The following is a 135896-nucleotide window of genomic DNA, read 5'->3' on the forward strand; positions in this document are numbered from 1 at the left end:
TAAGCCTGGGGTGGGTACAGCAAATTGACAGCCCTGTCCTGTTGCGTGGGGCTCCCTTTCTCTGCGCTCATTCATCCAATCGATTTATTGAGCGCTCACCGTGTGCTCGGTCTCCTCCTCTGTCAAATGGGGGAGGGATTCCATCCTGTCCTCCTCTCTTGACTGGAAGCCCGTGCGGGACCTGATTAGCTTGTAGCTCTCGGCGCTTAGTATAAGCGCTCGGCCCGTAGTAAGCGCCGACAAACACCGCAGTCACTCCACCGGCCGTCGGCCTTGACGGCCGGAGATCGGGTCCGCTAAATCTACGCTCGGTCCAGCGTCCGCCCGAGGTGGGAGCTCAGTAAATACCACCGACAGATCGTCGGCGCCTGAAGGGCGGGGATGGTGTCCGGTAACTGTATCGGACTCTCCCCGGGGGTTCAGCCACGCTCTGCACGCAGTAGACCGCGTCAGCTCCTTGAGGGCGGGGAAGGTGTCTAGTGACTCTCCTGGACTCCCCGAGTAGAACGGTGCCAGCGCTTAGAGCAGTGCTGGGCACGGAGTAAGCGCTTATAACGGATAGAATCGTTATTATCATCAGTTGCCCGGTCCAGCGCCCTGCCGCAGAGGAGGAGCGCGGTAAGTGGCCGTGATAGACCCTCCTTGAGAACAGGGATCACGCCTACGCTAATTCTGCGTCCTCTCCCAGCGCCTAGCCCAGCGTCGCGCACACAGTAAGCGCTCAGACGGTACCGCGTCGGACTGACAGATGGACTTTCTTCCCTAAAGCATCCGAGGCCCCGTCTGAGCCGAGGGCGAGGTCGCTAGAGCGGGGCGGCTAGCGTGGACCCGGGCGGGAGTCGGAGGAACCCGGTGACCTCGGGCCGTCGCTTCCCTTCTCCGGCCTCGGTCACCTTCCTCTGTCAGATGGGGAGGGGACCGGATCCAACCCAAATAACTCACTCCCGCCCAGCGCTTAGTACAGCGAGCGCCTGGCACGTGGTGAGCGCCGAGGAGAAGCAGCGGGGCCTAGCGGTAGAGCCCGGGCCCGGGAGTGGGAAGGTCGAGGGTTCTCATCCCGGCTCCGCCATCCGCCCGCCGCGTGACTTGGGCCTTCCCGGGCCTCGGTTCCCTTCCTCTGGAAAACGGGGGATGGAGTCCGCCTGGCCCCACGGGGGACGGGACGGGGTCCGCCCCGACTGGCCCGTATCCACCCCGGCGCCCAGCACGGGGCCCGCACGTCGTGAGGGCTCCCCGGATACCACGGCCGGCCGGGTCGCGATCGTCGTGATGATGGTTGTTGTCGTCGTCGTCCTCAGCCATGCCGGGCGGGGGTCCCGGGGAGAGGATGACGTGGCCGGGTCCGGCCCTGCCTCCGGCGGCCCCGCCGCGGTCCCTGGTCCCCTGGCCGGCGGAGGGCCGCCCCGCCCCCCTCACCAGGACCCAGAGTCTTCCTGGCCATGACCGCGCCCCTCGGCGGGCGCCCCCACCACCCTCCTCCTCCTCCTCCGCGCCGCCACCGCCGCCCCTCCCGCAGGTGAGTGCCCACCTGTCACCTTGCCCCACCTGGGGGGTGGGGACGTCCGGGGGTCCCGGGGAGGGGGACGGGCTCTTCCTGGGGGAGTCCACCGGGGGGAGCCCGGCATGGGGGAGCCGTCCTTCGGGGGGGAGCCCCCCCGGGGGATGGGGGGGGGACTAGTAAGGGGGGAGGCCGCCTGGGGGAGTCCACTGGGGGGAGCCCGCGGGGATGGGGGCGGGGGGGGGGAGCCCCATGGGGGGGGACCTTTCTGGGGAGTCCATTCCGGGGGTCGGGGTCACAGCGGCCCCGCCCCCTTCCCAGCCCACCTAGGCCCAAGGTGACCGTGCCCAGGCCCCCGGCCTGTGCCAAGCCCTGTGCTCAACGCTCAGGAGAGAGACAGCGGGAGACACCGGTACCCCCCCCCCCGAGGTGGGGTGGGGTGGGGTGGGGGAGTCCTGTCCTAAGGGGGAGGGAGAAGAGGCGGCAGGCGGGTGTCCCCCCGCGCCTCCCCCGCGCCCCCTGTCCGTCTCCCGCAGGGAGGCCGCCGGGCCCGGGGAGCCCGCGGGACCCCGGCGGGGGAGGGGGCGGCGGCGGAGGCGGCGGGAGCGGCGGGAGCGGGAGCGGGGGAGGCGCCTCCTCCCGCAGTAGCAGCAGCAACTCCGGCTCCGGAAAGGGGGGCGACAGCAGCCCCACCCCCAGGTAACGCGGCGCCCCGAAAACCGCCGCGGGACACGGGGGGGGCGGGCGCCGAGAGGGGGCGGGGGAGGACCGGCAGGGGGCGTGCCCGGAAGGGGCGGCCCGGGCCCGACCGACGGCGGGCGAGGCGGACAGGTGGGGGGAGGGGGAGGGGCCGGCCCGGGCCTGACCGGCAGGGGGCGTGGCCGACGCTGCATGTGACCGGCGGGCGGAGCGGGTCTGACGGACAGGGGCGGGGCCTAGCCACGACGCGCGCGGACCGGCAGGGGGCGTGTCCGGGGCGGAGCTTGCACGGCAAGGGCGTGGCCGGGGGCGGGTCACGCGGGAGAGTGACAGGCGGGCGTGTCCGGGGGCGGGTTGACTGACAGGGCGGGGCCGGGTCCCACTGGCGGGGGCGGGGCCCGTTGGAAGTGGATTGACACGTGACTGACAGGGCGGGTCACGTGGCGGAGCCTGTCGACGGGGGCGTGATGGGCAGGGGGCGGGGCCGGTCAGAAGTGGCGCGTGACGGACAGGGGGCGTGGCCGAGGGCGGAGCCTGGCTCTCAGGGGGCGGGGCGGAGCTAGTCTGGCAGGGGGCGTGACCGACAGGGGGAGTGTCCGGGGACGGAGCCTGACTGACAGGGGGGCGGGGCGGACAGGGGCGGGGCCTGATCTTGTCTGACAAGGGGCGGGGCGTGTCAGGGGGCGGGTCACGTGGGAGCGTGACGGACAGGGGGCGTGACGGACAGGGGGCGGGGCCTGAGCTTGTCTGACAAGGGGCGGGGCGTGTCAGGGTGAGGGTCACGTGGGAGCGTGACGGACAGGGGGCGTGACGGACAGGGGGAGGGGCCTGAGCTTGTCTGACAAGGGGCGGGGCGTGTCAGGGGGCGGGTCACGTGGGAGCGTGACGGACAGGGGCGGGTCTGACGGACAGGGGGCGGGGCCTGTCGAGTGGCGCGTGACGGGACGGGGGCGTCACGTGGGCGGAGCCCGTCCGCCGGGGGGGTGGCCGGGGCGGGTCACGTGGGCGGGTCGTGTCTGGGTGCGGGTCACGTGGGGGGCGTGACGGACAGGGGGCGGGTCACGTGCCGGGGGGGGCGGGTCACGTGGGCGTGGCCCGGCCGCAAGGCCGTCCGGAGCGTGACGCGGGCGCCGTGGGGCGGGGAGCAGGCGGGCGCTGGCTCACACGCTTGTGCAGCGACACCACGGGGTGCGGGCGCCGGCCCCGGAGCAGTACCTGACGCCGCTGCAGCAGAAGGAGGTCAGCATCCGGCACCTGCGCGCCAGGCTCCGGGACGCCCACGACCGCCTGCAGATCCGGTGAGCGGCGCGGCGCGGCGCGGCGCGGCCCGGGGCGGGCGGTGTACTGAGCGCTCGGCACGGCACGGGAAGGGCCCCGCTCCCTGCCCGCGAGGGGCTTCCGCGCCCAGGGGCCTGGGCGACGGCAGGGCATGTACGGGACGCCCCCTGGAGGCGGGGCAGTGTACTGAGCGGACAGAGAAAGGACCTGTTCCCCGCCCGCCAAGGGGCTTCCCCTCTAAAGGCCGGGCGACGGCAGGGCGTGTCCTGGGCGCCCCCCTGGCGGTGTACTGAGCGCTCAGGACCGGACAGAGAAAGGACCTGTCCCCGGCCCGCCAAGGGGCTTCCGCTCCAACGGCGGAGCGGTCGTTGGGGCATCGCCAGAGTGCTCGGGGCCAGCCGGGACCGCTGGTACGGCCGTCGGAAGTTGGGAACAATGCGAACCGCCCTCAAAGGGCTTCCCTTCATTCATTCCATAGAATTTATCGAGCGCTTACTACGTGCGGGGCACTGGACTGAACGCTCGGATTGGACAAATCGGCAACAGAGAGAGACGGGCCCCGCCCTCTGACGGGCTCACGGTCTAATCGGGGGAGACGGAGGGACGAGAACGATGGCAGTAAAGAGAGTCGAGGGGAAGAACATCTCATTAAGACGATAGCAGATGAGAGAATCAGGGTGATGGCCATCTCACTGACAAAATAAATAGGGTGATGGAGAGCCTCGAAGCCTAGAGTGAGAAGTTTTCGTTTTGTGCGGAGGCTGATGGGCAACCGCCGCAGGTCTTCGTTCACGCATTCATTCCTTGAGCGCTTCCTGTGTGCGGAGCGCCGCACAGTGCGCTCGGGAGAGTCCGGTGCGACCATAAACAGAGGCATTCCCTGCCCACAAGCTCCTAGTCTTGGAGGGGGAGAGACGGACCCGGAGGGAGAGAATTCCAGCGGTCAGTACGGTGCCCGGCACGTAGCGAGGGCCCGGCGAACGCCACGGTCGTCGTCAGGCTCCGCGGGGGCGGAAGGTGACGGCCCGTCTCTCCCCCCGACCCCCCCCCCCCCCCACCCGACCCCGTGTGTCTCCGGGCGCAGAGACTCGGAGGTGGACGAGCTGAAGGCTCAGCTGTCGCGCATGCAGGAGGACTGGGTGGAGGAGGAGTGCCAGCGGGTGGAGGCGCAGCTGGCCCTGAAGGAGGCCCGCCGCGAGATCCAGCAGCTGCGGGACGTGGTGGACGCCGTGCGGGCCGGCCTGGCCGCCCCCGACTGGCCCGAACCCGGGCCCGCACAACCGCAAGCTGGACGCGCTGCTGCAGGGCCTGGCCGAGGCCGAGCCGGGCCAGGCCTGGGGGTCCGCCTCCGCCGGGGGGTCCGCCGGGGGCTCCCCCGCCCGCTCCCTCACCCGCAGCTCCACCTACACCAAGCTGAGCGACGCCGGGCGGCGGAGACCCCCGGCCGGGAGAGCCCCGCCCGGCAGCGCCGAGGCCGGCGTGCAGGTCAGCAGCCTGCGGGAGCGGGCCATGCAGACGGACGGGGGGGCCGCGGACCCCCGGGGACCCCGGGGACCCCCCGGGCCGTGACCCGCGGGCCCAGGAGGGCCGGACTCCCGGAGGCGGCCCGGAGGGGGGGAGGAGGGGGGGAGGCCCGGGAGGGGGGCGAGGCCGGGGAGGAGGGGGAGGCCGCGGCCCCCGCCCCCCGGGCGGCTACTGGAGCCGCCACTTTGGTGGTCGACCTGCTGGCCGTGGTGGTCCCGGCCTTGCCCACCGTGGCCTGGCTGTGCCGCGGCCCGCGCCCCCCCGGGCCCAGCCCCTCTATAACGTCCCCTCGCTGCTCCGCGGCTGCTGCACCGTGGCCCTCGGCTCCATCCGCCGGGCCCGCTGCCCCCCCGCCGACCCCGCCCGACCCCAGCTCTGACCCGCCCTGGCCCTCCACGGCGGGGGAAAACTGAGGCACGGGGGACGGGGGGGCCGTCGCCTGTCTGGACCGGTGGGGTGGGAGGAACTGTTCGCCCACCCTCTCCCCTCCTTCCCCCCCCGTGACCTCTGACCTCCCCCCCACCAACTCCGCACTTGAGAGCCGTCTCTCCACCTCCCCCACCCCGACAGCTATCTCTGCACCGCCCCCCTCCCGAAAGTCGTCTCCGAGCCCCCCCGCCGACAGCTGTCTCTGCAACTCCTGAGAGTCGTCTCTGTATCCCCCCCCCCCTCGAGAGCTATCTCTGCGCCCCCCGGAAAGTCGTCTCTGTGCCCCCACCCTCACCCCCCCAAGAGCTATCTCTGTGCCTCCCGAGAGCCGTCTCTGTGTCCCCACCCCCCCGGGAGCTGTGTCTGTAACCACCCCCCCCGCCCCGGGACAGGGGAGGGGGTGTGAGGGAGGGGCGGCCGGACGGATCCATCGGCAGCCCGGTGGGGGGGGGGGGGGGCGGGGTGTCCCCGGGCTGTTCCACCTGCACCCGGGGTGGGGACAAGGGGGACGGTCCCGGACCGCTCCATCGGCAAGAGGAGATGGGGGAGGCCGGACTGGTCCACCTGTAGCCGGGGAGGGGGGGGGTCCCAGGCTGGTCCATCGGCAAGGAAAGATAGGGAAGGCCGGACTGGTCCACCTGTAGGCGGGGGTCCCGGACTGGTCCATCTGTAGCCAGGGGCGGGGGGTGGAGAGGGGGGTCGGACTGATCCACCGGGCGCCGAGGAATGGGGGGCGCTGGAGCCTTCTGCCCCCACCTCCCCCGTGCTTGGCACTACGTTCGCTTTCCGTCGGGGGGGCGCTGTCGGGTGCAGCCCCCCCCCCCCACCACGCGGGAGAAGGGAAATGACCGTCCCAAGGTCTCACAGCAGACAAGGGGCCGAGCCGGGATGAGAACCCAGGTGCTTCTGACTCCCGGGGCGCGGAGACGGAGAGGGCGATGAAGAGATCTCGGTTGGAAGCAATAAACCGGGTCTCCATCCGCGCCGCTGGCCCGATTAGTCTAACGATAAGAGCGGTGGTGTCTGTAAAGCCTTCGCTGTGTGCCAAGCGCTGGGGTTGGACCACGGTCCCCGTCCCCGCGGGAACTGAGGCCCGAGAGGTCACCCAGCAGACGGGTCCTCTCGTTCCCAATAATGATGGCATTTGTTAGGCGCTTACTATGGGCCAGGCACTGTACTAAGCGGCCGCCCTCCTTCTAACCTTCAGCCCGGCTATTTCCCGCCTCCTGCGGCGCCTCCCTCACCTCAGGGTGGACCGACTCTGTGCCAAGCCCTGGAAGGGAAAATAATAATGATATAATGTGATTATTAGAGCAGTCACTCCGCGTCAACGCTGTAGTAAGCGCTGGGGAGGCACAGTCATCCATTCGGTAGTATTTATTGAGGCGCTTACTATGTGCAGAGCACCGTACTGAGCGCTTGGAGTGGACAATTCGGCTACAGATAGAGACCGTCCCTGACCAAGGACGGGCTCTCAGTCTAATCGGCAGCAGGGGGCGGGGCCGGGAGCCGTCAATCACAAGGGGCGGAGCCAGGAGCCACACAGGGGCGGGGACTGGAGCCGTCCATCTCGCAGGGGGGGGCGGGACCAACGGCCACGTGGGGCGGGGGTGAGAAGCCGCCAATCAGGCTGGGGCGGGGCCAGAGGGGCGCCAATCAGCGGGGGGGCGCCCGCCGCAACCCGTCAATCAGCGGGGGGCGGGGCCAGGGGTTGCCAATCAACAGGAGGCGCCAATCATCGTCAAGGGGCGGGGCCAACCGGGGAGGGGGCGGGGTCAGAAGGTGTCAATCGGGGGGGGGCGGGACGGACTGTGCCTTCTCCTCCCTCCTCCTTTTTCTTCTTTTTCTGCTTTTTCTTTTTCTTTTTCTTTCCCGTCCCACCGGCTCAACCTCCCCCCTCTCCCCGAGACCGGGCCCTTCCTTCCCCCCCAAGCCCGCCTCCTCCACGAAGTCTCCCCGGACTAACCCTCTAGGCTGCGAAGCAGCAGCGCGGCCCAGCGGGGAGAGCCCGGGCCTGGGTTCTGATCCCGCCTCCGCCCCTTCCCTTCCCTGCCGGGCGACCTCGGATGAGTCACTTCCCTTCCTCACAGAGAAGCACTGCGGCCTAGCGGGGAGGGCCCGGGGCCTGGCTTCTCATCCCGGCCCCGACACTCGGGATAACGGCGGTGATGGTGGTGGTGTGTGGAAGCAGCGTGGCCCAGTGGAAAGAGCCCGGGCTGGGGAGTCCGAGGTCATGGGTTCGAATCCCGGCCCCGCCACCTGTCAGCTGGGTGACTGTGGGCGAGTCACTTCACCTCTCTGGGCCTCACTGACCTCATCTGTTAAGACTGTGAACCCCACGTGGGACAACTCGATCACCTTGTATCCCCCCCCCCCCCCCAGCGCTTAGAACAGTGCTTCGCACATAGTAAGCGCTTAACGAATGCCATCATCATTATTATTATTGTTATTACTAGGTGGCAGGCCCCGTACTAAGCGCTGGGGATGGAGACAAGCAGATCGGAGCGGATACAGGCCCCGTCCCACGCGGGGCTCACCTGTCTGCCGTGGGACCTGGGGCCGGCCACCTCCCTCCTCTGGGCCTCAGTTTCCTCATCCGGAAAACGGGGTCCGAGACGGGGGACATCACGCGGGACAGGGGCTGGGTCTCCCAAGCGCTGGGCACGGCGCTCTGCACAGTGTAACGGAGGAAGAGACGCGATCGACTGAGCTCTTTCAAGCTCGCCCCCTCCCGCCTCACCTCTAGGCCGAGCGTCTAGTACAGTCCGGCCCGCACACTCGGCTCCCCTAGTGCCGACCCGGTCGGTGTGGCCCGCCTCGTCTCCCTCAGTGCCGACCCCTCGCCCGCGTCCGGCCTCCGGCCCGGAGCTCCCTCCATAGCCGAATCGTACTTTTCCAAGCGCTTCGTCCAGTGCGCTGCACGGAGCGAGCGCTCAGTAAATACGATGGAATGAATCGAACGAACGCCGAACCCCCCGCTCTCCCTTCGAAGCCCTCCTGAAACCTCACCTCCTCCAGGAAGCCTTCCCTGGTTGACCCCCCCACCCCCAGTGTCCCCACTAGGTGCCAAGAGAGGAGGTGGCGGGTACTCCATCCCCGCCACCCCGATGCGCGTACGTTGTACGTTCCTGGGTCCTCGTCCCGGCTGGGTGCCCTTGGGCAACTCACTCGACCGTCTCTGGGCCTCAGTTTCCCTCCTCTGTCGAAAGGGGATGCCACGGTTGGCCTTGTGATTTCCCCAGCGGTCAGCGTGGTGCTCCGCGGACGGTAGGCGCTCAGTCAATATTACCGGTTGCTCGACGCTTCCCCGCAGGAGTTAGTAAAGTTTACTGTTGTATCGTCCTCCTCCAAGCGCTTAGTCCGGTGCTCTGCGCACAGGAAGCGCTCAATAAATACGATTGAACGAACGAATGAATGTTCAGTCCACAAGAGGTGTTCAAGAACTACTCTGGACCGGCTGATACTCTTCCGAGCGCTCAGCACAGCCCTCTGCGCTTTGTGGGTGCTCAAGATGGATGGATACTCTCCCTGGGGCTTAGTAAAGCGCTCCGTTCACCGTAGGTGCTCAGTAAGTACCCCTAGCCTGACTGACACTCTTCCAGGCGCTCAGTACAGCGCTCCGCACTCGGTAGATGTCCAAGAAAGCAGCCTGGCCTAGCGGCGAGAGCACAGGCTGGGGAGTCAGAGGTCGTGGGTTCTAATCCGGCTCCGCCCCTTGTTTGCTGTGTGACCTTGAGCCAGTCACGTCACTTCTCTGGGCCTCAATTACCTCATCTGGAAAATGGGGACGAAGACTGTGAGCCCCACGGGGGACAGGGACCGTGTCCAACCCGATGACCTTGTATCCGCCCCTGTGCTTAGAACAGTGCCTGGCACATAGTAAGTGCCTAATAAACGCCATTATTATTATTATTATCATTACTATCAATAAATAGCATAGGTCGATTGACACTTTGCCAAGGAGTCAGTAATGCGCTCTGCACATAGTAAGTGCTCAATAAATACTCTGGACTGGCTGTGACTCTTTCAAGCGCTCAGTAGATGTTGAATAAATACCCTCGATTGATATTTTGCCAGGGAATCAGTAAAGCGCTCCGGCCCACAGTATTCATACATTCATCCAGTCACATTTATTGAGCGCTTACTGTGTGCAAAGCACTGCGTGCAAAGCGCTTAGGAGAGTCCAATAGAACAAGAATCAGACACATTCCTGCCCACGACAAGCTCACGGCCTACTAGAGGAGGAGGCAGACATCAATAGAAATAACTAATTAGGGAAATAAATAAATTTCGGATCTATACAGACACAGTAGGTGCCCATTAAATACTCAATAAGTGGAAGCGGCGTGGCTCAGCGGCAGGAGCCCGGGCCTGGGAGTCCGAGGTCGTGGGTTCTAATCCCGGCTCCGTCACTTGTCGGCTGTGTGACTTTGGGCAAATCACTTCACTTTTCTGGGCCTCAGTTTCCTCATCTGTAAAATGGGGATGAAGACCGTGAGCTCCACGTGGGACCACCCGATGACCTCGTATCCCCCTCAGCGCTTAGAACAGTGCTCGGCGCTTCACAACCATTATTATTATTATTATTATTATTATTACTCCGGACTGACGAGACTCTTCCAAGCGCTCAGTCCAGCGCTCTGCCCGCAGTAGAAGCTCAAGAAATAGTAGTGTACTAGGACTGTGAACTCTTCGAGGGCAGGGAATGTGTCTGATGTTCTATTGGACTCTTCCAGGCGCTTAGCTCCGCGCACAGTAAGTGCTCAATAAATACGATTATTATTGTTAAAATAATAATAATAATAATAAGGATGGATGGAGCTGCAAGGAAGTCCAGAACCAAGAGTCGTCAGCGCACCCCTGGGCCACTAGGGGGCGCCACGAACCCACGGGAATATACATATTAATGATAATAATTAATAATAATAATAGTAATAATGATAGCATTTGGTAAGCACTTACTGTGTGCCAGGCACTGTACTAAGCGCGCGGGTGCATACAAGCAACTTGGTTTGGACACATTCCCTATGGGTATGTATAGATCTGAAATTTATTTATTTTTATGTATTGATCTATTCATTCATTCAGTCATTCAATCGTATTTATTGAGCGCTCACTGTGTGCGGAGCACTGGACTAAGCCTGTCTGTCTCCCCCTCTGGAGTGTGGGCTCGTTGTGAGCGGGAAAGTGTCTGTTTGTTGTTCTAATGGACGCTCCCAAGCGCCTAGTACAGTGCTCTGCACACAATAAAAGCGATTGAATCAATGATTGGAAATAATAATAATAATAATTATGGTATTTGTTAAGGGCGTTCTATAGGCCAAGCACCGTACTAAGCGCTCGGGTGGGTACAAGCAAATTGGGTTGGGCACTGCCCCTGTGTATAATGTATAGATCTGTTAATGCATTTATTTATGTATTTATCGATTTGTTTTTATTCCCGTCTGTCTCCCCCTCTAGACTGTCGGCTCGTAGTGGGCAGGGACTGTGTCGGTTTGTTGTTCTTTTGGGCGCTCCCAAGCGCTTAGTACAGTGCTCTGCACTCAGTAAAAACTCAATAAATGTGATTGAATGAATGATCGGAAATAATAATAGTATCTGTTGAGCCATCACTTATGTGCCAAGCACTGTTCTAGGCGCCGATACTGGGTGCCTAGGAGTCAAAGGACCTGGGTTCTAATGCGGACTCCGCCACTTAACCCAGCTGTGGTATAATAATAACAGTAATGGTATTTGTTAAGCGCTTCCTATGTGCCAACACTGTTCTAAGCGCTGGCGGAGATACTAGATCATGAGTTTGTCCCACGTGGGCTCAGGGTCTCCATCCCCATTTTACAGAGGCGGGAACTGAGGCCCAGAGAAGTGAAGTGATCGGCCCAAGGCCACGCAGCAGACGAGTGAGAAGCGGCGCGGCTCAGTGGCAAGAGGCCGGGCTGGCGAGTCAGAGGTCGTGGGTTCTAATCCCGACCCCGCCACTTGTCAGCTGGGGGACTTTGGGCAAGTCGCTTCACTTCTCTGGGCCTCAGTGACCTCAGCTGTCAAATGGGGATTAACCGTGAGCCTCACGTGGGCCGACCCGATGACCCTGTATCTTCCCCCGGCGCTTAGAACGGCGCTCTGCCCATAGTAAGCGCTTAACAAATACCGACATTATTATTCTCTGGGCCTCAGTGACCCCATCTGTCAAATGGGAATGGAGACCGTGAGCCCCGTGTGGGACCACCTCATAGCCTTGCATCTCCCCCAGCGCTTAGAACGGTGCTTGTGGCACATGGTAAGCGCTTCGTTCAGTGGAAAGAGCATGGGCTTTGGAGTCCGAGGTCATGAGTTCAAATCCCAGCTCTGCCACTTGTCGGCTGTGTGACTGTGGGCGAGTCACTTCACTTCTCGGTGCCTCAGTTCCCTCATCTGTAAAATGGGGATGAAGACTGGGAGCCCCTCGTGGGACGACCCGATTCCCCTGTGTTTACCCCAGCGCTTAGAACGGTGCTCTGCACATAGTAAGCGCTTAACAAATACCAACATTATTACTAGAACCCAGGACCTCCCGGGCCTCCCCACCGAGCCACGCACGCTGCTTAGGCACTTGCTCGGCGTGGACTCTGGGGGACCTGCTGAGCCTCCATCCCCTCCAGCGCTTAGTACAGTGCTTGGCACCAAGTGAGCGCTGACCCCGCCCGCCCCCCCCCCCCACAGCGCGCGCGCGCCGGGCCCCGCCCCCCTCCTGCAGGCGCGCGCGCCGGGCCCCGCCCCCCTCCCGCAGGCGCGCGCTGGGCCGCCCTTCCCAGAAGCCCCCGCGCGGGGAGGGAGGGCGGTGACGTCAGCGCTGGCGCGCGGCGGCGCGCGGCGGCGGCGGCGGCGGCTCCTTAAAGGGGCAACGCCGGCCCCGCCCCCCGCCACGTGCGCGACGCCCGGGCCCCGCCCGCGAGCGGGCCGGCGCGCGGCCTCTCTTTATTCCCCCCCACCCTAATCATCGTTAGGATGGCATTTCCGGAGCGCGGGGTGGGTGCCAAGCGCTGTTCTAAGCGCTGGGGAAGATGCCAGGTAATCAGATTATCCCCTCGTGGGGCTCCCCAGGCTTCATCCCCATTTTGCAGATGAGGTCCCCGAGGCCCAGAGAGGCGAAGCGACCTGCCCAAAGCCCCCCCAGCTGACAAGCGGCGAGGGCGGGATTAGAACCCACCACCTCCGACTCCCCAGCTCGGCCTCTTGCCACTGGACCGCGCTGCTTCTGCTCTCCCAAGCGCTCACTACAGTGCTCTGCACGCCGTGAGCGCTCCATAAATACCACCGAATGAATGAATGATTGAATGAATGAAGAGGGAGGAGGAGGAGGAGGAGGAGGCAGGTAAGTTCTGGCCTGTGAGCTCCTTGTGGGCGGCGATTAACTCCATTTATTGCTAATTGGCCTCTCCCAAGCGCTTAGTGCAGTGCTCTGCACGCAGTAAGTGCTCAATAAATACCATTCAATGAATGAATGATTGAATGAATGAAGAGGGAGGAGGAGGCAGGTAAGTTCTGGCCTGTGAGCTCCTTGTGGGCGGCGATTAACTCCATTTATTGCTAATTGGCCTCTCCCAAGCGCTTAGTGCAGTGCTCTGCACGCAGTAAGTGCTCAATAAATACCATTCAATGAATGAATGATTGAATGAATGAAGAGGGAGGAGGAGGCAGGTAAGTTCTGGCCTGTGAGCTCCTTGTGGGCAGGGATTACCTCTAGTTATTGCTAATTAGCCTCTCCCAAGCGCTCAGTACAGTGCTCTGCCCACAGTAAGTGCTCAATAAACCGATTTGTCCATTCCAAGCGCTTAGTACAGTGCTCTGCCCACAGTAAGTGCTCAATAAATACTATTGAATGAATGAATAAATACCATTGAATGAATGATTGAATGAATGGAGCAGGAGGCAGGTAAATTCTGGCCTGTGAACTCCTTGTGAGCAGGGATTACCTCTATCGGTTGCTAATTGGCCTCTCCCAAGCGCTTAGTACAGTGCTCTGCACACAGTACGCGCTCAATAAATACCATTGAATGAATGATCGAATGAATGAAAAGGGAGGAGGAGGAAGAGGCAGGTAACCTATTTACCAACTCGGTTACAGTGGACTCCCCCAGGCGCCCAGTCCAATGCTCTGCCCATAGTAAGCGCTCAATCAATATCATTGATGGATTAATTGATAAGGGAAGGAGGATGGTGGAGTGGGTAGAGCCCGGGCCCGGGAATCATTAGGACCTGGGTTCTAGTCCCGGCTCCGCCAGTTGTCTGCTGGGTGACCTTGGGCCGGTCGCTTCCCTTCTCTGGGCCTCAGTTCCCTCCTCTGCTCAATGGGGATGGAGGCGGTCAGCCCCACGGGGGTCGGGGAATGGGTCCGACCCGAGTGGCTGGGATCCACCCCAGCGCTTAGTACAGTGCTTGATAATATGGGGGGGGGGGTGGGGATGAGGAGGAAGGAAGGAGGAGGGAATAGGAAAGGGGGGGGAAGGAGTCCTCTACACTGTCACCTCGTGAACCGGGATCGCGTCTACCAATTCTGCTCCGCTGGACTCTCCCAAACCACACAAGTAAGTGCTCAATAAATAGCATCGACTGACTGACGGAGGGGAGGAAGGATGGCGCAGAGAAGGGGAGGGGGGTGTGGGCAGGGACTGTCACTTGTTTATTGTCATACGGGACTCTCCCAAGCACTCAGTACAGTGCTCTGCACACAGGAAGCGCTCACTAAAAATGAATGAATGAGTGATGAGGAAGGAGAGAAAAAAAAGAAAAGGACGGTGGGGGGGAGGGAGAAGAGGAGAGGGAGGTGGGAAGGGGAGATGGAAGGAGAAGATAATATTAATAATTGTGGTATTCGTTAAGCGCTTACTCTCTACCAGGCACTGTACAAAGCTCTGTCCCTTGTGGGGCTCACAGTCTTCACCCCCATTTTACAGAGGAGGAAACTGAGACCCAGAAAAGGCTCCAGGCTTTCAGCTCCTTGTGAGCAGGGAACGCGTCTACCAACTCTGTTGGATTGGACGCTCCCAAGCGTTTAATAGTAATGTTGGTATCTGCTAAGCGCTTACTATGCGCAGAGCACCGTTCTAAGCGCTGGGGGAGATCCAGGGTCATCAGGTCGTCCCACGTGAGGCTCACGGTTAATCCCCATTTTACAGATGAGGTCACCGAGGCCCAGAGAAGTGAAGTGCCTTGCCCACAGTCCCACAGCTGACAAGGGGCGGAGCCGGAATTCGAACCCATGACCGCTGACTCCCAAGCCCGGGCTCTTTCCACTGAGCCACGCCGCTTCTCTAGTACAGCGCTCTGCGCGCAGGAAGCGCTCGGCAAATACCATCTGTGGATCGATTCGTATTCACGTCTGTCTCCCCGCCCCTCCCAGACTGTCAGGGAGCAGGTCTACCGGGTCGGATTGGATTCTCCCGAGCGCTTAGGCCAATGCTGAGCGCTCGGTAAATACCGTTAATCGACAGTCACGGTGGGATCTGTCAAGGGCTTATTATGTGCCAGGCGCTGTGCTAGGCACCGGGTTAGATGCAAGATCATCAGGTCCCACGTGGGACCCCCCCAGCCTAAGTAACAGTTAACAGAAGAAGAACCGTGGGCTCTGTTAAGCGCTTACCGTGTGGCGAGCGGCGGTCTAAGCGCCGGGGCAGATACGAGTTAATCAGGGTGGACGCGGCCCCCGTCCCACACGGCGGGAGGGATTGGATCCCCATTTGACAGATGAGGAAACTGAGGCCCGGAGGAGCGAAGCGACTCGCCCAAGGGACCGAAAAATAACGATAATAGCCATAATGATGGTATTTGTTAAGCGCTGACTCGGTGACAAGTGATAAGCGCCGGTCGAATCGAATCCCCATCTGACCCTCCCCCCTGCACCAACTCCAAAACAGAAGGTGAGCCCAGCTGAAACCCGGGTGCTTATTTACATATCATTTTGCTTACCGTCTGTTTATTTTTTTTATGCCAGCGGGAGCGTTTGTGTCCCCTAAAGCACTTGGAGACTCACCCCACCCCCACATTCAATCAGTCAATCGTATCTATTGAGCGCTCACTGTGTGCCGAGCACTGTACCAAGCGCCCGGGAGAGTCCAGTACGGCGATAGAACGGACCCATTCCCCGCCCGCAACGGGCTTTGCGGCTGCATCCTTATCCCCCCCCCCCCCCCCCGCCCCTTCCCCCATCCGGATTTATTTTCAGACCGGTCTCCCCCTCCGGACTGTCGGCGGGGATCGGTTCTGGCGGATCGGACTCTCCCAAGCGCTCGGCACGGCGCCCTGCACACAGTAGGCGTTGGGGAAAGGGTACCGACCCATCGCCGGCCACGGCGGCGGGAGAGCTCGGGAGAAGACGGGGGTTCCCGTGAAGCGGCGCGGCCCAAGGGGTAGAGCCCAGGCCTGGGCGTCAGGAGGATCTGGGTTCCGATCCCGCCTCCGTCCCCCGTCTGCGGTGTGACCTCGGGCAAGTGGCTCCTCGGGGCCTCGGCTCCCTCCTCCGTAAAATGGGGATGAAGACCGTGAGCCCCGGGGGGGACGGGGACTGGGTCCGACCCGATTAGCTTGCGCTCGGAACAGCGCCTGACCCAGAGTAAGCGCTCCACAGATAGCACGGTTACCACGATGACGACGGAAGGGGAATAGTGATAATTGCGGTATCTGTTGAGCGCTCACTGCGGGCCGGCCAGACGCTACCTGGGCGAGTACAGCGTACTGGCGCGCGATGAGCGTCGCGGCTTCCGTTTCCCACCCGGTGCGCTCCGCCAGTTTTGAGGAGCGGATGGGCGACCGCTTCTCGAGACCCTCCGGCGGTCGCCCGTCCGCCTCGGCGCCAAACAGAGGCTCGTCCCCTTCGGCTTCGAAGCCGTCCGTCCCCCGTCCCTTCCCGCCGCCCCCGGCCGATCGTCCGGTACGGCCCGGCCCGGCCGCGTTGGGCTCCCCTCACGCCAACGGGCCTGGCTGGGTCCCGTGTGGCCGCCGGGCCCCGACCCCCCTCACGGACCGTCGCCCTCCCCCCGTTTCGAAGCCTTTTTGAAGGCCCGCCTCCTCGTCGATTCAATCGTATTTCTTGAGCGTCTCCCGTGTGCAGAGCGCTATGCTAAGTGCTTGGGAGAGTCCAGTACAGCAATAGAGACAATCCCTGCCCACAAGAAGCTCCCTATCTAGAGGGGGGGGGGGCAGACAGACATCCATACAAGTGAACGGGCATCGACAGAATTAAATATCTGTATGTGAACGGTGTGAGGCGGGGACGGGGGGGAAGAGCAAAGGGAGCCAGTCGGGAAGCCAAGAGCGTCCCGTTTGATACGGAGGTTGGATGGGCGAGCGCCGGAGGTTTTCGAGGAGGGGGGTGACGCGCCCCGAACGTTTCCGTGGAAGAACCACGCGGGCAGCGGGGTGAAGGACGGACCGGAGCGGGGAGAGGTTGGCAGGTGGGCGAGGAGGCCGAGGCGGGCATCCGGGCAGGACGGCACCAGCGACGGTACTGATGCCGTAGCGGTTCGGATGGAGAGGGGAGGGCAGATTTTAATCACGGCGTGAAGGATTTGGCGACGGATTGGATGAGGGGAGCGAAGGATGGCGGCGAGGATCGGGCCCCGTGAGACGGGCGGGACGGCGCCGCCGTCTACGGCGACGGGAGAGTCCGAGGGGGTGGGGTTGGGGGGGGCAAGACGAGGAGCTCCGTTTTGGACGCTTTAAGCCGGAGGTGACCGGAGGACCTCCGAGCAGAGAGGTCCCGGAGGCGGGAGGCGGCGGAGAGGGAGATTTGGGAATAGTCCGCGTGGAGGTGGGGGTGGAAGCGGTGGGAGGGAACGAGGAGTCCTCTCGGGGAGTCGGGGCAGACGGAGAAGGGGACCAGGGACGGAGGGATCTGCGCGGTGCGGGGGCGGGAGGCGGCCGGACGGAAGGGGGGAGAACCGGGAGAGGACGGGGTCGGCGAAGCCGAGGTCGGATGACGTTTCCGGGAGAAGGAGGAGGTCCACGGGGTCAAAGGCGGCTGAGAGGTCGAGGGGGATCGGGATGGAATAGGAGCCCTTGGATTTGGCGGGAAGGAGGCCATCGATGAGCCGTGAGAGGGCCTTCCCTGACTAGACCCCCCTTTCCTCTTCTCCCACTCCCTTCCGCCTCGCTCCCCTCATTCATCCCCCCGCCACTCACGTCCTTATCCGTCACTTCTTTCTTTCTGTTCACCTCTGTCTCTCCCCCTTTAGGCCGTGAGCTCGTTGGGAGCAGGGAATGGGTCCGTTCAGTGTTGTATTGGACTCTCCCAAGCGCGCAGCCCAGTGCTCTGCACCCGGGAAGCGCTCAATAAATACAATTGAATGAATGTGCCCCTTTACCTTTGCCTAGAGGTTTAGTATCCAGATCTGGGTTGTAATCCCAGCTCCGCCACGTGTGTGACCTGGGGGGGTGTTTCCTCTCTGTGCCTCAGTTTCCTCCCTCTTAGACTGTAGGTTTGGGCCTGTCTCTGATCTGATTATCTTGTAGGTGTCCAGTGCTCAGCACAGCGCTTACCCAAGTCCTCTAGACCGTCGGCTCCTTGTGGGCAAGGGACGCGTCTACCCACTCTGTTGGATTGGACTCCCCCAAGCGCTCCGTCCAGTGCTCTGCCCACAGCAAGCGCGCAATAAATGCGACCGAATGAACCCACACCCATCTGCGGTCTCGTTTTCAGCCAGGCCGGCCGAGTCCTCCTCCGCCTCTGGACTCCGGTGGGGTCGCGGGGTCCCCACCCCCAAAAGACTTCCGCCGCGCGTGGCGAAGGTAAGGAGGGGGGGCGATGGTGGTTGAGAAAAGCCAGCATAAAGCATTTTTATTGCAATAATAAAACTTGAGGAGGAGGAGATTCGGGGAGGGGGAGATCAGGGGTGGCGGCGACATCTTTCACCAATCACAACACAGGCGGGGGTCGGGAGGGAAGGTGGGGGGGGCGCCCGGATCTGGTCACCTTGGGGGGGTGGGGGGGGGGAGCTCGCCCTCAAAAAACCCAGCCGGGGGTGGGGGGACGTCCACATCTCGCCGCCCTCCCCCCGGGGGGGGGAACCCCCTTCCACACCCCTCCTCGACCCGCGGGATCGATTTAAGCCAAGCAGGCCGCGACGATCCAAACCTGAGGGGGGCCGAGGCGGGGGTTTGGGTGGGGGGGCTTTGGCCCCGTCTCCTCATCTGGGGGGGGGGGGGATGTCCCGTCCCCCCTCCCCCTCCGCCGTGCCGAAACCCAGGGCCGGCGGCTCTAACCCTGCCCGCGTGCGACCCCGGAAAGACCTCTCCCCCCCCCAACCGCCACCACCCTCCCCCCCGCCCCCCAACCCACAAAAAAATATACATTATATAAGACGAAGTATAGTTTCTAGACGAGGCCGGTGAGAGGGGGGAGCGGGGCGGACGGAAGCGGGACGGGGGGGCTGCCCCTGGCTGGGGGGTGGGGACCTCTCCGGGTCGGGGGAGGAGGGGGCGCAGAGGGTTGGGGGGTCCAGACAAACTCGTGTGCGTTCTCTTCCAAGCTGACGTTCCGGATTCGGCCACGGTCCGAGCCTGAGGAGGGACAGAGACACGGCGCGGAGGCGGCGGGGTTGGTCGGGGTCTCCGTGGGATCATCATCATCATCATCATCATCATCCCGGCATCCGTCGAGCGCTTCCTCTGGGCCGAGCGCCGTTCTAAGCGCCGGGCTGGATCCGGCTTTATCGCGTTGGACCCGGGCCCCCGTGGGACTCACAACTCTTCACCCCCGTTTTCCAGGTGAGGGAACGGAGGCCCGGAGAAGCGCAGTGACTCTCCCGAGGTCAGCCGGCAGACGAGGGACGGAGCCGGGACGAGAACCCGGGTCCCTCTGACTCCCGGGTCCGGGGCTCTACCCGCCGGGCCGCCCTGCGCGTCACTGCAACAGCGGGTAGCCACGTGTCCCCTGCCCTCAACCTACACGAGGACTCCAAAATTCACCATTTTGGCCACTCCGCCTTATATTATAATTATGATGATATCTGTTAAGCGCTTGCTCTGGGCCGGGCCCTGTACTGAACGCTGGGGTGTGGAGCCGAGCTACCTGGGTCGGACCCAGCCCCCCGTCCCCCGGGGGGCTCACGGTCTGGAGAAGGAAAGGGAGCCGGGATGCGGATTCCGGCCTTCCGGCTCCCTTCTCTTTCCTGTCGTCTCTCCCTCCGTGCCCTTCGGGTCCGGCCCGGCCCGGCCCCCGACCGCCGAGGCCCCCGCCTCCCCACCCCCCCCTCCACGTCTCCCTGGGCCGGGCTACCAGTTTCTCCGGGGGGGGGGGGCGGGGAGAGAAACGGCGGGAGGAGGACGAGGAGGACGAGAAGCGGAGGAGGAAGGGAGGAAGAGGAGGTGGAGGAAGATGAGGAAAATGAGGATGAGGACGAAGAGGAGAAAAGGAAGAGGTGGTGGAGGAAGATGAGGAAAATGAGGAGGACAGAGGAAGACGAGAAGAAGGGGAGAAAAGGAAGAGGTGGAAGATGAGGAGGAGAAGAGGAGGACAAGGAAGATGAGGAGGAAAATAAGGAGGACGAGAAGAAGGGGAGAAAAGGAAGAGGTGGAAGAAGATGAGGAGAAGAGGAGGACAAGGAAGATGAGGAGGAAAATAAGGAGGACAAAGGAGGACGAGAAGAAGGGGAGAAAAGGAAGAGGTGGAAGAAGATGACAAGGAAGATGAGGAGGAAAATAAGGAGGGGGGGGGGGAGGGGGAGGGGGAGGCGGAGGCAGCGGCTTGGGCCTTGTCGCCCGCTCCTGACTCAGTCCTTTCCGCTCTCCATTCCCAACCCAGCCTGCACTGTAAACTTCCCCTTCCTTCCTTCCTTCCTTCCGGAGGGCCCAGATGTCTCAGCGACTACAATGGTGGAGACCCCCCCCCCCTCCCCCCCAGCCCCTCTCAACCCACCCCGCCCCCCCCCCCCCCCCCCCCCCCGGGGCCCGGGTCTGCCCCATCCCCACCCCCGCCGCGCCCAGCCCACCCGCGCCAAATACCAACTGCGGCCTCGGGGACAGGCCGGGGCCCGGCCGTCGGGCGACCCTGGGCCGGGCGCTCCTCCGGGCCTCGGTTCCCTCACCCGGGAAATGGGTCGAAGACCGTGAGCCCCGACTGACTCGAATCGACCCCCGCGCCCGGTACGGTGCCCGGCCCGTAGCGGGCGCTTAACGGATACCATTTAAAAAGGACAAGGAAAAGATGCCTGGGTCTCGATCCCTCCTCTCCTCACGTAGTCGTCGTCACCCCGAGCTATCTGTGAAGTGCTTACCGTGCGCCGAGCGCCGTACCAAGCGCCGGGAGAGATCCGGGACCCCCGGGTCAGCGTCCCCCGCCCCACGCGGGGCTCCCGGTCCCGAGGGGAGGGAGAGCAGGGACTGAATCCCTATTTTCCAGCGGAGGAAACCGAGGCCCGGAGGGCCGAAGTGACTCGCCCGAGGTGCCACGGCAGGCCCGGGCTGAGAACCCGGGTCCTCCGACTCCCAGGACGGGGCTCCTCCCGCTAGGCCGCCCCGCCTCCCTCTCGTCCCCTCTTTCCGGCGACGCGACCGAGGCCGGGGGGGCGGGGTGACCGGCCCGAGGTCACGCGGCGGAGGCGAGGCGATCGGCTCGAACCAGTCCCCCGTCCCCCGCGGGGCTCGCGCTCCTCCCCCCCGTCTTCCAGACGAGGGAACCGAGGCCCCGAGGAGTGCGGTGACCGGCCCAAGGTCCCCAGCAGGCAAGTGACTGCCGCTATTTACCGCTACTCCTCCTCCTGCCGCCACCGATCATAACGGCGGCATCCGTTAAGCGCTCGCTAGGGGCCGAGCACCGTTCTAAGCGCTGCCGCTCCTCCGAAGAGAAGCCGCGTGGCCTAGCGGGTAGAGCCCGCGCCGGGGGAGTCGGAAGGTCACGGGTTCCGATCCGGCTCCGCCGCGGGACCCTGGGCGAGTCGGTTCGCTTCTCCGGGCCTCCCTCCCCCTTCCGTAAAACGGGCGTTCGGACCGTGAGCCCCACGGGGGACCGCCTCACGACCCCGTGTCTCCCCCAGCGCTCAGAACACAGTAAGCGCCCGAGAAGCCCCGTCGTCGCCATCGCTACGGCCGCCCCCGTGAGTCGGGAGCACGGGGTGGGGAGGGGGGTTCCCGGCGTGACTTACCCCGGCGGGGGGGGGGGGGGGGCGGGGGCCGGGGTCACTCCAGCTTGAGGAGCTCCACGTCGAAGACGAGGGTGGCGTTGGGCGGGATGATGCCCGGGTGGCCGGTGGCCCCGTAGGCGAAGTCGGGCGAGATGGTCATCTTGGCTCTCTGGCCCACGCTCATCTGAAGAGGGACGAGAGGCGGCGGCGGCGGCCGGGCCTGGGTCCGGGTCCCTCCACCCCCCCACCCCCCCGGGTCCCTCGGCCGTCTCTGCCGGGCGAGGGGCGCCGGACCGGGCGCCGGGGACCATCCGACGCGCACCGATCCCTGCCCGCGTGGCGCCGACCGTCGGCGCCGTCCCCGCCCTCTACGAGCCGACCGTCGGTCGACGGCAGCCGCTGAACGCCCGCCGCGGGAGGAGCCCCGGACCGAGCGCCCGGGGAGCCGACGGCAGACGCCGTCCCCGTGCTCGAGACCTCTCGGTCGGCTCCTCGCGGGGCAGCCGACTGGGGTTTGTTGTACTGCCCTCTCCCCATCGTCTACTACAGCGCTCCGCCCGCGGGAGGCGCCCGATCAGTACGAACGCACGGAACGGACGGCATCGAGCGCCGCTCCGGGCGGGGCACGAGAGTCAGCGGACACGGTCCCGGCAGTCGAGCGGAGAGTCGACGAATAATAATAAAAACGATAACACCCGTAGCGTCTGTTAAGCGCTTATCACGCGCCGGACCCCGCGTTAAGCGCCGGACGGAGACGAGCAAATGGGGTTGGACGCCGGTCCCCGTCCCCCGTGAGGCTCACCGTCTCCATCCCCCTTTTACAGCCGAGGTAACCGAGGCCCGGAGGAGGGAGGCGACTCGCCCGAGGTCACCCGGCAGACGAGGGGCGCGGTGGGGATTAGAACCCGTGACCTCCTGACCGCCCCCCAAGGCCCGGGTTCCACCCTCCACGCCATGCCGCTTCTCCAAAAGTTCAGCCCGGAGGCCCCGACCGGCACGCGGACGCCGTTTCGATCCGCGCTGTTCACGGAGCGCTCCCGGCGTGCGGAGCGCACCCCACCGAGCGCCCGGGGGAGGCCGACCCGACGGCATCTCCGGGCCCGGCCCGTCGCCCCCAAAGGGCGGAAGCCCCTCGCGGGCGGGCGGACGGGTCCCTCCTCCGTCCCGTCCGGTCCCCGGCGCCCGGTACGCCGCCCCGCGCCCGACGGGCGCTGGGTGAGCCCCGCGGAGACTACCGGGGCGTCGGGCAAATGGTCCCGGCGGACGGACGCGGGGGCGGGAGGGAGGGGCCGAGAGAGGCGCGGAGGCGGGGCCCACCTGAGCCACTCCTTCCTCCCAGCCGCGGATGACTTCCTGTTTGCCCATGACGAACTTGAAAGGCTTGTTCCTGTCCCGCGACGAGTCGAACTTCTTCCCGTCTTCCAGCAACCCTGGGAGGAACCGGGGGACGGGACCGTCAGGGCCCGGGGAAGGGCGGGCGGGGGAGACCCGGCCGAGGGGCGAGCCGGCCGAGGGGAGCCAGGCCCAGGCCGCCGGATTCGCACTCGCGCTTTTCGCTCAGAGCTTCGGCCCGTCCCCTGGACGATCCGGGCCCGTCGCCCGCCACCCACAAACCCGGACCCTCTCCCTTCCGCCCCCGCGACCGGCGTTGGGGTTTCCGACGGTATCCGTCGGACGCCCACGACGCGTCGGGCGCCTACGGAGCGCCGGGCGGGGGGCGGGGGGGGCCCGGCCGATCGGGCGGGACCGCGGCCCTCGGGGGGCCCACGGGCTCCCGTCGCCGTTCGACGGCAGGAGGGAGGCGAAACGACCGGCCCGAGGTCACCCGGGGGGGCGGAGGCGGGACGAGAACCCGGGCCCCGGGAGGTTCCGGCGCTTCTCGGGGGTGGGGGGGACGGGCGGCGCGAGGCGGCCCTCCCGTCGCCCTCCGGGCTACCGTGCCCCCCGCGACGTCACGCCTCGCCGGGGCAGCGGGCGCTCGGCGGCGCTCCCCGGCCCGCGGCCCCGCTCCTCTCCTCCCCGGCGCCCGGCACGGGGCCCCGCACGCGGCGGCAGCCGCCCCGGAACCACCGGCGACCGACTCCACCGGACCCTCCCCGGCGGGCGCTCGGTAAGCGGCGCCGGCCGACCCTTTCCTAACTCTGGCGGACTCTCCCGAGCGCCCCGCGCGCGGCGGCCGTCTCGCGACGGACGTTCCCGAACCCTCGGCGCGGCGCTCGATAGAGAGCATCGGCCGACCGTCCCCTAACTCTGGCGGGCTGTCCCGGGCGTCCCGTACGGTGCCCCCGACGGAGCGGCCGCTCCACGGACGCCCACGCCCGTCTCCCGACTCCAGGGGACCCTCCCGGACGCCCGGCCCGGCGCTCCGCACGCGGCGGGTGCTCGGTCAATAGCGGCGGCGGCGGTCCCGCATCCGCCGTCTTCTCGCGGACGCCGGGCCCGGCGCTCCGGGCAAAGCGGGCGCCGGACGGTCGGCTCCACGAGGGCGGGGGTGGCCTCTCCCGACTCGACCGGACCCTCCCCGCCGCTCGCCGCGGCGCTCCGCACGTGGCAGGCGCCCATCGAGCACCGGGAATCTACCGGTCGACGGGGCGGAGGGTCCTCGCGGTCGCGCCGCAGGCGCTCGGCGAGCGGAACCGACGGCCCGCCCGGGGAAGTCGAGCGACCCGGCCGAGGTGACCGGGCCGGGCCCGGGGGGCGGGGGGAGAGGCGTGTGCGACGGCGGGGAGCGTGAGAGACGTCGGCAGGCGTCTGGACGCTACCCGGTGGGGTGCGGGGGGCGGACCGGGGGGGGGGTGGCGGCCGGAGACAGAAAGGACAATGTGTGTGCGTGTGTGTGTCGTGGCGTCCCCCCCTCGCCGTCACCCGTCCGGGCGCTCACCTGTGTAGTGGACGACGCACGTCTGGCCGCGCTTCGGGAAGGTGCGTCCTGGGGGGGCAAGGAGGGACACGGTCAGGGGGCCGCGGGACCCCCCGGGGGGGAGAGACGCAGAGACAGACACAGACAGAGAGAAGCCCGGCCGAGGGAGGAGGGGGGAGGAGGAGGAGGAGGAGGAAGAGAGCAGAGAGGGCGGGGGCGGCCAGAACAGAGGGTACTGCCGGGGGGGGGGGGGGAGGGGGAGCAGGCGGGCTGGGGAGGAAGGGGGGCGGGGGGAAAAGGGAGCCCTGAGCAGGAAGGAAGGGGGCAGGGGAGCAAAAGGGACAGGAACGGGGGGGGGGGGGGGCCTGAGGAGGAAGGAAAGGGAGCCGGGGAGCGCGGGGGAGCGCGGGGGAGCACGGGGGGAAGGAGAGAAAGAGGCAAGGGAGCAGGGGGGAGGAGGAAGAGGGGCAGGGGAGCACCGCGGGGGAGAGCAGGGAGGGAGGCAAGGGAGCACGGGGGGGGAGGAGGAGGAGGAGGAGGGAGGGGAGCACGGGGGAGACGGGGCGGGGGCAGGAGGAACAGGGGCAGGGGAGCACCGTGGGGGGGGGGGGAGCAGGAGGGAGGCGCAGATCCGGGGCTCGCCGTCGTCTCACCGTCTCCGGGGGCGATGGTCTCCACCTGCACGCCCATGGCGGGGGGAGGGGAGGGGGGGGCCGCTCTGTGCGCGTGTGTCTGCGTGTGTGCGGGACGCTGCGCGGCACGCTGGGCGAGCGGGAGCGGGAGCGGGAGCGGGAGCAGGAGGAAGCGGCGGCGGCGGCGAGTCCGGACTGCGCCCGGCCGGAGCAGAGTCGGCGCACGTGCGCGCCCTCGCGTCCCGCCCCCGCGCGCTTCCCCCCCCCCCCCCCGCGGGCGCGCGCACGCACGACGTCGCCGCCCCCGCCGTCCCGGCATGCCCCGCGACCCGCCCCGCCGCCATCTTGGGCCCCCGCCGCCCCTCCCCCCCCCGGCCCCCAGCCCCAGGGGCGCCCACTCTAAGCCGGCCCTCACGGGACGAGGAGGGGGGAAACCCGCCTCCCTCCTGGGGCTGGCGGGCTTAGTGATTAAAAAAAACCACCCCCACGGGGGCCTTTTTTTCCGGGAAAAACGGGGCTGCGCTCTTAGGCCTTCTGCCGCGAGGAGGACGGTCCTCACCGTGGTGGCGGTCAAGTGATAGCGATGATGGCGCCGCTCTCCGTTAAGCGCTTACCACGTGCCGAGCGCCGGGGGAGAGACGGGAGGCCCGCGGGCTTCGTCCCCGTTTGACAGACGAGGTCGCCGAGGCGTGACTCGAGTGAAGCCTCTGGCCCCCAGCCCCCCAGCTGACGAGCGGCGGCGGGGGGGGATTAGAACCCACGACCCCTGACCCGCGAGCCCGGGTCGCCGCTCACCGTGCGACAGACACCGTGCGGCCGCGACGACGGTCGTGGCCTCTGTCGGAACCGCGCCCCGCACCGCGACGGTGTCCGTCGAGCGCTTACCGTGCGCCGGCGCCGGACCCGAGCCCGAGCCGACCGTTCGCGGTCCCCGTCCCCGTTTTCCGGATGAGGGGACCGAGGCCCGGGGGAGGACAGCGACCGGCCCGGGGTCGCGGGGCGGACGAGGGCCGGGGCGGGGATTAGAACCCAGGTCCTCAGGCTCCCGGGCTCTACCCGCTACGCCCTGCGGCTCCTGGGCGCGTAGCGTGTGCTGAGCGCTGGGGGCGACGCCCGGCCTACAAGTTGAATGACGCCGCCGCCGCCGGTGGTACCTGTTAAACGCTCACTCCGCGCCGGGCCACGGACTAAGCGCCGGGGCGGATGCGGAACGATCAGTCCCCGATGGGGCTCGCCGTCTTAAGTGATTATGATTATTGCGTTGGCAGCGATGATAAAAAAGGTGACGACCATCATCGTGGTGTTAAGTGCTTACTACGTGCCGGGGACCGGACTGAGCGGTGGGGTGGATCCAAGCTAACCGGGTGGGACCCGGGCCCCGGGCCCCGTGGGGCTCACGGTCACCGTCCCCGTTGGACGGTGGAGGGAACTGAGGCCCAGACAGGTGAAGTGACTTGGCCAGGGTCACTCGGCAGGCAAGGGGAGGAGCTGGGGTGAGACTATTAAGGACGGTGATCGTTAGGTGTTTACTACGTGCCGTGCACCGTTCTAAGCGCCGGAGGATAATGATTTGGTATCTGTTAAGCGCTCACTATGTGCCGAGCACCGTTCTAAGCGCTGGGGGAGACACAGGGGAATCGGGTGGTCCCACGTGGGGCTCACGGTCTTCATCCCCGTTTTACAGATGAGGGAACTGAGGCGCAGAGAAGTGAAGTGACTCGCCCAGAGTCACACGGCCGACGAGTGGCCGAGCTGGGATTCGAACCCATGAACTCCGACTCCAAAGCCCGTGCTCTTTCCACTGAGCCGCGCTGCTTCTCAGCGTGAGAACCCAGGTCCCTCTGATCTCCAGGCCCGGGCTCCACCCACTAGGCCGCACCGCTCCGGTACAAAACACCTCTATTGTCCCGGGTCCTCCCAAGCGTTTAGTACGGCGCTCTGCGGCCCGTAAGCGTTCAGTGAATACCCCGGATCGGTCGGCCCCCTCCCCTCCGGCGGAGACGCGACTCGGAGGAGAAGCGGCGCGGCGTGGCCGGGGAGAGCCCGCGCCCGGGCGTCCCGAGGACCCGACTCCGCCCGCTCGTCTGCCGCGTGACCTCGGCCGGTCCGCTTCCCTTCTCCGGGCCTCGGTCTTCTCCCCCGGAAAACGGGGGAAGGGGAGACCGCCAGCCCCTCGTGGGACGGGGGCCGCGTCCGACCGGTAGGCTCGGATCCACCCCGGCGCGGGGTGCGGTTGCCTGCCCCGTAGTGAGCGCTTTAACCGATGCCACGAGCCGGTGGGCCCCAGATCGGGGACCCTCGGGGTGTCTGGGCAGAATTCGGCCCCCGCCGCCCGAGGACCGGTCTCACCCAAAGAGGCCCAGATTGTCCACGATTCGAACACGGGCCCTCGGGGGTCTCCCGGGGGATTATCCGGAAACCGGACCCCGGGGGTCTCCGTGGGAGTGGACGGACGGAGCGCGGACCCCCCCCCCCCGCCCCGCCCCCTCCCCGGGGCGGAGGCGGCCATCCCGTCCCGCACCCCTCCCCGACGCCAACGGGGAGCGCGGCTCAGCCCGCGGAGCGCGGGCCCGGCCGTCGCGAGGTCCCGGGTTCTCGTCCCGGCCCGGCCCCGCCGCTCGTCTGCCGGGTGACCTCGGGCCGGTCGCCTCACCTTACCGTAATTACGATCAATTACTATCATTCTCCCTGCGCCACGTTCCGGCGCGGCAGCCCGCCGGGTGACCTCGGACCCGTCGCCCGACGTGCCTGGGCCTCGGTCTCCTCCTCCGTAAAACGGGACGGGCCCCCTCTCTGATAGTCGCGGCGTCTGTTGGAGCGCTCACTATGCCCCGGGCACCCTACTGAGCGCCGGGGCGGATACGAGCCCGTCGAGTCGGACCCGATCCCCGTCCCACCTGGGGCTCTCGGTCTTCGCCCCCGTTTTCCAGAGGAGGGAACCGAGGCCCGGAGTGGGGAAGCGACCGGCCCGAGGTCACACGGCAGACGGGGCGGCGGAGCCGCCGGGAGGAGAGAACCCGGGCCCGGGCGCCACCCACTAGGCCGTCCTCCCGCTCGACCCGGGACCGTTTGGGGTCAGCGCCCGGGACCGTCGCACCACCGCCTCTCCCCGTCCCGCTCGGAAACCGGCGGCGGGAGGGGGTCTCCGTGGGTACGAAGCGGGGCCGGGGGGAGAAGGGGGTCCCGGCCGGGAAGAGGGGCGCCCCCCCCCCCCCCGACCCCCCTCGCCCCGGACCGTGGGAGCGAGCGAGGGCGGCGCGGCCCGGTGCGGCGGCCTGCCTTGTGACCTCGGGCCCCTCGCTTGACCTCCCTGGGCCTCCTCCGTCAAGCGGGGGTGACCCCCCTCCCCCCCCCCCCCGGACCCCCCGGCCGACCCGTGGCCGGGGGGAGGCCAGCGACCGGGACCCCCGCGCCCTCCTCCCGGCACGTCCCGGGGCGGCCGCGTCTCGCTCCCGGCTCCTCCTCACGTGGGCTTTTTATTCGTTTCTCTCTTTCCAAGTCCACCGCGATGCCAACCGGGGGGCGGGGAGCGGGGAGGGGGCGGCGCCGGCGGGGGGGAGGGAGGCCGGAGGGGCCGGGGGGCCGGGGGGCCGGGTCACACTAGCCGCTGGACGATGACGGCGTTGAGGAGGTCGGCTTCCTTGAGCGTCTGGCTCTCGTCCGTGAGCTCTTTGTTGGGGAAGGTGGTGGTCAGGACGAAGCCGGCGGAGGCCATGGCCGGGCACGCTGCTACGATGAAGAGGCGGACGTCCCGGATCCTGCGCGGGGGGCGGGGGAGAGACCCGAGCGGTCAGCGCGGCCGCACGGCCCCCTTCGTCTTGGGGAGACTGAGGCAGGCACGGGGGGGCGGCCGCCCCCCCCCCCCCAACTTGTGGACCGCGACCACCCCCCCAAAACCACTTTTTCTGTGGTCTCTGTCGGGCGCTTCCTCTGTGCCCGGCCCTGGACCTGAGCGCCGGGGCAGATACCGAGAGGATGAGGACGACGAGGATGAATCGTCGGGGCGTCCGTCGGGCGCCCGCTCCGTGCCGGCCGCCGTGCCGAGCGCCGGGGCGGATGCGAGCGGATAATAACGGTAACGACGTATTATCACATCCCCTCGGCACCGCACCCGTCCGCTCAACTGTATGTACTTTCATCATCTCGTTAACGAGATGGACATCGCCTCGATTCTATTTAGCTGCCATTGTTTTTACGAGACGCCCTTCCCCTCGACTCTGTCCGTCGCCGTCGTTCTCGTCCGTCCGTCTCCCCCGATCAGACCGCGAGCCCGGCGAACGGCGGGGACCGTCTCTATCTGTCGCCGGCTCGTTCGTTCCGAGCGCTCGGTACGGCGCTCTGCACGTGGTGAGCGCTCGATAAATACTACTGAACCGACTGTTCAGATTAGGGATTATCGTCACCTTTGATATCGTCGGGCTATCCGTCAGACGTCTGCCGGGCGCCCGGCACAGCACCGGGCGGCGCGACGCGTACGGGACGCCGAGGGTGACGTCGACGATCGGGGTATTCGGTGAGGACTTGGGCCGTGCCCGGCAGCACGCCGCGTGCCGGGGTAGAGGCAGGCGGAAAACCGCCATCGTTACACGTTGAGCGTCTCCTCCATCCCCGGCGCCGTACCGAGCGGACGACGACGATCACCGTGTTATTAAAATTACCTATTCCCGTTACGGGACTGACGCGTCCGCTACGTGCCCGGCGCCACGCTGAGCGCGGAGGAAGATACCAGCCAGTAATGGAACGATCGCTCTCGCGGTATCCGTTAAGCGCTCACTGCTAATCGGCGGGGTGGATCCGAGCGAAAGGGGCGGGACGCGGTCCCCCGTCCCCCGTGGGGCTCCCGGTCTCCGTCCCCGTTTTCCGGAGGGGGGGGAGCCGAGGCCGGGAGAAGGGAAGGGAGCGGCCCGAGGCCGCCCCGGAGCTGGCGACGCCCAGGGCCGGGGGTCGGGGGCCGGGTCCCCGGGGGGTCGGGGCGGGGTCTGACCTGTGGCTGTGGTTGAACCTGTGGACGAGCCTCCGTCCGTCGGCGAGGCGCACCTGGACGTTGGTGGTGGGCTGCGACTCGTCCACGTCCGGGCCGGCGGGGGCGGAGGGGGGCGGCGGCGGCGGCGGCGGAGGGGGCGGGGCCGGCGGCGGAGGGGGCGGGGCCGGCGGGGCCGGAGGGGGCGGGGGTCTCGGGCTCCCGGCGCGGCGGCGGGGCGGCCCCCCAGCCCGCCGGCTCCGAGCTCAGCACCTGAGGGGCCGTGCTGCGGGGGGGGGGGGACGGGAGGAAAGGGGGGACGGGGCTGAGGCCGCCTCCCGCACCCACCTCCTCCGGGGACCCTTCCCGGGCTACTCCCCCCTCCCGGACCCCTTTCCGCCCTCCCCGAAGCCTTCCAGGACCACCCTCTCCTCCTCACCCCCTTATCCTCCCCACCCCCGCCTCCTCCCGCCCCCCCGCCGTCCCCGGGAAGCCTTCCCGGACCGCCCCGCGGCGCTCCGCGCGAAGGGGACCGTCGGCTCCCCGGGGGCGGGGACGGCGCCCGCCCGCCCGCCCGCCCGCCCCGTCGGACCCTCCCCGGCCCCGGGCGCTCGGTCCGGCGCCCCGCGGCCGGGAGGCCCGTCGGCTCCTCGGAGGCGGGGAGCGCGGGTGGGGAGAGCCCGGCGCCCGGCTGCCGGTCCTCCGGCCCCTCCCCGGCGGGCGCTCACCTGCCCAGCTTCTGTCCCTGGCCCGTGAAGGCCCTGAAGGAGCCCTTGGGCTTGACGAAGTCTTCGTCGCGGTGGTCCTCCATGTCCAGGTTCACCTGCCCGCCCCTCGCCAGCCGACGCAGCTCGGCCGGGACCTCCCTGGGGAAGGGGAAGAGGACGCCTTTCTTCCGGGGGACCCGCCGGCCGGTCTGCCCCGGGGGACGGGGGGCTGCGGGGGAAGGGGCGTGAGGCCCCAGGCGGGTTGCGGGCGGCCATCGGACGCTTCGACGGAGTGACCGACCCCCCCCCCCCGCAGGGGCCGCGCGCCTACCCTCTGCGGATGGACTCGAGGAAGTGTGCGTTGGCGGGGTCCTGGTAGGCCCGCAGCTGGCCCTGGTCCAGGCTGAAGCCTCCCTTCCACAGCTTCAGCACCACGTGGACCTGGCACACGCGGGGCACGCGGTGGGCCGGGGCCGACGCGGACGGACCCCCTCCCGCGGGCGGGACCCCGCGCCGTCCCCTCCCCGCCGCTTGGTCCGGTGCTCCTTAGATCCCACCCGGTGAGCCGGGGGAGGAGGCGGCGGCTACTCACGTCCTGCCCGGCCTGTTGCTGTTGCCTCCTCTCCCCGGCCACGTAGGCCGACTCCTCCTGCGGGCCGGCGCCCAGGCGGTACCCGCCCCCGGCGAACGGCTGGGGGAACCCAACGTGGCGGCCGTCGGCGGGGGCCGGGCCTCCGGCCTCCCGCCCTCAGGCCCGTCGGCCTCCCGGATCCCCCGGCCTCCCCCGGCCTCCCCCCGCACCTTGGGCCTGTTGGTCTCCCCGGCCCCCTTGGCGGGTCGGTCGACGGCGACGGCCCCGTGTTCCTTGGCCCCGCGGAAGAGGTCCTCCACCAGCTCGTTGGGGCTACGCTTGCGCGGGGGGCCCACGATCTGCTGACCGCTGCGCTCCGAGCCCCCGGCGTAGAACCTGGAGCCCCCCGCCGCCCCCCGGCCCGGCCCCCACAGGCGGACGTCGGCGGGCGGGCCGGGGACCGCCCCCCGGCTCCTCGAGACTCTCCCGATCGCTCGGCGCGGCTCCTCGAGGGCGGGGATCGCGTCCGCTCACTCTAGCGGACTCTCCCCGGCGCTCGGCGGGGCGCTCTGCACGTAGGAGACGGTCGGCTCCCGCGAGGGACTCCCCCGGACTCCCCCGAGCCCGCGACACGGTGCTCCGCGCACGCTAGGCGTCCGGTGAACGCCACCGACCGACTGAGAGAGGCGGGGGGGGGCTCCGCGGGGGCGGGGATCGGGCCTCTCCCGAGCGTGCGGCGCAGCGCCCGGCCCACGACGGCGCTCGGCAGGGCGCTCCGCCCGCGGCGGGCGGGCGGTAGGCGCCGCCGGTCGGCTGGGCCGGCCGAGGGCGGGAGAAGGGTGGGACGGGGGGCGGGGGAGACGCCCCGAGGGAGGCTTTTTACCTCTGACCTTCCTCTTCCTCCTCCTCATCTTCTTGGGCGTGCACGAGGTCTCTGAACGACGTCACCCCCCTGTGTTCGCTGGAAGACAGCGGGAGGGATGAGGTCGGAGACCCGAGCGGCCCCCGGCCCGCCGGGTGACCTCGGGGCGGTCGTCCCGCGTACGGACGGTCACGGCGGTGGTATCCGGTAAGCGCTTACTACGTGTCCCGGACCGTAGTGCTGGGGGAGATACATCGAGATCGCATTGATAACGATAGTAATCGGGGGAGTTGGCGGGTGCCAGGCCCTGTACCGAGGGCTGAGGTGGAAACAAGCAAAACGGGTCGGGCGCAGTCCCCGTCCCCACTTTAGAGAAGAGGGAACCGAGGCCGGGAGCCGAAACGACTCGCATAAGGTCACGCGGCGGGCAAGGGGAGCCGGGACGAGAACCCGGGCCGGGACTCTACCCGCTGGGCCGCTCTGCCTCACAGACAGACCCCACCCCACCCTCCCCGTCCCTTCGCGCCTCATCCGAACGCTGCCCCCCAAAAACCTCCCTCCCCGGCGGCCTTCTTCAACCGTCGGCTCTCCAGTGGCTTCTTCCCCGCCGCCCTCAAACACCCCCGCGTCTCCTACGACACCCCCTGTGGACGCCCCCCCCGGCTGCCTCCGCCCCCTCCTCTCCAGACTCCCCCAGCGAGTCGTCTCCACCTCTCCTCTGAGTCCGTCCCGGGGCGCCTCCGGTCCGGCTCCCGTCCCCCTCCCCTCCCCGGCGGCCGCCCCGCCGGAGGTCGCCGACCGCCTCCTCCTCGCCCAATCCTCCGGCCCCGACTCCATCCGGGTCCTCCTCCGCCTCCCCGCCGGCCGGGACCCCGTGGCCCACCCCCTTCTCCCGGAATCCTTATCCGACCTGGGCCTCGCCGACCCCGTCCTCTCCCGGTTCTCCCCCCGTCCGTCCGTCCGTCCGTCCGCTTCTCCCTCAGCCCCGGGCGCCCTTCTCTTCTCCGTCTACCCCGACTCCCCGGAGAACTCCCGGTTCCCTCCCACCGCTCCCACCGCCCCCGACGTGGACTATTCCCAAATCTCCCTCTCCACCGTCTCCCATCTCCTCCCGCCTCCGGGACGTCTCCGCCGGGAGGTCCTCCCGTCGCCTCCGGCTTAAAGCGTCCGAGCTCCTCGTCTGCCCGCCCGAACCCCGTCCTCCCCCGGACTTTCCCGTCGCCGTAGACGGCGCCGCCGTCCCGCCACCTCGGCCTCCTCCTCCGCTCCTCTCTCTCGACCCCCTAGTCGATCCGTCACTAGATCCCTTGGGTCCCACCCTGGCCGCGTGGCTCAGATCACATAGTAAGCGCTTAACAAATACCAACATCATCAGATCCGCCCTGTCCCCCCCCATCCAACCGGCTCCCAGGTTAATCCAGGCCCTCGTCCTCTCCCACCTGGACGACCGTATCGGCCTCCTCGCCGACCTCCCGCCTCTCCTCGCTCCGGTCCCAACTTCACTTGGCTGCCCTCCCTCCTCAAATCCCGCAGACGATGAGTCTCCCCAGCTTCCGAGCCTTACGGCAGGCCCGCCTCCTCCTCCTCCTCCTCCTCCCAGAGGCCCTCCCCGACCGCGCCCTCCCGTCCTCTTGGTGGCCCCGACCGGCTCCCTCTCTTCCTCCCCCGTCCCAGCCCCGCTCCCGTCCCCCTCCTCTCGTTTTCTCACTCCCATCCCCTTGCCGTCTCCCCGTCTAGACGGTCGGCTCCTCGGGGGCCGGGGACGTGTCATCCAACTCTGCTGTGCTGGACTCTCCCGGGCGCTTAGTACGGTGCCCGGCCTCCAGCAGGAGTCGCGTCAAGACCACCGAGGGGGCGGCTGGTTCTGCAGCCCTCGGTTTCCCGCACCTCGGAGAGGGGGTGCGGAAGAGGAATCCCGTGAGGGGGCCTGGGGGGGGGGGGGGTCCTCACCTGTGGGGGGGCTCACGGGGCCCGGTGCCGCCCAGGGGCTGGGGGAGGGGCACGATGTCTTCGTCCCCTCCGTCCTCATAGAAGCTGGCCAGGGCGATCTGAAATACGGGGACCCCCGGACCCCCACACGGCTTGGCCCAGGTCCACCCCCCTCCCCCGCCGCCCCCCCCCCCCGTCCCCGTAACCCAGCCTGGTCCCATCTAAAGTGCGGGTCGTGGCGGGGGGATCGAGCATATTTAGGAGCCTTTCTGCCCCAGTTTGGTGCTTCCTATGCCCTAAGCACTGTGCTAGGCGGTGGGATGGGCAGGATCTGGCGGGACCCAGGCCCCGTCCCACGGGGGGCTCCCGGCCCGGGGGGGGGAGGGCGGGACCGGGACCATTTCCGTCCCTGGAGGGGCCGAGCGTGGACCGAACACTGTGCTGAGCGCTGGGATGGATACAGGCTGCTGGGACCCAGTCCCCTCCCCCGTCCCACACGTGGCTCTCGGTCTAGCGGGGAGGGGAAGCGGGCGGACAACGATAATAATAACGCTGCTATCTGTTGAGCGCTTACTAGGTGCCGAGCACTGTTCTAAGCGCTGGGGGAGACACGGGGGAATCAGGTCGTCCCCCGTGGGGCTCCCAGGCTTCCTCCCCATTTTCCAGATAAGGTCACTGAGGCACCGAGAAGAGAAGTGACCCGCCCCACGTCACCCAGCCGCCAGGTGGCCGAGCCGGGATTCGAACCCGTGACCTCGGACTCCAAAGCCCGGGCTCTTTCCACTGGGCCACGCTGCTTCTCTAGGATCAGGATGATGCATGGTTGGTGCTGACTGTGCTAAAGAGAATCGAGGGGGCCCCAGTGGCCGCCACCCCCCCCCTTTGGGTGCTCACTATGAGCTAAGCGCTACGCCAAGCGATGAGCTGGATAGAATCAGATAATAATAATCATCAAGTTGGTATTTGTTAAGCGCTCACTCTGTGCCGAGCACCGTTCTAAGCGCTGGGGGGAGACACGGGGGAATCAGGTCGCCCCCCGTGGGGCTCCCAGGCTTCATCCCCGTTTTCCAGATGAGGTCACTGAGGCCCAGAGAAGTGAAGCGACTCGCCCACAGTCGGCCGACGAGTGGCCGAGCCGGGATTCGAACCCACGCCCTCGGACTCCAAAGCCCGGGCTCCTTCCACTGGGCCTCGCTGCTTCTCTATCATGCGTGGTCGGTGCTCACTGTGAGCTAAGCACTGCGTTCCCAGTCAGTAAAATGGGGACGGAGACCGTGAGCCCCACGGGGGGGGGGGGCACCCCATGACCCTGCAGCCCCCCCTGCGCTTAGAACGGCGCTTGGCACCTGGGAGGCGCTTAGCAAGTAGCCACCCCAGCAGCAGCCCTTACGACGGCGTGGTGCTTACTACGTCCTAAGCGCTGCGCTGGATGGAACCCGGGGGGGGGAAACGACTTGTCCAAGGTCTCTCTGTCGCCCCCCCCGGGCCCCGCCCCCTCACTTCCGGTGGGGGGGGCGTGACGCTGCGGATCCGGGGCTCCCCTCCCTCCCCGCGCGCGCCCCCGGCCCCCCCCCCCCCCGGGACGCGCGCCCCCGGCCCCACCTGCAGGTCCCCGCCCGCCGACTCGAGGAAGAAGCGGGCGCGATCCTCCTCCGCCCCGGTCACCGCCACGAACTCCCTCAGCGCCTCCTGCCGCTCCGCCATCTTCCGCGCCCGACGCCGGAAGCCGAAGCCGGCCGCTTCCGGTCGCTCGCTTCCGGTCGCCCGCTTCCGCCCCAAACCCTCCGCCGGGCACGCGGAGCGCGTCTGCGCCTGCGCGCGCGCCTGCGCGCCGGGACTCCCCCTCCCCCCCCCCCGACCCGCCGCGCCACCTGCTGGTCGAAAGGCGGAACCGCCGCCCCGGGACCGACGATGCCCCCGCGCCCGGAACGAGTTCACAGGCCCGAAGTGGGGTGACGGGCGTCACTACAAATAGAGAAGCAGCGGGGCTCGGTGGAAAGAGCCCGGGCCTGGGAGGCAGAGGTCGTGGTTCAATAGTATTTCTTGAGCGAGCGCTCACTACGTGCAGGGCACTGGATTGAGCGCTTGGAATGGACCGATCGGTAACAGATTGAGACAGGCCCTGACCTTTGACGGGAGACGGACAGACAGGAACATTAGCAATAAATAGAATCGAGGGGAAGAACATCTCATTAAGACGATAGCAGATAAATAGAATCAAGGTGATGTACATCTCTTTGACAAAATAAACAGGGTGATGAAGATGTAGACAGTCGAGCGGACGAGTACGGCGCCGAGGGGATGGGAAGGGAGGGGGGGAGGAGGAGAGGGAAAGGGGGGAGGAGAGGGTTTAGCTGCGGAGAGGTGAAGGGGGGGAGAGGGAGCAGAGGGAAGAGGGGGGCTCAGTCTGGGAAGGCCTCTCGGAGGAGGCGAGCACCTCGGGCGAGGCACTTCACTTCTCTGGGCCTCAGTTCCCCCATCTGGACAATGGGGAGGGAGACCGGGAGCCCCGCGTAGGACGGGGACCGCGGCCAACCCCATTTACGGTGCCCGGAACACAGAAACGCGCAATAATAATATTCGATGGGGGACCGGGGGGGGGGTCGTATCCGACACCTCTGTCGGATGGGATTCTCCCTAGCGCTCAGTCCAGTGCCCTGCCCCAAGGAGGTGCTCGACAAATAGCAGCGATGGGTCGACGGGTTAACAATAATAATAATAATAATGTCGGTATGTGTTAAGAGCTTACTGTGTGCAGAGCACTGTTCTCAGTCAATCCCCATTTTCCAGATGAGGGAACTGAGGCCCAGAGAAGCGAAGTGACTCGCCCACGGTCACCCAGCTGACGAGTGGCAGAGCCGGGAGTCGGACCCGTGACCTCCGACTCCGAAGCCCGGGCTCTTCCCGCTGAGCCCCGCCGCTGGCCCCCCGCGCCCCGTTGCCCCTCCGTGGCTGAGGCCTCCGAACCTCCAGAGACCGACTTGGGGCGGCCTCCCCGGAAACCGCCCAGAGGCCGGCGGCGGTCTCCGGCCGTTTCCAGGCCCCTCTCCCGGGGAGGTCGGTTGACCTCGGGGGCCGCCCGAGAGGAAGGGAATATCTGACGGGCGGACGTCGGGCGGGTGACGGTCACGCGGTCGTCCGGTCGGCGCCCGGCCTCCTCCCCCTCCCCGGCCCAGTTTTCCGCAAGATCCGAGGCGGGCAGCCGCTTCCTCTTCCCCCGAGCCCCACCGGCGGCCGGCGGGTCCGTGGGCTCGCCGCGTCGGGCGGTCGGGAGGGCGGTAAGTCGGTGGCCGCCCCCCGCCCCCGCCCCCCGGACCTCGCGGCCGGCATGGCTCCCCCAGGCCCCGGGGCCGTGACCTCGCTGACCCTCCTGGCCGGCGTCCTTGGGCTCGGTGAGCGACCGCGGCGCGGCGAGGGGTCCGGCGGGGACGGGGTGGATACGTGTGGGGCGGGGGGCGTCCGGCTGGGTCACCTCTCTCCCGAGCCCCGGCGCTCGGCACGGGGCTTAGCGGCTAGGGAGGGTCCAGTACGGTTGGCAGACGACGGCCCTGTCCAGGAGGACCGTCCAGTCTACTGTGGGCGGAGCGCCGGCATGAGCGCTTGGGAGAGTTGCGCAGACACCGTCCCCGCTCTCGAAGAACTGCCGGTCTACCGTGGGCAGGGCGCTGTACCGAGCGCTCGGGAGAGTCCCGTGGAGTTGAGCGGACGCCGTCCCCGCCCCCGAGGAGCTGACCGTCTAGGGGAGGAGACTTGGGTTTCGGGAGCCGGGGCCGGGCCGGACCCAAGAGCCGGGTCGCCCGCGCCCCGACCCGGGGCCGTCACGGGAGCCGAGACGCAGGAGGGAAGCGGGGCGGCCTAGCGGGAGGAGCCCGGGGCCCGGGAGTCAGAAGGACCCGGGTTCTCGGCCCGGCTCTATGCCCTGGGGCAGTCGCTTCCCTCCTCTGGGCCTCAGTTCCCTCCTCTGTGAAATGGGGACGGAGGCGGTCAGCCCCACGGGGGTCGGGGACCGGGTCCGACCCGAGGGGCTCGGATCCGCCCCGGCGCTCGGTCCAGTGCCCGGCGCAGAGTAAGCGCTCAATTAATACCACAAATATTATTATCATCCTCCGTGTCTCCGTTCCGTCACCTGTAAAAAGACGCCGCGGCGGCGGCGGCGGCTTGGAAGCCGTCCATCCCCCGGCCCCCTCCGACCTCCCCCGGCCGATCGTCCGGTACGGTCCGGCCCGCACGCTCGGCTCCTCTAACGCCGACCTTCTGGCTGGGCCTCGATGGGTCCCCTGTGGCCGCCGCGTCCCGCCTCCGGCCCCGAAGACCGTCGCTCTCCCGGCCTTCGGAGCCTCACTGAAGGCCCGCCTCCTCGTTCATTCATTCAACAGTATTTATTGAGCGCTTACTATGTGCAGGGCACTGTGCTAAGCGCTTGGATCCAATCACATTTATCGATCGTGGGATCCCGTCTCCCCCCCAGCGCTTAGCGCGGGACCCGCCGCGTAGTGAACGCTTCACAAAAACCATAAAAACAAAGAAACTAACCCCGGCAAAGGTCTCAGGCCTCGGCTTCCTCTTTCGGGTCAGAGGCGGGTCTGGTTTCCACCGAGGGGCGGCTGGAGAATATTCCTCGAGCTTCTAAAAATAGAGGAGACGGAAGAAAGAGACCCAGAGAGTCATTCTTGCCGTCGGATTCATTCGTCCGTTCGTTCATTCGATAGTATTTATTGAGCGCTCACTACGTGCAGAGCACTGTACTGAGCGCTTGGAATGGACAGATCGGTAACAGATAGAGACAGTCCCTGCCCTTTGACGGGCTCACGGTCTAATCGGGGGAGACGGACGGACAAGAACAGTAGCAAGAAATAGAATCAAGGGGACCCCGGTCCGGTCGCCTCACTTCTCTGGGCCTCGGTTCCCTCCTCTGGAAAAGGGGGATGAAGACTGGGAGCCCCAGGAGCCCCAAGAGCAGTGCTTGACACATAGTAAGCGCTTAACGGGTACCATTTATCATCATCATTATTTGATTGATGGGTTGATCGGCAGCTCCTTGAAGGCTGCTTAAGAAAGACTATCGATCTCTAGACCGACAGTTCCTGGAAGGCGGGAAATCGTGTCTTCCCCCCGTATCGGAGTCTCCCGAGCGCTCCGCGCCCGGTAGACCGTCAGCTCCTCGAGGGCTCGGACGGCGTCTGCCGACTCCGTCGGCGTGTCCCGGGCGTCGGGCACGGCGGTCCGCGCCCGGGAGGCCGCCCGCTCCCGAGCTTCGGGCCGCGGCCTCCCCCGACCTCTGACCCCGGCCTCCGCCGTCCGCAGCGGGCCGCCCGGCGCCCGGCGTCCCCGACGTGCGACAGCCCGCGAGGTGGGTGTCGGCCCCCGCGGGGGGCCGGGTGACCCTGCCCTGCCTGGTGGAGGCCCTGGAGCCCCCCGGCCCCGTGCTGTGGTTCCGGGGGTCCGGCCCGGCCCGGCGGCTGGTCTACGGCGGGAGGGCGGCCCCCTCCCCGGCCCCCAGGGTCGCCCGCCTCCACGCCACCAACCGGGACTTCTCCATCCGCCTGGACAACGTGTCGGCCGAGGACGAGGGCACCTACTTCTGCGTCAAGTTCCGGGCCCGGGCGTCGGGCCCGGTGGAGCTGGGCTCCGGGCCCGGGACCCGCCTCCTCCTCGCCCGCCGGCGCCACCGGACAGGTCAGGCCGAGGACCACCGAGCCGCCCCTCCTCCCGTCCCCTCCCGCCTCCTGCGCGGAGCGTTTAGCGCGGGGCCCCGGGCCGCCCGGGGGACGACGTCTCTGCTGCTGCGGCGGCCGCCGCCGCTCATTTTCCGGCTACTACAGCCTTGGCTCCTGCTACTCCTGTTATTCTTCCTGCCGTCCTCCCTAAATACGATCTCTCCTCTTCCTCCTCTCCCTCCTCCTCTCCCTTCTCCTCCTCTCTTCCTCTTCTTCCTTCTCCTCCTCTCCTCTTCCTTCTCTCCCTCCTCCTCCTCCCTTCCTCTTCCTCTCCCTCCTCCTCCTCTATTCCTCTTCATCCCTCTCCTCATCCTTCACCTCCTCCTCTCCCTCTTCCTCCTCCTCTTCTTCTCATTCTCCTCCCCCTCGTCTTTCTTCTCTCCCTCCTCTTCCTCCTCTTCCTGCCGCTCCATGGGTCCCCAAACCGAGACCACCCCCCAAGAAGCAGAATGTCTGTGTGTGTTCGTGTCCGTGGGTCCCTCCCCTCCGTCCCCCCCCGCCCCCCGAAATCACTCCGGGCTCCGGGGGGGGGGGGGGGGGGGTCCTGACTGACCAACGCCTTGATGTCATCATCAGGTCACTCGGCAGGACATTCTGACGTCCCGGGGTGGGGGAGCGGCCGCCCACCTTTCCCTGCCTCTCCTTCATTGGGTCATTCATTCATCCATCCATTCAGTCAGTGGTATTTACTGAGCACTTCCGGTGTGCAGAGCGCTGGAAAAGTCCAATACAACAATAAACGGACACGTTCCCTCCCCCCCGGCCCCCGCCACCGGCTACGACCCGTGACCCCGGCCCTCGAGACCCCTGGGGGTCAAGCCCCTGGCCCGGACCCGAGCTCCAGGCCGGCCCCCCCCCCCCCCCGCCCCCCAAAGCCCGTCCCGTCGCCCCCTCCCATCCCCCCCCCACTCCTTCTTCGTCCCGCAGGGCTGCTGGCGGGGCTCGGCTGCTTCCTCCTCCTCCTCTTCCTCCCCGCCGCCGTCGTCTCCCTCCTCCGCCGGACCTCAGGTAATCGTAATGCCGCTCATTCATTCGATCCTATTTACCGAGCGCTTCCCCGGTGCGGACCCCTGGACTAAGCGCTTGGGAGCGTCCGGTAAAACAGTGATCGGACCCATTCCCTGTCCGCAAGGAGCTGGCAGACTGGGCGGGGGGGAGACGGCCGTCGATATAAATAAATAAATTCCAGATATGCGCATAATGATAATAGTAATGATGCTATTAAGTGTTTACGATGGGTCAGACGCTGTCCTAAGCACTGGGGTAGATGTAAGACAGGTTGGACAAAATCCCTGTCCCACGTGGGGCTCGGAGTCTCCATCCCCATTTTCCAGATGAGGAAAGCGAGGCCCAGAGGAGCCAAGTGACTTGTCCAAGGTCACCCGGTAGACCCGGGGCGGGGCCGGGATTAGAACCCAGGTCCTTCCGACTCCCAGGCCCGGGCTCTACCCATTTAGGCCACGCTGTTTCCGTGGTGATAACGGTAATAATAATAATGCTGGTATTTGTTAAGTACTCACTAGCTGCCCGGCACCGTACTAAGCGCTGGGGAGGATTCAAACAAATCGGATGGGACCCGGTCCCCCGTGGGGCTGACCCCGTCTCCATCCCCCATTTTCCGGATGAGGGAACCGAGGCCCAGAGAGGTGAGGTGACCGGCCCGGGGTCGCACGGCAGACTGTAAGGGCGGGGGGGACACCCCGCCTCTCCCGGCCGCCTCCGGGCAGACCGCTGACCCTCTCTCCGCTTCGCCTCCTCTAGGGCGGACGTCCCGCCGGGACAGGTGAGTGTCGGGACGCCCCCCGCCCCGCTTTCTGGTATTCGTCGAGCGCTCACTATGCGCCGGGCACCGTGCTGGACGCCGGGGGAGGTTCAGGTAGGTCACGGTCCCCGTCCCGCGGGGGGGCTCCCGGCCTTAATCCCCATTCGTGCATTCGTTCAATCGTAGGCGGGCTGGCTCGGCGAGAAGCGGCGTGGCTCAGTGGGAAGAGTCAGGGGTCGTGGGTTCTAATCCCGGCCCCGCCACTCGGCGGCCGTGTGACTTCGGGCCGGTCGCTTCCCCTCTCTGGGCCTCAGTCCCCTCATCCGTCTAATGGGGCTGAAGACCGGGAGCCCCACGGGGGACAACCCGGTATCTCCCCCAGCGCTTAGGACGGTGCTCGGCACACAGTGAGCGCTTCACATCCAACGTCGTCATCTACTGAGCGCTCGCCTGGGCGCTCGGGAGAGTCCATCAGAGTTAGAGGACGCGAGCCCGGCCCTCACGGAGCTGCCGGCGTTCCGTGGGCGGAGCGCTGGGCTGAACGCTCCGGGGAGCGTAGGGTCCTCTGTGCGGAGACCTCGCGACGGCCTGTTTCTCTCTCCCTCCTCAGCTCGGACTCCCGGCTTCGCCCTAGGGCCCGGAGCAAGGTGAGAGCCTCCGTCGGCCCCTCGGGGGTATCTACCCAGCGCCCGCGGCGGGCGGAAACCGCGCCGGGGGGAGGCTCGGCGCCGGGGTCGGGGGGACGGCGACGGCCGGTCGGAGGTTGGTCGGCGGTATCTCTCGAGCGCTCACCGCGTGCAGGGAGCTGCGCTAAGCGCTCGGGAGAGTCCGACGGAACAGATCGGCGGACGTGTGAGCGGCCCGAGGTTTCGCGATCCCGGGCCGGACCCCGGCACCGCCCCCCCGCAACCTCCTCCTCCTCGGCGTCCGTGTTTCCGTCCCAGGGCCCGGCCGACCGAGACATCGTGTACGTGGACCTGCGGGTGGGGGCGGCCGGCCGGCCGGCCCGGGGCCCTCCGGGGCGACGGGAGGGCCGCTGCCAACACGCGGGCGGCCGGCCGGAGGGCCGCTCCGAATACGCCACCATCCAAGCCCGGTAAGCCGGGCGAGGCGGCGGGGAGGCCGCGGACCGGCCGCGGACGGCCGGGGGAGCCCGCGCCGTGCGGGAGCGGGCATTCTCAAGCGCTCACCGTGCGCCGAGCGCCGTCCCTGGCGCCGGGGGAGACCCGAGGCCGTCGGGCGGTCCCCCGCGGGGCGCGCGGTCTTCATCCCCATTTGGCAGACGAGGAACTGAGGCCCGGCGAAGGGGAGCGAGCGGCCCGGGGGTCACGCGGCGGCCGAGAACCCGGGTCCTCCCGACTCGCGGGCTCCACAACCGCTTCTCTGGACTGAGCGCTTGGGAGAGTCCGACAGAGCGAGCGGACCGTGGGGAGAGGGAGAATTTAGAATCCGGGCAGTAGAGGACGAGGATCAATTAACGTCGGCATTCGTGAAGCGCTCACCGTGTGCCGAGCGCTGTTCTAAGCGCCGGGGGAGACAGAAGCTCATCGGTTCTACCCCACGCGGGACCCGATGATCTCGTATCCAATCCCGGCTCCGCCCCCCCCGTCTGCCGCGTGACTCTGGGCCGGTCACTTCCCGTCTCCGGGCCTCGGTTCCCCCTCCTCCGGAAAACGGGGATGGAGGCGGCCGGCCCCGCGCGGGACAGGGACCGATTCGCCTGGATCCACCCCGGCGCTCGGTTCGGTGCCGGGCACGTAGTAAGCGCCGAACGGACACCACAGTCCCCATTACCGCCATCGTCTCCCCCCGGCGCTCGGTACAGTGCTCGGCCCAGAGTCGGCGCTTCACAGGAACATACCACGAACACAACAGCCAGCGCCGTCATCTTTACTTCTGTCACCGCAGGTAGGCCGGGCGCGGTCTTCTCCGAGGACGCCGATCCCGACACGGAGACGACCCTCCCGGGCAGCCGGAGACCCCGGGAGCGCGGGGAAACCGAGGCAGGGCCCGGCTACCGTCCTTCGGAACCCGAGGTCGGCTCCGATTCGAATCGCTTCTAGACCGTCCGATCCCGGTGGGCGGGGGGGTCGCGGGGCGTCTGCACCGGACTCTCCCCAGCGCTCAGGACGGCGCTCCGCGCTCGGTAACCACTCAATAAATACCGCCGATCGACCGCTAGACGGACCGCGGGCAGGGACCACGTCTACCGCCTCCGCCGTAATGATATCGCCGGGATCCGTTAAGCGGTCGCTATGGCGCCGAGCCCCGAGAAGCAGCGCGGCCTCGTGGCCAGAGCCCGGGCCTGGCGGTCGGAAGGCCCCGGGTTCTAATCCCGACTCCGCCACCGGTCCGCCGGGTGACCTAGGGCCGGGCGCCTCCACTCCCCCGGCCCTCCGTTTCCTCTCTCGCGAAACGGGAATCCGAACCCGGCTCCTCCGACTCTCGGCCTCGGGCTCTTCCCGTTGGGCCGCGCTGCTCCCTTGCCCCCCGTGTGACCTGGGGGGAGTCGCTTCACTCGCCCGCTGCCGAGGGAGGAGGTCGTAGCCGGGGGTCCGTTGGTTCGTCCCATCGGATCTACGGAGCGCTCGCCGTGCGCGGAGCGCTTGGGAGAGTCCGACGGAACCGTACACGGCCCACGTTCCCTGCCCGCAACCGGCTGACGGTCTAGCGGGGGAGACGGACGGGAAGAGAAATAAATTGCAGGGTAAATAAACGACAGACGGAGTAAAAAAATCGTAGATAGAGTAAATGAGTCACACATATAAGAAATCCGCGTATCCGGTCGTATTTATCGGGCGCTTACCGTGTGCAGAGCACTGGACCGAGCGCTCGAGAAGCAGCGGGGCTCGGTGGCAAGAGCCCGGGCTTAGGAGTCAGAGGTCACGGGTTCTGATCCCGGCTCCGCCACCCGGCAGCCGGGCGATGGCCTTGGGCCGGTCACTTCACTTCTCGGTGCCCCGGTTCCCTCGTCTGTAACGCGGGGGCGAAGACCGGGAGCCTCACGCGGGACCACCTGATGACCCTGTATCTCCCCCAGCGCTTAGCACAGTGCTCGGCACGTAGTAAGCGCTTAACAGATGCCGACATTATCATCATCATCATCATCGGGAGAGTCCAGTAGGACAACAGAACAGACCCATTCCCCGCCCACGAGGAGCCGCCGGTCTAGGGGGGAGTGGGAGGCGAAGAGAAAGGAAGAATCGAAGGGGACGCGAGCGGGGCCGGGGAGGGGGGGAGAGGGGGCCGGTCGGGGCGACGCGGAAGGGAGCGGGAGAAGAGGACGGGAGGGCGCGGTCGGGGAAGGCTTCCCGGAGGAGGCGGCGGGCCCGCCGGAAGGCCCCGGAGGCCGGGAGAGCGCCGGCCTGGGGGCCGGGAGGCGGGCCCGGGTGGGGGGGAGTCGGCGGGGTCGTCGCGCTCAGCGACAGGCTGCTGAAGGCGCCGTCTCTGGCGGGACCATCTGTCTGTCTGTTTTTGCTTGTTTTCCATCCCGTGGGGACACGGGCCCGCCCGCCCGCCCGCCCGCCCCACCTCCTGCCGCCCTCCTCCATCTATCCCTCTACACACCTCCGTCCCCGCCGACCCCCTACCCCGGGAGCGGGGAGGGCGGCGCGTCACGTCACCGTTCTCCCGGACTCTCCCCGGCGCTTAGGCCAGCGCCGCGCGCCCAGTAGGCGCTCAACAAGTAGGACTGGATGAACGAATGAGCCGAGGGCGCCCGGTCCCGCTTGACGAGGAGCGTGAAAAGAAAAAAGGAGTCCGGGGGCCTGGCCGGGGGGACCGACACACCAATAGAGAGAGAAACCCTGGACGGGAGAGGGGGGAATAAAGGGGGCAGATCCAAGAGCGAGGGGAGGGGGAAGGCGGAAGGGAGCGGGAGACGAGGAAAGGAGGGCGCGGTCGGGGAAGGCTCCCCGGAGGAGGCGGCCGGCCGCCCTCCCCGCTTCTTTTCCCTGCCTACGTTGGCTGGGCTTCCGTCTTCCTCCACGCGCTCCTCGTTCGGTGACACCTCGCCGGGCGTCCAGCGCGGCCCGGCCCTCGGTCCGCTCGCCCTCCCGCCTCACCTCGCCGAGCGTCCGGTACGGTCCGGGCACGCGGCTCCCCCCACCTCGTCTCCGGCCGCCGACCCCTCGCCCGCCTCCGGCCTCCGGCCTCCGGCCTGGCTTTCTCTCTTCGGAGCCCTCCCGGAAGGCCGCCTCCTCCGGGGAGCCCTCCCCGATCGAGCCCTCTCCCCCGCCCGTGGCCGTGACCCCCAGGCCCCACAGCGCTCACGGCAGCGTCCCCGCACTCTGCCGCCGCACCCCTCCGGCCCTCGCCCGTTCTGTCGTCCGTCACGGGCGGGGATCGGACGGTCGCCGGGGACGCCCGCTGCGGTATCCGTTCCGGGCCGAGCGCCGTTCCGAACGCCGGGAAGGACGCGGATCGGGCGGGACCCGATCCCCCCCATCCCACACGGGGTTTCACGCCTCGCGGGGAAGGAGGACCGGGGATCGGGACTCCATTTCACAGAGGAGAAAACGGAGGCCCGGAGAAGCGAACGATGACGACGCGGCCGTGGTATCTGTCCCGCGCCCGCCGTGTGCCGAGCACCGTTCTAAGCGCTGCGGAAATTACAGATCTCATGGGCCCGTGTCTACGGGGGAAGGAGGACGGGGATCGAAGCCCCACTCTACAGAGGAGGGGACGGAGGCCCGGAGGAGCGCAGGCCGACGACGGTCGTCACCGCGCTGTCCGTCACGAGATCGCCGGGCGCCGGGGAAGACGCCGGTCGGGCCGATCGCGATCCCCCGTCCTTCGGGGGGCTTCCCGTCTACGGGGGAAGGAGGGCGGGGATCGACCCTCCGGTTCCTAGAGGAGGAGACCGAGGCCCGGAGGAGCGGAGGCCGACGTCGACGGGGAAACCGTCGGCTACGCGCTTACCGTGCGCCGAGCGCTCTCCTAAGCGCCGGGGAAGACGCGGATCGGGTCGGACTAGCCAAGAGGAGGAAACCGAGGCACGGAGAAACGAGTAACGGTCCTAACGACGGTAACCGCACCACCGACGACCGCGGTCTTTGTGAACCTCGCTGCTCCGGCCACCCACTTGGTATGTCGACTCTAAGGTCCTCTAGACCCGAAGCTCCCCGTGGGCCTGAAATGTGACTGTTAATTCTGTGGCCCGGAATGATGGGGGAGGGTCGGGGGGGGGGGTCCTGGAGGGGTTAGGGAGATGGGGGAGGGTCGGGGGGGGGGGGTAGGAGATGGGGGAGGGTCCTCGGGGGGGGGGTTAGGGAGAGGGGGGAGGGTCCTGGAGGGGGTGAGAGGAGATGGAGGAGGATCCCGGGGGGGTCAGGGGAGATGGGGGAGAGTCCCGGCGGGGGGGAGGAGATGGGGGCAGGTCAGGGGGGGGGAGGAGGAGATGGAGGAGGGTCCCGGGGGGGTAAGAGGATATGGGGGAGGGTCCCGGGGGGTCGAGGAGATGGAGGAGGGTCCCGGGGGCGTTAGGGAGATGGGGGAGGGTCTGGGGGGGGGGGTAGGAGGAGATGGGGGAGGGTCGGGGGGGGGGGTCAGGGGAGACGGGGCAGGGTCCCGGCGGGGAGGAGGGGATAGGGGAGGGTCCCGGAGGGGGGAGGAGGAGACGGGGGAGGGTCCCGGGGGGGAAGGAGGGGACGGGGGAGGGTCCCGGGGGGCGTTAGGGAGACGGAGGAGGGTCCCGGGGGGGTAGGAGGAGACGGGGGAGGGTCCCGGGGGGTCGGGGGAGACGGGGGAGGGTCCCGGGAGGGGTAGGAGGAGGAGACGGGGGAGGGTCCCGGGGGGGTCGGAGGAGGGGGTGGGGGAGGGACCCGGGGGGCGTCGGGGAGATGGGGGAGGGTCCCGGGGAGGTCGGGGGAGGCGGGGGCGGGGCCTGGGGGGGGCGGGGCGCGGGGGGGCTGGAGGGAGAAGGGGGGAGAAGGTCGGGGGCCCCTCCCCCCGCCGGGCCGGGCCGGCTGGAGCTGCGGCGTTGTTGGGGGCGTCCGGGACCCTCCCCCCTCCTCCCCCCCCCATCTGTATCCCCGGGAGGCAGCGGCGGGTGTGGGGGCGGGGACCATGTGATCGGGGGGGGGGGAGGGGGCGGGAGCGGGGGACACACAGAGACACACAGAGACACACACAGAGACACACCGAGAGAGCCCGCCCGGCAGAAATCAGGCAGCAGGGGAGGCCGGGCCCAGAAATCGGGCGGCGGCGGCGGTGGGGTCGGGGGGGGGGGGGAGAGAGAGAGAGAGAGAGAGAGAGAGGCTCCAAATCAGACGTCAGAGGAGGTCGGGCCCAGAAATCGGGCGGCGGGGGGGGGGGCCAGAGGGAGGGGGAGAGAGAGAGAGGGAGAGAGAGAGAGAGAGAGAGAGAGAGAGAGCGGGGCCACAAATCACACGTCAGAAGCCCTCGGGCCCCGAAATCGGGCGGCGGGCGAGAGGCGCGGGCCGAGAAGTGAGGCTCCGGAGGGAGGGGGAGCTGGGCGGCGACGGGAGGGGAGGCCGAGGCCCCGGCCCCCGACCCCGCCGAGCCCGCCCATGGAGACCCCTGACCCCCGAGCCCGGGCCCCCAGAGCCCGGGACCCCCGGGCCCGGCCCCTCCCCCTCCTGCTCCTGGCCGCCGCCCTCCTCAACACCCCAGGTCAGTGCACCGGCCCCCCGGCCCCCTTCGGCCTTCCTCGCTCTTTCTCCCCTCCTCCTCCTCCTCCTCTTCCATCCCCTGTTCTCCCTGCCCCCCTTTTCCCCCCTCCCTCCTTTTCCCATTCCCCCTTTCCTCCCTCTCCATTTCCCCTTCCCCTTCCTCCCCTCTCTCCCCCCTTCCCCTCCCCTCCCGGTCCCTCCATCCCCCCTCCCGGTGTGTCCCCGCCACCATCCCCCCTTCCCCTCCTCCTCCTCCCTCTGCCCCCCTCCCCCTCTTTTCCCTGTCTCCTCCTCCTCCCCCCCTCCCCCTTTTCTTCGTCTCTCTCTCCCCTTCCTCCTCCATCCCTTCCCTCCCCCCACCACCTCCTCTTCTCCCCGTCCCCTCCTCCCCTCCCCCTTTTCCTCCCTTTCCCACCCCCTTCCTCTCCCCCCTTCTTCCTCTCCCTTTCCCAGACTCCACCTCCTCCCTCCCTCCCTCTTTCCCTTTCTTCCTCTTCCCCCCTCCCCCCAACCCCCCAAGCTCATAGCCCTCTTTCGACTCCGAGATATTCCTGCCCCTTTCGGAGGGGAGGAGAGTTGGGAGCGGGGGGCGATTTGCCCCCCTGGTGCTTCTGCCCGGGACTGGGGTGGGTCTTCTCTAACTCTGGGGTGGGGGGAGCTGACCTCTGACCCCCACCCCGCGCTTGACCCCGAATGCCGGAGGGGATGGGAAGGGGGCCGCCGGCTCCGACGGGTTCCTGGGGCTCCGGGTGGGCGCCGGATGGGCGGGCTTCCGGGACAGGACGGCCCTTGATACCCGCACAGATGTCCGTTTGCCAGGGGCGACCCTTAGGCTTCGCCTCCCCCTCCCCCCCCCCAAAAAGACCTGGCTCAAAATGGCCTTTCTTCCTCCCAGACGGCCTCGCTTCTTCGCCACCCCCCGCTCCCCCAACCAATCCCCACTTCCTTCCCATCGGTTCTTCTTCCTCCCGTGCCCGGATCCCACCGTGGGCCTGGTGAAGCCCAAGACGTACCCGCCGGCTCGGGCACGGCCGGGCCTCCCTCGCCCGCCTCGGGGGCCGGAGGAACGGCCGAGGGTGAGGTTGGGGGTGGGGGGTCCCACGCTGAGACCGGGGGGAGAGAGGTGGGTCCCACAGGGAGAGGGAGGGTCCCGTGGGAAGAAGGGAGGGGGAGGAAGAGAGAGAGAGAGGGTCCCTCACAGAGGTCAGGAACGGGGGCGTCCCACGGCGCGCGAACGAGAAAGAGGGAGAGGATCCCACCGGAAAAGGGGGGAAGGAAGAGGGTCTCCCTCACAGAAGCTGGGGGAGAGAGAGGGTCCCACAGAGAGAGGGGGAAGGATCCTAGGGAAAGAGGGGGTCCCTCTTAGAGGTTGGGGGAGAGACGGAGAAAGAGAGCGGGTCCCACGGGGAGCGGGGGGAATCCCACCGGGAAAGAAGAGGAAGGAAGGCCGGCCCTCAAAGAGGTCGAGGTCGGGGGGAGAGAGGGAGAAAGAGAGAGAGGGTCCCACGGGGAGGGGGGGGAATCCCACCGGGAAAGAAGAGGAAGGAAGGCCGGCCCTCAAAGAGGTCGGGGTGGGGGGGAGAGAGGGAGAAAAAGAGAGAGGGTCCCACGGGGAGCGGGGGGAATCCCACCGGGAAAGAAGAGGAAGGAAGGCCGGCCCTCAAAGAGGTCGGGGTGGGGGGGAGAGAGGGAGAAAAAGAGAGAGGGTCCCACGGGGAGCGGGGGGAATCCCACCGGGAAAGAAGAGGAAGGAAGGCCCGTCCTCAAAGAGGTCGGGGTGGGGGGAGAGAGGGAGAAAGAGAGAGAGGGTCCCACGGGGAGCGGGGGGAATCCCACCGGGAAAGAAGAGGAAGGAAGGCCCGTCCTCAAAGAGGTCGGGGTGGGGGGGAGAGAGGGAGAAAGAGAGAGAGGGTCCCACGGGGAGCGGGGGGAATCCCACCGGGAAAGAAGAGGAAGGAAGGCCCGTCCTCAAAGAGGTCGGGGTGGGGGGGAGAGAGGGAGAAAGAGAGAGAGGGTCCCACGGGGAGCGGGGGAATCCCACCGGGAAAGAAGAGGAAGGAAGGCCGTCCTCAAAGAGGTCGGGGCGGGGGGGAGAGAGGGAGAAAGAGAGAGAGGGTCCCACGGGGAGCGGGGGGAATCCCACCGGGAAAGAAGAGGAAGGAAGGCCCGTCCTCAAAGAGGTCGGGGTGGGGGGGAGAGAGGGAGAAAAAGAGAGAGGGTCCCAAAGGGAGAAAGGAAGGTAGAGGGTCCCTTGCAGAGGTTGGGGGGCGGGGGGAGAGAGACAGGGGTCCCACGGGGAGGGGGGGGAAGGAAGAGGGTCCCTCACAGAGGTCGGGGGGAGAGAGACACAGAGACAGACAGAGAGATAGAGTCCCAAAAGGAGAGAGAGGAAGAGCGAGGGGAAGAAAGAGGGTCCCTCACAGAGGTCGGGGGGAGAGAGACCCGGAAAGAAAGAGAGGAAGAAAGAGGGTCCCACAGGGAGAGAGGGGAAGGAAGAGGGTCCCTCAAAGAGGTCGGGGAGGAGAGAGGGAGAGAGCGAGGGTCCCACAGGAAGAGGTTGTGGGTTTTAATCCCGGCTCCGCCACCTGCCTGCTGTGTGACCCTGGGCAAGTCGCTTCGCTTCTCCGTGCCTCCGTTTCCTCCTCTGGAAAATGGAGATGAAGGCCCGTGAGCCCCACGGGGGACGGGGACTGTGTCCGACTGGATTTGCCTGGATCCGCCCCGGCGCTTCGTACGGCATCCGGCCCAGGGTGCGCGCTCACCAATAACGACGGTGACAAGAGGGAGGGTCCGGCAGGGGGTCGGGTTGGGGTCCGGGCCTCTGTCAGCTCACGTGGCCGATCCTCCCGTCCTGGAAGAGAAAGCCGAAAAGCAGATTGAGGGAAGCGGCGCCCGGGCCCGGGGGTCAGGGGACCCGGGTTCCGATCCCGGCTCCGCCGCCCGCCCGCCGGGTGACCTCGGGCGAGTCTTCTCCTTTCTCCGGGCCTCCGTTTCTCCCCCTCCGCAAAATGGGGATCCGGGAGCCCCGCGTGGGACGGGGACCGGGTCCGACCCGATGTCCGTGCGTCTCCCCCGGCGCTCGGCACGGTGCCGGGCACGGCGTGGGCGCCGATTCCAGCGTTGGGTTGGTTAAGCCCTTCCCAGACGATGGTTTCTCCCCCTCCGGACTCGAAGCTTATCGCGGGCAGGGATCGTGTCTTCCAAACCGGTCGCCCAGTACGGTGCTCTGCACTTGGAGCGTAGACCGTCGGCTCATCCTGGGCAGGATTTAACGAGAAGGATAATAATGACGATCACGATGGTGTTCGTTAAGCGCTTAGCGCGTGGCCGGCGCTGTACCGATCGCTGGGGTGGATCCAGGCAGATGGGGCTGGGCCCGATCCCCGTCCCCCGCGGGGCTCGCGGTCTCCAACTGAGGCCCAGTGAAGCGACCGGCCCAGGGTCACCCAGCAGACGAGTGGCGGAGCCGGGATCGGGACCCGTGACCTGCCGACTCCCGGGCCCGGGCTCTACCCGCCGAGAGGACTTGCGTCTACCCGCTCCGTTCTGTCGGACTCTCCCAGGCGCTCAGTACAGCGTTCCGCACGCGGGAGACGGTCAGCTCCTCGAGGACGGGGACGGCGCCCGCTCACTCTATTGGACTCTCCCAAGCGCTCAGTACGGTGCTCTAGACTGGCCGGTGTCTACACTCCCCCGCCCACGGGTCCCGATCCCGGCCCCGCCACTCCCCTGCTGGGGTCCCTTCACCTGTCTGGGCCTCAGTTTCCTCCTCTTAAAATGGAGGTTAGGGAAGCTGACGGGAAGAGGCCGGGAGGCGGAGGGACCCGGGTTCCCGGCCCGGCTCCGCCGCTCGTCCGCCGTGTGACCTCGGCCGAGTCGCTTCACTTCTCCGGACCTCAGTTCCCTCCGCTGTCGAACGGGGACGGAGACCGCGAGCCCCACGGCTCGGATCCGCCCCGCCGGAGAGCGCCTACTCCGCGCCGGACGCCGAGAAGCCGCAAGACAGTCAGGCCGGTCACGGTCCCCGTGCCTCCCGGGGTTCCCCGTCTCGGGGGGAGAGGAGGGATCGAATCCCCATTTGACAGTCGGGGGAACCGAGGCCCCCCCGAGAAGGGAGGTGACTTGTCCAGGGTCACACAGCAGACGAGGAAGAGCAGGAGAGGCAGTGTGATCCGGGGGGAAGGGCTCCAGGCCGTCGGCTGGTCGTGGGCAGGGAACGTGTCCGTTTATCGTCCTCTCCCAAGCGCTTAGTTCAGTGCTCCGCACACGGGAAGCGCTCAATAGATACCATCGATGGACTGTCAGCTCATTGCGGGTGGGACCGTGTCCATTAGAATCTCTCTTCTATTAGACTCGTATTTCTCGAGCGCTGACTGCGCGCAGAGCGCCGGGGAGAGTGGCCCATTCGTATTTATCGAGCGCTTACCGCGTGCGGAGCACCGTGCTGAGCGCCGGAGAGAATCACCCGTTCGTATTCATCGAGCGCTTCCTGTGCGCGGAGCGCCGTGCTGAGCGCTTGGGAGAGCGCGATTGAATGAATATATATCAGAATTAACGCTCCCCCTCTCCGGGCCTCGGTTTCCTTGAGGAACCAGTCCCCGTTCTCCCTCCCCCCGAGCCCGGGAGCCCCCGCGGGGGCCGGGGATGGCGTCCGACCCGACGGTCACGGATTCCCACCGGCGCCCGGCGGGGTGTTTGACGCACAGTCGGCGGCGAACTGACACCCCGAGACGAACCCCCCCCCCCCCCCGCCCCGCCGCCCCGGGGAGGTGGAAGCTGGCAGCCCGCCCCCCGCGCCGTGACTCAGTGAAGGGGGTCGCGTGGATCGATGGGAGGGACTTTTATAGACCGTCCGCCTCATCCGCCCCCTCCGCCATCTGTCGGAAAGGGCACCGGGGAGAGACGGGGGAGGAAGATTCCACTTTTGGATCCGAAAACTCCCCTGGGCCCAACGAAGGGGGTCCCGGTTCCAGGGAAGCGGATTCATCCGGGGCCCGGCCGTCCGTCGGGGCTCTTTGCCGAGCGCTTCCCGGGGCCCGGCGGGCCCTCCGGGCCGGGGGCTCGTCGTGGGCGGGGGACGTGTCCGTCGGTTGTCAGGTCGCTGAGGGCGACGATAATGACGACGACGGTATCCGTTAAGCGCTCACTAGGGGCCGGGCGCCGCGCTGAGCGCCGGGGTGGATCCGAGCCGATCGGGATGGACGCGGGCCCCGTCCCCCGTGGGGCTGGCCGTCTCCATCCCCCCGTGACAGAGGAGGGAACCGAGGCCCGGAGGAGGGAAGTGACTCGTCCGAGGTCACGCGGCGGACGAGGGGCGGAGCCGGGATTAGAACCCAGGACCTGGGAGTCTGTACCCACTACCCACTCCGCCGTGCCGCTTCTCGCTACTGAATAACATTCCAAATAACGATATCGGATGAGAAGAATTGTAAAAACGGGGGGGGGGGGGGGGGGCGAAAGGCTGTGACTCTGTCCCGAGGATCTCGTATCTATCCCGGGGCACGGCACAGTGCTCGGCACAGGCCGAGCCCTTTCTTGAAGGGTGTCTGTTAAGCGTCAGACGCCGTGTCAAGCGCCGGGGAACATCCAAGTTAACCAGGCGGGACACAGTCCCCGTCCCGCCTGGGGCTCGCGGTCGAAGTGGGAAGCAGAACGGATGTCCTTGTTTTAGAGTCGAGGAAACCGAGGCCCAGAGAAGCCAAGTGAGTTGCCCAAGGTCACACAGCGAGCCGGGGGCAGAGGAGGGATGAGAACCCGGGTCCTCGTGAGTCCCAGGCCCGGGCTCCACCCGCCGGGCCGCGCCGCTTCTCACCGACGACGGCCCGGCCCGGCGGGCGGAGCCCGGGCCCGGGAGTCGGGAGGTCCCGGGTTCTCATTCCGGCTCCGCCCCTCGTCTGCCGTGTGACCCGGGGCCGGTCCCTTCGCCTCTCCGGGCCTCAGTTTCCCTCCTCGGGAAAACGGGGACGGAGACGGTCAGCCCCACGGGGGACGGGCCCGGGGCCGACCCCGTCGGCTTGTCTCCGCCCCAGCGTCCGGTACGGCGCCTGCCGCGGAGAGGAGCGGCGTGGCCCGGCGGGGGGGGCCCGGGCTTGGGAGTCCGAGGTGGTGGGTTCCGATCCCGGCTCCGCCACCCGTCCGCCGGGCGACGTCGGGCGAGTCGCCTCACGGCCCCGCGCCTCGGTCCCCTCATCCGTCAAATGGGGACGGAGACCGGGAGCCCCACGTGGGACCGCCCGACGACGTCGCGTCGACCAGCGCTTGGGACGCCGCGCGGCACACGGTGGGCGCTTAACCAACACCGTCGTCGTCGTCGTCGTCACGGGAAGCGCTTAACCAGACGCCGTCCTCCTCCTCCTCCCCCACTGGGCCGCACCGCTTCTCAAACGGTCGGTCGGGGCTCTACCCGCTAGGCCGCACTGCTTAAACAGCTCCCAGTTTGGGGTCTACCTACTAGGCCGCCCCGCCTCCCGCCGGCAGACCGCTTTCCTCCCGGCCAGGCCGCGGCGTCTCGGAGCGGAGCCGGGCGAGGGCCGCTGAAAGAGGCTTTGTTCGGGCCGAGCAGGAGGAGCCCCGCGGTCGACGGGCCCCGGGCCGGGGGGGGGGGGGGGGGGGAGCGGCCGGCCGGGCTCCGGCCGCCGCCGCCGTTCTCGCTGCCGGAGGGGGAGGGGGCCCCGGACCACCGGGAAGGGTCGCGGCCGCCCGTCGGCGTCTCGAGAGACCGACGTGTCCGGGGGAAGCGGTGGACGGAGCCGGGGGTGGCGCGGCGGGGGGGGGACGACGGAGGGGCGGCCCGGCGGGTAGGGTCGGGGGCCTGGCCGTCGGAAGGTCCTGGGTTCTCCCCCCGGCCCCGTCCCTCGTCCGCCGTGTGACCTCGGACCGGTCGCTCGGCTTCTCCGTCCCCACGTCCCCTCACAGTCCCCCAAACCCGTTCCCCGGCCGCCACGTCCCCCCCGGCACATCCCCTCGCAGTCCTCCCGCGTAATGGCCATAATGATGGCATCTGGTAAGCGCTTACCACGTGCCAGGCACCGTGCTACGCCCTGGGGTGGGCACGAGCAAACCGGGTTGGACCCGGCCCCGTCTGACAGAGGGGGGAACTGAGGCCCGGGGAGGGGATGTGGGGGAGACGTGGCGGCCGGGGAGGGGGCGTGGGGGACCGTGAGGGGACGTGGAGGAGCCGTGGGAGGCCGAGGAGGGAGCGTGGGGGCCGCGAGGGGAAGACGTGGCGGACCGGGAGGGGACGTGGGGGCCGAAGCGGGGATGCGGAGGACCGGGAGGGGACGTGGGGGGGGACGTGGAGGAGCCGTGGGGGGCCGAGGAGGGGAGGGGAAGACACGGCAGCCGGGGAGGGGGCGGGGGGACGTGAGGGGACGTGGGGACCGAAGAGGGGACGTGGGGGAGACGTGGCGGCCGGGGAAGGGGGCGTGGGGGACCGTGAGGGGACCTGAGGTCCGGAGAGGGGACGAGGAGAGCGGATACGGAGGACCGGGGGGGGGGGGGGGGATTCGGAGGCCGGGGAGGGGGAGTGATGGACGCGGGGGCGACAGGGCGCCCGGGGAGGGAACGGGGGGGGGTCTCGAGGGGGGGACGAGGGGTCGTGGGGGGTGAGGTCGGCGAAGCCCCGACTGCGTGCCAAGCGCCGGTCCGGGCGCCGAGGCGGATACGCTACGACCGCGGTGGTGATCGTAACTGTGGTGCTTCTGAAGCGCTGACTACGTGCTAAGCACTGGGGGAGATGCCACACAAGAAGCGGCACGGCAGAGTGGACGGGGCCCCGGCCCGGGAGCGGGAAGGTCGTGGGTTCTAAGGCCGGCTCCGCCCCTCGTCTGCCGGGTGACCCCGGGCCGGTCACTTCCCTCCTCTATGCCTCGGTCACCACATCTATAGTAATGATAATGGGGTTTACCGAGCGCTTACTACGTCCCAGGCGCCGTGCCGAGCGCCGAGATGGGGATGGCGACTGTGAGCCCCACGTGGGACAGGGACCGCGTCCCACCCGGCTGGCCGTACCCACCCCAGCGCTTAGAACAGCGCTCGGCACATAGTAAACGCCGAACGAATGCCATCGTCATCGGCGGCGTTATAGGAAAGAGCCCGGGCCCGGGGGTCGGAAGACGTGGGTTCCAATCCCGGCTCCGCCACCCGTCCGCTGGGTGACCCTAGGCGAGTCACTTCACCTCTCTGTGCTTCAGTTCTGGCACCCGTAAGAAGAGGGTTCGTTACCTGTCCTCCCTCTCCTTAGACTGTGAATTCCATGCGAGACGCTGAATATCTTATACGTAGTAATAATATTAATGATAGGGATGCGTTAAGCGCTTATTATGTCCCGAGCACTGGGAGTAGATACAGGATAATCAGTTTGAAAACAATCCTTCCCTCTCGCTGAGCTCAAAGTCTAAGGGGGGGGGGTGGGGGGTGTCCCCATCTTACGGAGGAGGAAACCGAGGCACAGAGAGGCGAAGTGGCTCGGCCCAGGTCACACGACAGGCAGGAGGCGAGATCAGACCTCCGATCCCGGGCTCTCTCCACCAGGCCACGCCGCAGTCTATCAGTCGATGGGATTTATCGAGCGCCTGTCGCGTGCAGGGCACTGTACTGAGCGCTCGGGCGAGTCCACTAGAGTCGGCGGACGCGCTCCCCGCCCCGTGAGGTGGGGGTCAGCCGGGATTGTGCCCTGGGCGTGTTCGGAGCCTGTGTTACCCAACCCCGTCTCCACCAAATCCAGAACGCCGACCCGGCGCCATCTTGAAATACCCTCCATTTAGCGATCTAGGGACCGATCGGCCGTGGGGGTCGAATGAGAGAGAGGAGCGGAGGAGGAGGCCGAGGTGGCGGGACGGCGGCGCCGTCTACGGCGACGGGGAAGTCCGGGGGAGGACGGGGTTCGGGCGGGAAGACGAGGAGCTCCGTCTTGGGCGTGTTAAGCTCGAGGGGACGGCCCGAAGGCGGGAGGAGATGGGAGACGGCGGTGGGGGGAGAGAGACGAGGGCCGGGGAGGGGGATCCGGGAATCGTCCGCGTGGAGTCGGGGGGGGGGGGGGGGGGGCGAGCGGCGGGAGGGAACGAGGGGTCGTCTCAGGGGTAGACGGAGAAGAGAAAGGGGCCCGGGACGGGACGCGGCGAGGGGCGGGCGGGCGGCCGGACCGACGGGGGGGGGAGAACCGGGAGAGGACGGGGTGGGCGAAACCGGGGTCGGGAGACGCGGGAGGTCCACGGGGTCAAAGCCAGGCCGGGGAGAGAGGGAGAGAAGGAAACCGAGGCCCAGGGAACCGAAGCCACGGCAGGCGGGGGGCGGGACCCAGGGCCTCCCAGCCCCGAGCTCTTTCCTCCAGGCCCGGGAAACGTCCTGCCTCCGCCTCCGTGACCTCGGGGGACGCCCGCATCCACCCCGGCGCACGGCGAGCGCCCGACAGACACCGTCTTTGTCGTCCCCGTTACGGGACGGCGGGCCCCACGCGGGACGGGGCCCCGCGTCCTCCCCGTCCTCCCCGACCCGCCCGGCGCCCGGGCCCCCACTGAGCGCCTCCTCGGGGGCTACTGTCGTCGTCAGGAGGCGGCGGCGGCGTGGCGGAGGAGACGGCGGAGCTGGAGGTGAGGCAGCCGCCGGGCCCGGTGTCGGCGGCGGCCGGGGAGACGGTCACCCTCAACTGCACGCTGACGGCCCTGGTGCCGCCCGGCCCCGTCCGCTGGTACCGGGGCAACGGGACCCACCGCTGGGAGATCTACAACTTCAAGGAAGGGTCCTTCCCGCGGGTGACCCCGGCCACCCTGCCCCGCTCCGGGGCCGAGCTGGACTTCTCCGTCCGCCTCCGGAGCATCGCCCCGGCCGACGCCGGCACCTACTACTGCGTCCGCTTCCGCCGGGGGAGCCCCGCCGACGTCGAGTTCCGCTCCGGGGGCGGCACGGAGCTGACCGTGAGCGGTGAGTGACCCCCGGGGTGGGTGGGGGGGATCCGCCGCGGGGCGGAGGTGCGAGGTCCGCCCCCTCGGGCCGAACGCGAAGGCGGCAGCGGAGGCGGAGGTCGCGGGTTCGAATCCCCGCCCCGCCGCTCCGGGCCGGTCCCCGCGCCTCTCCGCGACCTCGTCCGCAAAACGGGCACGGGGAGCCCCGGCGCGTGGTCGGCGGAGAGAGCCCGGGCTGGGGGGGGGGGGGGGGTCAGAGGTCACGGGTTCGAATCCCGCCTCCGCCGCCCGTCGGCTGGGGGCCCGGGGGCGGGTCACGTCACGGGGCCTCAGTGACCTCATCTGGAAAATGGGGACGCAGCCCGGGAGCCCCACGGGGGCCGACCCGATGACCCCCGCAGCTCCCCCGGCGCTCGGCACAGAGGGAGCGCTTAAGAGACGTCATCGTGATGATGACGATGGGGTGGGGCGGAGGTCTGCGGCAGGGGGATGGCGGGGGTGGGGAGGCGGCGTCTGACGTCACCGCCTGACGTCACGTGGCGTGCGTCTCCCCTCCCCCCCCCAGCGCGTCCGTCGCGTCCGGTGGTGACGGGCCCGACGGGGCGGCTGCTGCCCGGCCAGGAGGGGGCGTTCACGTGCCGGGCCGGCGGCTTCTCCCCGCGCGCCATCGGCGTCACGTGGTTCAAGAACGGCAACCGGCTCCCGGCGGCCCCCGCGCGGGTGTCGCCCAGCGGCGGGGAGGGCGTGGCCTACGAGGTGGCCAGCACGGTGCGCGTGCGCCTGGCCGCCGACGACGTCCGCTCCCAGGTCATCTGCGAGGTGGCGCACAGCACGCTCCAGGACCCCCTGCGCGGCTCCGCCAACCTCTCCCGCACCCTCCGAGGTGAGCCCGCCCCGCCCCGCCCGCCTCACGTCACCAAGCCGTGGCCCCGCCCACGCCCGCCTGTCACCACCGCGCCCACGTCGCGTCACCCGCTCTCGGACCCCGCCCACCACGTCGCGTCATCGCCCTAGGCCCCGCCCACAGCACCTGACCCGGCCCCGGCCCCCGCCCACACGGCGACCCGCCCACCTCGCGCCATCCGCCCCGCGGCCCCGCCCCCAGACCCGGCCCCGCCCACGTACGTCACTCGGCCGACGCCCGCCTCACCCTAGCCCCGCCCACATGACGTCATCGGTCCCCGGGACCCCGCCCGACAGCGCCCCGCCCGGCCCCGCCCGCACACGCCACTCGGCCGGCGGCCCCGCCCGCCTCACCCTAGCCCCGCCCATATCACGTCATCGGCCCCCCCGGTGACCCCGCCCACCTCGGGCCCCGCCCGACAGCGCCCCGGCCACGCCCACACACGCCCCTCGACCGACGGCCCCTCCCCCATCGCCCTAGCCCCGCCCCCATTACATCACCGACCCCCGTGGCCCCGCCCACACGTGCCACTCCCCCCGTGACACGTGGCCCGTCCCTGGCCACGCCCACACGTCAGCCTCCAATCGACGGCCCCGCCCCCAAATCGCCCCCCCCCCCGGGACCCCCAAATCCGGTCCTCCCCGCCCCCTTCCCTAGGGAATCTCCCCATCCCCCCCCCTTTTCCCTCCATTCCCCTCCCTGGGTGGGGGGGTCGGGGGTCCCCGGGCCCCGTCCCCCGTCCCCTGACGGCGCGGGCCGGTGTCCCTTTGCGGTGCCAGTGCCCCCGGAGGTGTCGGTGAGGCAGATGCCCGGCCCCCGCGCCCCTCCGGCCGGGGAGGGCCCCCCGCCCACCGTGACGGTCGCCTGCCTGGTCAGCCGCTTCTACCCCGCCGCCGTGCGCGTCAGCTGGCTGGAGAACGGCACGGGCCCGGGCGTCGGGGGCGGGGGTCCCGCCCGGCCCCGCGAGAACAAGGACGGCACCTTCAGCCTGGAGAGCCCCCTGCAGCTCAACGCCTCGGCCCTGAGGACCCCCACCCAGCTCACCTGCCTGGTGGAGCACGACGGGCAGCCCCCGGCGCGGGCCAGCCTCACCCTCCGCCCCGCGTCCGCCGACGACGCCCGCGCCGGACCCCCGGGTGAGCGCCCCGGCGGCCCGGGCGGGGGGGGGGGGGACGGACCCCCGCTCCCGCCCCTCGACCGGGGCGGGGGTCCGGGGACGCGGGTCGCCGCCCGACCCCGGGCCGGTCGCCCCGCTTCTTCGGGCCTCGGTCCCCCCCCCCCCCTCCGTAAAACGGGGATGGAGACCGTGACCAGAGCGGATCGGGGCGCCTCTTAACAGACGCCGTCGTTCCCGTTATCGTTATTTTGCGGAGGGGGAGGCCGAGGCCGGGCGGAGGGACGGAGCGGGTCGGCGGCGGGGCCGGGGGCCGGGCGGGGGGTCCTAATCGGGGGCCGGGCTGGAGGGAGGTGGGAGCGAGGCGGTGGTGGGCGGCGGGGGGGCCGTGGTGACGAGCCCCGGGGCCCGTTCCATCCCGTCGTCCGCTTCCCGCCGTCGTGGAGGAGCAGGGGGTCCCGGCCGGTCGTCTCCGGTGCTGATCGTGGTGAGCTCGGTGTGCGCGCTACTCTCCGCCCTGCTCGTTGCCGCCGTCTACGCCGTCCGCCTCAACCACAGGAAAGGTACGGGGCGGCGAGGGGCCCGGAGGGGGGCCGCGGGGCGGGGAGCGGGAGAGTCCAGCGCGGTCGCTGGGCCCCGTTCCCCGCCCTCGAGGAAGCGACGGTTTTCCGATCGGGGATATCTATTGAGCGGCTACCGGGCCTGGAGCGCTATACCGAGCGCTCAAGCGAGCACGGGACGACAGGGCCGGTAACCGCGGTCCCTGCCCTCGAGAAACCTACGGTCTACCGGCCCGTCGGTGGTGTCTGTTGAGCGCCTGCTGCGTGCGGAGCGCCGTACCGAGCGCTCGGGAGAGTCCGGTAGAGCAGCAAACAGACACATCCCCTGCCCGCAACGAGCCGACAGTCTAGAGGGGGAGACGGACGTAAAGGGGAATGAATAGATAGATAGATAGATAGGTAAATAAATGTATTCATAATAATGAAGGTATCTATTAAGCGCTTACTACGGGCCAGGGACCGTGCCAAGCGCTGGATTGCAGATATATCCGTACGTGCCGTGGGGATGGAAGGGAGGGTGACCCCCCCCCCCCCCAGGCCTGGGCTAACTAGGCCACGCTGCCTTCCGTGTGTGCCTGACCCGATTAACCCGTGTCCGCCCCAGCCCTCGGCACAGTGTTGGGTTCACGCTAAGCGCTTTAACAAACACCTTCAAAAATGTCGCCTTCCGGGGTTCGGGCCGTTGATTTATTTTCCCTTTATTTCAGCCAAAGGGTCCATGTCTTCCACGAGGTAGGTGCCGGAGACGGGGTGGGGGCGGGTGACAACCACACTGACCGCCCGACCGCTCACCGCACGCCTACCGCGTGCGGATCGCCGTACTGGGCACTTTGGGAAATCCAGTAGAGTGAGCAGGCACCGTCCCTGCTCTCGAGGAGCCCGACGGTGGGCAGAATGCCGGATAGAAAGCGCTCGATAGATACTACCGAAGGAATGACTGAGCGCCTAGGAGCGTCCAGTACAGTTACCAGACACGATCCCCCGCCCCCGAGGAGCTGCCGTGTGCAGAGCACTGTGCCGAGCGCATGGGAGAGTCCGGTACGGTCCGCCCCGAGCCCCGCCTCCGAGGAGCCGACGGTCGATCGAGAACCCGGCCCCCAGATCCGGATGATCGCGACGGCGTCCGTTACGCGATTATCGGGGGCCGGGCGCCGTGCTAAGCGCCGGGACGGTGAGCCCCCGACGCTCCGTCGGGATCCCCCCCCCCCCCCCCCCCCCCCACCTCCCCGAATCCGGGACCCTCCGGAGGCCGGGCGGGGGGCCGGGGGACCCGCCGACCGGCTCCTCCTCTTCCTCCGTCCAGGTTACACCAGCCCGAGAAGATCACGCGAGACGCCTCCCAGGTACCGCCCTCCCCGGACCCCCGTCGGACCCTCCCCCTCCCCCGGAACGGTCGCGACGAGGGTATCTGTTGGGCGCCTGCTATGGGCCGAGCACCGTTCCGAGCGCCGGGGGCGATACGGGGTCATCGGGCGGTCCCCCCCGGGGCTCACCGTCATCGCCCCCCTTTTCCAGATGAGGGAACCGAGGCCCAGAGAAGGGAAGCGACCGGCCCCGGGTCACCCAGCGGATAGTCGGCGGAACGGGGGTTAGAGCCCAGGTCCTCCGACTCCCCGGCGCGGGCCGAGCCGCGTCTCCGGGCCGGCCCGGCAGAGCGACGGTCCCCCGCGTGCGGGGCGTCCGGGGAGCGTCGGACGGGGTCCGCGGGCCCGGCCCCCCGCCCTCGAGGCCGGGGACCCCGGAGCCGAAGGACCCGACGTCCGCCCGGCCGCGCTGACCTCCCTCCCCTCGCCCGCCCAGGCGCCGGAGCCCCAGGACCTGAACAGCGACATCACGTACGCGGACCTGAGCCTGCCCCGGGGGAAGCCCAGCCCCCCGCCCGCCCGGCCCCCGCCCGCGGACGACACGCTGGCCTACGCCGACCTGGACATGGTCCACCTCGACCGGGAGGCCAAGAAGGCCGGCCCCAAGGAGGAGAGCCCGCCCTCCGAGTACGCCTGCGTCCACGTGCGGCCCCGGGGGCCTTGACCGCCCGCGCTCCCGCCGCGCGCCGGGCCGGCCCGGCCGGCGGCCGCCGCGTCCCCTCTCCGGCCCGGAGCGACTTCCCGTCTCGGGGACCGCCGCCCCGCCATCTCGCTCCTTCGGGGAGCGAGGCGGCTCCGGTCCCGTCTCGCGGCCGGGGGGCGACGGGCGGTCTTTCCGCCCCCTCCCCGAACGTTCCTCCCTCTGGGCCGCGGCCCAGGCCCTTCCGAGTCGCCCGGGGCCCCTTCCTCGGAGAGATCCCCCGAGGACGGCGTCCCCTCGCGTTCCCTCCCGGCCGGAGAGGCGCGGAGGGCGGCCGTCTCGGATCTCGGGGCGGCGGCGGAGGCCGTTCGGAGCCGCCCGGGCCTCCTTCCTCGGGGAGACCCCCCGAGGACGGCGTCCTCTCGCGCTCCCTCCCGGCCCGAGAGGCGCGGAGGGCGGCCGTCTCGGGTTCCGGGGCCGCGGCGGAGGCCGTTGCGAGTCGCCCGGCCCCCTTCCTCGGAGCGATCCCCCGAGGACGGCGTGCTCCCGCCCCCTCGGCCGTCGAGGCGCGAAGAGCGGCCACCTCGGATTGTCGGGACGGCGGGGGGCGAGGGAGACCCCTCCCACCTTTGACGGGGTCTCCCCCCGGACCCCCGGCCCCAGCTGGAAAGCCCCTCACGCCCCGCAACTCGCCAACCCTCCCCTCTCCCCCTCGCGTCTCCTCCCGCTCTGTAAATTATCGGGAAGCGCGACGGCCGGCGCCGTCTTGACCCCCGCTCCCCGCCCGAGGCGTCTGGGGAATTCCCCCTGTGGGGTGGTGTCTCCGGGTGGTTCGAACCTCTGTCTCTCAGCTCGCCGTCTTGTGTCCGGTTCCCCGCCGTCCGGGGGTGGGGTGGGATCCGGGGTGGGGTCCGGGGACGCCCCGCTCTCTGCATGTCGTACGTTTTTGGGGCCGCGGCGCCGAACGTCGTGGGACCCGCCAAGAAACGCCCTCCGCTTCCCCGGACTTTAGGCTCCGACCCGGGAAGCCGGGACCGCCCCCCCCCCCCCCCGGCCTCTCGAAAAATAAACAAATTTACGGTTCTTGTAAAGCGCCGACTCGGTGCCGGGCACCGTACCGAGCGCCGGGAGAGGTCCCGGGGCGTCAGGTCGGTCGCGGCCCGGGACCCGCGGGGGACCCGGAGGGGGAGGGGGAGGGGGACCGGGCTTGGGATCCCCGTTTTTCAGAGGAGGAAACCGAGGCCCGGAGGAGCGACCGGCCCGGCGGGCGCGTGGCGGGGGCCGGGATCGGAACCCGCGTCCTCCGGCTCGCGGCCCGCCTCGTGGCTCTCGGAGGAAAGGACGCCCCTGTCCTTTAACGGTTTTCGTGAAGCGCCCGCAGCGGGCCGAGCGCTGTCCCGGACACTGGGGCAGATGGGAGGTGATCGTCTCGGACGCCGGCCCCGGGGCGACGGTCTCCATCCCCGTTTTACCGACGAGGGACGGAGAAGTGAAGCGAGCGGCCCGAGGTCACACGGCGGACGGGCGGCGGAGCAGCCTCGGTCCCTTCCCGCTGCTTCTCTAACCTCCCCCCCTACCTTGTACAGGTGAGGTAACTGAGGCCCGGACGATGGTAGCGGTGGCGTTCGTTGAGCGCCTACTCTGTGCCGAGCGCCGTTCTGAGCGCCGGGGGAGATACGGGGTCATCGGGAGGTCCCACGTGGGGCTCGCGGTCCCCATCCCCGTTTTCCGGCTGAGGGGACCCGGAGAGGTCGAGTGAGCGGCCCGGGGTCGCCCAGCAGACGGGCGGCGGGGCCGGGATCGGGACCCGGCTCCTCCGACTCCCGCCCGGCCTCTTCCCGCCGGACCGCACCGCCTTCCCCGACCCGGCGGTGTTTTCCGGGGGGGGGGGCGGGCGCCGAGGCTGCGGACCCCCGCCGTAGGCCCCGGTGAGCCCGTCGTGGGCGAGGAAGGCGTCTGCCGGCTGTCGTGTCATCCTCTCCCCAGTGCTCGGTACAGTGCTCCGCACGCAGTAGGCGCTCCGTGAATACCGCTGCCCGACCCGGAGATTTCCCCGGCCCCGGGGAGAGGAGGAATGGGAGGGAGGTGTGTGTGTGTGTGTGGGGGGGTCCCCCGGCACCCGCCGACGGCTTCCGGGTGGGGCACCGGACACCCCCCCCAAGATGGGAGCGTCTAGTCCGCCCAGAGCGGCCCGCCGGGCCCGGCTCCGCCCGGCTCCTCCGGAGGCCGTTTTCCCGGTCGGATCCCGTCCCCGCTCCGGCCGGGATCCCCGCGGGATGGGCGGTGGGTGAGGGAGAGGGAGAGCGGGGGTCCCTCCCCCGCCCCCCGGGAGGGCGGAGCGTAGCCGCGGCGGGGTCGTCGCCGGGCCCCGGTCCTCACATGCTTGACGCTGACACGTTTTCTTGGGTTTTGTCATTTTCCGGCTCGTTTGGTCGTTTCTGGCTTGCAGACTATTTTTGTAACACAGATTTCCGGGTAGTGAGAATCATTAAAAACGTTGGAAATGTCCACGGCCCGTCTCCGCCGGGTCGCGGGGGGCGGCGGGGGCGAGGCGTCCCGGGAAGGGCGGCCGAGGTGGAGCGGAGGGGGAGGCGGGTGGGAGATCGAGGAAGGGCGGGGGGGACGGGGGACGGGGGAGAGCCGGGGTCTGGGTTCCGGCCCCGGGCCTGCCGCGGGACCTCGGGGACGGGGCTCGACCCCTCTTGACGGTAATAGATGATGACTCTGGCACTCGTCGAGCGCTTACCGGCCGCCACGCGCCGGGCCGGAGGCGAGGTCGTCGGGCCGGACGCGGCCCCCCCGTCCCGCGTGGCGCTCGCGGTCTCCGGCCCCGTCTGACGGACGAGGGAACCGAGGCCCGGGGGAGGGAAGTCACCCGAGGTCACCCGGCAGGCGAGCGGCGGAGCCGGGATCAGAACCCGGGTCCTTCGTGGCGTAGCGGGCGGAGCGCGGGCCGGGGAATCACAGCAGGTGCTCAAAAAACACGATTGACCGATCGAACGAATGCCCTCGTATCTGTTGCGTGCCTGGTCTGTGCAGAGCACTGGGCTGAGCACTTGGGCGAGTCCAATAGAGTTGGCAGACACGACCCTGGCCCTCAGAGAGGTGACAGTCTTCCAATCGATCGATACTATTTACTAGAAGTAACGGTCGTACTCCTCGAGCGCTAACTGCGTTCCAAGCGCCGGGGTCGAATCGAGATCATCCCCGTCCCCCGCGGGGCTCGCCTTCTTAACCCCATTTTCCAGATGAGGGAACTGAAGCGACTCGCCCAGGGTCGCACGGCAGGCGGGCGGGGAAGTCGGGGAGAGGCCCAGGCTCCGGCCCTTGGTCGGGCGCCTCCCGGGCGCGGAGCACTGTGCGAGAGGCTGGGGGAGAACCCACGGGTGGGAAAGGAGGCGGGATCCCGGTCTCTGGAACGGAGAGGGGCGGGAGGGAGGGGGCTTCGCCGGCCTCGGGCTAAACGCGGCCCAGCCCGGGTGGAGGGCGTCTAGCGGAGAGGGGGAGGCTCGTGGAGGGGAGGCCACCCGGTCCCGGCTCACTTCGTGCATTCTTTCATTGGGTCGTACTTATTGAGCGCCTACTCTGTGCGGAGAACTGAGGTAAGCGCTTGGGAGAGTCCAGTAGAACAACGAAGAGACCCGTTCCCCGCCCGTAACGAGCTGCCGGTCCAGAGGGGGAGGCGGGCGGGAGGAGAGATGAAGAAATGGCGGAGGGGGACGGGAGCGGCGCGGGGCCGGGCCGGGGGGAGGAAGAGAGGCAGCCGACGCGGAAGGGAGCGGGAGAAGAGGACGGGAGGGCGCGGTCGGGGAAGGCCACCGGGAGGAGGAGACGGGCCCGCCGGAAGGCTCCGGAGGCCGGGAGGGCGACGGTCCGAGGACCGTGAGGCGGGACGGGGGTCGGGGGTCGGCGGCCGCACGGGCCTCGTCGGGGCCCGGACGGAAGGTCGGCGTTAGAGGAGCCGAGCGTCCGGACCGGACCGGGCCGGACGATCGGCCGGGGGAGTTAGGAGGCGGCCGGGGGACGGACGGCTTCAGCCGACGCGGACGAGTTAGCGTTTGGTGAGGAGGTGACCACCGGAGGTTCTCGAGGGGCGGGGTGACGTGTCCTCGACGTCTTCGTGAAGAACGACGCGGGCGGCGGGGCGAGGCCGGGGGTCGGCGAGGAGGCCGACGCCGTCACCGAGGGGAGGCCACCCGCCGCCCGTCAGCGCACCCCGTCCCGCCTCCCCCCACGTCGCATCCCCCCCAGAGAAGACGCCCCCGACGCCGAGAAACCTTCCCCGCCCCTCGTCTCTCCCCCCGGCGGCCGCCCGGTCTTCCCGCCCGACTCCCACGGCCCTCTGGGTCTGCCCCCGTCGTCCGCCGGGACGGCGGCCTCCCCTCCGTCCCTCTGGGATCGTCCCTCGCCCGTCGGAGCCTTCCGGGGTCAGCCCTTCCCGCCCGTCCCACCTCGGGCGCGTCGCTTCACTTCTCCGCGCCTCAGTTTCCTTCTCTGTAAAGTGGGGTTTCGCTCCCTGTCCTCTTCCCCCCCCCCCCTTAAGCCGCGAGCCCCGTGTGTGTCGGAGAATGTGTCCACCCTGATTGTCTTTGATCGTCCCCGGTGCTTACCTATAAATATGATCATTATTGTCGATGATGACGACGGTGTCGGTCAAGCGCTCACTATGTGCCGAGCACCGTTCTAAGCGCTGGGGTAGATACAAGGACATCGGGTCGTCCCACGTGGCGCACGGTTTTCATCCCCATTTTCCAGATGAGGTCACTGAGACCCAGGGGAACCAAGTGACCTGTCCAAGGTCACACAGCGGACAAGTGGCGGAGCCGGGATCGGAACCCACGTCCTACAACGACAACCGTTGTTATTAATAATAATAAGTATTCTTATTCTTAGGCCTCCTATTGACGCAGAGGAAGAACTGTGGAAAGTCAGTCCCCCAGCCTCCCCGATCCAGATAGACGGTTCTCGAGGGCAGGTGTCGTTCCTCCTCACTTTACGGGACGCACCCAGGCGCTCGGTACAGTTCTCTGCACGCAGTAGGCGCCCGGGAAATACCATTAACTGATCGATTCAGCTTCCATCTATCCAACTGGCTTTCTCAGAGTTCTCCCGGAGCTAATTATACACGGTGATAAGGCCCGTTATACCTTGAGCTTGGACACGTAACCGAATAATTTCTTATTATACAGAAGGCGGTAGGAGGATGTCATCGTTCCAGAGACAGAAGCCCAATCTAAAATCCAAAACGCAGCCCAAGTCGATGATTTAATGTTGCTAAGGCAACGGGAACTTGGAAATTTCTTCATTTTGGGGCGTTTTCTGTCTTAACGGTACCGGTTCCGCGCTGACCGTGTACAAGACACCGTAGCGAGCGCTGGGGTGGATTCGTTCGTTCGATGGTATTTGTCGAGCGCTTACTATGTGCAGAGCACTGTACTAAGCGCTCGTTGCCAGCTAATCGGGTCGGACCCGGCCCCCGGCCCCCGTGGGGCTCGCGGTCTCCATCCCCATCTGACAGGGGAGGGAACTGAGGCCCGGAGAAGTGAAGTGACTTATCCAAGGTCACACAGCAGTTAAGGGGCGGAGCCGGGATTAGAACCCAGGTCCCTCCGACTCCCAGGCCCGGGCTCTACCCACTGGGCCTTGGTGCTTTTTTTCTGAGCGCTTCCTGGGTGCAGAACACCGTACTAAACTCTCGATGATAATAATATCGGTGCTTGTTACGCGCTTACTATGTGCCAAGCACTGCTCTAAGCGCTGGGGGAGATACAAGTCAATCGGGTCGGACACGGTCCCCGTCCCCCGTCCCCCGTCCCCCGTGGGGCTGACGGTCTCCATCCCCATTTTGCAGAGGAGGGAACTGAGGCCCGGAACAGCAAAGTGACTTGCCCAAGGTCAAGCAGCAGGCAAGTGGCAGAGGCGGGATTAGAACCCAGATCCTTCTGACTCCAGGGCCCGGGCTCCTCACAACTGTCAACAGGAGTTTCACTGTTTCCTCTCTCAAGCGTTTAGTCCAGTGCTCTGCACCCTATAAGCATTCAGTCGATAACGCTTGATCGATTAGCTGATCGATAGATTAGTTGATTGCGCCTTCCAGGAAGAAAAGCAGCGTGGCCCAGCGGGTAGAGTCCGGACAAGGGAGTCAGGAGGACCTGGGTTCGAATCCCGGCTCTGCCACTTGCCCCCCCCGTGCGATGTTGGATAAGTCGCTTCACTTCTCTGGGCCTCAGTTTCCTCATCTGACAAATGGGGATGGAGACGGTCAGCCCCACGGGGGGCGGGGGCTGGGTCCAACCCGATTAGCTTGGCTCCACCTCAGCGCTTAGTACAGTGCCTGGCTCCTAGTAAGCGCTTAACAAAGACGACACAATTATCACTATTATTATTATATAATAACATATAATTATACATTATAATTATGCAATAATATATGATCGCTAAATAATAATAATTAATAATAATAATAATAACAACAACAACAATAATAATAAATAATAACAACAATAATAAAAGCCACCACCAGGGGTCTCCGCCTCTTCAGGGGCGTCTCGCCATTGCAGCATCTGGACACTAGGTGGCGATGGTGAACCACGCATAATAACGATGCCGCTATTTGTTAAGCGCTCACTGTGTGCCAAGCACTGTTCTAAGCGCTGGGGGAGATACAAGGTGATGAGGTTGTCCCCCGTGGGACTCACAGTCTTCATCCCCATTTGACAGATGGGGTCACTGAGGCCCAGAGAAGTGAAGCGCCTTGCCCAAAGTCACCCAGCTGACAGAGCCGGGATTAGGTCATGGGTTCGAAGCCCGGATCTGCCACTTGTCAGCTGTGTGACTGTGGGCGAGTCACTTCACTTCTCTGTGCCTCAGTTCCCTCATCTGTAAAATGGGGATGAAGACTGGGAGCCCCACGTGGGACAACCTGACTCCCCCGTGTCCACCCCAGCGCTTAGAACAGTGCTCGGCACATAGTAAGCGCTTGACAAATACCAACATTATTATTATTATTATTATTATTATTAGAACCCAGTTCCTCTGGCTCCCAGCCCCGAGCTCTTCCCATTAGGCCACGCTCCCTCTCTGACCCCCATTGTCCAGACGAGGAAACTGAGGCCCAGAGAATGTAAATAATAATAATGATGATGATGATGACGGTATTTGTTAAGCGCTTACTATGTGCCAAGCATTGGGGGGGATACAAGGTAACCAGGTGGTCCCCCGTGGGGCTCCCAGTCTTCATCCCCATTTTCCAGGTGAGGTCACTGAGGCCCAGAGAAGGGAAGTGACCGGCCCGGAGCCACACAGCCGACGCGTGGCGGGGCCGGGATTAGAACCCGCGACCTCCGACTCCCCAGCCCGGCCTCTTCCCACAAGCTCACCCGGCAGAGGGGCGGGGGGAGGCGGGGATCAGAACCCAGATCCTCTGACTCCCCCGGGCTCTCTCCACCCCCACCCCTAGGCTGCTTCTCTCACCCCCATCTCCCAGCGGAGGACACCGAGGCCCGGAGAAGGTAAGTGACTCATCCAAGGTCACGCGACAGCCAGGTGACGGAGCCGGGAGGACGACCCGGCCGCCGCGGCTCCCCCGGGCTCCTTCCGCTGGGCCGGGCCGCCTCTCCCGGGGTCCGGTTCCTCTCGGAGCCGACGGGAGGGGTGGGGGGGATTTCCATCCCGGGCTGTCGGGGCGCGTCGGGAGCTAAAACGGGATGGGGGACAAGGAGTCCGGAGGCTCGGACGAGGAACGTCGGCTTCTCGCCGGGCGGTCGGGTGAGTCACCGAAAACTCCGAGGACGAGGAACGAGTCGACGGGTGTGAAGAGCTAGCGGAGGTGCCGGGAGGAGGGCGTCCCGTACAGCGAAGGGATTATTATACATTATTATTTTTATTATGAGAAGAGCTGGCGGGGGGGGGGGGGGGGATAGGTTGCCGTGGAGACCGTGCGTTATTAGTAACCCGTCGCTTCAAGGGGGGTCACGTCTCCACCTTCGTCTCCTCGTCTCGGTGAGAATCGTGGGCGGGGGTCTCTGTTGGGCCCTTACTCTCCGCTAAGTGCTGGGGTAGAACGATAATCATCCCAAAGATGGGATCTGTTAAGCGCTTACTGCGTGCCCGGCGCTGTACCGAGCGCTGGGGGGGATAATCCAAGCCAGTCGGGTTGGACGCGGTCCCCGTCCACGTGGGGCTCACGGTCTCCGTCCCCACTTTCCAGATGAGGGAACTGAGGCCCAGAGAGTAACAATGGCGATGATGACGACGGTATCTGTTAAGCGCTTACCATGTGCCGAGCACTGGGGTGGATCCAACGCTCTCAGGTTGTCCCGCCCGGGGCTCGCAGTCTCGGTCCCCGTTTTACAGACGAGGTCACTGAGGTACCGAGAAGCGACCTGTCCGCCCAGCGGACGCGGGGCGGAGCCGGGATTAGAACCCAGGACCTTCCGAGCGGGTCGGATGCAGAGGAAAGGACGGATTTTAGTTGAAGGAGGGACCCGCGGGATCTGGGGGCAGGCGGGATATTCCCGTCTGAGCCTCAGCTGGAGGCTTGAGATGGAAATATTTCCCACTTTCTAGCGATTGTCAGGGCGGGGGAACCTCCTCGGATCCATCGCGGAAGAGTTCCCTCTTGCACGAGCGCCTTGAGAAGCGGCGAAACCCCGGGCCTGGGAGTCAGCCGGGACGCGGGTTCGGATCCCGCCTCCGCCACCCGTCTGCCGCGCGACCCCGGGCCAGTCACCTCACCTCTCTGGGCCTCGGTTCCCTCGCCCGGAAGAGGGGGACGGAGGCGGCGAGCCCCGCGTGGGTCAGGGGCCGCGTCCGCCCTGAAACATCGGAAGCGCTCGGTAAATACGCCCGAACGAATGAATGGCTCCTGTCCGTCCCGGCGCTTAGAACGGTGCTTGGCACACGGCGAGCGCGGAGCGAGCATCATAAAGAAGAAGAAGGATGGGTGAATCCCCCCCAGCCCGTAAACCTACCTCGTCAACCCGTCGTGGGCAGGGAGCGTGTCTACTGACCGGATTGGACTCTCATTCATCCATCCAATCGTATTTATTGAGCGCTTACCGTGTGCGGAGCACTGTACTGAGCGTGTGGAGGATACTCTCCCAAGCGGTCGGCCCAGTGCTCTGCACGCGGTAGACGGCAGCTCCGTGAGGGCGAAGGACCCGGTCAACTAGCTGTAGCGGACTCTCCCAAGCGCTCAGTCCGGTGCTCCGCACGGCGGAGACGCTCAATAAATAGCACCGCTCGATTCTCTCGGGAGCGATGTTCCGGGCCAGTCGGGCCGGCGACTAGAGAGGGGAGAAAGAAGAGGCAAAGATCACCCGCTCGTCATCAACATCACCTTGTTTTTATTGAGAATACAGAAAGAAGCGGGCCGCGACCCCCCCGAGCCCGATCAGACCGGAGTGGAAATAATAATAATGATGATGATAAGAGCGATTGGGGTGTTGGTTAAGCGCTTACTATGTGCCAGGCGCCGTACTAAACGCCGGAGTGGGTACAAGCAGGTCGGGTCGGACCCGGTCCCCGTCTCCCGTGGGGCTCGCGGTCTCCATCCCCATTTTCCAGGGGAGGGAACCGAGGGCCGGAGACGTGAAATGACTGGCCCGGGGTCACCCGGCGGACGGGTGGCGGAGCCGGGATTAGAACTCACGCCCTCTGACTCCCAAGACCGGGCTCCGCCCGCAAGGCCGGGCTGCTCCTTTTAAGAGCCCGGTGGGGGACGGGGGCTGCGTCCGGCCTGATTCTTTCGGCTCTCCCCCGGTGCTTAGCGCGTAGCGAGTGCTTAAGAAGCCCCTTCGTGAGGGTGGTTATTTTGGCGAGGGGTAATGTGGGGGGGGGGGGCGGAGGCGGGAGGGGAGGGGTCCCGGCCTCTAGCCTCTCCTCGCGGGGCGGGGAGGGCCCGGGGCATCGGGTGGGCACCGGCAGGGAACCGGAGCCGTGTGGAGAGGGCCTCGGGCGGGCCCCGGGAGTCGATCCGAGTCGCCGAGGCGGGTCGTCTGACCGGGGCGTCGGGTGGGCGCCGGAGGAGAGACCGAGTCACGAGGTCAGGGCACCGGACGTGAACCTCGGCCTCACGTAGACGGGGCGCGGGCGAAGCAGGGGGCGGCCTGGCCGGGCCGGTCCGGGCGATCCGCGTGTGTGACGGGGCGTGGGGGGGGGGGGTCTCTCCTCCTCCTCCTCCTCCCCGCCGTTCCGGGGAGGCGGAGGGGGGCGTCCTACAGGGCCGCCCCCTCCCCGGAGAGGGCCCCGGCCGCCCCTTCGCCCCGGGTCACCGGCTTGAAGGGGCGCGGCCGGGAGGCGCCGTAACGCTTCTGGTTGTCCCACCTGAGCTTGGGGCGGACCCTCCTCATGAAGCCCCCGTAGCGCTTGTGGGGCCCGGCCCCCCCGGGCGGGCTCCTCTTGGGGTACCTGCGCAGGAAGCCCCCGTACCTCTTGCCCTCGGCCTTCCGGCCCCCGGTGACCCCCGGGGCCTCGGCGGGAGGCCGGAGGCCCTCTCCTCTCGGAAGGCCTCGGGACGGGCCTAGCGGGCCGAGGCCCCCGCGGCTCGTCCGGGGCTCCTCTTCGGGGTCGCCGGGGGCCCCGGCCGGGGGCCCCGACCGCCTCGGACCCGGGAGGAGGGCGCCCAGGAGGGACAGGATCAGCCGGCATCTCCCCCACTCCCCGCCGGACGCCGGGGCCGCCTCGCACTCCAGCGTGCAGATCTGCGGCGAAGCGGAGAGAGACGGCCCGCCGTCGGTCGGGAGGACCGGAGCCGTGCCGGGCGCTCGGGGGGGCCCGATCCGCTAAGGCCGCCTGTCGAGCGCTGACCGGGGGCGGAGCGCCGGGCCCAGCGTTTGGGAGAGTTTAATCGAGCCATAACGGCCTCTGCTGAGCGCCCGTCGCGGGCGGGCCGCGGCACTCTCTCTCTGCCTTTCTCTCTTCTTCTTTCTCCTACTTCTGTCTCTCCTCCCTGCTTGTGTCTCTCAGTCTCTCCCCTTCTGTCTCTCATTCCCTCTTTATCTCTGCTTCTGTCTCATTCTCTCGGCTTCTGTCTCTCATCCTCTCTCTGCTTCTGTCTCTCATTCTTTCTTTATCTCTGCTTCTGTCTCTCATTCTCTCTGCTTCTCTTCATCTCTGCCTCTGTCCCTCATTCTCTCTCTTCATCTCTGCTTCTGTCTCTCATCCTCTCTCCGTTTCTGTCTCTCATTCTCTCTCTCCATCTCCGCTTCTGACTCTCATTCTCTCTCTGCTTCTCTCATTCTCTCTGCTTCCGTCTCTGCTTTTGTCTCTCATTCTCTCTGCTTCTCTCATTCTCCCTCTTCATCTCTGCTTCCGTCTCTCACTCTCTCTCTGCTTCTGTCTCACGTTCTCTTTCTATCTGCTTCGGTCTCATCCTCTCTCTCCACTTCTGCCTCGTCCTCCCTTTTCTGCTCCTGTCTCTCATTCTCTCTCTCCACTCCTCTCTGTTTCCGTCTCGTTCTTTCTCCTTCTTCCGTCTCTTGCTCTCTCTTTCTCTCTGCTTCCATCTCTCATTCTCTCTCTCCCCCTCTGTCTCTCACTCTCTCATTCTCTGCATCTCTTGTTCTTTCACTCTGCTCTGTCTCTCATTCTCTCTTTCTGCTTCTCTCATTCGCTCTTTGCTTCTGTCTCTCATCTCTTTCTTTATCTCTGCTTCCGTCTCTTGCTCTCTCTCTGCTTCTGTCTCATGTTCTCTTTCTTCTTCTGTCTCTCTTTCTCTCTCCGCTTCTGTCTCTCGTTCTCTCTCTGCACTCCTCTCTCTTCTCTCTTTCTGCTTCTGTCTCTTGTTCTCTCTTTCGCTCCGCTTCTACCTCATTCTCTCTCTCCACGTCTGCCTCTCGTTCTCTCTCTGCTCCCCCCCGTCCCCCGTCTCCCTGCACCCGCGTCCCCCCCGTTCCAACCTCCCCTCCGCCCCGGCCTCAAAAATCCCCCAAGACACCTACCAGCGGGTCGAGGGTGTCCTGCGGGCCCTGGGTGTGGTCGGAGCACCGCGAGCACTGAGCCGAGCACTGCGCCGAGGCCGAGGAGAGCGCGCCCAGCCACAGGGGCAGGGCCAGGGCCAGCACGTGCCACTCCATGGATGGGAGCGCCGCCTGCCCGAGAGACAGAGACGCACGGGCATCCGTTAAGCGCTTACTAGGCGCCGGGCACCGGACCGAGCGCCGGGGTGGATCCGGGCCGGTCGGGTCGGACGCCGTCCCCGTTTCCCGGACGAGGGGACGGAGGCCCGGAGGAGGGAAGCGACCGGCCCAAGGTCACGCGGCGGGCGAGCGGCCGAGGCGGGACGAGAACCCAGGTCCTCCCGACACCCGGGCCCGGGCTCCGACCGCAAGGCCGCGCGCCGCCTCTCCGTTCTTGTCGTCGGGGAAAATGGGACCGGAGAGGAGACGCCCCCCCCCCCCCCGCTCCCCCGACCTCCGACCCCCTCCCTCCTCCTCCCCGCTAATTGGGACGAAATGAAAAACAAATCGGGGGTCACCCGGGAGCCGCCCCCGAAGAGGCGACCCGAGGCCCGTCCCCCGGGCCGCGGCCGGCGTGGGTCGGCCCGACGAGCGGGGGTCGGAGAGGTGGCGGGTTAAGCCGAGCGGGGAAGACGGGATTCATTAAAAACGGGTGAATTATTCCCGCCGAGAGCCGCCCGCCGCCGTCTGTCGAGAGCCCTCTCCGGCAGACTCTCCCACGCACGAGTCGGGTGAGCTTCGTCTGCCCGGCAGGCCGGGAGAGGGGGGGAAACCGACTCGTTTCCAATCCTCCCTTCCGGCCGCGGAGAGGAGGCTCGTAAAATACATAGCAGCGCTTAGTACGGGGCCCGGCCCGTAGTTAGGCGCTTAACGAATGCCATTTATTTATTCTTATCCTATAGACGCATTAAAAGAAATCTACCTCCGGGGATAGCGAAGCACGGCCCAGCGGGGAGAGCGCGGGCCTGGGGGTCGGAAGGCCCTCCCCCCGGCCCCGCCGCCCGTCCGCTGGGCGACCTCGGGCCGGTCACTTCTCTGGGCCTCGGTTCCCTCATCCGGACAACGGGGAGGGAGGGAGACGCACGTGGGACGGGGCCGCGTCCGACCCGATTCATCTCCTATCTACCCCCGGCGCTTAGAACGGCGCCCGGCCCAGAGTAAGCGCTTAATGAATGCCCTCCTCCTCCTCCTCCTCCTCCTCATTATCGTTCTTATTAGACATAGATGTCGGGTAATAATGACTGCGGTATTCGTTAAGCGCCGACTTGGTGCCGAGGACTGTACTGAGCGCCGGGGGACGACAGGAGATACGGGGTTCGCGGCCTAAATCCCGGTAACGGCTGTGGTGCTTGTTAGGCGCCGACTCTGCGGTCAGCACCGTGCTGAGCCCGGGGGAGATCAGACCGGCGCTTGGCACCTAGTAAGCGCTTAACAAACGGTTAAAACCATCACGATCAGTCTCAAGGTCTTGTCCCTGCCCCCCTAGACTGTGAGCTCACTGTGGGCGGGGAATGTATCTTTTTACTGGACTCTCCCGAGCGCTCAGTACAGTGCTCTACACCCAGTAAGCGCTCAGTAAACACCCCCGATCGATCGATTGGTCGGTCGATCGGTCCACCGTACTTATCGAGCGCTTACCGGGTGCAGAGCACTGGGCTGAGCGCTTAGGAGAGAACGAGACAAAAATTAAGCTATTTGTTAAGCGCTTACTACGTGCCGGGCGCCGTACTGAGCGCCGGGGTGGATCCGGGCAAATGGGGTCGGACCCAGTCCCCGTCCCCCGGGGGGCTCACGGTCTCCCTCCCCATTTTCCGGATGAGGGAAGGAGGCCCGGAGGGGGGAAGCGACCGGCCCGAGGTCACACGGCGGACAAGCGGCGGAGGCGGGGGGGGGGGGGGCGGAGAACCAGCTCGCTGTGGGCAGGGAAGGCGTCCGTCTAGTGTTATGTTGTTCTCTCCCAAGCGCTCACTACGGTGCTAAGCACACAGTAAGCGCTCAATAGATGCGACTGACCGAAGCCGCGACCTTCTGACCCCCAGGCCCGGCCTCTACCCACTATCCCGTGCTCCGGCGCAGCAGTAGACGGACACGTTCCCCGCCCCTAGCTCTACGCCGAGCCAGCGCTCGGTACGTCCATTCAGGAGTATTTATTGAGCGCTCACCCGGTGCACAACACTGGATCGGGCTCAGTTCGGGGCCTCAGTTCCGTCGCCTGGAAAACGGGGACGAAGCCCGTGAGCCCCGCGGGGGACCGCCCGACGACCTCGTCTCTCCCCCAGCGTTTAGCACAGTGCTCGGCCCACGGTAAGCGCTTCGCAAATACCATCGTCAACAGTATCGTCGGGGCGAAGCTTCCCGGAGAGACCGGGAAACGGAGGGAAGACCATCTGGGAGAGCGAGAGATTAAAAAAGCGCTCCTTCGATCCCATCTACTGAGCGCTCGCCGCGTGCGCGGGGAACCGTACTGGGCGCTCGGCGCTGTACCGAGCGCTCAGGAAGAAGGAGACGGGCGGGGGAAGTTCAGGAGAGAGAGAGAGAATTCAGGGAAGCGGCCTTGCGCGTGTGTGAGAGAGAGAGAGAGAGAGAGAGAGAGAGAAAGAGGTGGCCTGCGAATTTCAAATTAACCTTTCCTCCCACCCCCTCACAGATCCGTGGGCGAATCTCACGGTCGACAGGCCGTCGTCATCTCCGGGGGCGAAGGACGGAGGCCAAGTAGAGAGCGACGAACACCCACGGGCGGGTAAACGGCTCTCTCCGCGGGGATCGATAGAGAACCGGGGCCGGGCGGGGGACGAAGGAGATCTCGCGGGATCCCTCTCTCGTCCGCGGAGGGGCTCGGTCCGGGGCTCCGCACCCGGGAGGCGTTCAGTAAATAGCACCGATCGACGGAGAGGAGGCTGATAGGGCCTTAAGGCGGCGCCTCTGTCTCTTTCGAGAGTCACACGACGATAACGATGGCGCTCTTACGCGCTTACTAGGTGCCGAGCGCTGTTCTAAGCGCCGGGGGGGATACGCGGTATTCAGGTTGTCCCGCGTGGGGCTCACGTTTTTAATCCCCGTTTTCCAGGTGAGGGAACCGGGGCCCTCGGCGGCTGACAAGTGGTGGATCTGGGATTCGAACCCGTGACCTCGGACCCCCAAGCCCGGGCTCTTCCCGCCGAGCCCCGCCGCTCTCTGGTCAGGCCGTCGGCCCGGTGCGGGGGTCGGTGGCCGAACCGTACGTGCCCAGCGCTCGGTACGGTGCCCCGCCCAGAGGAAGCGCTCAATAAATGCGATCGAATGAACGAGACGGTGGAAAGAGCCGGAGGAGGGTTCTCTCCATGTATCTCTTAGGAGACGCCGAGAGATATTTAGAAATAATTTCGCAATTATTTCTGTGCCTACCCCTCTGTGGCCGATAGAAATCTACATGACATAAATACCATCGCTTGGTCCATCGCTAGAACCCCAAGGCGTCTAGTCTATCCTCAAGAGAGCGATCTCCGGCCCAGTACGGTGTCCCGCACAGAGTAAGCGCTCGCTAGATACGATCGAACGAACGAGCAGAGCACCGTGACGAGCGCTCGGGAGAGTCCGGTAGATACGATCCGTACCCTAAGGAGCTACCGGTCCGTCAGTCAGTCGGGGGTATTTACGGAGCACCTACTACGTGCCGTCCACCGTACAGAGCGTCGAGGGGAGTCCAGTAGAGTCTACGTAGTCAGCGCTCAACAAACGCCACAGTTATTCGAATCCCGGTTCCGCCCCTCGTCTGCTGCGTGACCTCGGGTAGGTCACTTCCCTTCTCCGGGCCTCAGTTCCCTCATCCGGAAGATGGGGACGCCACGTGGGGCAGAGACTTGTATTCACGTCAGCGTTGAGTACAGCGCTTGCCACGTAGCAGGCACTTAACAAATGTCATTATTATTCGCACTATTGTGAGCGAGAAGCGGCGTGGTGTAGCGGGAAGAGCCCGGGCCCGGAGGTCAGGGGACCTGGGTTCTAATCCCGGCTCCGCCGCGCGTCTGCTGACAGATATCATTATTACTAGCAAATATTGCAGATGTCGTCATCCTCACGAGTCACTTCTCCATGCCTCAGTTTCCTCTTTCGTAAAGTGGAGATTAGATCCCTGTCCCCCGTTCAATTCAGACCGTGAGCCCCGCGTGGGACAGGGACTGTGCCTGGCCCGACCAACGGGTACCTACCCCAGCGCTTAGTACAGGGCCCGGGCACCTAATAAGCGCTTAACCAATACAGTAAGAGTAATAATTATTAATTACCCTCACTCATCAAGTCACTCGACGTCTCTGGGCCTCGGTCTCCTCCTCTGGAAATGGGGACTCAATCCCCGTTCTCCCTCTCCCTTAGACCGGAGGGACAGGCACTTGCGCCCGTTAAGATCCCCCTCTTCCCCAGCGCTTAGGACAGCGCTCGGCACACAGTGAGCGCGGAACAGATCCCAGGACGCGCTTCGTCCGGGGCACGGAGGGCGGCCCCCAAAACTCCGGGCTCCCAGGAGCCGGGATCCTCCCGCAGTGAACTAGACTCCCCCGTTCCACCTCGATTTCCCCGCCGGGGCCTTCGTTCCAAATCACCGGAACGTCGCCCGAAATAGACGGGAAGACAAGGAGAAGGGGGGAGACGGAAAAGAGAACCCGGGAGAGACGCCGAAGGCGAGAGGAAAACACGGCGGACAAAGTCAGGCCCGCCTCCCCCACGCCCGAGCGCTGGGTACGGCGCTCCGCGCACGGGAAGCGCTCGGTAAGTACCATCGACGATGACGATCCGGAATGCGAAGAGGCGGCGCGTTCTGCTGCTCGACGGGGGGGGGGGGGGATCTGGGGGGCCGCGGAGGGAGGGAGAGAGGGAGTCTCGACGTACCCGTCCCGGCCCCGGGAGATGCTCCGGACGGACGAAGGTCACCGCCGCCTCCTCCGAGAAGCGGAATCGAGTTTCCGGGAGCTTTCGAGCTTCTCCGCCCGTGGGGGATCCCGCAGCCTGGGAAGAACCCACGGATCCCCCCCATCTGGAAAACATTCCTCGGCCCTTCTTCCCTCCCCCTCGGGGCTCTCTCTCTATCTCTTTCTGTCTCTCTCTGTCTCTGACTATCTCTTTTCTCTCCGTCTGTCTCTTTCTTCCTCTTTCCGTCTCTGTCTCCGTCTCCGACTATCTCTTTCTCCCTGTCTCTTTCTTTCTCCGCCTCTCTCTCTCTCTCCGTCTCTCTCTCTACCCGTTTCTTTCTGTCCCCATGTCTTTCTCTGCCTGTCTCTCTCTCTTACTCTCTCTGTCTCTGTTTGTCCCTTTCCCTTTCTCTGCCCGTCTCGAACTCTCTCTCTGTTTCTTTCTGTCTCTCTCTGCCTCTTTCCCTCTCTGTCTCTCTCTCTGTTTCTGTCTCTCTGCCTCTCTCTCTCCATCTCTCTCTGACTCTCTGTTTCTCTCTTTGTCTCTGACTCTCTGTCTCCTCTCTCTCTCTGTTTCTCTCTCTGTCTCTGTCTTTCTCTGTCTCTCCATCTCTCTCTGTCTCTGTCTCTTTCTCTCTCTGTCTCTGCTTTTCTGTCCCTGTCTCTCTGCGTCTCTTTATCTCTGCCTCTTCTCGCTGTCTCTCTATCTCTCCCCCCCACCCCCCCACTTTCTGACTCCTGAAAACGGCAAAGGCGTGTGGTCCTTGAAAATTCTCCCCTCCACCTTCTCCACTCTGGTCTGCTTCTCCCCCACCGGCCCGGTCCTCCCGTTTTCCCGTCCGTTCTCCCGCCCGGGAGAAAAACCCAGCCCGTTCGGACTTGCCCCGGGGCCAGAATCCATCCATCCATCCATCCATCCATCCATCCATCCATCCATCCATCCATCCATCCATCCATCCATCCACCCACCCATCCACCCACCCATCCACCCATCCACCCACCCATCCATCCATCCACCCACCCACCCACCCACCCATCCATCCGGTCAAACGAGCGCTCACTACGTGCCGAGCACTGGATTAAACGCTCCGGGGGAGAAAACCCCTCGGAGGAAGACTCTCCGAGGCGCTCGGCACGTAGCTCCCGGAGGGCGGGGACGGGGTGGGGGGCGTCTAACTTTTCACCCCTCTACCGAACGCTCAGTGCAGCGCTCTGCACCCGGTAGACCCGGCTGGAGGGCAGGGGTCGCGTCTCCTCAACTCTATCGGCCTCTCCCGAGCGCTCAGCCCGGCGTTCTGCCCGCAGAAGGCGCTCAGTAAGTACTACCGCTCGAGCGATGGATTCGCAACTCCTCGAGAACGGAAAGGGCGGACTCCGCCGCCGGGCACAGCGCTCCGCACACGGTGGGGACCCCGTAAGTACTAGCGATGGAAGGGGCGAGGGTCGCAGCCCTCCGCCCCCCCCCCCCGGGGACCCCCTAACCCCCCGCGTCCACCACGTCTCCCGGGCCGGTCCCCAACGCCCCGCACGGCGCTCGGCCCAGCGTCGCGACCCCCGGCAGGGGTGGGAGGAGAGGCGGGGCCGGCCCGGGGACTGTATCGGACGCCCCGAGCGTCGAGGACGGTGTCCCCCGGGCGCGGGAGGAGCTCGATAAGGGGGACCGGGCGAAGGCGGGACTGGACGTCGGGGGGGAGGGGGGTTACCTGCGCCGGCCGGTGGCGGGGTCGGGGGCCGGTGGTGATCCGGGGCGGTGTAGACGGCTGGGGGGGGACGGGGGAGGACGGGGGAGGACGGGGGAGGGGGTCCGCGGCGGCGGCGGCGGGCAACGGGCGCCCCCGATCCCCGCCTTTTTATGCGCCCCCCAAGCCCCTGTCCATCACACGCCTCCGGGCCCCCCCGGGAGGGGGGACACGTGACCCCGCCCCGCCTCCGTGTGTGTGTGTGTGTGTGTGTGAGCGTGTGTGTGTCTGTGCGTGTGTGTCTGCCTGGTGCTGGGTTCGGGGGGCGGGGGGAGGGAGGTGTGTGTCTCCGTGTGCGCGTCTGTGCGAGTGTGGCTGTGCGTGTGTGTGTGTGTCTGTGTGGTGCTGGGTTCGGGGGGGTGTGTGTGTGTCTGCGAGTGTGTGGTGCTGGGTTCGGGGGGGGGTGTGTGTGTGTGTTTCTGTGTGGTCCTGGGTTCGGGGGTGTGTGTGTGTGTGTGTCTGTGTGGTCCTGTGTTCGGGTGTGTGTGTGTGTCTGTGCGAGTGTGTGGTGCTGTGTTCGGGGGGGGGGGTGTGTGTCTGTGTGGTCCTGTGTTCGGGGGTGTGTGTGTCTGTGTGTGTCTGTGCGAGTGTGTGGTGCTGTGTTCGGAGGGGGGGGTGTGTGTGTGCGTGTCTGTGTGCCTGGGGGGGGGGCGGTGTTTGAACGTGTGTTTGTGGCCCGGTGTCCTCGCGTGTGTGTGTGGGTGAGAGAGAGAGTGTGTGTGTGTGTCTGTGGTGCTGTGTCCGGATCTGTATGTGTGTGTATGTGTGTGTGTGGGGGGGGGGGGTTAAACGTGCGTTGGTGGCACGGTGTCCGAGTGTGTGTGTGTGTGTGAGAGAGAGACAGAGTGAGTGTGTGTCTGTGGTACTGTGTGTGGGGGGGGGGGGGTGGTGTTGAATGTGTGTTTGTGATACGGTGGCCCGTGTGCGTGCCTGTGTGGGTGGGAGGGACACCAGTGTCGGGTGTGTGTGTGTGTTGTGTGAGAGAGGGATTGTGAGAGGCACCACTTTGTGTGTGTGACTCTGTGTGTGTGTGTTTGTGAGGCACCCCTATCCGTGGGTCTTTGCGTGGGGGGGGGGGTGTTGGCTGTGTGTGTGGCAGCGTGTCTCCCGTGTGTGTTTGTGGTAGTGTGTGTTGTGCGGGGGGAGGATGAGAGGCGTTGTGTGTCTATGGCAGGGTTTCCGTGTGGGCCTCTGTGTGTGTGTGTGTGTGTGTGTGAGGGGGGCCTGCGTCCGTGCGTGTGTTTGCGGCACTGCGGGTCTGTGCACCTGTGGGTTTCAATGTGTATCTGGGGCAGTGTGCCCCGGCGGGGGGGGGGGGGTGTCTGCCCGTGCGGTTGTGTGCCTGTGTGTGTCTGTGTCCCCGGGCGTCTCTGTGGTACTCTGCGTGTGCAAGTGTGGGTTCGAATGCGCGCTTGCGGCAGTGCGTCCTGGGCGTGCGTGTGGTCGTGGCACTGCGAACACTTGTGTATGGGGGGGACAGTGGTCATTCGTTCATTCAGTGGTATTTATTGAGCGCTTGCCGTGCGCACGGCGCTGTGCTGAGCGCTTGGAACGGACGATCGGGCAACAGAGAGAGACCAGCCCTGCCCGCTTTGTCCGTGTTCGTGGGGGGGAGGGTGTTGAGTGTGCGTTCGTGGCAGTGAGTCCCGGGTGTGCCCGTCGACGCGTAGAACCGCGTCCGTGCGTGTGAGGGGCCGTTCGTGTGTGTGCGGCAGGGGGCCTACTGGCGTGTCGAGGTGCGGCCGTGCGTCTGTTTGTGTCAGGGTGTGCCGGTGTGCGTCGAGGGGAGCGCTCGTGTCGCCGTGTCTGAGCTAGCGTGTGCCTGGGCGTCCGCTCGTGAGGCCGCGCGTCTGCGTGTGTCCTGGGGGTCGGCGCGCCGACCCGTGTGTCCGTACCTGCGCGTCCGCGGCCGGATGGACGCGGGCCGGTGTGTACGTCTGATGGCGTCTATGCGGCAGAGGATGTCAGTGTGGGAGTCTGTGCGCGGGGGCGCCCGTGTCGGTGGGTCCGTGGGGGTCGGTGTGTGTCCGTGTGTGGGTCCGCGTTGCGCCCCCGTCGGTGCCGCTTCGTTTTCGTGTGTGCTTGCCAGAGCGGGTTAGTGTGGGGTTGCCGGCGTGGGATCGACGAGGGCTAATCCATCGGGAGTCGGGAGACCTGGGTTCTAATCCCGGCTCGGCCCCTTGCCCGCTGGGTGTCCCGTGGGCAAGTCACTTCACTTTCCTGTGCCTCAGTCCCCCCCTCTGGGAAATGGGGATTCGATCCTTGCTCTCCCTCCGCCTTAGACCCCGAGCGCCGCGTGGGACGGGGACGGTGTCCGACTTAATAATAACGGTGGTATCTGTTAAGCGCTTACTATGCGCAGAGCACGGTTCTAAGCGCTGGGGGAGACACGGGGGGATCAGGTGGTCCCACGTGAGGCTGACGGTCAATCCCCATTTTACAGAGGAGGTCACCGAGGCCCAGAGAAGCGAGGCGACTCGCCCGCGGTCCCACAGCTGACGAGCGGCGGAGCCGGGAGTCGGACTCACGACCTCCGACTCCGAAGCCCGGGCTCTTTCCCGCTGAGCCACGCTGCTTCCCCCGACTCGATCGGCTTCAAGCTACTCCAGCGCTCAGAACGGTGCCCGGCACAGAATAAGTGCTTGATACACGCCCCCGTTATCGTTAGTACGACGAGGGATTTCGTCCCGGCTCCCCCACCTGTCTGCCGTGTGGCCTTGGGCAAGCCGCTTCACTTCTCTGGGCCTCAGTTCCCTCCGCCGTCGAACGGGGACGAAGACCGTGAGCCCCACGGGGGACGGGGACCGGGTCCAGCCCGACGAGCTTGGATCCGCCCCAGCGCTTAGTACGGTCCCCGGCGCGTAGCGAGCGCTCGACAGATACCCTGATCGTCGTCGTCCTCATCCTCTAGCCCAGAGCTTCGAACGGCGCCCGACGCGTAGGGAGCGCTCAGCGAATACCACGGTTCTCACGATCTGGGTTCCTCCCCGCCGGCGCTCAGCACGGTGCCTGGCGCGGAGTGAGGCTTAAGGAATACCACAGCGGGGTCCCCCCCGCCAACAGCATCCCCGGCCCCCTTTCCCCCGCCGCAAAAGCCGCTTAACTTCTCTGTGCCTCGGTTTCCTCGTCCGGAAAACGGGGATGGCGACGGGGAGCCCCACGTGGGACAACCCGATCACCTCGCATCCTCCCCCGCGCTTAGAACGGCGCCTTGCACGTAGTAGGCGCTTAACGAATGCCACCGTTATCATTTCTATTACCCGCGAGCGGTGTTTCTCCTCTCCCGGAGGCAGAGAGGCGGCATTTTTTAGTCATCCCCTCTCCTGGACGGGATCCAAACGCGGAATGACTCAACCGTCGGGGAAGGGATTCGATCCCAGACGCCCCGGCATCGGTGCCTGGAAGGGGGCGGCCCAGGGCTGACTCACGGCGAGGGAGGACTCGGCGGCCGTGTGACCCCGGGCGAGTCGCTTCGCTCCGCCGGGCCTCGGTTCCCTCCTCCGTCAAATGGGGATGGAGGGTGTGTGCCCCACGCGGGGGCGAGGAACGAGGAACGGGTCCGATCTGATGAGCCGGTAATAACGGTAATGATAACGACGTTAACTATTAAAATCATCCTCATAATCACGACGTTGTCTATTACGCGCTGACTACGTGCCAAGCACCCTTCTAAGGTCATCAGGTTGTCCCCCGTGGGGCTCCCGGTCTTCATCCCCATTTTCCAGATGAGGCCCAGAGAAGTGAAGTGACCCGCCCAAAGCCGCGCAGCAGACGGGCGGCGGAGCCGGGATTGGAACCCAAGACCTCCGGACTCCCGGGCCCGGGCTCTTTCCACGCTGCTTCCACCCCAGCGCTCCGCGTACGGTAGGCGCTCAATAAATGCGACTGACTGAAGGGATGCTTAGTACAGTGCCCGGCTCATAGTGAACAGAGAGGCAGCGTGGCTCAGCGGAAAGAGCCCGGGCTTGGGAGTCGGAGGTCGTGGGTTCCAATCCCGGCCCTGCCACTTGGCGGGCTGACTGCGGCCAAGTCACTTCTCCGGGCCTCAGTGACCTCGTCTGGAAAATGGGGGTGAAGACTGGGAGCCTCCCGTGGGACGACCTGATTATCCTGTATCTACCCCGGCGCCTAGGAGAGTGCTCTGCGCCTAGTAAGCGCTTAACAAATACCAACGTCATTATTATCAAACGCTTAACAGGGACAGTAGGCCCGGCTCTAGACCGCGAGCCCGTCGTGGGCGGGGCGACGCGTCTACGCGCTCCGTCGGTGGTATTTACTGAGCCCTTACTACGTGGGAGAGTCCAATTCATTCGTTCAGTCGTATTTATTGAACGCTTCCTGTGTGCACTGTATCGAGGGCTTGGAACGTGCAATTCAACAAGAGATAGGGACAATCCCTGCCCGACGACGGGCTCACAGCCTAAAAGAGTCAGTAGACACATCTCCCGCCCGCAACGAGAGGGAGGGACAGACAGTACTAGAGATCGAGGGCGCTTAGTACAGTGCTTTGCACATAGAAAGCGCCCGACTGATACGACTGAATGAATGAATGAAATCCATAAATTACAGCTGTGTTCGTAAGTGCCGTATTGGACTCTCCCAAGCGTTGGGTCCCGCGCTCTGCACAGAGTAAGCGCTCACAAAACGCCACCCAACGATCGATATGGCATAAAAGGATGAAGAAAGGCGAGGGTGGATGGGTGAATAATCTCTTAAAGGGCGGAATAAACACATCCCAAGGGCTCTCGTTGGGCCCGCGAAGCGGCGTGGCAGGAGAAGCCGTGCGGCCTAGTGGGCAGAGCCCGGGCCCGGGAGTCGGAAGGACCTGGGTTCTCATCCCGGCTCCGCCCCTTGTCCGCTGCGTGACCTTGGACGAGTCACTTCACTTCTCTAGGCCTCGGTTATCCAACGGACAGTGACCGTCCCCCGTCCCCCCCGAGTCTTCTGGCGGGCCCGCCTCCTCCTCCTCCTCCTCCGAGAAGCCTTCCCCGACTGCACCCTTCCGTCCTCTTCTCCCGCTCGCTTCCGCGTCGCCCCGACTCGCTCCCTTTCTTCCTCTCCCCGTCCCAGCCCCGCCCCGCTTCTACCCACCTCTCTAATTTATTTATCTCTATTCACGTCCGTCTCCCCCCAGTCTAGACCGTCGGCTCGCCGTGGGCAGGGAATGCGCCTGTTCGACTGTCCCGTTGGACTCTCCCAAGTGTTCGGCCCAGTGCTCTGCACACGGTAAGCGCTCGGTAAATACCACTGACTGGCTGACTGACTCAGCTACCTCATCTGCAAAACGGGGGTTAGGCCGGCGAGCCCCACGTGGGACGTGGACCGCGTCCATCCCGACCATCTCCTGGCCATCTCAGCGTTTGATCCGGCGCCAGGCACGTGATAAGCGCTTACCAGGGAACGGCGTAAATGCCGCGGGGCGAGGAGGGTTGGGGGGAGGCGGAAGGGTAATCGAGGAAGACGTCCCGGAGGAGGTGAACCGGAAACCTTTCCACCCAGACGCCCCGTCCTGAGGCAGTGGGGTGGAACCGGGCCCCTGGCCTCAATCAACCGGTTGTCAGGGGCAGAGAATTAAAGTCGCCATTAATAACGGCTCTTAATAACAACTTGGTGGGTTTTTTTCTTCCTGCCAAGGGGAACGATTCGATCGCTTTTGTCTCCAGAGCAGATGCTATTTTTTTTTTTTCCCAAATCCTGCTGGATCTTCTTTCGCGTCGCTCTCTCTTTCTGCTCTGGTGGCCCGCGATCAGTGATGGAGAGAGAGAGAGACAGCGAGAGAGAGAGACAGGGACCGAGGAGAGCCCTAGAGAGAGAGGAGAGATAGACAGAGAGAGAGAAGATAGGGAGGAACTGAGATAGCAAGGGAGAGATAAAGAGGGAGAGAGATAGAGAGAGAGGAGAGGCGGAGAGGGAGATCGAAGAGGGATAGAAAGGGGGAGAAAGAAGAGAGATCGAGAGGGAGAGAGATAGGGAGGGAGAGAGGAGGGAGAGAAAGAGGGAGAGAGGAGAGATAAAAAGGTAGAGAGATAGAGAGACGAGAGATAGAGAGGGAGAGAGAGGAGAGATAGAAAGGGGGGAGAGAGAAGGAGAGAGATGGAGAGAGAGAGGAGAGATAGAAAGGGGTAGAAAGAAGAGAGATCGAGAGGGAGAGAGAAGAGAGATCGAGAAGGGGAGATAGAGGAGATAGAAAGGGGAGAGAGAAGGGAGGAGAGAGATAGAGAGCAGAGAGATATAGAAAGAGAGGAGAGATAGAAAGGGGGAGAAAGAAAGATCGAGAGGGAGAGCGATAAGAAGGGAGAGAGGAGAGAGAAGAGAGGTAGAGAAGGGGAGAGAGAGGAGAGATAGAAAGGGGTAGAAAGAAGAGAGATCGAGAGGGAGAGAGAAGAGAGATCCAGAAGGGGAGATAGAGGAGATAGAAAGGGGAGAGAGAAGGGAGGAGAGAGATAGAGAGCAGAGAGATATAGAAAGAGAGGAGAGATAGAAAGGGGGAGAAAGAAAGATCGAGAGGGAGAGCGATAAGAAGGGAGAGAGGAGAGAGAAGAGAGGTAGAGAAGGGGAGAGAGAGGAGAGATAGAAAGGGGTAGAAAGAAGAGAGATCGAGAGGGAGAGAGAAGAGAGATCCAGAAGGGGAGATAGAGGAGATAGAAAGGGGAGAGAGAAGGGAGGAGAGAGATAGAGAGCAGAGAGATATAGAAAGAGAGGAGAGATAGAAAGGGGGAGAAAGAAAGATCGAGAGGGAGAGCGATAAGAAGGGAGAGAGGAGAGAGAAGAGAGGTAGAGAAGGGGAGAGAGAGGAGAGCTAGAAAGAGGAGAGAGAAGGGAGAAGGGCAGAGATAGAGAGAAGAGAGATAGAGGGAGAGGAGAGCTAGAAAGGGGAGAGGAGGGAGAACCCGAGAGCTAGAGAGGGAGAGAGATAGAAAGGGGAGAAAAAGAGAGATAGGGAGAGAGGAGAGATAGGGAGGTAGACCGAAGGAGAGGGAGGGAGATAGGAGAGGTAGAGAAAGAGGAGAGATAGAAAGGGAGTGAGAAGAGAGATGGGGGGAGAGGGAGGCGAGATAGAAAGGGAGAGAAATGGGGGCTAGAGGGGGAGAGGGTCGAGAGATAGTAGGGAAAGAGATAGGGAGGGAGAGACGCAGAGGGGAGAGACTCAGAGAGAAGAGGGAAGGATAAAGAGGAGAAAGCAAGTGAGGGAAGAGACGGAGGGGGACAGGGAGAGACGGAGAGGAGAGACGCAGACAGAGGGAAGAGAGGACAGTCGGAGAGACAAGAAGGAGACCGAGGGAGAGGAGAGATAGGGAGGGAGAGACGCAGAGAGGAGAAACCCAGAAAGAGGGGGGAGGAAATCAGAGAGACAAGGGAGGAGAGAGAGACCGAGAAGGAGAGAGATAGGGAGGAGAGACCCAGAGAGAGGGAGGGGAGACAGTTCATTCATTCAGTTGTATTTACTGAGCGCTCCCTGTGGGCAGAGCACTGGGCTGAGCGCTTGGGAAAGTACGCTGCAACAGCAAACAGTGACGATCCCTGCCCGGAACGAGCCGACAGTCCGGAGGCGGAGAGAGCAGAGGGGAGAGACAGAGAGGGAGAGAGGAGAGAGAGAGAAGACAGAGACAGAGGAAAGGAGGGAAGGGGGCCCTAAGGACCGGCTCTGCCAGTTGTCCTGGTGTTTACCGAGCGCCCACCGGGTGCGGGGAACTGTACCGAGCGCCCGGGGCAGATCGAGATGGAGACTGGACCCGTTCCCTGTCCACGAGGGGCTTCCGCTCCGATGATCTAGCAGCTGTCGTGGTATTTATTAAGCGCTTAGTACAGCGCTCTGCACCCGGTAAGCGCTCAATAAATACGACCGGATGAACTGAGCGTCCACTGGGTGCGGGACGCCGTGCTGAGCGCCGGCGAAAGGTCAGGCGAGGGAAGGGACCCGTTTCCCGTCCGCGGGGGGCTTCCGCTCTGACGGCCCAGTAGCCGTCGTGGTATTCATTGAGCGTCCGTCGGGTGCGGGACGCTGTCCCGAGCGCCGGGGAAAGGCCAAGACGGGGAAGGGACCCGTTCCCTGTCCGTAAGGGGCTTCCACTCCAAGGGAGGGAGGCGGATCTGTGGACCCCGATGCCGGTCCCTTAGAGCCCGCCGGCAGATTTCAGCCCCTTGTCCCCGGGAGCTACTTTTGTGACAAAATTAATATTCCTAACTGTCGCTTCTAATCTCTACCGTGATTCACGCTCACACGTCCCCGCGATAATGACAATTAAAAGCTTTCGGAGAAGGAGGAGAGCTCTGCTGTCGGAAAGAAGACCTGACAGAAAAGGGAACCTTCTCGAAGTCGAGGTAGCTCCGGGCCCGGGGGAGGGGGGGGGGGGGGGGGGGGGGGGGGGGGGGGGGGGAGGAAATCGGCCGGAATTCCGGAGCGGAGGAAGAAAGAGAAAAAACGGGAAAGGATTTCAGATGCTCCCTCCCGGTGCGCCTTTCCGGGAAATCCACCTCCCCTTTGCGGTGGCGGTGGGGAAGAGCTCTCCCGTCTCCCCGAACTGTTATTGTCGTGATCTGGGGGGGGTATTCGATTCGCTGGCTGCGTGCGGAGCGCCGTCCTAAGCGTCGCGGGGCGAGAGGGGAGCGACGCAAGGCGATCGGGTCGGACACGATCCCCGTTCCACACAGTCGGAGGAGGAGACGGGGATCGAATCTTCATTTCTCAGCGGGGGAAACCGAGGCCCAGAGAATCACGATAACTGCGGTATTCGTTAGGCGCCATTTATGGGCCCAGCACCGTTCTGTGCGTTGGGGGAGACAAAAGATAATCAATCCCACGTGGGGCTCACGGGCTTCATCCCCATTTTCCAGATGAGGTAACCGAGGCCCAGAGAAGTGAAGTGACTCGCCCAAAGTCACGCAGCCGGTAAGCGGCGGAGGCGGGATCGGAACCCACGACCTCTGACTCCCAGGCCCGGCCTCTTTCCACGAAGCCACGCCGCTTCTTTCAGTCGAGTCTACGCATCTAGCCACCGAACGGCCGGTGGCATCCGTCGGGCGCCGAACCCGGCGCGGGGCACCGTACTGAACGCAAGGAAGAGTCCGACCCGACAGATTTGGTAGACGTGATTCCCTGCTCTTAAGGTCCTAGCAGGTCTCGAGGGGGCCTGTATTAGACACCAGATTCCTCTCTGAGTTACGTCAGTTTTTCAAACCGAAAGAACAATCCAGCGATGGACGTATTTCTCCGTGAAAACGCCCGTGCCCCTTAGGCTCTGACTCTGCGCTAAACGCTGGGGGAGGTAGGAGGTCGGAGGGACACGGGCGTCGCGGCTCGAGCCCGGGCCTGGAAGTGAGAAGGTCCCGGGTTCTAATCCCGGTTCCGCCGCGTCTGCTGCGTGACCTCGGGCAAGTCACTTCACTTCTCTGGGCCTCAGTTACCTCATCCGGAGACCGGGGACGGAGACCGTGAGCCCCACGTGGGGAGGGGACCGGGTCTGACCCGCTTCGCCGGGACCCACCCCGACGCTCAGCACGGCGGATACCGCGATGGTTATCATTATTCCCTATCCCCATTTGACGGATATTATTCCTTATCCCCAAGTGGCCGGCTCGGGCAGGCGGCGGAGCCGGAACAGGACCCCGGGCTTCCTGGCTCCAGCCCCGGGCCCCTTCCGTCCGCCCACGTGGCTTTTCGGAGCGGCCGCGGATCAGGTGGTGATGTAATGAGCGCCGTTTGTCACCCGCTCCCTCGGGTCCCGTTTCCCGTCCAAGTCTGAGAAGACCCGACCAACGCCACGCTCCGCTCTGGTGCTCTGCTGCTCGGGGAGAGGGGACGGAGACAGACAGAGAGAGAGAGAGGCGGCCTAGCGGAGACGGCTGGGGACAGAGACCGTGGGCCGAGGCAGGACGGGGGTGGGGGGAGAGAGAGAAACCGAGGCGGAGTGAGAGGAGAGGGAGAAACGGAGACACAGCGGGGGACGGAGGGAAACAGGGACAGAGAGGAGAGAGACGGTGGCAGAGTGAGAGGAGAGACGCAGAGAGAGGCAGAGAAGAGAGACACGGGGAAGAGAGAGACAAATAGAGGCCGAGTGAGAAGAGAGAGAGAAACAGAGAGAGATAGAGAGTCTGAGGAGAGAGAGACAGAGGCACAGTGAGAGGGGAGAGGCAGAGAGAGGCAGAGAACAGAGACACAGGGAAGAGAGGGACAAATAGAGGCAGAGTGAGAGGAGAGAGACAGAAAGATAGTCTGAGGAGAGAGAGACGGAGAGGAGAGAGAGACAGAGAGGCGACAGAGACAGAGAGAGGGTGAAACAGAGAGACAGAGAGTGGAAGAGACACAGAGACGGAGAGAGAAACAGAGACAGAGTGAGGGGAGCGGGAGAGACAGAGACAGAGACGGGTTGAGTGAGAGGAGAGAGAAACACAGAGAGATAAAGAGGCTGAGAAGAGAGAGACAGAGAGGAGAGAGAGACAGAGGTGGAGTGAAAGGGGAGAGACAGAGAGAGGCTGAGAAGAGAGACAGAGTGAGAGGAGAGAGACAGACAGAGGGAGAAACAGAGAGACAGAGAAAAACAGAGAGGGAGAAACAGAGACAAACAGGCAGAATGTGAGGAGACCGAAACAGAGGCAGAGTGGAAGGAGAGAGAGAAACAGAGGGACAGATGGGAGAGACAGAGAAGAGAGAGAGAAACCGAGAGAGGGAGAGACAGAGAGGGAGACAGAGAAAGAAAGGAGGGGGGAGAGAGGCGAGAGACAGAGAAAATGAGAAATGGAGAGACAGAGACAGTGAGAGACAGAAAGAGACAAAGGGGGGAGAGAGGACAGAGACAGAGAGTGAGGAGAGAGAGAAACAGAGACAGAGAGGGCGCAGAAAGAGGCAGAGAGACAAAGGGCGAAAGAGAGGAAGGGAGGGGGAGAGGGAGAGAGACGAGAAGAATGAGGGGGAGAAAGAGAAAAGAGATAAAAAGAAGAAGAGAGAGGAGGGGAGAAACAGAGACATAGAGAAAAAGAGACAAAGAGAGAGAGAGAGAGAGAGAGGCGAGAAACAGAGACAGAGAGAGGAGTGGGAAACAGAAAGAGACGGAGAGGGGAGAGAGAAGCAGAGAACCAGAGAGAGGGAAAGGAGAGAAAGAGAAACAGAGACAGAGAGGGAGAGAAGAGGAGAAAAGGAGAGAGGAGGCAGAGTGAGAAGGGAGAGACAAAGAGAGGGGAAGGGAGAGAAGCAGAGACAGAGAGAGCAGTGGGAGGAGACAGAGAAATAGAAAGACAGAGAGCGCGAAAGGAGAGAAAGAGAAACAGAGACAGAGCAGAGACAGAGAGGAGGAGAGATGAGTGGGAGAGAAACAGAGAGAGTGAAAGGAGAGAGACAGAGAGGAGAGACAGAGAGACAGAGAGAGGAGTGGGAGAGAAACAGAGAAAGAGACAGAGGAGAGAGAAATGGAGAGAGGCAGAGAGAGTGAAAGGAGAGAAACGGGGAGAGGAAGAGAGGAGAAAAGGAGAGAGACGGGAGAGACAGAGACAGAGAGGAGAGAGAGACAGAGAGACGGCGAAGGGAGAGAAACAGAGACAGAGAGACAAAGAGGGAGAGAGGAGAGAGAATAAGAGTTAGAGTTCCTTGTAGGCAGGGAACATGCCTACCAACTGTTCTGTCGGAGTCTCCCAAGCGCTCGGCACAGTGCTCTGCACGCAGTAGACCGGCAGGTCCTCGAAGGCAGGGATTGTGTCTTCTCACTCTTTTGCGCTCTCCCGAGGTCTCGGTACGGTGCTCTGCACACAGTAAGCGCTCAATAAATACGATCGACTGAGTAACCAGTCGATCCGTGGGTCATCTATTGAGCGCTTACTGTGTAGAGAGCGCCGCACTAAGAGACTGGAAGAGCGCAGAAGAGTCAGAACGGCCAGACGCGTTCCCTGCCCCTAATCCGTGGCAAGAGGCCGGGCTCGGGACCCGGAGGTCGTGGGTTCCGATCCCGGCCCCGCCACTCGTCGGCCGGGTGACTTTGGGCGAGTCGCTTCACTTCTCCGGGCCTCGGTTCCCTCAATCTGTAGAACGGGGGTGAAGGCTGGGAGCCCCCCGCGGGACGACCCGCTGACCTCGTCTCGACCCCGGCGCTTAGTACAGCGCTCGGCACATAGTTAGCGCTTCACAAATACCATCGCTATTGTTAACGAGCTTACGGTTTAAGCAAACCAAAAAATCAATCGTATCCACGGAGGGCTTAGCCCGCCGCGAAGCGTGACTCGGTGGAAAGAGCCCCGGCTTGGGAGTCAGAGGTCGTGGGTTCCGATCCCGCCTCCGCCCCGTCTCTGCCGTGGGACCTCGGGGAAGTCACTTCGCCTCTCCGGGCCTCGGCGACCTCAGCTGGAAAAGGGGGATGGGGACGGGGAGCCCCACGGGGGACGGCCCGACGGGCTGGGATCTCCCCCGGCGCCCAGAACGGTGCTGGGCCCGCGGTGAGCGCTTAGCAAATGCCGGCGTCATCATTCTCATCATCACAGCGTTCCCGAATCTCCCCGAGAAGGGAGAGGTTTTACGGGCCTTCTCCTCCCGAGAGACGGCACCGTTCCTCGCGACGGCAGGAGGATGAAAAGGGGGTCTCCCCGAAAGGTCTCGGGGGGACCGGCGAGGGGGAGTCGACTAAAAGGGACGGAAGAATGATCTCTCAGAAGGAGCCCGGACCCCGAAGAGGATATTTTCGGACTCGGTCGGACGACGCTTCTGTAGCCGCCGGCGGGAGGCTGGATGAGGGGAATTTCGAAAGATTCCCCCTCTCCCCTTTCGACTCTCCCGCCGGGAGGCCGGTTATTTTTAGGAGATCCGGGCCGCTGGCGATTACCGCCCGCTTCCCGGCGCGGAATCTTTGACTTTACTCGAGGAGAGCGGGGAACGCGTCTCTTTGCTGTTCTGCCGGACTCTCCCGAGCGCCCGGTACAGGGCCTCGCCCGCAGTGAGGGCTCCACAGATGCGACCGAAGGGACGCGGAGCGCGGCGCTCCGCGCACGGCGGATGCTCTGCCGATGCTACCGCTCCATCGACCGGGGGACTGTAATAATGACGTTGGTACTTGTTAAGCGCTTACTTTGTACGGGGCACCGTTCTAAGCGCCGGGGGAGATACAGGGTCATCGGGTCGTCCCGCGTGAGGCTCGCGGTTAATCCCCATTTTACAGATGAGGGAACTGAGGCACAGAGAAGTGAAGTGACTCGCCCGCGGTCACACGGCCGGGAGTCGAACCCGTGACCTCCGACTCCGAAGCCCGGGCTCTTTCCACTGAGCCAGGACCGTGAGCTCCTCGAGGGAGGGGATGGTGTCTGCTAAGTCTACCGGGCTCTGCCAGGCGCTCGGTACAGTGCTCTGCACACAGCGGGCGCTCGATAAGTACAACCGCTCGATCGACTGGCAGCCGTCATTACTCCAGCGGCATGGAAGTGATCGGCGGGGCGGGGGCTTTCTCAATAACCGTTCAATCACTTATTCATTCATTCGCTCGGACGTAGCGAGCGCTCCCTGCGTGCGGAGCACGGCGCTAAGCGCTTGGAAGGGCGCGACGATAGACGGACGCCTTCCCTGCCCCCCAGTCGGCTTGCAGTCTGGGGTCCGCTCAAGCGGAGAAACGCAGCCCATTCGCGGCTGGGGGATCTACGTCGAGTCAATCAGTGGTATTTATTGAACACCCGATGCGGTGATGATGATGACCGTGGTATTTATTGAGCGCTTACTACGCGCCAGGCCCCGTACCAAGCGCTGGGGCGAGTACAAGCAAGTAGAGTCGGACACAGTCCCCGTCCCCCGTGTCGTCCCCGTTTGACAGGGGAGAAAATCGAGGCCCAGAGAAGCGAAGCGACTCGGCCGAGGTCACGCGGCAGACGGGGGGGGGGGGGGGGGGGCCGAGCCGGGACGAGAACCCGGCTCTTCTGGCTCCCGGGCCCGGCCTCTCCCCGCTGGGCCTCGCCGCTTCTCTGACCCCCATTTTTACAGAGGAGGAAACCGAGGCCCAGAGGAGTAAAGCGACTCGCCCAAGGTCACCCAGCGGACAAGTGGCGGAGCCGGGATTAGAGTAACGGTAATAACGATGTCACTCGTTACGCACTCGCTATGTGCCGAGCACCGTTCTAAGCGCCGGGGGAGATAGAAGGTCATCAGTTGTCCCCCGTGGGGGTCACAGTCTCCACCCCCATTTTCCAGATGAGGAAACCGAGGCCCAGCGAAGTGAAGCGACTCACCCAAAGTCACGCAGCGGACAAGCGGCGGAGCCGGGATTAGAACCCGGATCCTCCGCCTGCGGCCCCGGGCTCTTCCCGCTAGGCCGCCCTGCTTCCGTTGCTGACTTAACCGGTGACCCCCCCCCCCCCCCCCCGCCCCGTTTCGGGGTCAATAAAGCTCGGGTTATTAGGTGTCGATGATAATGATGATGATGCCGTTACTCGTCGAGCGCTCACTATGTGCCGAGCACCGTTCTAAGCGCCGGGGGAGATGCGGGGTCATCGGGTCGGCCCACGTGAGGCTCCCGGTCTCCATCCCCGTGTCACAGATGAGGTCACTGAGGCCCGGGGAAGTGAAGTGACTTGACCAAAGTCACCCAGCTGCCAGGTGGCGGGGCCGGGATTGGAACTCATGACCTCGGACTCCTAGGCCCGGGTTTGGGGGCCCCCCTCCTCCGGGAGGCCTTCCCAGACTGAGCCCCTTTTCCTCCGCCCCTCCCCATCGCCCCGACTCCCTCCCTCTGCTCCACCCCCCGTCCCGCCCCGCGGCCCCGGTGTCTCTACGTACCCGTTTATTATTCTGTTTATTTTATTAACGATGTGTCTAGATCTATAATTCCATTTATTTACATCGCTGCTATCGACGCCCGTCGGCTTGTTTCGTTTTGTCGTCCGTCTCCCCCCCCCGTAGACCGTGAGCCCGGGGTCGGGTCGGGATCGTCTCCGTTGCCAAACCGCCGCTTCCGAGCGCCCGGTACAGTGCCCCGCACGAGGTAAGCGCTCCGTAAACGCGACGGAACGAACGGATGAACGCATTTTCGAGCCCGGGCTTCCGAGTCAGAGGTCACGGGTTCGACTCCCGGCTCCGCCGCTCGTCAGCTGTGGGACCGTGGGCGAGTCGCTTCACTTCTCTGGGCCTCGGTTCCCTCATCCGGAAAACGGGGATTAACCGTGAGCCTCACGTGGGTTGACCCCGTATCTCCCCCCCGGCGCCTACAACAGTGCTCTGCACGTAGGAAGCGCTTAACGAATACCAACGTTATGATTTTGATCGACCGAAATGGTTCCGGGCCCCAAACGACCGGATTTTATCCTCCTCCCCCCTTCCCGGAAGAGCGGCCGGCCGGGAGGAGGATCGGAAGGGTTGTTTGGTTTCACGGTCGGACGGGCGCCTTCTGTTTAGGCCGCGCCCGTCTAATTTTCCGTCGCCCTTCCCTCGGGGGGACCTAGGAATCTTCCAGGTTCCCCGCCGTGTTCACGCGGCGCTGGATCGCCCCCTCTCCCCGCGCTCGCGGGCCGGATCTTTCATCGCTGTGGTCGGGATCAGTCGGTCCCCTAAGGACCCAGAGGGAAAGAGGTTAATCAGGAGGGCGATGGGGCGGGCGGACGGCTTCACCGGAAAACGCGCCGAGGCGGCGCAAATACCCTCCGGTGGCTTCTCCGTTTACCTCGGTTTCCCCGGAGCGGCAGCGTGGCCTAGCGGAAACGAGGACGCTGGTATCCGTCAAGCGCCCGCTAGGCCCCGGGCACCGTTCCGAGCGCCAGGGGGGATCCGAGGTCATCAGGCCGTCCCGCGTGGGGCCCACGGGCTTCATCCCCCCTCGCCGGAGGAGGTCGCCGAGGCCCGGAGAAGCGAAGCGACTCGCCCGGGGCCGCGCCGCCGTCGAGGGGCGGCGCCGGGATCCGAACCCGTGACCTCCGACTCTCGAGCCGCGGCCCGGGAGTCAGAGGACCCGGGTTCTCATCCCGGCTCGGTCCGTCCGCCCCTCTAGACCGTAACGGCGTCGACGGTAATGACCGTCATCGTCGTTACGGTCCCCGTCGAGCGCTTACTACGTGTCCGGCGCTCTACCGGGCGCCGGGGGAGATTCGGGGTCATCGGGTGGTCCCCCGTGGGGCTCGCGTCTTCCTCCCCGTTTTGCGGGCGAGGGAACCGAGGCCCGGGGAAGTGAAGCGACCGGCCCAAGGTCACCGGGCAGGGTCCCCCCCGGGGGCCGTCGACGAGGAGGCCGTCGCCCACCCCAGCTCCGCCGTCTCCGGCTTATTCCGGCCGGAGTCGCCTCCCTAATGGTCTTCTCTCTCGTTTTACTACGAGTCGCCCCCCGCTCCGGCCGGGCCTCCCCCCGCTGCCTTCTGAACATCCCGTCCTATTTACTCCGTCCCCGACTCCCGCCCGGCCTTTCTCCGCTCAGGGCCCCGCTAACGAGCGGTTTTCCTTTCTTCCTCTCGTTAATCTCGTCGTGAGAAGAGGGCGTCGATTAAATGAGGACACCGGGGCCGAGGTGACGAGGACGGGAGGAGAACGTACACTTCCTTTCCGCCGTTGGACGGGAGAGGACGGGGGGGGGGGGGGGGGGCCGGGAAGGCCGAGGAAGGGGGAAGCTCGTTATTCCCCGAAGAGGGACGGGATCGGAACGACCCGTCCCCGGGGGGCCGAGAGAGGAGGGCGGCTCGCTCTCCCAACCGCCGCGGGAGTAACGGAGCTTCGCCGGGAGGGAAACTGAGGCTCAGAAGGCGGCCGGGGAGGGCGGAAGGTAGGGCGGGCTAGCGGGCGGAGACAGAGGAACTGTGTTTGGTGGCATTTCTTCAGCACATCCTACTAATCGTTATTACACACTATATGTCATGTAATAATTCTTATAATGATGGCATTTGTTCAGCGCTTACTACTACTACTACTACTAATGTTGGTATCTGTTGAGCGCTTACTATGTGCAGAGCACCGTTCTAAGCGCCGGGGGGGACACAGGGTCGTCGGGTCGCCCCGCGTGAGGCTCACAGTGAATCCCCGTTTTACAGATGAGGTCACCGAGGCCCAGAGAAGCGAAGCGACTCGCCCACGGTCACACAGCTGACGAGGGGCGGAGCCGGGAGTCGAACCCATGACCTCTGACTCCCAAGCCCGGGCGCCGCCCCCACGAGGTGCCGAGCCCCGCTCCGAGCGCCGGGGGAGAGGCGAGGTCACCGGGCGGTCCCCCGTGGGGCTCGCCGGCTCCGTCCCCGTTTGACAGATGAGGAGACCGAGGCCCGGAGAAGCGAAGCGACTCGCCCGGGGTCACGGGGCGGACGGGTGGCAGGGCCGGGGTCAGAACCCGTGACCTCCGGGCTCCCAGACCCGGGCTCCGTCCATTCATTCGTTCGGTAGCATTTATTGAGCGCTTACTATGCGCAAGGCACTGTGCTAAGCGCTTGGAAAGTACGACTCGGCAACAGATTGAGACAATCCCTACCCGACCACGGGCCGTCCACCACGCCGGCCTGCTGCTTTTCCTAGAAGAGGTAAAGTAGGGATAGTATTTCTTATCACTCTGGGCTCTGTTGTATTTACTGGACTCTCCCAATCGCTTAGCACGGCGCTCTACACACAGTAAGAGCTCAGTAAGAGGCACCGACGGATCTATTGATCTTTACGAGGCAGAACACCGCGCTCAGATGAACGGAGTGGAAAGTTTCTCTTGTAAATACGTTGTTTTTTTTTTGAAGGGTGGTGTTGGTTAAGCACTTACTCTGTGCTGAGCGCCGGGCTAGACACGAGACCATCGGGTCGGACGCAGTCCCGGTCCCACATGGGGCTTTTGGACTAAGAGGGAGGGAGGGAGGGAGGGAGGGAGGTAAGGGCTTAAATGTCCATTTTGCAGTGGAGGAAACTGAGGCCCAGAGCGGTGAAGTGACTCGCCCGAGGTCACACAGCAGACGAGCGGCGGAGGCGAGGCTCGGAACTCAGGTCTTCTGGTGGTTGGACGAAAGATCTGCGGCTTTCTACGGCGCTCGGGAAGCAGCGTGGCTCGGCGGAAAGAGCCCGGGCTCGGGAGTCGGGGGTCGTGGGTTCGAATCCCGGCTCTGCCACTCGTCCCCGAATCGGGTGGTCCCACGTGGGGCTCACAGTCTTCATCCCCATGTTACAGATGAGGTGACTGAGGCCCAGAGCAGCGAAGTGACTTGCCCAAAGTCCCACAGCGGATAGGTGGCGGGATTCGAACCCACGACCTCGGACTCCCCCAGCCCGGGCTCTTTCCACTGAGCCGCGCTGCTTCTCGATGGAGCTTCGCTCTCTGGGCCCCCGAGGCCGCGTTACATAAAGGGGGGGGTGTGACGTAAATAGCTCCGCCAGGAGCGTCCAGCACAGCCCCGCCCTGCAGATGCTCCGCAAGGTCCGTGTTTTTCTCTCCCCCCCCACCCCCCCGGGAGGAGATGGACTCGTCCGCTCCGAATTCCACTCCCGGGATGGGAGAGTCCACTCGCGGCGCTGCGGGGGGGACGCACGTGAAGGGCCGATTAAACGAACCCCGAGTGGCTCAGAGGGACCCGATTTTAAAAGTCCACCTCTGTCGCGGCGGTTTATAAAGCTCCCCGAGTGCCGGGGTGGGGGTCGGGGAGACCCTCGCGGGCTCTCCCCCGTGTCGGGTCCCCCTCCCGACGGAGGTGGACTCGTCCGCCCCGCGTTAAGTCCCAGGCTGGAAGAGTCCACCCGAAGCCCTGGGAGGGGGATTCCGTGACGGACTCATTAAACGAACACCGAGCGGCTCAGACGGAACCGATATCAGGTCCCCGGAGACCGTAGAGCTGTGAGGAAAGCCCCGCCTCCCGGGTTGGTCTCGCAATGCGGGCGGGGGCCTCGGGGAAGGTTCCTCAATACCTCGCTTCCCGCCCTCAGCTGGAGATGGGCTCGCCCGCTCCGCCCCATTGCGCGTCGAGCTCCCGGTTGGGAAGAGTCCACGCGGGCCACGGGAGGGGGGGCGGGGGAAACTGTCCGAGGGGGCCATGAAACGGGCACCGAGCGCCTCAGGTGGACCCGCTTTTAAGTCGCAGTCGGTGGCAGGGAGTTTTAGGCTTCGCGCCTCTCAGGTCGCTTTCGGAAGGCGGGCGGACGCCTCCCCGACACGTACGCCGTGTCTCCCCCCCCCCTCGGGAGATGGGCCGGTCCGTCCCGCCCCACCGCGCTCCCCCTCCCCGGGAGAGTCCAAACGGGCCCCCCCAGGGGGGTGGGGTGGGGAAAGAGAGTCCTCAGGGGGACGATTAAACGAGCCCCGAGCGGTGTCGACGGAGCCGATCCGAAGTCTCTATCACCGGTAGAGAGTCGTGCTTTCCGCCAGGCGGGGGATGGGAGGTGGGGGGCGTCTTTCCGCGTGCGCGACCCCCCCCCTCCCCGAAATGGTCCGCTCCGCGGCTCTTAAAGGGGCCGCCGGCGCGGCGGGCGGGGGCGCGACGCCGTCGCCCGGGAGACGGGGGACGGCGGCCGCCGAGGGCCGAGCGGCGCCGATGGCGGGGCCGCCGGGCCCCCGCTACCGCCTGCTGTCGGAGATCGGGCGCGGCAGCTACGGGGTGGTGTACGAGGCGCGGGGCGGCCCCGGCGGCGGGCGGGTGGCGGTGAAGCGGGTCCGCTGCGACGCCCCCGAGCAGGCGGAGCTGGCGCTGGCCGAGCTGCGGGCGCTCAGCAGCCTCCGCCGCCGCCACCGCAACGTGGTGGGGCTGGAGGACTGCGTCCTGCAGCGCCGCCGCCTCGCCCAGCGCCTCCCCCGCCCCCCCGCGCGCTCCCGCCTCTACCTGCGCCTCGTCGAGGCCTCCCTCAAAGGTACCGGCCGTCCCCTCGATGGTACTTATTGAACGCTCGCCCTGCGCGGAGCGCCGGACCCAGCGCTTGGGGCGGCCGGGGCGGGGACGCGATCGGCCAACCGGCCTCCATGAGAAGTCGGAGCGGAGCGGTCATCGTAACGTCGGACAGCCGCTGCTGTCGCCGGGGGAGACGGACACGGGGGAATCGGGTCGCGGGGCGCCCCGTCTCCATCCCCTTTTACAGAAGCGGCCGGCCCGCGGTCCCCCGGCTGACGAGGGGCGGAGGCGGGATTCGAACCCGCGACCTCGGCCTCCCCAGCCCGGACCCTTTCCACCGAGCCGCGCCCTTCGCCCCTCCCGGAGGGCCGGCGGAATAATCATAACAATGACCATGTCGGTATCTGTTAAGCGCTCCCTGTGCGCTGAGCGCCCCGGGGGGCGGGGGGGGGGGGAGCGGGGTCATCGGGTCGTCCCGCCCGAGGCTCACGGTTCATCCCCCTTTTCCAGATGAGGTCACTGAGGCCCAGAGAAGCGAAGCGACCCGCCCACGGTCCCCCGGCTGACGGGGGGCGGAGCCGGGATTCGAACCCACGGCCTCCGACTCCCGAGCCCGGCCTCTTTCCGCCGAGCCTGGCTGCTTCTCCGCCCCCCGACCCCGCCCCAGAGGTCGGGGGGCTCCTGATTTTCTTCCCCTCGCCACCCCTGGAGGGCAGAGACCCTCCCCCCCCACATCCCTCCGACCTTTGACCTCACCCTAGAGGTCAGGGCGATCCCCGATTCTCCCCCTCCCTGACCCTTGACCCTCCACCCCCCCCCCCACCCCGAGGTCAGAGGGACCCCGACTCTCTCCATCCCCCCTCCCCCTCGGTGCGCCCGACACTCTCCGCGACCCGTTCCCCGCCCGCGGCGAACCGAGAAATCGTTTCCAAAAGAGCCCTGGGATCCGTCCGGAGAAGCGGCCCGGCTCGGCGGGTAGAGCCCGGGCTCGGGAGTCAGGAGGTGGCGGGTGCGAATCCCCGCCACCCGCCTGCCGCGTGACCCCGGACGAGTCGCTTCCCTTCTAGGGGAGGCGGCCCGGGCTTCGGAGCCGGAGGTGGCGGGTTCGACTCCCGGCTCCGCCCCTCGTCCGCCGGGTGACCGTGGGCGGGTCGCTTCGCTTCTCCGGGCCTCGGTTCCCTCATCGGGAAAACGGGGATTCACCGGGAGCCTCCCGCGGGACGACCCGACGACGACCCCGCGTCTCCCCCGGCGCTCGGAACGGTGCTCCGCCCGTAGCGAGCGCTTAGCAGATCCCGACGTTCTCCGGGCCTCGGTTCCCTCATCCTTCGAGATGGGGATAAAGACCGTGAGCCCCACGTGGGACGCTCAGAAGAGCGCGCGTCGCACGCCGAGCGCTTCACGAGTACCGTCGCCCCGAGGCCGAGCGCGGCGCTCGGTCCGTGGCGAGGGCGCGGCCGGGCGGCGTGGCCCGGCGGGCGGAGCCGGCGCCCCGGGTTCTAATCCCGGCTCCTCCCCGTGCCCGCCGGGCCGGTCGCTTCTCTGGGCCTCGGTCGCCTCCTCTGGGAAATGGGGATCCGACCCCCGTTCTTCCCTCCTACTCGGACCCGGAGCCCCGGGAGGGACCCGAGGAGCTTCTATCTCCCCCTCCACCCCGCTCCGGCCCTCAGCGCGGTGCCGGGCACGTGGTGAGCGCTTAACGGATAATAATAATAATAATAATGTTGGTATTTGTTAAGCGCTTACTATGTGCCGAGCACCGTTCTAAGCGCTGGGGTAGACATAGGGGAATCAGGTTGTCCCACGTGGGGCTCACGGTCTTAATCCCCATTTTACAGATGAGGGAACTGAGGCGCAGAGAAGTGAAGTGACTCGCCCACAGTCCCACAGCCGACAAGTGGCAGAGCTGGGATTCGAACTCATGAGCCCTGACTCCGAAGCCCGTGCTCTTTCCACTGAGCCACGCTGCTTCTCATAGCAGATACGGATAGCGCCGTTGCTCCCCGTACAACCCTTCGTGCCCCGTTTCCTCCCCCGCCCTCCCGCCGGGGCCAGGCCGCGTGTGTTTTCCCGTGCGTCTGGCCCTGCCAGGGTGGGGTGGGTGCGTGTCCGTCTCTGTTGTGTCTCTGTCTCCCTCCTTCCCGGATCGCCATAGTTACCGCCTCTGTATAGCAAATAATCCACATTTCCCCCCCCCCCCCACCTAAAAAAATCACCAAACGTTCCCCGGCACTTAGGAGATCGCCCCGACCGCAAAACTCAAGTCCGCGACGCTTCCCCTTCGGGCTCCACCCACCTTCCGGGCCAACCCGAGGCGCCTTTCCCGGACGTGAGCGTCGTGGTCCGATTCCCGTGGTGTCCGTCGAGCGTTCCCGCGGGTCAACCCGGGGCGGATCTTAGGGCCGCTGCGTGCCTTTTTTTTTCCCTCTCCTTCTCTCCCAGTTGGCACGGCGTCTTCGGGTCCGAGCGGTCGGGGGGTTTGGAGAAAGGAAGGATGAACCCAATAGCGATAACGGCGTCGGTAAAGCGCTTAATCGGCGCCAGGCACCGTTCGGAAACCCCGGGGGAGATACGGGGTCATCGGGTCGCCCCCCGTGGGGCTCCCCGTCTCCGTCCCCGTTCTCCAGAGGAGGGAACCGAGGCCCAGAGAAGCGACCGGTCGCCCGGGTCCTTCCCCGGTGCGGCGAGGCCGCGGGGGAGGGGGAACGGGGATCGGGTCCCCGTTTCCGGCGGAGGGGGCAAGCGAGGCCGGGGAAGCGGCTCGTCCGAGGTCTCCCCCTCCCGGGCCTTCCGCCGGGCCTCGCCGCTCCTCCGAGGGGCCTGACCGCCGAGCCGCGAAGCGCTCCCGGGCGCCTGACGGGCACGCGGTGGGGGGCGGTCAGGTCGGGGGCGGCCCGCCCGTCCGACGCGGGGTCGCGCCCGCCCGGTGTCGCGCGTCGTCGTCCCCGTGGCTGACGGCTGTCGTCCCCTCTCTCTCTCGTCCCCCCCCCCCCCTTCCCCCGCCGCCCGCCTCCGTCCCCCCGGGCCGGTCCGGTCAGGGGAGAGGATCCTGGGTTCGGCGGAGGAGCCGTGCTACCTGTGGTTCGTCATGGAGTTCTGCGAGGGCGGCGACCTGAGCCGCTACGTGCTGTCCCGCCGGCCGGACCCGGCCACCACGCGCAGCTTCCTGCTGCAGCTGAGCAGCGCCGTGGCCTTCCTCCACGAGAACCGCGTCGTCCACCGCGACCTCAAGCCCGACAACATCCTGGTCACCGAGCGCTCGGGCCCGCCCGTCCTCAAGGTGGCCGACTTCGGGCTCAGCAAGGTGTGCGCCGGGGCGGAGCGGGGCCGCCGGGACCCCCGCGGCGCCGGCCCCGGCGCGGCCGCCGCCGCCGCCCCCGTCGACCGGTTCTGGCTGTCGTCGGCCTGCGGGTCGGACTTCTACATGGCGCCCGAGGTCTGGGAGGGCCGCTACACGGCCAAGGCGGACATCTTCGCCCTGGGGGTCATCATGTGGGCCCTGCTGGAGCGCATCACCCTCATCGAGGCCGACACGCAGCGGGAGCTGCTGGGCGGTTACGTGCGGCGGGGCGCCGACATCGTGCCCCTGGGCGAGGCCCTGCTGGAGAACCCGCGGCTGGAGCTGCCCATCCCCCGCCGCCGCCGCTCCGCCATGGGGGAGGGGGTCCGCCGCCTGCTCAGGGACATGCTGGCCGCCAACCCCCAGGACCGGCCCGACGCCCGGGAGCTGGTGGCCCGGGTCGACCGCGTCACCCTCGGGTCGCCCGAGCGGTGAGTGGGCGCGGGGGGCGGGGGCGCCGGGCCGAGCGCCGGGGAGGGGACCGGAGGGTCCCGCCGGGTGACCGAGGCCGGGCCCGGCGTCCGGCCCGGGGGTCGGGGGGACCCGGGTTCCGAGCCCGCCCCCGGCCGGCCGGGTGAGCCGGGGCCGCCCGGCAGCCGGGCGGCGGAGCCGGGATCGGAACCCGGGACCCTCCGCCGCCCCGGGACGGGGCCTCCGTCCCCCCTCCCCGCCGCGCCCGGTCCGGCCGGGCCCCGGGAGATGCAGGGACGCCTCCCTCTCCTCTTGCGCTCTCTCTCTCTCTCTCTCTCTCTCTCTCACCGTTGTGTGTTTTCGTCGTCGTCGTCCTGAGGTTCGCGCAGCCCCGGGGTGGGGAGAGATACGAGGTCGCCCCGGCGGACACGGTCCCCGTCCCGCGCGGGACTCTCCGGCCGGGGGGGGGGGCAGGGATCGCGTCCCCTTCGGAGGAGGAAACTGAGGCACAGGGAAGTGCCTGGCCCCGGGTCTCACGGCGGCCGGGTGGCGGAGCCGGAATTAGAACCCGGGCCCGGGCCTTCTTCCCGCTGAGCCGCGCTGGTTCTCGGGAGGAGAGGATGCCCCTCTGAAGACCGAATCGCTATCTGGTTGTTTAAGGACCGTAATGATGACGGTATTGAGCGCTCACTGCGTCCCGGGCCCCGTACCGAGCGCCGGGGTGGTTACAGGCCAGTCAGGTCGGACCCCCGTCCCCGTCCCCGTCCCGCCTGGGGCCCCCAGTCTTCATCCCCGTTTTCCAGAGGAGGGAACCGAGGCCCGGGGAGGTGGAGTGACTGGCCCGAGGTCACCCCTCCCACCCGCACCGGGCGAGGGCGTAGACGACGAGGGGCCGCGCCCCGGCTCGCCGGCTGGGCGCGGTTCATTTTTCCAAAAAAAACCTTCCCCATTTTACTTCTCCATCTCACCGTTCCCCGCGGCAAGCGCGGACTCGTCCCCGGAGCCCGCCTCGTCGCGCGGCTCCTCTTCCCGCCGTGGCATCCGCTAAGCTTCCCCCGTGTCTCCCCCAGCGCTTAGAACGGTGCTCTGCACAGAGTAAGCGCTTAACAAATACCAACATTATTATTATTATTATTATTAAGCGCTCACTCTGTGCAGAGCACCGTTCTGAGCGCTGGGGGAGATACAGGATGATCGGGTCGTCCCACGTGAGGCTCCCGGTCAATCCCCGTTGTACAGATGAGGTCACGGAGGCACAGAGAAGTCAAGTGACTCGCCCACAGTCACACAGCTGACGAGTGGCAGGGCGGGGATTCGAACCCGTGACTTCTGACCCCGAAGCCCGGGCTCTTTCCACTGAGCCACGCAGCTTCCCCTCATTTTACAGATGAGGGGACCGAGGCACAGAGAATAATGACGACGATGGTGTTGGTTAAGCGCTCACCACGTGCCAAGCGCCGTTCTGAGCGCTGGGGGGGAGACGCAAGGTCGTCGGGCTTCATCCCCATCTTCCGGACGGGGCCCAGAGAAGCGACTTGCCCCAAGCCGCACGGCCAAGCGGCGGAGCCGGGATTAGAACCCACGACCTCTGACCCCCCAGCCCGGGGTCCGGGGTGGATGGGGTCGGGTCCGGCGTTCCCGACATCCCCTCCCCCTCTGTGTGTTTCAGGTGAACGCTCCGGAGAGTCCGCCGTCAGCCTCCTCCTCCCCCCTTCCCTCCGTCTCCCCGCACCGTCGTCCCCCGAGCCCCGCGACGGACAGGTTCTGTGTGACGCGGGGGATCCCCCCGTCTCCTCCCCCGCCCCCCAGGGACCCCCCAAATACAGCCCGGAGGCGGTTGCGCCCCCTCCCCTGCTGAACTGTGACCTCCGGGTCCAACAGAGCCATAGGAGTTTCTCGCCCCTTCCTCTAGGCACGTGGCAGCCCTCTACCCCGCCGCCGCCCCCCCCCCCCCCCCCAAATTTCAGCCTGGGGTCGGGGAGGTGGTGGGGAGCCCCACGGCCCCGGCCCCGGTCCCTCTCTGGTTCCCGCTCGGAGATCTCTTTTCCCCCCGCCTTCCGCCCCCAGACCCAAGTGCCTTACCCGGCCCCGCCGACCCTCTCGAGGCCTCGGCCCCCCCACCCCGTCCCCGTCCCCGGCGTTTAGCACAGCGCCGGACGTCCGCCGCGCGCCTGGGCCTCGGCCCCCCCACCCCGTCCCCGTCCCCGGCGTTTAGCACAGCGCCGGACGTCCGCCGCGCGCCTGGCCCGGAGCAGCCGCCTGGGGGAGAGCCGGACCGCCTTCGGACGCCAGCTTGGGCCTGTCCTTCCCGGCTCCGGCCCCCACGTGGGGAAGACCCGAGGGGGTCCCCTGAAAAGGGGGGGATCCCCCCCGTCCCCGAGGAGGAGGAGAGCAGGCCCCGACGTGGTCGCCGGAAGGATGCCCTCCCCCGTGGGGGCGCCGCGGCGGGGGGATTGCCCCCAAGGAGGGGGGTCGGGGGCTTCGGGGGGCCGGTGTCCACCTCTCCCCGCCACCCCCATCTTCACGTCAGCTTCTCCGTCCTCGCCTCGGAACCACGGTGCCCACGGAGCAATAAAACCCCGTTTCGTTTCCTCTTTTTACGTTTCCGAAAAGGCGAGAACGGGGAAGGGGTCCGGCGACGGGCGAGAGGGGGGTCGAGGGGGACGGTGGACACCCCGTCCCCTCCGAAGCCCCCCACCCCTCCCCGCATCCCCGACCTCCAGGCGGAAGACGGACGAAACGAGTTCGGACATCTATTTTTACTTCTTTTTTTCCTATATATACATATCACGGTTGTGACTTTTTGGCACAGAAGCTGGTATCCCGGGACCTACCTACGTGCGAACGACTTTATAGAGGTTTTTTTCCTCCTTCTTTCCCTTTTCCTGCACTCGGGTGGGTGCGAGAGGTCGTATTTAAGTTAGCCGAACGGTGAGGTGTGGGGAGCGAGTGGCCGACGGCGTTTTGTGGCGGGAGAGAAACGGTCGTGTGAATAAAGAGGCCGGATGAGGTGGAAAAGCCATACGCGAAACGACGCGCGGACCTGACTCCGGTGGGTTTTTTGGGTTCTGCGTCTCCTTGGGCGGGGGGCAGCGGGGACGGGGAGGCACCGAACGGCCTCGGAACTGCCGGGGGATGCTATTTATTGAGCACCCGCTGTGGGCGGGGCACTTTGGGGAGTCCGGGGACGACGACGGTAACGCTTATTATTCGTCGATTTACTGTGTTGTCGAGAATACTCGAGCGCTTACTACGTGCTAAGCGCTGGGGTAGATACGGGGCCGTCAGTTGTCCCACGTAGGGCTCCCTGAGGTCCAGAGAAGTGAAGTGATTCGCCCAAGGTCCCGCAGCAGACCGGCGGCGGAGGCGGGATCGGAACCCACGTCCTCTGGCTCCCGAGCCCGGCCTCTCGCCACGAACTAAACCAAGCTGCTTCTCGAAAGCTTTTAAGCGCTCACTCTATGCAGGGCGCTGTACCGAGCGCTCGGGGAAGTACAGTAGGGCCGTGAAGGCGCCGTTCCCTGCCCACAAGAAGCTCCCGGGCTAAAGGAGACGGGCGGCGATACAAATAAATAAAATCAGGGAAATGATCCGTCCAGTGGCGTGGGACTGGGAGTGGGGGAAGAGCAGAGGGAGTAAGAAAGGAGGGCCAGGGACCCTACTACCCGCCCGGCAGCAAAGAGGGCGGACGGGACGCCGCCGGAGGTCTCGGCTCTGCCGCTCGTCTGCCGTGTGACCCCGGCCGGGTCACCTCCCCGGGCCTCGGTCACCTCATCTGTAAAATGGGGATTAAAACCGCGAGCCCCGAGCGAGGCGGGGATTGCGCCCAACCCCGGTTTGCTCGTATCTCCCCCGGCGCTCGGGACGGTCCCCGGCCCGTAGTAACCACTTAAACGCCGTCGTCGTCGTCATTCTCAGCCCCGTCGCCGGCGGTCCGTCGTCCGGGTTTACCGAGCGCTTACCGCGTGCAGGGCACCGAACCGAACGCCTGGGAGAGTCCAAAAGAACGGAACCGTTCCCCGCCCACGGCCGTTGTCTTGGTTCGGCCGGATTTACGGAGCGCTCACGGCGTGCAGAGCGCCGTTTCGCGGAGGGGGACCCCGAGCCTCGGAGAGGTTAGACGGCTCGCCCGAGGTCACCCGGCGGGGTCGTTTCCCGTAGCGCTCTGCCCTCCGTGGGAGCCGGAGACTCTTGGAGGGGCCGACTGGGCCTTGATTTTTTTTAATTTGCTATCCGTTAAGTGCTCGCTACGTGCCGAGCACTGTTCGACGCGCTGAGGTCCCCGCGAGCCAACCGGGTTACAAACCCCGTCCCACACGGGGCTCCCTCGGGGATCGCGCCCCCGTCTGCCGGCTAAGGAAACTGAGGCCTAAAAGAGGAGGAGAGGGCCAGGGAGAGAGGAGGCCCCTCCCTAGTGACTTGCCCAAGGTCACACAGCGGACGGGCGGAGCCCGGATTAGGACCCGGGTTTGCGGACTCGCTGGACTGGGGCTCTCTCCTCTAGGCCACGCGGCTTCCCACACGGTTGGGTTGTTGACGCAAGGCGGGCTCCCGCATCCCACGGGGGACGGAGGGCCAGGAATGGTCCGGGCCAGGTCCCGCCCCCCCTTCCTCCCCTCCCTCCCTCCTCCTCTCTTCCTCTCCCTCATCCGCCCCCCTTCCTCTTCTCCTCTCTCCCTCCTCTCTCCCTTTCCTCCTCTTCCTCCTCTCTTCCTTTCCTCTCCCTCTCCTCTTCCTCTCCTTCCTCCTCTCTTTCCTCCTCTTCCTTTCCTCTCCCTCATCCACCCCCTCCCTCCTCTCTTCCTCTCCCTCCTCTCTTCCTCTCCCTCCTCTCTTCCTCTCCCTCTCCTCTTCCTCCCCCTCTCCTCTTCCTCGCCTCCTCTCTTCCTCTCCCTCTCCTCCTCTCTTCCTCTCCCTCCTCTTCCTCTCCGTCTCCTCCTGTCCTCCTCTCTCTCTCCTCCCCTCCCCTCTCCCTCCTCTCCCTCCTCCACCTCCTCTCCTGCTCTTCCTCCTCTCCTCTCTTCCTCTCCCTCCCCTCTCCTCTCTCCCTCCTCTCCCTCTTCTCTTCCTCTCCCTCCCCTCCCTCCTCTTCTCCCCCCCGCCCCCCCATTTCCTCTTGCCTCGGTTCTGGAGGCTCCCCCCGCCCCCGCCGTCCCCCGTTCCCATAGCAACAGCCGGACAATAACCCTCCACCCGAGCAACAGTCGGATGGCGGCCCGTCGCTATGGCAACAGCCCGACGGTGGGCTCATCCCCGTAGCTACAGCGAGACAGTGGTCTGTCACCAAAGCGACAACCCTCCCCCCCCCCCCCATCACCTCACTTCTCCGGACCTCAGTTCCTTCATCTGTAAAATGGGGATGAAGACCATAAACCTCAAGGGGGACGGGGAGTGAGTCCAACCCGATTAACCTGGACAGCGCTTAGTACAGTGCTTGGCCCATAGTGAGCGCTTACCAATTACCACCATCATCATTATTACTCGCTCCGCACCCAGAGAGCTCTCAATAAATAGCATCGATTGATCAGACGGGTCAGTTCTCTGGGGACGGGGAGCATATATTAACTATTATCATCATCATCATCGGAAAGCTCTCGATAAATACACCGATTGAATACGATCGAATGAAATCTATTCTTCTATTATACGCTCTCAAGCGCTTAGAACTGCAGTATGGCATAGGGGGAGGCGCGCAGACTTGGGAGTCAGAAGGTCCTGGGTTCTAATCCCGCTCCGCCACGCGTCTTCTGCGTGACCTCGGGCGAGTCGCTTCACTTCTGTGTGCCTCAGTTCCCTCGTCTGGAAAACGGGGACGGAGACCGGGAGCCCCATGTGGGACAGGACCGGGTCCGCCTCAATTTGCTTGGATCTGCCCCAGCGCTTAGTACAGTCCCTGGCACATAGTAAACACCTAACAAATACCATCATTATTATTACAGGGCTCTAGGCTGTGAGCTCGTTACGGGCAGGGAATGCCACCGTCTATTGGTGTGTCGGACTCTCCCAAGCGCTTAGTACAGTGCTCTGCGCATAGTAGGCGTTTAATAAATGCGATTAAATGAACTGTAAGCGTTTAAGAAATACGATCAAATGACGCGAATGAACGCTCTGCACACAGAAAATGCTTAATAAATACGATTAAATGAACAAATGAACGTTCCGCCCACAGTAAGCGCTCAATAAAGACTGTAAGCAGGACTACGTCTCATATTGTCCTATCGGACTCTCCCAAGCGCTCGGTACAGTGCTCTGCGCACAGTAAGCGCTCGAGCAATACGTTTGGATGAAGACACGTGATTGCATGAATGAGTGAAGGAAGGAAGCTCTCGGTAAATACGATGGACAATCAGCGTGGTTGGCGGCAAAAGCCGGGGCCTGAGAGTCAGAGGACGTGGGTTCTAATCCCGACTCCGCCACTTCAGCTGTGTGACCTTGGGCCAGTCGTTTCACTTCTCTGGACCTCGGTTCCCTCGTCTGGAAAATGGGGATGGAGACTGGGAGCCCCGCTTGGGACAACCTGATGATCCTGTATCGACCCCGGCGCTTAGAACGGTGCTCGGCACGTAGTAGGCGCTTAACATATACCTTTAATGATAATAATGTAATCATGTTGGTATTTGTTAAGCGCTTACTACGTGCCGAGCACCGTTCTAAGCGCCGGGGTACATACAGGGGAATCAGGTAGTCCCACGTGAGGCTCACGGTTAATCCCCATTTTACAGATGAGGTAACTGAGGCCCAGAGAAGTGAAGCGACTCGCCCACAGTCACAGAGCTGACGAGTGGCAGATCCGGGATTCGAACTCATGACCTCTGACTCCCAAGCCCGGGCTCCTTCCACTGGGCCACGCTGCTTCTCTATCATTCACTTTGCTATCATTATCATCCCAATCGTGATTATTAATACGTATTCATATGCATATACTTATATGTTATAACAACAGTTACATATTTATATTATATATGAAATAATTACTATTATAATGAATTAAAAACAAAAAAATCTTGCTGAATAAGCCGGGCTGGCAGCTTTAGCCGATGGCGCCCTCTGGTGGTAAAGGGGAGGAACTGCAGTCTCCCTGCCGCGGGGGGGGTGGACAGGCGCCCCCTGGCGGATTTCCGGGGAAATGCTGCGTTCTGAGATTCCCTAGGGTGGGCCAAGGTTTTTATCTGGGATTTATTATAATTATTATTATAATAATAATTATTATCATCATCATTATCATTATTATCACCATCATTACTACTATTATTACTATTATATTTATATCATCATCATCACTACTATTATCACGATTATTTTTATTACCGTTATTACTACCATTACTATTATCCCTATCATCATCATCATCATCATCATTATTTTTTATTATCATTACTGTCACCATCATTCTTATGGTTCTTATTTACAGATATCGTAGCATTATATGGTCTAATGTAGAATTCTATAGTAGCATTTTATTAATAATAATGTTGGTATTTGTTAAGCGCTCACTCGGTGCCCAGCACTGTTCTAAGCGCTGGGGGAGATACAGTGTAGTCAGGTAGTCCCACGTGGGGCTCACAGTCTTCATCCCCATTTTACAGATGAGGGAACTGAGGCACCGAGAAGTCAAGTGACTTGCCCAAAGTCACACAGCAGACAGGTGGTGGAGTCGGGATTAGAACCCATGACCTCTGACTCCCAAGCCCGGGCTCTTTCCACTTAGCCTTGCTGCTTCCCTGTTATTATATATATATATATATATATAGTTATAACAATATAATATACCACAACGTTGTACATTCTAGTGTAGAATTATATAACAGTATTGTATTTTCTCATTATATATAGTATACAACAATATGACATACCGCAATATTGTATATTATAATGTATAATTATACAATCGCATTTTATCTCATATAACGATATAATGTACCACAATATTATACATTATAATATATAATTATACGGTGGTATTTTTTATCATATATAATATGTATCAATATGATATACCACGCTATTATACAATATACTGTTGACTGTGGGCAAGTCGCTTCACTTCTCTGCGCCTCGGTTCCCTCACCTGTAAAATGGGGATTAACCGTGAGCCCCACGTGGGACGACCCCGATGACCCCGTATCTACCCCAGCGCTTAGAACGGTGCTCTGCACGTAGTAAGCGCTTAACAACTGCCAACGTTATTATTATTATTATAATTAAATAATCATAATAATAGTTTATCCTCTGATATGTAAAATGATCCCGATGATAACAATACCAATTCTGGTCTTTGTTAAGGCCTTCCTGGGTGCCGGGCCCCGCGCTAAGCGCTGGGGGAGACAGTAGATAATCGGGTTGGACGTGGGGCTGCCGGTCTCCGTCCCCATTTGACAGAGGAGGGAACTGAGGCCCAGCGAAGGGAAGTGACCGGCCCGAGATCGTACAGCAGACAAGTAGCGGGGTCGGGATCAGAACCCACGACCTCCTGACTCCCAAGCTCGGATCTACCCACCACACCACCATCGTAGTCTACCTTATACTGTATTCAGCCATCCGTTCAGTGGTACTTATTGAGCGCCTACCGTACGACCGAATGGATGGATGAAAGGAGCCGACGGCCTATCGGGGCGTCGGGGGTACTTACTGAGCTCTTCCTGCGTGCGGGAGCCCCGCACTAAGCGCTTGGGAGAGTCCAGAAGATCAATAAACGGACCATTCCCTGCCCACGACGAGCCGACGGTCTAGAGGGGGAGAGGGACGTGAGGAGGAAATAACTCATCTGTGACCGGGTGACTGCTGTGTGACCTTGGGCCAGTCACCTCGCCTTTCTGGGCCTCTGCTTCCTCCTCCGCAAAATGGGGGTTCGATCCCTGTTGCGCGGCTCGGCGGAAAGAGCCCGGGCTCGGGAGGCAGAGGTCATGAGTTCTAGAGAAGCAGCGTGGCGCAGTGGAAAGAGCACGGGCTTTGGAGTCAGGGCTCATGAGTTCGAATCCCAGCTCTGCCACTCGTCGGCCGTGGGACTGTGGGCGAGTCACTTCACTTCTCGGTGCCTCAGTTCCCTCATCTGTAAAACGGGGATGGAGACCGTGAGCCCCACGTGGGACGACCCGATTCCCCTGTGTCTACCCCAGCGCTTAGAACGGTGCTCTGCACATAGTAAGCGCTTAACAAATACCAACATTATCATTATTATGAGTTCGACTCCCGGCTCCGCCGCTCGTCAGCTGGGTGACCGTGGGCGAGTCACTTCACTGCTCTGTGCCTCGGTGACCTCATCTGCAAAATGGGGATGAAGACCGTGAGCCCCACGTGGGACGACCCGATGACCCCGTATCTCCCCCCCCCCGCGCTTAGAACGGTCCTCGGCACCTAGTAAGCGCTTAACAAGTACCAACATTATTATTATCATCATTAGACCCGAAGCCCCGGGAGGGACCCGATGATCTTGGATCTGAGGAGAAGCAGGGCGGCTCGGCGGGTCGAGCCCGGGCCCGGGAGTCCGAAGGTCCCGGGTTCTAATCCCGGCTCTGCCCCTCGTCCGCCGGGTCACTTCCCTTCTCTGGGCCTCAGTTCCCTCCTCTGGAAAATGGGGATGGAGACGGGGAGCCCCGCCTGGGGCGGGGACTGTGGCCGACCCGGCTGACTCGCATCTGCAGCGCTTAGTACAGAGCCTGGCCCATAGAAAGCGCTTCACGGATACCACCGTTGCCTCTCTTTATTGCCGAATCGCACTTTCCGAGCGCCTAGTACAGTGCTCTGCACACCGTAGGCGCTCACTGAATGCGACCGAATGAACTCGTCCGCTGGGTGACCTCGGGCAAGTCACTTCACTTCTCTGTGCCTCGGTGACCTCATCTGTAAAAACGGGGATTAAAGAATGTGAGCCCCACGTGGGACCATCTGATTAACTATCCCAGCGCTGAGAACGGTGCTCGGCACACAGTAAGCGCTTAACGAATACCATTATTAGTATTTCTCATTATTAATATTAATATTATTATTACCGCAATCCCTCCCATTTAGTGGCGTTTGGGCGGGCGGCGGTTCCTCCTTCTTCCAGAAGAGGGCAGCACCGGGCCAGCCTCGATCTCCCCGGTGATTCCATCATCGGACGCCAGGGGGCAGCAGTCACTCAATCACATTTATTATTATTAATAATAATAATTATTATTATTATCATCACCATCGATACTTGGTGAGCGTTCACCATGTGCCAAGCACCGTTCTAAGCCCTGGGGCAGATGCAAGGTAATGAGGTGGCCCCCCCCGTGGGGCTCCCAGTCTTCATCCCCATTTGGCAGGCGAGGTCGCCGCGGCCCAGAGAGGTGAAGCGACTGACCCGAGGTCCCACAGCTGACAAGCGGCGGGGCGGGATTCGAACCCATACCCTCTGATGTTGATGACGATGTTGGTATCTGTTAAGCGCTTACTACGTGCGGGGCACTCTTCTAAGCGCCGGGGGAGATATCTGATCCCGGCCCCGCCACCGCTCGGCTGTGTGACCTCGGGCCGGTCCCTTCCCTTCTCCGGGCCTCGGTGACCTCATCTGGAAAATGGGGACGAAGACCGGGAGCCTCACGCGGGACGAACCGATGACCCCGGATCTCCCCCGGCGCTCAGAGCGGCGCTCAACAGATGCCGACATTGTGGTTATCATCATTATTATTGATCCCCCCCCCCCCCGGCAGGGCCCAGCGGCCGGCGGGTGGGGGGTTTCTGGGGACGTCTGGGGGTCCCGACCCTGATTTTCGGGGTCCGGGTCCCCCCCGGGATGGGGGGCGGCCCACCCCCTCCCCCCAGGTCCGGGCCCCGGCCCTTCCTCGTTCCCCAGAGCGCGGCTCGGGAGGCCAAAACCAACAGAAACCGTGACCTGTCGAGACAGAAACGTCCAAAAATAACAAAGCGCCTCCCCGGCCCGCACCCGGCCCCACCTCTGGCCGCCGAGCCCTCTGACGGTGGGAGTCCCGCCCCCCCCCCGCCCTCACCCCGTCCTCTCCCCGCCGCTCAGTACAGTGTCCCACACCCCGGGGGGGGGGAGGGGGCGGCTCCCGGTACACCCCGGGACGACTAGCGGCCGGTTCGGGCGGAAGCTCCTCGGGGGCGGCGGATTCCGCCCCTCTCGGTCTCGTTCTCTCCCCCTCGGCGGCCCGCGCCCGGGGTCGCTCGGCACATCCCAGGGCGACGACGGTAACGTCGGCGTCCGTCGGGCGCTCCCGAGGCGCCGAGCGCCGTCCTGAGCGCCGGGGGAGATACGGGGTCGTCGGGCGGCCCCCCGCGGGGCCCGCGCTGTCTCCGTCCCCCTGTGACAGAGGAGGGAAACTGAGGCCCAGAGGAGGGAAGCGACCGGCCCGAGGTCGCACGGCCGACGAGCGGCGGAGCCGGGATCGGGACCCGCGACCTCTGACCCCCGGGCCCGGCCACTGAGCCACGAGGCCGTCAGAGCCGAAGCCCCCCCCGCGGGCCGGGCATTCCTCCCACCTCTGTCTCGGCCTCTGGAAGATGGGGAGGGAAAACGGGGATCGGGGGGGGGGGGGCGGGCGGGGCCGGCCCGATCCGCTCGCAGCCGCTCCGGCGCCTAGTAGAGAGGCAGCGCGGCTCGGCGGCGAGAGCCCGGGCCCGGGGGGCGGAGGTCGCGGGTTCGAATCCCGCCCCCGCCGCTCGGCGGCCGGGTGACCGCGGGCGAGTCGCTTCACTTCCCCGGGCCTCGGCGACCTCATCTGGAAAACGGGGACGAAGACCGGGGGCCTCGCGTGGGACGACCCGACGACCCCGGGTCTCCCCCGGCGCTTAGAACGGCGCTCCGCCCGTAGTGAGCGCTTAACAGGTAACCGACGTTATTCTGTCACGATTAGCACGGTGGCCCGGCGCCCAGTGAGCGCTCGGACAGACGCCGGCTCGGGAAAAGGGAGGGGAGGCCGCTCGCGGCGGCGGCCGGGGCGGGCCCGGGGAGGCGGGGGACCCGGGCTCTAATCCCGGCCCCGCCGCGGATCGGCCGGGCGACTCTAGGGGACCCGCTCGCCCTCCCCGAGCCCCTCGTCCTCGGGACGGGGGAGACGAGATCGCTCCGCCGAACGAGGATCCCGGCGTCGCGCCCGGCGCCGAGAGCCCCGGCGTCGGCAGGGTCCCGGGTTCTGATCCCGGCCCCGCCGCGCGACCCTCCCCTCGCCTGAGGGAGCGACGCCCGATCCCCGCCCTTCCTCCTCCTTAGAGCGGGAGCCCCGTGAGGGCCGGCGACCGCGTCCCGCCCGGCCCCGGGCCCGTACGGAGCGCGTGACGGATACCGCGGTCGCTTTTATCATCATCACCGTGAGCACAGTCGGTATTAGTCGTCTTCGGAGAAGCGGCGGCGGCGGCGGCGGCGGCATCGGCTCCGGAGCGTACGCCCCGGGCGAGACCGGGGCCGGTCGTAATAACCATCGCGGTGCCCGTTAAGCGCTCGACACGTGTCGGCCCCCGTACCGACCGCCGACACCGTCGTGTCCGACGCGGTCCCCCGCCCCGTCTGAGTAGGCGGGAGGACAGGTATCTGATCCCTAAATTGGAAGTGACTTAGCCGAGGTCGCACGGCGGGACGGCCACCGGAACCCGGGTTGACCGCCGGCATCTACGGAGCGCCCGCCGGGGAGAGGCCGGAACCGGCGGGGGGACGCGTCCGCCCCGCGGGCGTCTGCTTCTCTCCCGGGCGCCCGGCGAGGTGCCCCGCGCGCGGCAGGCGCTCGACGGGCACGATCGACCCAACGCCGAGCGGTCGCGGGAGTCCGGCGCGCGGGAGCGAGGGGAGAACGGGGGCTCGGTCCAGCCCCCCGCCCGCCGGAGGCGCCCGATCGACCCGCCCGAGTCGACGCGACCGTGCTGGACGCTCGGGAGCCCCGGAGGGGGAGGGGCCCGCGGTTGTGGAATCCGGCCTTCGCTTTCGGCAGCGGGGCCCCCGACGCGATCGCGGGCGCCGGGGCGGAGACCCGCCGGATGGGGTCGGACGCCGTCCCCGCCGCCCCTTTCCGGACGGGGCGGCCCCCGAGAGGCCGACGGCGACGTCAGAAGACGAAGAGCTGCCGGCGGAGGGTTGGGACGGGCCCGTCCCCCCGGCTCTTCCGCGGAACTGGTTTCCCTTCCGGCGCGGCGGCATTCGACGGGGATTTAAGGAGAGGCCTCTTCACGCCGGGCCCTCGCCGTGAAAGGTCGTTTCCTCGAAGAGCCGGGCTCTGCCACTCCCTGACTCTTTCCCCGGCCGGGAGGCGACGGGAACGTAGCAGGGAACGTGGGGTCGGTTCCCTTCCCGTCGGTGGGATCTCGCCGCCGGCCCGGAGGTCCGAGAGCCCCACGGGGGCCGGCCTGCCGGCCTGGGTCTCCCCCCGCGCTCGGGGGGGGGCTCGGCACAGAGTCGGCGCGCGCCGAGCGCCGTCCGCGGCGGCGCCTGTCCGCCCGCTGAGCGCCGGGCTCCGCGCCGAGCGCTCGGGACGGTCCCGGGCGACGACGGAGACGGGTTCCCCGCCCACGGTGAGCCGCCGGGGGTCCGGGGAGACCGGAGACCCGTCGGGGGCGGGGGACGTGCCTGCCCGTCCCGGGACCGGCCTCTCCCGGGCGCTCGGCACGGCGCCCCGCACGCCGCGAGCGCTCCCCGGATCCGCCCGGATGAGTCCGACCGAGGGAATAAACACGGTCGGACGAGGGGGACGCCGGTCGGGGGTACCTAACGAGCGCCCGCCGTGCGCAGAGCGCTCGGGAGGGTCCGAAACGGCGGAACGGGCGGGCGCGTTCCCCGGCCGGGGAGGAGCCGGGGGTCCCCGGGGGGAGATGGACGTTGATACGGGCACGTATCGTCGTATGATAATTATGATGTCATCATATTATCTCGAACCCGAAGATATAATAATAATAATAATAATAATAATGACGGTCCTCGTCAAGCGGTCGCCGTGTGCCACGCACTGACCTAAGCGCCGGGGCTCTCGCTCCCGTCCCCAATCTCCAGACGAGGGGAGCGAGGCCCGGGGAAGCGACGCGACCGGCCCGAGGTCACGCGGCAGACGAGCGGCGGAGCCGGGATCAGAACCCGGATCCTCCGGCCTCCGGGCCCGGCCTCCCGCCCCGGGTCCGACCCGATCTGCCCGTCCCGCGCCGGCAGGACCCGGGGACGGATCGACCCCGCGGGTCGAAGGGGAGATGAGCCGACGATAAGGCCGACGGCGAGAGCCCGCAAGACGGGCGGGACGGCGGCGTCTACGTCGTGACGATTCCGGGAGAAGCCGGGGGAGGTCCGAGGCGTCCGAAGGCCGCCGCGAGGTGGAGGGGGGAGGTCGGGGCCCCGGGAAGCGACGTGACTCGCCCAAGGCCACGCAGCGGACAGGTGGCGGAGCCGCGATGAGAACCCGCGGCCTTCTGAGCCCCGGGCCCGGGCTCCGTCACTCGGTCGGTCGGATCGATTGCGCGCTTCCCGCTCTGGGCGCTCCGGAGACTGCAACACGGTGACGGGGAGAGCCCGACCCCGCCCGCGGCGAGCTCACAGCCCAGAGGGGACGGACGCTTCTTCCGGCCGGGCGCGAGCGCCCGACCGATACGGCCGTTGTTAGAATTTCTGGGTACCGGGCTCTCCCGAGCGTTCGGTACAGAGAGCGGGCGCTCAGGTGACGGGATCGGATGACCGCGCGAGGGTCGACGGGCCGACGCGGGGAGGTCGGCGGACCCCGAGACCCCCCGCCCCGCTGCCCCCGGGGACCCGGGACGCCCTCCCCGCCCCGACCTCCGGGGCCGGGAGGCCCGGCGGCGTCGGGGCGTGGGGCGGCTTCCGGCTTTCATCGCCCGGGAGGGGCCGCCCGTTCCGGGAACGGCCCGGATCGCCGCCGGCCGACGCGAGGAGGGGGTTCCCCCGGGCCGTCGGCTCGTCGCGGGCCGGGGACGTGCCCGTTTAAGCGTTCTCCGGGACTCTCCCGAACGCCCAGTCCGGCGCTCCGCACACGGGAAGCGCTCAAGAATGACGGGGCGGTGTCTGCGAAGCGCCCCCGGACCGGGCGCCGGGGCGGAGGCGAGCAGATCGGGTCGGGCACGGCCCCGTCCCCCGCCGCCTTCATCCCCATTTTCCACGCGAGGGAACCGAGGCCCGGAGGGGCGGAGTGACCTCCCCGAGGTCACGCGGCCGACGAGGGACGGAGCCGGGATCGGACGCCCCCCCTTCCGCCTCCCGGGCCGGGGAATCTCTCCGAACGCTTAGGAGGGTCCAACGGAGCACCGGACGGACGCGGTCCCTCGCCCGTGCCCACCGCGGCGCGCGGCGCGGCGCCCGGCCCGTAACGGATACCGTCGGCACCACTGGGCCGCTTCTCCCCGCCCCCGGCCAACGACGGTCGGATCTCTATCGGCGTCTGCCGTCTCCTCCCCTAGGCCGTAAACCCCTCGCGGGCAAGGGACGTACCGGCCGACTCTCGGACCGGACGCTCCCGAGAGCTGGGACGGGGGTCCCGCGGGCAACGAGCGCTCAATGAACGTCACCGACGATGACGGAGGCGACGACCTCTCCTTCCCCACCCCCGAACCCCGACTGCCCGCGGAAACCCGGCCGGTCCTATTGATTGTATTCGGTGTTCCCGGAGGGAGGGGCCCGCGTCCGCGCCTATTAAACCGAGCCGACCCTGAGCCGGCCTCGTCAGGGTTCCGTGAGTCGGGGTCCCGTTTCAAATCACTCTCTCCTCCCGGCCTGGGGAGCCCGATCGATTCTGAGAGAGAGAGAGAGGAAGGGAGGGAGGGAGGGAGAGGGGGAGAAGGAGGGGAAGGCAGGGAGGAGGGAGGGAGGAGAGAGGGGAGGAAGGAAGAGGAAGAGGAGGGAGGGAGAGGAAGGAAGAAGGGAGGAAGGAGGGAGAGAGGGGAAGAGGAAGGAAGAGAGAGGAGGGAGAGGGAGAGAAAAGAGCGAGGGGAGGGAGAGGAGGAAGAAGGGGGGAAGAGAGGAAGGAGGGAGAGGAAGAGGAGGAAGGAAGAGAGAGGAGGGAGAGAAAAGAGGGAGGGGAGGGAGAGGAGGAAGAGGGAGGAAGGGAGGAAGGAAGGGAGAGGAGGAAGGGAGGAGGGAGAGAGAAGAGAAGGGAGGGGAGGGAGAGGAAGAAGGAGGGAAAGGAGACAGGAGGGAGAGAAGGGAAGAAGGAAGGGAAAGGGAGAGGAGGGTGGGAGGGGAGAAGGAGGGAGGAAGGGAGGGAGGAGGGAGAGGACGAAGGAGGGAGAGGAAGAGAAAGGAGGAAGGAGAGGAGGAAGAAGGGAGAGGGAGGGGGAGGAAGGAGGAGAGAGAAATAACGAGGAGGAAGGAGGGAGAGGAGGGGGAGGGAGGGGATGGGGAGAAGGGAGGGAGAGAGGGAAGGGAGAGGGAGAGGAGGAAAGGAGGAGGGAGAGGAGGGAGGAAGGCGGGGGAGGAGGGGGGGACAGGGAAAGGAGGGAGGGAAGACAGCCCGCTCCCCCCCCCCCCCCGCTTCACTAAGGGGGAAAATCTGGGAGTCCCAGCCTTGGAAAACCGGACAAGTCGACCGAGTCCTTCCTACCCGCCCCGCCCCGCCCAAGAACCATCTGAAAAGACCGTGAACTGAAGCCATCCAAGCCGGGGAGCCCCGACCCCGGGGACCCAGACGGCCGGGCGGGAAGAACCCCCGGCCCGGGAGTCAGACCGCCGCCCCCGCCGCCGGGTGACCCCGGACCGGTCGCCTCCCTTCCCGGGGCCTCCGGAGGACGGGGACTCGGTCCCGACTCTCCCTTCCGCTGGGACCGCGGGCCCCGCGGCCCGGGCCCGACCCCGTCGTCTCCCATCTCCCCCAGCGCCCGTCGTCGCCGTTCTCGGTGGGTCGGCGGGGACGATCCGACGAAGACGCCATCGACCCGTCCCCCGGGCGAGATCTTCCCGGAAGACTGAATGCCGAGGCGCCGACGGCGGCGGAGGTCACCGGGGCGTCGCCCCGAGTTGCGATTTCCTCGGCCGACTCTCCTCGCCCTCCTCAGGACGCTCCGGGGGAGGCGGCGTCGGATAATCACCGTGACGACGACGGCGTCGAACGCTTCGCCGTGCGCCCGGCCGCCGGCGGGGCAGCGTGGCCCGGCGACGACGACGGCATCCGTCCGGCGCGTGCCGCGCGCGAGGCGCCGTTCTGAGCGCCGGGGGCGGGGGGGGGACACGAGGCGATCGGGGCGGTCCCCCGGGGGGCTCCCGGTCTTCATCCCCATTCGACGGACGAGGTCACCGGGGCCCGGAGGGGCGACGGGCGGCGGGGCCGGGTTAGAGCCCGTGACCCGTGACCCCCGAGCCCGGGCTCTCCCCGCCGAGCCACGACCCGGGCCCGGGAGTCGGGGGGGGCCCCGGGTTCCAATCCGCCGCGTGAGCCGTCGCTTCTCTGACCCTCCGTCTCCTCGTCCGTAAAGCGGCGACCCCATCCCGCCCCGGGGAGGGGCCGGGCCCGGGGGTCGGAAGGACCCGGGTTCCGATCCCCCCGCCTGCCCCCGGGCAGGTCGCCGGAGCCTCGGTTCCCTCCTCTGGAAAAAGGGGGCGGGGGCCGGGGCCGACCCGCCGGGCCCGGCACGGGGGAGGCGCGCGACGGGAATCGTTCAGTCGGTCGGTCGTATTTACTGAGCGCTCGCCGTGGGCAGAGACGAACAGACGTAAATCGATCGCGGCTCCGGAGAGGAGCGCCGCGGGGCTGGGAGCGGGCGGGTGGAGGAAGGGAGCGGGAGAAGGGGAAAGGAGGGCGCGGGCGGGGAGGGCCTCCCGGAGGAGGAGGCGGGCCCGCCGTGAGGCTCAGAAGGCGGGAAGGATCCGAAAGGGAAGGGCCGGGAGGGACGGAGAGGGCGGCGGCGAGAGGGCCGAGGTCGAGCGACGGCCGGAGAGTCGGCCTCGGAGGAGCGGGGCGCTCGGCCCGCGCCGCGGTTATCAGGGGCCGGAGGCGACGACCATCGTGCCGGCGTCCGTCGAGCGCTCGCCAGGCGCCGAGCGCCGTTCTGGGCGCCGGGGGAGAGACGGGGTCGTCGGGTCGTCCCACGCGAGGCTCCCGGTCTTCATCCCCGTTTTGCAGACGAGGTCACCGAGGCCCCGAGAAGTAATAATAATAATAATAATAATAATAATAATGACGTCGGTATCGGTTAAGCGCTCACTACGTGCACAGCACCGTTCTAAGCGCCGGGGGAGAGACGGGGTCGTCGGGTGGTCCCACGCGAGGCTCACGGTTAATCCCCGTTTTCCGGATGAGGTGACCGAGGCCCGGAGAAGAGAAGCGACCGGCCCACGGTCACCCAGCTGCCGAGTGGCGGGGGCCGGGATTCGAACCCGCGACCTCCGACTCCCCAGCCCGGCCTCTCTCCGCTGAGCCGCGCCGCTCCTCCGGAGGGGGAGACCGAGGCGCAGAGAGGATGAGGGACCGGTCCCGGGTCCCGGGGCGGGCGGACGGGAACCCCGGGCTCTTCCCACCGGGCCGGGCCGCTTCCCGGATCCGGATCCCTACAACCCCCTCCCCCCCCCCGCTTTGGCGGTTCCAACGCCCAGGTAGAGGCGGAATAATCACCGTGGATTCCGGGTGGGAAAAGGTGTGGGGAGAGGACGAAAGCGTTAATCATCCTGCGGGCCCGGCGGGGGGAGGGCTCCGGGACCGGCGGGGAGGGGAAATCCTGCCGATTCATCCCATCGATCGTCCTTATCGACGATAATGATAACAACGATACCGTCGGTATCTGTGAAGCGCTCACGGATGATAACGTTGGCATCCGCTGAGCGCTCACTACGTGCCGAGCACCGTCCTAAGCGCCGGGGGCGATCCGGGGTCGTCGGGCGGTCCCGCGTGAGGCTCCCGGTCTTCATCCCCGTTCTCCAGACGAGGTCGCCGAGGCCCCGAGAGGTTTAGCGCCTCGCCCCGCGTCGCCCGGCTCACGGGCGGCCGAGCCGGGATCGACGACGATGACGATAATGACGACGGAGACGTCGGTATCCGTGGAGCGCTTACTACGGGCAGGGCACCGTTCTAAGCGCCGGGGGAGAGACGGGGCCACCGGGTCGTCCCGCGCGAGGCCCGCGGCTCGTCCCCGTTTTCCGGATGAGGTGACCGAGGCCCGGAGAAGTCAAGCGACTCGCCCACGGTCGCACAGCTTCTGGGCGGCAGAGCCGGGAGTCGAACCCGTGACCTCCGACCCCCAAGCCCGGGCTCCCTCCGCCGAGCCGCGCCCGAGCGCCCGCCGTGGGCCGAGCGCCGCGCCGAGCGCTCGGGACAGCCCGGTCCGGGGCCGGGAGGGGCGGCGCGGCCCGGCGGCGGGAGGCCGGGCCCGGGAGCCGGGGGTCGTGGGTCCCGACCCCGCCTCCGCCGCTTAGCGCTCAGGGGGACCCGGGGCCAGTCGCCGCTCTGGGCCTCGGCGACCTCCTCTGGAAAACGGGGATGAAGACGGGGAGCCCCACGGGGGTCGGCCTGATGGCCTCGCGTCTCCCCCGGGCGCAGAGCGAGCGCTCAAATGCCCCCGTCGTCAGTATCGCGGTAGACTAATCCCCGCTCTCCCTCCTCTCCCACTCCCTTCTGCGTCACCCTGACTCGCTCCCTTTGCTCTCCCCCCCCCCGCCCCATCTCTGTTGTTTTATTTCTTGGCGTTTAAGTCTCCCCCCTCCGGGCGGGGAACGCCACCGACCGCGCGGGCCTCGCCCGAGCGGTCGGCGCAGCGCCCCGCACGCACGCGGGAAGCGCCCGGGGAATCCGCCGGAACCGACGAACCCGCGCGACCTTGTGACTTCCGGGCCCGGGCCCCGGCTCCCACCCGGCGTCGCTTCTCCCGTTCGCGGGTCCGGTCCCCGCCCGGAAGGAGCCGGCGGTCTGCCGTGCGCGGAGCGCTGGGGCGAGCGCCCGGGAGCGTCCGGGACGGTCGGGGGACTCGATCCCTGGCCTCCAGGAGAGCCCAGACGATTAACGGTATTTACTCCGACTGCAATGAGACGACGATAAGCGTGGTATCCGCGAAGCGTTGGCCTTCCCGGGCGCGGAACGCTGTACTAAGCGCTTGGGAGAGTCCAGTCCAACAGGGCGGGGAGCACGTCGCCCGCCCACAAGGAGATGACGGTCTAGAGGGGGCGACGGACACCAACGCAGATAGATGATCTACGGGTACGGACGGGCCGAGGTCGGACCCGGTCCCCGTCCCAGATGGGGCTCGCGGAACCTGACGGGGGAGGGAGGACGGGGATCGAATCCCCCTTTTGCGGAGGGGGAAACCGAGGCCCGGAGGAGCGAGGCCCGGAGAGGGCCCGGCCTCCGCCTCCCTCGTCCCCTCGGGGCCGGAGAGGGCCCGGCCCGCTCCTTCCTCGTCCCCCTCGACCCGGACCGTCCCGATCCCCTCCTCCCTCGTCCACCTCCGTCGAGAATGAGCCGGCCCCCTCTTTCCACGTCCCCCTCGGCCCGGAACGGGCCCGGCCTACCGCCTTCCCCGTCCCCGTCGGTCCAGAGAGGGCCCGGCCCTCTCCTCCCTCAGCCCCCTCGGCCCGGAGTAGGCCTCGGCCCGCTCCTCCCTCAGTCCCCCTCGGCCCGGGACACGCCTCGTGCGCCTCGGCCCGGAAGGGCCCGGCCCCCTCTTCCCTCGTCGCCCCCGGCCCGGATCAGGCCTCGTCCGCCGCGGCCCGGAACGGCCCGACCCCCTCCTTCCTCGCCCCCTCGGCCCGGAACGGGCCCGGCTTCCGCCTTCCTCGTCCCCTTCCGCCCGGAAAGGTCCCGGCCCGCTCCTTCCTCGACCCCCTGAACCCGGCCCGTCCCGGCCCCCTCCTTCCTCGCCCCCTCATCCCGGAACGGGCCCGGTCCGCCTCGACCCGCGACGCCCCGGCCCCCTCTCTCCTCCTCCCCCTGGGCCCGGCCCGGCCCCCTCCTTCCTCGCCCCCCTCGGCCCGGAATCTGGGATTGTCCTCCGAGCCCCCCTCCTTCGCGGACGCCATCCAACCCCCCTCGGGGTTGGCGGCTCCGGACAGGCCCGGGTGACTCACCCGCCCGTCCCGCTTCGTGTCCGGCGGACGCCGAGCGCCTTTGTGCTTTCCTTTCTTCCGCTCCATCCCCTCTCTCACGCATCTCGCCGATCCCACCACGCCCCGGCTCGCCCCCTCCGACCTCGCCCGGCCCGGCCCGGCCCGCGCGCTCCGCTCCTCCGACGCCGACCCGCACCCCGCCCTCCGTCCCGTCTCCCTCGCCGCCGACCCCTGGCCCCCGTCCTGCCTCCGGCCCGGAACTCCCACCCCCTTGACGGTAACGTCGACGGCGATGACGAAGGCGTCCGTCGGACGCTGGCTACGTGCCGAGCGCCGTTCTACGCGCTGGGACGGACAGGCGGTCGTCGGGTCGTCCCGCGTGGAGCCCGCGGGCTTCGTCCCCGTCCTCCAGACGAGGGAAGCGAGGCCCGGAGAGGCGGAGCGGCTCGCCCCGGGTGACCCGGCCGACGGGCGGCGGAGCCGGGGTCGGAACCCACGACCTCCGACCCCCAAGCCCGGGCTCTCGCCGCCGGGCCGCGCCGCCTCCACGGCCCCCCGGTCTCCCCGCTTCAAAGCCCTCCTAAGATCACGCCGCCTCCAGGAAGCCTTCCCCAACTAAGCCGACGTCTCCCCCCCGGGCGCGTCGGCGGGTAGGGCCCGGGCCCGGGAGGACCCGGGTTCCGATCCCGCCTCCGCCCCTCGTCCGCCGTGCGACCTCGGGCCGGTCCCTTCCCTTCCCTGGACCTCGGTTCCCTCATCTGTCAAATGGGGAGAAAGACCGGTGACCCCGTATCCGCCCCGGCGCCCGGAACGCCGCCCGGCACGTAGTGGGCGCCCGCCGGGTCCCGCCGTCGTCCTTTCCGACGACCGGTCCGCGGTCCCGGCTCTTCGACCCCCTCCCTAAACCGCCGGGGGGGAGGGCGAGGATCCTCGGGCGGGCCCGCGGCCTCGCCAACAGCCCCAAGGTGGAACGCGGGTTCTTTCCGAGACGGCGTTTCGGTCGTCGGACGTGGGATCGTCTCATCAAGACGGCCGAGATCCGGGGATTTAGCTCCCGAGACGCCTGCGGATTGACGGGTTTAAACCCTTCTCGGCATCGAGGCCGCAAGAGCCGAGCCCCGGCGGCCGTGACGAGATCCCGACGGCTCGTGGGCTCGGCCGGCCCTCGTGTCGCCTCCTCCTCCGAGAAGCCTTCCCGGACCGCGCGCCCCCCCCCCCCCCCGTCTCCCCTTCCCCCGCGTCGGCCCGGCCCCGCGCCGCCCCCCGTCCCCCTCCCGCCGTTTCCTCCTCTTCCGTCTCCCCCTCCGGACCGGCGGCTCCCCGGGGGCGGGGAACGGGCCCCTTTACCGTTCCGCCGTCCTCTCCCGAGCGCTTCCTCCGGTGCTCCGCGCACGGTGAGCGCTCAACAGATAGCATCGACTGGCGCGTACTAACCGACCGTGACCTCGGGCGAGCCGCCTCGCTGCTCCGGGCCTCAGCGGTAAAAATGGGGATGAAGACCGGGAGCCCCACAGGGGCCCACCTGATGCTCTTCCATCCCCCCCAGCGCCCAGCACAGGGCCCGGCACGTAGTAAGCGCCTCGGTGCCACTGAAAACGAAAAGAACTCCTCATTCCTGAGGGGGTCAAGGCCCAGGACCGCCTCCGGATCCATCCCGGGCGATGAGGGAGCTCCACCCCTCGCCGGCTGCGTGACCTCGGCCCAGTCGCTTCGCTTCTCGGGGCCTCGGTTCGCTCATCTGTAAAACGGGGACGAAGATCACGAGCCCCACGTGGGACGGGGACCGCGACCGCCTCGATCCGCCGGGATCCGCCCCGCCGTTCAGTACGGCGCCCGGCCCGTAGCGAGCGCTTGACGGATACTCTCGTCGCTATTATTATTACTATCATTTCAATATCCGGTCTTCGTCTAAATCCAGCCCGCTCTCCGGGCCCAATATCTCCCAGCTCCCCATTCCCTCCTCCGCTTCCGGCTCTCGGCATCTCCCAGCTGGATCGGCGCGTTATCGACCGACTCTGCCGCATCGGGCTCTCCCGAGCGCTCGGTACGGCGCCCTACCCGTGATCAGTGCTCAGCGGATACCGCCGACCGCTCCGTCACTCCCGCGGGCGCTTCATCCGGGTGCTCCCTACGCAGCGACTCTCTTCACCCCCCGGTACTTCTTAAGCGCTTACTGCGTTCCGGGCTCCGTACTGAGCGCCGGGGTGTTTCCGAGCCCATCGGGCCTCCCCGTCCCACGTGGGACGGAGGAGGAAACCGAGGCACGGAGAAGCGACGCGTCCGAGGTCACGCGGCCAAGTGGCGGAGCCGGGAGGGGAGCCCGGGCCCTCGGACTCCCAGCCCCGGGCCCTTCCCGTTAGGCCACCCCGCTTCTCTCCCTCCCCCCTGCGTCCCCCATGTACTAAACGCTTAGGTATCGCCCCCGCCCCCGAACCCTAGCTTCCTTTCCTTATTAATCCTGGCTGCCGATAATTCCCTCTTCCATTTCCTCTCTCCCCCGTAGACTGGAAAAACCTCCCCGAGGCCGGGGATCGCACTACTCCGTCGGATTGGGTGACATCAGTGACGACGACGGTTCTCGTTGGGCGCGCCACGTGCCGAGCACCGCTCTGAGCACTGCGGGGTCCTCGGGTCGTCCCCCGTGGGGCGCCCGGTCTTCATCCCCATCATCCAGCCGAGGTCGCCGAGGCCCAGGGAAGCGAGGTCACACGGCCGGTAAGGGGAGGAGGCGGGATTAGAACCCACGACCTCGGACTCCCAGGCCCGGGCTCTACCCACCGAGCCGCGCTGCTCCTACTGCTGCTCCTCCTTCTGTTTACCCTTCCCCTCCTCCTCTCTCTCTTCCTCCTCTTCTCTCTTCTCTTTCTCCTCCTCCACCTCCTCCTCCTCCTCCTCTTCTCTTCCTCCTCTCCCCTCCTCCTCCTTTTCCTCCTCCTCCTCTTCTCTTCCTCCTCTCCTCTCTTCCTCCTCCTGTCCCCTTCTCCTCTCCCTCTTCATCCTCTCCTCCTCCCTTCCTCCTCTCTCTTCCTCCTCCTCTTCTCTTCCTCTTCATCCTCTCCTCTCTTCCTCCTCTTCTCTTCCTCCTCCTGTCCCCTTCTCCTCTCCCTCTTCATCCTCTCCTCCTCCCTTCCTCCTCTCTCTTCCTCCTCTCCTCCTCCTCTTCTCTTCCTCCTCCTCTCCTCCTCCTTCTCCTCCTCTCTTCCTCCTCCTCTCTCCTCTTCCTCCTCTCTCCTCGTCTCTTCCTCCTCTCTCCTCGTCTCTTCCTCCTCCCCTTCTCTTCCTCCTCCTTCTCCTCCTCCCTTCCTCCTCCTCCTCTTCTCTTCCTCCTCCTCTCCTCCTCCTTCTCCTCTCGCCTCTTCCTCCTCTCTCCTCGTCTCTTCCTCCTCCTCTTCTCTTCCTCCCCCTCTTCTCCTCTTCTCTTCCTCCTCCTCTTCCTCCCCTCTCCTCGTCTCTTCCTCCTCCACCTCCTCCTCTTCTCTTCCTCCTCCTCTTCTCTTTTTCTCCTCCTCCACTTCCACCTCCTCTCCCCTCTCCTCTTCCTCCTCCTCCTCCTCTTCTCTTCCTTCTCCTCCACCTCCTCCTGCTCTCCTCCTCCTCTCCTCCTCCTCTTCTCCTCCCTTTCCTTCTTCACCTCCTCCTCCTCCTTGTCCCCGCAGGAGCGCGGGCCCTCGGCGGAGCGTCCCGCGGGCCCGGAAGCCTGCAGAGACAAGCCTGACCCCACTGGAAGTTTTATTGCCGTTGCGAAAAGGAAGATGTGGATCTGCTGAGCCGCGAATCCTTCTTCCCACCCTTATCTCCGGAGCGGGAGGCGCGGCCCGGCCCGGCCCGGGCTCCCGATCCCGCTCACCCCGACCTCCGGGCCGTCCCCGAAGGCCAGGCGGGGGACCCTCGCCCCGTCCTCGCCCCCTCGTTCCGCCGGGGCCCCCGCCGATGGTTACGATTCGCGATAACAGTAATAATCGTAGTAGTCCTTCAGCGCTCGCCCCGTGCCGAGCGCCGGGGGAGAGGCGAGGCCATCGCGCCGTCCCCCCGCCACGGCGCTCCGCGCACGGGAAGGAGTCCGTTTTACGGACGAGGAGACCGAGGCCCGGAAGGGAAGAGTAACGACGACGATGACGACGACGTTGCTTAAGCGCTTACTATGTGCCCGGCACCGTCCTAGGCGCCGGGGGAGATGCCGGGTCACGGGGTCGCGTCCCCCGTGGGGCTCACCGGCTTCGCCCCCGCTTTCCAGACGAGGTCGCCGAGGCCCAGAGGATCGTAATAACGATAACGTCGGGATCGGTTAAGCGCTCACTACGTGCCGAGCACCGTTCTGAGCGCCGGGGGAGACACGGGGGAATCGGGTCGTCCCACGCGAGGCTCACGGTTAATCCCCATTTTACAGACGAGGGAACTGAGGCACCGAGAAGTGAAGCGACTCGCCCACAGTCCCACAGCTGACCAGCGGCGGAGCCGGGATCCGAACCCGTGACCTCGGACTCCCAAGCCCGCGCTCTTGCCGCTGAGCCACGCTGCTTCTCCACGTTGGCGTTTGTGAAGCGCTTACTGCGTGCAGAGCACCGTTCTAAGCGCCGGGGGGGGGACGCGGGGGAATCGCAGAAGCCAAGCGACTCACCCAAAGTCACACGGCAGACGGGGGCCGGAGGCGGCGTCCGAACCCACGGCCTCGGACCGCCGGGCCCGGCCCCTCTCCCCCGTCCGGGGGGGGGGGGGGCGGACGGGGGATTCGAACCCCCACCCCGACCCCGGGGGCCTCCTAAACCCCCGCCCGTCCCTCTCGAGCGTTCGGTACGGCGCTCTGCGCACGGCGCTCAATAAGCACGACCTCGAATGACCCTTCGGGGGTCACGTATTCATTGTACGGTATTTATCGTACGGGATCGCATGGTATTTATTGAGCGCCACGCGCAGCGCACTGCACGAGGCGCTCGGAACGGACGAGAGACCGCGAGGCCCTCGTCGGGCCGGGATCGTCTCCGACGCCGGATCGTCCCTTCCGAGCGCTCGGTCCAGCGCCCCGCAAGCACCAACGAATGAACGATCTCGTGGTGAACGGGGGTCGGGTCCCTCCTGTTGTCCTTTCGGACTCTCCCGGGCGCTCGGGACAGGGCTCCGCGCGCGGTGAGCGCTCAGTACATACCACCGGACGAATATCAGGAGGACAACCCCCGTCCCGTAGTGGGCGCTTAATCCGTACCACGGTCGTAACGTCCGTTCCGGGGCCCTGCCCCCGGGAAACGCCCGATGGATACCACTGAATACTACCAGAACACCACCTGCGCGCTTGATCCGTACCACGATCGTAAGCTTATTACGGGGCCCTGCCCCCGGGAAGCGCTCGGTAAATACCACCGGGTGGATGACTATCAGTAGAACTCCTGTCCCCTCGTGAGCGCTTAATCCGTAGCACGGTCGTAACGTCTATTCCGGGGCCCTGCCCCCGGGAAGCGCCCGACAGATGCCACCGGATGAACGCTACTAGAACACCACCCGAGCGCTTAATCCGTAGCACGGTCGTAACGTCTGTTACGGGGCCCTGCCCCCGGGAAGCGCTCGATAAATAGCGCAGAGTTGGTTGAGCGCTCCCCCCCCCCCCCGCTCTGGACTCCACCTAGGTGTCCCGATGGAGGGAGAAACCTCCCTCCTCCTCCTCCCCCCGCCCCCCGGCGGTAGTTGGCGCCTCTGGCTACTAGCTGAGCACCCCCCCCCCCTCCGTCATACAAAGCGGAGGCGTCAGCAGGCCTAGGCCCCGGCCCTTTCAATACCGACGTTGCCGTTCGTTAGGCGCACACTACGTGCCGAGCGCCGCGCGCCCGGGCCCTCCACCGTCCCGGCCCCATTCTCCCACCCAGGGTTTAACCGATTCACGCCCCAAGGTATCCGTTAAGCGCTCACTACGTCTAAGCGCCGGGGGCGGACCACGAGGACACCGGGTGGGGCCCCCCCTCCGCATCCCCATCTGACGGAGGAGGAGACCGAGGCACAGACGCGTCAGGCGGCTCGGTCGCGATAATCCGTTCCTCCGATCGCGTTCTGCCGGCGCTCGCTCCGTGCGGAGCACCGTACCGGGCGCCTGGGATGGGCAATGGCGATGGTGTCGGTCACGGGTTCGAATCAGCGTGGAAGCAGAAGCAGCGCGGCTCAGCGGAAAGAGCATGGGCTCTGGAGTCGGAGGTCGTGAGTTCGAATCCCAGCCCTGCCACTGGTCGGCCGCGCGACTGCGGGCGAGTCGCTTAACTTCTCGGTGCCTCAGTTCCCTCAACTGTGAAATGGGGATGACGACCGTGAGCCCCACGTGGGACGGCCTGATTCCCCCGTGTCTCCCCCAGCGCTTAGAACGGTGCTCTGCACGTAGTGAGCGCTTAACGAACACCGGCGTCATTATTATTATTACTGTCATCGTTATCCCGGCGCGGCCGCCTGTCAGCCGTGTGACTCTGGGCAAGTCGCTTCTCTTCTCTGGGCCTCGGCGACCCCGGCCGTCAAATGGGGACGGCGCCCGGGAGCCTCGCGTGGGACCGCCCGACGACCCCGTATCTCCCCCGGCGCTGAGGACGGCGCCGGGCACGCGGCGAGCGCCTCACGAACGCCGTCGCGGCCGCCGTCGGCCCGCCGTGCGCGCGGCCCCGGGCCGCGGCCGAGGGAGGCCGGCGGGCGCGACGTCGAGGGCCGGAGGGGGCCGGGGGCCGGGGGCTCCGGGGTGACCCCGGGGAGGCCGAGGAGCGTCCGTTCCGGGCCGGGAGCGCCGGGAATGTCGCCGGGAATGCCGCCGGGGACGTCGGGGGTGGGAGCGGCCTCGCCCGACGGATTAGGGCGTCACGGGTCGCCGCGGAGAGGCAGTGTCTCATAAGGTGTCTCACCCGGAGACCCCGCCCCGGGGCCCCGCCCGCCCTCTACCTCCCCCACATTCCTCCCTCCCTCTCCCTCCCCGACGCGCCGAGGGGCAGCGAGGCCCAGCGGGTGGGGCCCGGGGGGCCCGGGGGGCCCGGGCGGCCCGGGGGTCCCGGGTTCTAACCCCGCCCCGCGACCCCGGGGAGGTCACCTCCCCGCTCCGGGCCTCCGTTCCCCCCTCTGGAAAAGGGGGACGGAGACCGGGAGCCCCACGGGGGACGGCGCTTAGTACGGGGCCTGACGCGTAGCGGGCGCCTAACCGACGCCGTGATCACTACTGTCGCTCCCTCCCGGATGTCTCTCGCAAATACCATCGTTATTATCTCTCCCTCCTCCGTGTCTCTCCTTTCCCCACGTCTCTGCCCCCCCCCACATCTCTCCCTCGCCATATCTCCCCCTCCTCGGTGTCTCTCTTTCTCCTACATCTCTCTCCTCTGTGTCTCTCTCTCTCCCCATCTCTCCTCCCAACGTCTCTCCCAGCCTACATCTCTCCCTCCCCCGCCTCTCCACCCCTCCCGGACGTCTCTCCTCTCCCCACATCTCTCCCTCCGTATCTCTCCCTCCCCGATGTCTCTCTCTCCCCCGCACATCTCTCCCCCCGTCTCTCCCTCCCGTGTCTCTCTTCCCCCATCTCTCTCCCTCTCCCACATCTCTCTCCGTCTCTCCCTCTCCCCACACGTCTCCCTCCTCTGCGTCTCTCCCTCTGTATCTCTCCCCCCGATGTCTCTCTCTGCCCCCTCCCCCATCTCTCCCTCCCGTGTCTCTCTTCCCCCCCACGTCTCTCTCCCTCCCCCACGTCTCCCTCCTCCGTGTCTCTCCACCCCCCCCAAGCCTGTCTCCCCGCTGACTCAGCGTGAGCGGGCCCGGTCGGACCAGAGAGACCCGTCCGCCCGTCCGTCCTTCCGCCCGCCCACCGGGCCTCCCCTGCCTCGACGCCGGGGTCCCTCGGAGGGCAGAGGCCGCGGGGGGTGGGGCGACACACTGGCCGCCGCGCGCGGGTGAGCGCCGTGCCCGGCCTCCGCCGAGTAGGGAGCACCGGATCCGAGGCCCGGGGAGCGGCGAGCGGGATCCCCGCTGACGGGGCCCGGCCCTTTGCGTCCGTCCGTTCGGGCGGACTTGCCGAGCGCTCGCCCTGCGCGCGGCACCTTATTAAACGCTCGGGAGGGACCGATAAAGAGTCACGTTTCCTGCCCGGAACGGGCCGGCGGCGTGGCCCGCCGCCGCCGGTACTCGTTAAGCGCTCGCTCCGGGCAGGGCACCGCTCTAAGCGCCGGGGAGGACACGAGGCCATCGGGTCGTCCCCCGTGGGGGCCCCCGGTCTTCATCCCCGTTTGACGGATGAGGTCGCCGAGGCCCAGAGAGGCGAGGCGACTTGCCCGCGGTCACGCGGGAGCCGGCCTCCGAACCCACGACCTCCGACTCCCGAGCCCGGGCTCGTCCCGCCGAGCCCCGCTGCCTCTCACGACCCGGCATCCGCCGATGCCCCGCGGACGCCCGTCCGCTCGTCCGGATGCCCGGCTCTCCCCCGTTCTAGACTTCCGGCCCGCCGCGGGCCGGGGTCGTCTCTCTCCGCTGCCGCCGGGCTGCGCTTTCCAGACGCCGGGCGCGGCGCTCGACAAATAACGAGAACGTCGGTATCCGTTGAGCGCCCGCTACGTGCCGGGCACCGTCCTGAGCGCTGGGGTGGACACAGGGGAGTCAGGATGTCCCACGTGGGGCTCGCGGTCTTAATCCCCGTTTTCCAGATGAGGTAACCGAGGCACAGAGAAGTGAAGCGACTCGCCCCCGGTCACGCAGCTGAGTGGCAGGGCTGGGATTCGAACTCACGATACGTACCCTGGGCCGAACGGATGGATCAACGGGAGGAAGGCGTCCGTAGAAACGGCCCCACCTCTCCGAGGCCCGGGGAGGTGAAACGACCGGCCCGAGGTCGCCCGGCGGGCCGCCCCGTCCGAGCCTCTAGGCGCTCCTAACATTCCCACCGTCCCGATCCCGGCGACGTCGCTCTCAACCCCGATCACTTCACCGCCGGAGTCCCCCGTTAGGCCGAGGGCCCCTCCGGGGCAGAGGTCGCGGCTGTCGCTCACTCGGTCGTACCGACTGAGCGCTCACCGTGGGCGGAGCGCCGTGCCGGGCGTCGAGGGGCCGGGAGAAGAACGAGCGGACCCGTTCCCCGCCCGCGAGGAGCCGACGGTCCGCGGGGGGGGGAGAGAGAGAGAGAGAGAGAGAGAGACGGCGGATAGGGACTTGAGGGCCGCGGGCCTTGGTGGGCGGAGAGCGCTGTATCCGGGCCCTAAGGAGCGCTGTACCGAGTGCCCCCCGCCCCGGCTGGAGACAAATCAGAACGGGGAGGAAGGGGCTCTCCTGCTTGGGGTTCGAACGGGGCCACTTGGGAGAGGAGGGCAGAAGGCAGAATCTCCACGGTGCTCCTCCTCCTCCTTCCTTCCTTCCTCCTCCTTCCTTTCTTTCTTTCTCCTCCTTTCTTTCTTTCTCCTCCTTTCTTCCTTTTTCCACCTCTTCCTCCTCCCCTCCTCCTTCCTTCCTTCCTTCCTTCCTTCCTTCCTTCCTTCCTTCCTTCCTTCCTCCTCCTCGCTTCCTTCCTCCTCCTCTCCTCCTTTTTCCACCGCCTCCTCCTTTCTTCCCTTTTCCACCCCCTCTTCGTTCTTTGCTTCCTTCCTCCTCTTCCCCTCCTCCCCTTTCTCCTCCTTACTTCCTCCTCCTTTCTTCCTTTCTCCACCTCCTCATTCCTTGCTTCCTTCCTCCTTTCTTCCTTCTCTTCCTCCTCCTTCTCCTCCCTTCCCTTTCCTCCTCTTCCTCCTCATCCCTTCCTCTTATTTTTCCTTCTCCTCTTCCTTCTTTCCTTCCTTCCTCCTCCTCTTCCTCCTCCTCCTTCCTTCCTGCTTCCTCCTCTCCTTCCCTTTCTCCTCCTCCTCCTCCCCCCCCCCCCTTTCCTTCTCCTCCTTCCCTCCTCCTCCTAACCGGGATGAGAACCTAAAATTAGAATTTCAATTAGAGAAGCGGCTGGGGCCCGGGAGTCAAAAGGTCACGGGTTCTAATCCCGGCTCCGCCACCCGTCCGCGGCGTGACCTCGGGCCGGTCGCATCAGCTCTCCGGGCCTCAGTTCCCTCGTCCGGAAAAACGGGGATGAAGACCCCGAGCCCCCCGTGGGGCCACCCGGTGACCTCGTATCTCCCCCCGCGCTTAGAACGGAGCCCGGCGCAGAGGAGGCGCTTAACGAATACCATCGTCGCCGTCGCCGTTCCGAGCGCCGGAGCACCGTCCTAGACGCGTGATGACGTCGGTATCGGTTAAGCGCTTACCACGTGCGGAGCACCGTCCTAAGCGCCGGGACAGACACGGGGGAATCGGGTCGTCCCACGGGGGGCTCA

The 135896-nt window shown here is 66.1% G+C and overlaps 5 protein-coding genes and 1 long non-coding RNA gene across 9 annotated transcripts; 3 read left to right on the forward strand and 3 right to left on the reverse strand.

Annotated features, from left to right (window-relative positions):
* Positions 1–13860: 13860 nt before the first annotated feature.
* Positions 13861–22219, forward strand: LOC114806098. 2 transcript variants are annotated; one of them, XR_003754209.1, is made up of 4 exons: positions 17993–18187; positions 18928–19165; positions 21433–21492; positions 22069–22219. It is a non-coding gene; the product is annotated as an uncharacterized LOC114806098 (long non-coding RNA). The 2 variants fall into 2 exon arrangements; XR_003754210.1 differs by lacking the exons at positions 21433–21492; positions 22069–22219 and adding an exon at positions 13861–13989 and having other exon boundaries at positions 18099–18187; positions 18928–19202.
* Positions 18208–25257, reverse strand: LOC114806097 (peptidyl-prolyl cis-trans isomerase FKBP1A). The gene is made up of 5 exons (XM_029049185.1): positions 25033–25257; positions 24401–24448; positions 22837–22949; positions 21541–21703; positions 18208–18958 (listed from the first exon to the last, which is right to left on the reverse strand). Exons 1-4 carry the CDS (start codon positions 25067–25069, stop codon positions 21575–21577), a joined length of 327 nt encoding a protein of 108 aa, XP_028905018.1. The 5' UTR covers positions 25070–25257; the 3' UTR covers positions 18208–18958; positions 21541–21574.
* A 3349-nt stretch (positions 25258–28606) lies between these two features.
* Positions 28607–35788, reverse strand: NSFL1C (NSFL1 cofactor). Its single transcript, XM_039910065.1, has 10 exons — positions 35643–35788; positions 34062–34159; positions 32133–32210; positions 31480–31645; positions 31271–31369; positions 31010–31119; positions 30700–30837; positions 30158–30257; positions 29996–30114; positions 28607–28769 (listed from the first exon to the last, which is right to left on the reverse strand). Exons 1-10 carry the CDS (start codon positions 35742–35744, stop codon positions 28607–28609), a joined length of 1173 nt encoding a protein of 390 aa, XP_039765999.1. The 5' UTR covers positions 35745–35788.
* A 3270-nt stretch (positions 35789–39058) lies between these two features.
* Positions 39059–62710, forward strand: LOC114806184 (tyrosine-protein phosphatase non-receptor type substrate 1-like). The gene is made up of 15 exons (XM_039910066.1): positions 39059–39062; positions 39345–39716; positions 40685–40765; positions 41519–41540; positions 42130–42166; positions 42464–42615; positions 43432–43555; positions 48101–48152; positions 57701–58072; positions 58619–58936; positions 59737–60093; positions 60524–60634; positions 61339–61363; positions 61935–61974; positions 62432–62710. Exons 1-15 carry the CDS (start codon positions 39059–39061, stop codon positions 62657–62659), a joined length of 2295 nt encoding a protein of 764 aa, XP_039766000.1. The 3' UTR covers positions 62660–62710.
* A 9527-nt stretch (positions 62711–72237) lies between these two features.
* Positions 72238–81529, reverse strand: PDYN (prodynorphin). 3 transcript variants are annotated; one of them, XM_029049346.1, is made up of 4 exons: positions 81182–81529; positions 79459–79575; positions 74578–74727; positions 72238–73338 (listed from the first exon to the last, which is right to left on the reverse strand). In XM_029049346.1, exons 3-4 carry the CDS (start codon positions 74710–74712, stop codon positions 72853–72855), a joined length of 621 nt encoding a protein of 206 aa, XP_028905179.1. In that variant the 5' UTR covers positions 74713–74727; positions 79459–79575; positions 81182–81529; the 3' UTR covers positions 72238–72852. The 3 variants fall into 3 exon arrangements, with proteins under 3 accessions (XP_028905179.1, XP_028905178.1, XP_039766007.1); XM_029049345.1 differs by lacking the exons at positions 79459–79575; positions 81182–81529 and adding an exon at positions 79347–79400; XM_039910073.1 differs by lacking the exons at positions 79459–79575; positions 81182–81529 and adding an exon at positions 76758–76854.
* A 19061-nt stretch (positions 81530–100590) lies between these two features.
* On the forward strand, positions 100591–107721 carry STK35 (serine/threonine kinase 35). The gene is made up of 3 exons (XM_029049344.2): positions 100591–100958; positions 103975–104707; positions 106357–107721. The coding sequence occupies exons 1-3, from the start codon at positions 100646–100648 to the stop codon at positions 106358–106360; spliced, it is 1050 nt and encodes a 349-aa protein (XP_028905177.1). The 5' UTR covers positions 100591–100645; the 3' UTR covers positions 106361–107721.
* Positions 107722–135896: the final 28175 nt, after the last annotated feature.

Source organism: Ornithorhynchus anatinus, chromosome 21, assembly GCF_004115215.2.
Source record: "Ornithorhynchus anatinus isolate Pmale09 chromosome 21, mOrnAna1.pri.v4, whole genome shotgun sequence".
Taxonomy (NCBI): domain Eukaryota; kingdom Metazoa; phylum Chordata; class Mammalia; order Monotremata; family Ornithorhynchidae; genus Ornithorhynchus; species Ornithorhynchus anatinus.

What these genes read in the sequence shown, in the direction of transcription:
- PDYN (XM_029049345.1), bottom strand. An exon ending in AGGACACCCTCGACCCGCTG is followed by an intron (nt 73,339 to 74,577) that starts GTAGGTGTCTTG and finishes GCTTCGCCGCAG; the next exon opens with ATCTGCACGCTGGAGTGCGA.
- LOC114806184 (XM_039910066.1), top strand. An exon ending in ACCGTCCTTCGGAACCCGAG is followed by an intron (nt 43,556 to 48,100) that starts GTCGGCTCCGAT and finishes CGGGACCCCCGG; the next exon opens with GCCCGGCCCCTCCCCCTCCT. An exon ending in CACGGAGCTGACCGTGAGCG is followed by an intron (nt 58,073 to 58,618) that starts GTGAGTGACCCC and finishes TCCCCCCCCCAG; the next exon opens with CGCGTCCGTCGCGTCCGGTG.
- LOC114806097 (XM_029049185.1), bottom strand. Translation starts at nt 25,069, where the DNA reads ATGGGCGTGCAGGTGGAGACCATCGCCCCCGGAGACG. An exon ending in GACCATCGCCCCCGGAGACG is followed by an intron (nt 24,449 to 25,032) that starts GTGAGACGACGG and finishes TTGCCCCCCCAG; the next exon opens with GACGCACCTTCCCGAAGCGC. An exon ending in GTGCGTCGTCCACTACACAG is followed by an intron (nt 22,950 to 24,400) that starts GTGAGCGCCCGG and finishes GGTTCCTCCCAG; the next exon opens with GGTTGCTGGAAGACGGGAAG.
- NSFL1C (XM_039910065.1), bottom strand. Translation starts at nt 35,744, where the DNA reads ATGGCGGAGCGGCAGGAGGCGCTGAGGGAGTTCGTGGCGGTGACCGGG. An exon ending in AGCAACAGGCCGGGCAGGAC is followed by an intron (nt 31,120 to 31,270) that starts GTGAGTAGCCGC and finishes CGCGTGTGCCAG; the next exon opens with GTCCACGTGGTGCTGAAGCT. An exon ending in AGGTTCAACCACAGCCACAG is followed by an intron (nt 28,770 to 29,995) that starts GTCAGACCCCGC and finishes CCCCCCGCGCAG; the next exon opens with GATCCGGGACGTCCGCCTCT.
- STK35 (XM_029049344.2), top strand. Translation starts at nt 100,646, where the DNA reads ATGGCGGGGCCGCCGGGCCCCCGCTACCGCCTGCTGTCGGAGATCGGG. An exon ending in CGTCGAGGCCTCCCTCAAAG is followed by an intron (nt 100,959 to 103,974) that starts GTACCGGCCGTC and finishes CGGTCCGGTCAG; the next exon opens with GGGAGAGGATCCTGGGTTCG.